Below are 144,179 nucleotides of genomic sequence, written 5' to 3'. Positions count from 1 at the left end.
TGGCCTCCAGCCCGCTGGAACTCTGAAGTATGAGCTTTAGGTAGATTTACATACATCTAATGTGCTTATTCCTGGGGTGTCTGAATACCAGGACATTGGGCTTTGGTAAGACAATGTATCAAGTATTTTACAACATTTTAAGTTCTTGTCTTTTATGGAACTAACCCACAGTTTGATTCATCATTTGTAACAAGCTGTTTCCTTTCCTTTGATTCGCATTTCTGGGCCTGTCTTCTTGGGAAAACAACACCTGTTAAAAAGAAACAAGGATAAATTTCCTTCTGAAAGGAAGTGTGGGAAGGTCTAAGTGTCTCTCTTTCATGGTGATTGTAGGTGGATTGCAGCTCTCAAAGAACAAAACAATACGATGGTATGAAGAGAACCACCACTTATTTCAACCAGGCCATATAGATTCCAGATATTGTCCTTGCATCTTGCTCCTATCTGAACAGAAAGGATGTTTCCTCTTGACTGTACAATGAAAAACATCCACGTTGACTGGAGTCTATTCTTGTGAAGTATTGAGTATTTGTGACGCACTTTGAATAAAGCAAATTATAGAAATGTAGGACTGAAGGCACTTCAAGACGTCATCCGACCTTCCCACACTGACGCAGGATTAAGTACACCTAGACCATCCCCGACAGATGTGGGTCAAACTGCTCTTTAAAACCTCCGAAGACAGGGATTCCGTAACTGTCAGAGGTAATTTGTTCCAATCCTTAACTAACCTTACAGTTAGTTTTTCATAATATCTAACCAAAATCTCCCTTGCTTCCGATTCAGCTATTTGTCCTACCCTCAGGGGACATAGAGATTTGGACTATTCTCTTTATAACAATCTTTCATATATTTGAAGACTATTATCATGCCCACTTCAGTCTTCTCTTCTCCACACTAAAAATGCCCAGTATTTTCAACTTTTCCTCAGAGGCCAGGTTTTCTAACCTCTGATCATTGTTGTTGCTCTCCTCTGAACTCAGTCCAATATGTCCATATTGTGGCAAAGCTCCAACCATGTCCCCTAGGTCCCACATTTGTGGTGGACCCTTTGTCCCAGAGGCTCACTGTGACTCCCCACACAGCCCCTTGCCCTTTACTAGAGGCAGGGATCACAGCCTACTAAACCCTTCTCAACACAGGCTAGTCCACAGTATGGGGTTAAAACCCCTCCGTAGTCCTAGTTTCCCTTCTCAGGGGCAAACTCTGTAATGGAGTGGGGAAGGTTCGGGGGAATCCAAGCCCACCCACTATTTCGGGTTCAGGGCCAGAGACGCTAAGGCAATGATAACAGACAGGGTTCCTTTGACTCCCGTGGCCCACTTCCCCAAACGATCCTTCCCGGTACCTATTCTCTGGTAACTGAGCAAGTCTGTCTGCTCATCCATGGCACTTTGCCTTGCTCGCATCCTCAGCTCAGACACACAATTTACCTTCTCACTCTCAGATCTTGGGCTACCACCCTCCATGCGGGAAGGCCTTATAAACAAAGCCCAGGTGGCCTTGGTGGACTAGATGTTCTGATTAGCCTCCTGCTTCTGGCAAGCGCCAGGTGCCTGCCTGATTATGCTACACTAGCTGGGCCTTACTCAGGGAAGAAAAAACTATTCACCCAGAGCCCAGTATGCCTTCCCTCCATTAGTATGCAGCAGCCAGCTGGTCTGGGTCTCTCACAATAATTGTTTAAAGCGTAGTGCCCAAATCTGGGCACAGCATTCCAATTGAGGCCTCACCAGGGCTGAGAAGAGCATAACAATTTCCTCCAATGTCTGAGATAAAACATTCCTGTTGTTATGGCCCAGAATTACATTTTTCACATCATTACACAGTTGACTCGTCCAATTGTGATCTGCTATAACACCGAAATCACAGCTGCCTACCCAGTTATTTCCCATTTTGAATGCTAGTCCTACTATCTGAGGATAAAATCTTCTGATGTTCTATTCTATTTAGGTTCAATACTATGGTGATGGAGACAGTAGGAGTTCCTATGCTTGTGCCTAGCTAAAGGAGGAGTAATTTTATCACGGCCTCAGAAAAGGACAAACCAACTTTATATGACTTTGGTGATGACGCAATTGAAATACTCCCTAGATGCCCATTTCTAGAACACTGGCCAAATCAAATTTATTTCAGAGAAGAGCAGAAATAGAAGGCTGAGGAACTGTCTCAGAAAGGAAAGATTAAGTCAGGGGTTGCTAACCTTTTTAACCACAAGATCACTTTTTCAATTTAAGTGCAATGTAAGATCTACCTCAAACACCTTTACCCCGCTTCCTTCCCGCCCCTTCTCTGAGGCCCCACCCCTGCTCCACCCCTTCTCAAAGGTCTCACCCTGCTCACTGCATCCCCCTTCCTCCCCAAATCTCATTCACTTTCGCCAGACTGGGGCAGGGGGTTGGGATGCAGGTTCTGGTCTTGGGCCAAGAGGTTTGGAATAAGGGAGGAGATGCCCTGAAAGTAGGGAGGTGGGGTGGGTTCTAGAATGGCCTAAGTTCTGACATTGCATTCCTGGTGCTACCATGTTTGCTTCTGCCTAGTCCTATCCCTAAACTGGCACCATTCACATGCAGTTAGCTTACAGGCTCTGACATATCCCTTGGGGAGTCCTCCAGGTAGGATCCCATTATACTCATTGGCATTCCCCAAAGAATGTGGCTGCAAAGGTGATTTCTATCCTCCAAACGCAGGGTCATTTTCTTCACGCTAAGCCACAGGAGAAACTGCTTCAGAGGTGCAAGTTCAAGGCAATGACAGAGAGGCAGATGATGCAGACTAAATGAGTAGGTGGACGAGAGCCCAATGGAACCTGTAAAAGTGGCCAGACTCCAGGAGTGTGCGATATTCAGTGGCAACTTTCTAGCAGGATTGAAATGCAGGCCAATATTTTTCCAGTTAATATACCTTCTAGCTGCCTTCTACAATCACAGCATGACTTGTAGCCCTGTGCAAATGCAGCTCCCCAGGAACTTCTCTTATTCCCAATGAACAGAAAAAAACAGACTTCACTAAAACAGTGAATATGTATGTAACAACCCCCCTTCTCACTGTTCCCTTGGAGTAGCTCAGTTATCACAGCTTGGGAGCAATTCCTGTTAAAAAATTAAAAGCCTTTTAGAGGGGATATTTCACACCAGCTCCTTGGGGCTATTTCTGGCTGCTTCTAGCCACTCCTGCTGTTTTGACTGGGATGCCTGTTACTTTTGGAAATGAGGAATTAGTACCCTTTCCAAAAATGGTTTACCCCTTCATGCATCTTAAGAACATAAGAATGGCCGTACTGGGTCACACCAAAGGTCCATCTAGCCCAGTAGCCTGTCTGCCGACAGTGGCCAGTGCCAAGTACCCTGGACGGAGTGGACCGAAGACAATGATCAAGTGATTTGTCTTGTGCCATCCATCTCCAGCCTCTGACAAACAGAGGCCAAGTACACCTTTTCTACCCCCTGGCTAATAGCCTTTTATGGACCTAACATCCATGAATGTATCTAACTTCTCTTTAAACTCTGTTCTAGTTCTAGCCTTCACAGCCTCCTCCGACAAGGAGTACTTGGAAGAAGAACTTTTGCTTATTAGTTTTAAACCTGCTACCCATTAATTTCATTTGGTGTCCTCTAGTCCTTATATTATGGGACCTAATAAATAACTTTTCTTTATTCACCCTCTCTACACCACTCATGATTTTATAAACCTCTATCATATCCCCCCTCAGTCTCCTCTTTTCCAAACTGAAAAGTCCCAGTTGCTTGAGCCTCTCTTCATATGAGACCTGTTCCAAACCCCTAATGAGTTCAGTTGCCCTTTTCTGAACCTTTTCCTAGTCCAAAATATCTTTTTGAGGTGAGAAGACCACATCTGTACACAGTACTCAAGATGTGGGCATACCATAGTTTTATACAGGGTCAGTAATATATCCTGTGTCTTATTTTCTATCCCTTTCTTAATAATTCCTAACATGCTATTTGCCTTTTTGACTGCCACAGCACACTGTGTGGATGTTTTCAAAGAACTATCCAACATAACTCTAAGATTTCTTTCCTGATTTTTCGTAGCCAAATTAGCCCCCATCATACTATCTGTATAGTTGGGGTTATTTTTTCCAACGTGCATTACTTTACACTTATCCACGTTAATCTTCATTTGCCATTTTGTTGTCCAATCACTTAGTTTTGTGAGATCTTTTTGAAGTTCTTCAGTCTGCTTCTGTCTTGACTATCTTGAACAGTTTAGTATCATCTACAACCTTTACTACCTCACTGCTTGCCCCTTTCTCTAGATCTTCCTTTTGAACCATCCCCTCCTCCTAAAAGTATTTAAGGTGCTAGCATATACGGCTTTTGGGGTGGGCCTAACAATTCCTCCACTAGTAGCAAAGCCTTAATAGACACAAATAGTCCTCATGGTCTGGAGACCAATGGCCTTTTGGTGCTGGCTTTAATTATAGCAGGCCTGGGCAGATGGTCAATAGGACACCCAGGTGGATAATCAAGCCTCTCTAGCCACTAGGGATAGCTAAATGGCAACAGGGAAGACCCAAGGTGTACATTGGGGGATGGGGTGCTGCAAGTTGTTTGCAATTTTGGCCTCATTCCACACTGGAGTTGGATTTGTGGTAGGACCCCATTAATCCACACAGGGTTGGAATGGTTTCCACGAAAGAAGGTTAAACATGATAAATGTAGTGAATATGGCCCAGATAAAACCCTTTTAAAACAGTATTAGCAAATTGGTTTTAGACTAAGTTATAGTATTGCCTACCCCAAGCTTGAAAGACTCACGAGTCAAGCCCCCAAAGATCATGAGAATTTGGGTCCTTTTTGTGCTTTTAGGCTTTTTTTCTACAACCACAAGGGCTAGCAACCTAATTTTAAAGAAATAAAAGCTGCGATTCTCACACCCTAACATGAATTCGAGAGCTGGGGTGTTAAGAAAAACTCCAGATCTCAAAAGACTCACAATAAAATCACAAAAGTTCACAATGTTTTAGTTGCAAATTCATTGCAAAGCAGAAGTAACTCCCTTTATGTCATTTAACTTGTAACAGGCTACATCTACACTGTAGCATTTTGTCGGCAGAGGAAATGCAAATAAAGCGCCATGAGCATTTCTTGCATTCTCATTTGCATAGTCTCTTCCAATCCATTTTGCAGAAGAGGTTTTTGTGGAAAAAAACGCAGTGTAGATGGGGCCATTTTGCACAAAAAAACCCTTTTGCACAAGAACCAGACCAACCCAGCAGCACCCCAGCTGCTCTGCCCCAGGCGTGTCCGATTCAGCCGCTGCTGGTCAGTTTCAACAGCGGCTGAATCTGGACACCAGTTCCGACTTACATACAAATTCAACTTAAGAACAAACCTACGGTCCCTATCTTGTACGTAACCCGGGGACTGCCTGTACTTGTCAATCTTAAAGCCACTCCTCGCACAAAGCAGCCCTTCCTGCTCTCACAGTAAGTAAATAGATAATAAGCAGTGACATGATAACCAGTTAAACCCTCACAACCCACAGCAGCCCATCCACGATGTTCCATCTCCCAAAAATCCAGTTAAGCCACTTCTTCAATCATTGCCAACTTCTTTGGAACATGTATCTTTTCTACCCTTTTCTTTCCTCCCCATGGTGCGAACCGTTGTGCTGCTCTGGCAACAAGAGATGAAGAATTGCCTCTAAGGTGAAGGAGGAGAAGCTGTGTACCCCCAAGGCTGGGCAGTCTGCAGTCACCACTCCCAGGAGAAAATGTAGAGTAGTGTTAGTTGGAGACTTTTCTCTGAGGGGGACAGAGGGACAGGGCACCCATCTGTTGCCCTGACATGACATCCCAGAAACCATGCTGCCTGCCAGGGGCCTGTATCTGTGATGGTATGGAATGACTATCAAAGATCATCTGGCCCTCTGCCTACTACCCCATGCTTCTCATCCATATCAGCATTAATGATAATGTGAGGTGTAATATCCAGAGGATCAGAAATGACTACAGAGATCTGGGGATGTGGGTGAGGGAGTTTGGGGAGCAGGTGGTAGTCTCTTCGATCCTTCCAGTGAAGAGTAGGGGCCCAGACAGAGACAGACTCATCCTCAAGGTGAGTGCTTGGCTGCGAAGATGGTGTCACCAGGAGGGCTTTAGCTTCCTTTAACATGGGATGAGGATCCAGGAAGAAGGACTGCTAAGCAGAGATGGGGTCCACCTATTGAGGAAGCGTAAGAGCATATTTAGACACAATTTTCAATAAGACATTAGTAAGGACACAAGAGCAAACTGTTCCATTGTGTCAGAAAGATAGGAAGTATGGTAAGAAACCACCCTGGCCTAATCGGGAGATCTTGAATGATAAAAATCAAAAAGGAGTCCTACAAAAAGTGGAAATGAGGTCAAATTGCAAACGATGAATATAAACAAATAATATAAGTATTTAGGGACAAAATTAGAAAGATAAAGGCACAAAATGAGCTCAATCTAGCTAGAGGCAAAAGAGTAACAAGAAAAGATTCTACAAATATCTTAGAAGCAAGAGGAAGACCAAGGACAGAGTAGGCATGCTATTCAATGGAGAGAGAAAAACAATAACAGACAATGTGGAAATGGCAGAGGTGCTTAATGACCTGTTTGTTTCGATTTTCACCCACAAGGTTAGTGGCAATTGGATGCCTAACATAGTGAACATCAGTGAATATGGGGTAGGTTCAGAAGGTAAAATATGGAAAGAACAAGTACAAAATTACTTAGACAAGTTAGATGTCTTCAAGTCACCAGGGCCTGATGAAATGCATCCTAGGATACTCAAGGAGCTGACTGGTGAGATATCTAAGCCAATAGTTACTATCTTTGAAAAATCATGGAATACAGGAGAGATGCCAGAAGACTGGAAAAGGGCATATATAGTGGCCCATCTATAATAAGGTAAATAGGGAAAACCAGATAATTATAGTTCAGTCAGCTTAACTTCTCTATCGGGAAAGAAAATGGAGGAAATAATTAAGGAATCCATTTGCAAACATCTGGAAGATAGTATGATGGTAGGTGACAGTCAGCATGGATTTGCCAAGAACAAATCAAGTCAAATCAACCTGAGGGCTTTTTTTGACAGCATAACAAGTCTTGTGGATAAGGGGGAAGCAGTAGATGTAGTACATCCAAACTTTAATAAGGCACTTGTTACAGTCCCACATGACCTTCTCATTAACAAACTAGGGAAATACAAACTATATGAAGTGCCTAACTAATCAGATAACCATTTCCAAAGGGTAGTTATGAATGGTTCACAGTCATGCTGAAAGGGCATAACGAGTGTGGTTCCATAGGGATCAGTTCTGCGATTGGTTGTGTTCAATATCTTCATCAATGGTTTAGCTAATGGCATAGAGAGTACATTTATTAAGTTTGGGAATGATACCAAACTGTAGGCGTTGCTTGTTTGGAGGATAGGATGACAATTCAAAATGATCTGGACAAACTGGCAAAATGGTCTGAGATAAATAGGATTAAATTCAATAAAGACAAATACAAAGTTTTCCACTTAGGAAGGAACAATCTGCAGCACACATGCAAAATGGGGATTGGTTGCCTAGGAAGGAGTATTGAGGAAAGGGATCTCGAGGTCATGGTAGAACACAAGGTAAATATAAGTCAATAGTGTGACACTGTTGCAGGAAAAGCAGACACCATTCTGGGCTGCATTAGCAGGTGTGTTGTAAGTAGGACATGAGAAGTCATTCTTCCACTCTACTCTGCGCTGATTAGGCCTCAACTGGAGTGTTGTGCCAATTTGGGATGCCACATTTCAGGAAAGATGTGGGCAGACTGGAAGAAGTCCAGAGAAGAGCAGCTAAATTATTAAAGGTATAGAAAACCCTACTTGTGAGGGAAGATTGAAAGAATTGGATGTGTTTGGTCTGGAAAAGAAAAGAGTGGGAGGGGACATAATAATAGTGTTCAAGTATCTGAAATGCTGTTACAAGGAGAAAAGTGAAAAATTGTTCTTCTTGGCCTCTGAGGATAGGACAAGAAGCAATGGGCTTAAACTGTGGCAAGGGAGGTTTAAGTTGGACATTAGGAAAAAACTTCCTAACTGCCAGGGTGGTTAAGCACTGGAATAAGTTGCCTCGAGAGGTTGTAGAATCTCCATCTCTGAAGACTTTTAACAGCAAGTTAGGCAAAGATCTGTGAGGGATGTTCTAGATGGTGCTTGTTCCTGCCATGAGGGCAGGGGACTGGACTCGATGACCTTGAGAGGTTCTTTCCAGGTCTATGATTCTGACTCCTCACCTCTCTTCGCCTCCCCCAAAAATCCTCCCAGCTGACGGTGTTAAATATGCAGTCACGTTTTACAAATGCTGTTTTACAAATGCTTCCTTCAAAGAAAGAGAAGATAGGAAATGTCTCACTTCCTATGTGTTGTGCTCCACTACTGACATCCAGCTAAATGTGCCTCCCATTGTATTTCTGAGGAGCAGAGTGATCCCCTAGTGGCCAGTTAGGGCATTTCCTCTGGATGACCTAAGGCAGTGGTTCCCAACCTTTTCAATCTGTTAAAATTGACGGACCCCCAAGGGAAGCAGGAGGAAGCGGCAGCCAGCACATCCCTTGGCCCGTTCTGCTTCCTCAGCTCCCAGCCCCTCCGGCCCCTGCCATCAACAGAGGAAACGGTGAGGGGGTTCTCATGGCCAAAGACAGCTCCTGTCCCGGCACCATCCCCTTGGCCAGGCACGGAGCCCTGGGGGAGAAAAAAAAGGAAAAGAAAAAAGTACAGATTGGGCCCACCGCAGGACTGGGAGGGGGAGAGGGCTGGAGCGTAAATGGCAGCACAGCTGGTGGCAGGAGGGTGGATGGTGCCTCCTGGGGTATCAAGATCCCATCCTGAGGGAAGGAGGCAGTGTGTGTGAGGCCGGCAGCGAATGGCAAGCGCCAGGTGACAATCACCTGGCGGAAAGTCCCAGTCCTGTGATGGGCCTGATCCTTTCCTTTCCTTTCCACAGACCCCCTAAAGTAGCATCATGGGATTCTTCCATCCAAAGTGCAGGACTCTGCACTTGTCTTTGCTGAACCTCATCAGATTTCTTTTGGACCAATCCTCCAATTTGTCTAGGTCACTCTGGACCTAAGGGAACCACTGACCTAAGGCAAAAATTCATTGCCCACTTCAGCTTCTAAGAGGTGTTGGTTGTAGTTAATCAGGTCATAATAATATTGCTTTCTTTGATAATACTCCTTTAATAGTGCTACAAGATGGGAGTGTGAAATATCAAGACACCAATGGGGAGGGGGGTATCGTTGCCCATATAAGTCTGATCACCGGCCTGTACAGAACTAACCAGTGTTAGGTATTGCTGCTGCAGCAGAAGGAGCCATCACATTTTAACTGGCCACATAACATTGGTGGCTGGTGTAACATTAGTGCCTGGGGCTTTTTGTGGGAGAGAAGAGAGGGTCAGTTGCACCCATGCTGGGTTAATTTACAAAATTCTAGTGGCATTTCAGAAACATCCTTTTACACAACCTCCTTCAGAGGCAAAATGCATTTGAACTGAATCATAGAATCCCAGGGCTGGCAGAAACCTCAGGAGTCATTGAGTTCAACCCCCTGCCCAAAGCCGGACCAACCCCAACTAAATCATCCCAGCCAGGGCTTTGTCAAGCCGGGACTTTAAAACCTCTAGAGACAAAGATTCCACCACTTCCCTGGGGAACCCATCCCAGTGCTTCACTGCCCTCCTAGGGAAAGAGTTTTTCCTAATATCCAACCTAGACTTTCCCTACTGCAGCTTGAGACCATTGCTCCTCGTTCTGTTATCTGCCACCACTGAGAACAGCCTCTCTCCATCCTCTTTGGAACCTCCCTTCAGGAAGTTGAAGGCTGCTCTCAAATCCCCCCTCACTCTTCTCTTCTGTAGACTAAGCCCAAATCCCTCAGCCTCTCCTCATAAGTCATGTGCTCCAGGGCATTTGTTGCCCTCCACTGGACCCTCTTCAGTGTGTCCACAACCTTTCCGTAATGGGGGGCCAGAACTGGATGCAATACTCCAGATGTGGCTTCACCAGTCCTGCATAGAGGAGAACAATCAGTTCCCTAGATCTAGTGGCAATGCTCTTCCTAATACACCACAATATGCTATTAGCCTTCTTAGCTACAAGGGCACATTTTTTACTCATATCCAGCTTCTCACTGTAATCCCCAGGCCCTTTTCTGCCAAACTGCTGCTTAGCCAGTCTATCCCCAGCCTGTAACAATGCCTGGGATTCTTCTGTCCCAAGTGCAGGACTCTGTAGTTGTCCTTGTTGAACTGCATCAAATTTATTTTGGCCCAATCCTCCAATTTGTCTAGATGACTCTGGACCCTGTCCCTACCCTCCTGCGTATCTACCTCCCCCTCCCCCTCCCCAGCTTAGTGTCATCCACAAACATGCTGAGGGTGCAATCCATCCCCTCATCCAGGTCATTAATAAAGATGTTGAACAAACCGGGCCCCAGAACTGACCCTTGGGGCACTTCGCTTGATACCGACTGCCAACCAAATATCAAGCTATTAAGCACTACCCACTGAGCCCGACAATCTAGACAGCTTTCTATCCGCTTTACAGTCCATTTATCCAATCCGTCCTCCATACCTTGCTGGCAAGAATACTGTGGGAGACTGTATCAAAAGCTTTGCTAAAGACAAGTTATATCATGTCCACCGCCTTCTCCATATCCATAGGGCCAACTTAGCTCAGTTAGAAAGTGAGCAATGAGCATAAATGGCCACTAATTAGGGCTTGTGCAGCCTGGGGTGAGTCACTGAGGCCCAGCTCCACAAGAGAGTCGTGGATGTTGTATTGCTCAGTGTTGCAGCACCTAGAAAATCGCAGCAACAACACTGTGACCCACAAAGCCTGAGTTAGGTGCCTAAGCTACTATACGGTGAGAGGACAGGATCCAAAAATCAGCATGCTATGCTATCAGTACCTACACTAGCCAATGGCGAATGCTGACTAAAGGGGTGTATGTTAAGTCCTGGTCCTGTTATGGAGTTTTGTGCCTAAATCTGGGCTGCAGGGAGGCACCTATCCCCACTTGTGATTCATGAACTGGGGGAAGATAGAGGCTTGTCTGCCAAAGTCATAACAACTCCAATCCACCCAGTGTGTGCTCAGCGCTTCTGTGAACCACAAGCTAAGGTGCCTATTCTCTGTACAGGGGCCCCGGCACCTGAGGCTTGGTGACTGGCACTGGGATTTTCTGGGTTTACAGCACACCAGTGTTACACCCACACACCTTTGTGAATGTAGATCTCCCTCTGTGCCTCAGTTCCCTGCCTGTACAATGGAGACAATGGCACAGCCAGCCTCCCAGGGCGGCTGGGAGGATAAATCCATTCTAGATGGTGAGGGGTTCTGATGCTCTGGCAGTGGGGGTAATAGAAGTTCCTAAGTCCTCCAGGTTCTAGTCAGACTGAACCCTTAACCCAAAGGAAGCTGCAAAGAGAGCTCAAGACCCATAAAAGGCATTTGCTTTGAGCTGAACTAAACTAAATTCCTGGGTGCCAGCAAGCTTGAATGATGTCACACTTCCCAGCTGAAGGACGCTTTCGAGCTTATGCTAAACCTTGCAGGCTTCCCAGCTCAACCAAGTCTCCACCTGAAGAGCACCTGTGTAGAGACCTTCTGTATAGGCCATCAAGCCCATCCTAACAGGTTTTAGCCAACTATCCCTCTCCACCTGACCCAACATGGAGCCTCACAGATACCAGCCAACACTGTAGCCTTTCCTACAGACAAAGGGAACATAGTGGCTGTGTCTAGACTGCATCCCTTTTCTGTAAAAGGGATGCAAATTAGACATATCGCAATTGCAAATGAAGCGGGGATTTAAATCTCCCCTGCTTCATTAGCATAAAAATGGCTGACGCTTTTTTCCAGCTCATTTTAAGAGGGATAAGGGATCTTTCGGAAAAGGCTTTATTTTCCGAAAGATCCACGTCTAGACTGGCGCTTTTTTCCGGCAAAGCTCCAAGCTGGAAAAAAGCGGCAGCCATTTTTATGCTAATGAAGCGGGGCAGATTTAAATCCCCGCTTCATTTGCAATTGCAATATGTCTAATTTGCATCCCTTTTACGGAAAAGGGATGCAGTCTAGACACAGCCAGCCAGTGTGGTACCTCAAGGTGAAAATATGTCAGACTCTACTTTGGTTTTTTTCTATATAGGGACAATTATGGGGAGGAAAGGAGAGTCCTCCCCCCCATCCTCCCTCTCTGCCTTCCCGCCCCCGCAATTCAATCCTACTTCCCTGTCTCTCATCGGGATACAAACATGAATTTTAACAGAACTTAACCCTTTTGCAAACCTGCTTTGTGGGTCATCATATTCTCTATTATTTCAAAGCCACTGGACCTGAGAGAGTGAGAGACTGACTCTGTAGTCCAGTGGGAAGGGGAAAAGCCAAGATCTGTTCCCCTTCTCCAGTCACTCTTTCATTATTCACCTGGAAATGGGGCAAACAGGAGTGATGAAGGGACCTGCATGCCAGAGTGCACAGCTCCCTGGTTACAGAGCTCCTTTGGTGAGGTGGAACCCCACAGCTCAGCTCTTTGTTCCCCTCCGGTGAGCATAGAGGAGTGAACCTGGATCTCTCACATCCCAAGCAAGGCTACAAGATATAAGGTGGGTAGCACTGCTGCTCTGGGTTTCAGTAGGAAACAGGCATCTGGACATCCATCAGGAAGCAGCATGACACAGGCCTAAAGGCAGAAACATAGGTGCTGAGGGACTTTTTACCCTGAAAACTTAGGTACCAAGTGAGTTTAGGGGATCATAATGGAATGAAAACTGGGCCTTACACATGTGTTTAGCGTTTAGGCTCTTAAGCATCTTTCTGGATCCAAAATAACTAATTACGGCAGAATAAAACCACCCATCCGCGTCCTATACATGGGTATTACCACTTGGCCTCCAGTATTAGCCGTCATTAGCATTGACATGGTGTTCCCAAAGTCGTGAAGCAAACTCCACTTTACTAGCTGCTTGATCACAGCTTGTTCAGGTTCTAGGGCTCTAGGGCTGCCTCTAGATTGGCTTCTCCAAGTCAGTGCATGGATTTCTGATTCAGAACAACTGTGATTCATCCAAGCATTGATACTCACATTGAAACTCTCTAAACAGGGACCGTCTGATCTGGCAACATCCATGGTCCAGCATGAGGGTTACAGGACCAAAGGGTCTCAGTAGAGGGCCAGCAGCAGCCCAGAGTGAGCTGCTGACCCAGCCTAGCAGGGCTGGGAACCACAGCAGTGGCGTCGGTAACTCAGTGGGGCTGAGAGCTGTGATGTGTGGCTGCCTGGTGGGGACAAAAGCCACAGCACACAGCTGCCTGGGGTGCCAGGAGCCCTGGCACATGGCTTCCTGGCAGGGCTGAGAAGGCACAGGGGGACTACAATGTTGGGAGCAGCCTGAAGATGCTACCTTTACCCCTCCCCGTGGAGGGCAAGGTAAAAGCATCAGCCACGTTGCATGGGGGCAGGCAGCAGTGGAGAGGAATTAATTACTTGGTGCAGTGGGGGAGGGAGAGCTGGGGCTCAGGGAGCTGAGTTGGAGCTGTTGAGGATGGGGAAAGAAGTTGGAGTGGAGTAGGAGTTTAGGGAGAGGATTGGAAGGGACAGGGAAGGTGGATCAAGGAAGTATGGGGTAGGCAGTGAGCTAAAAGGGGTTGGGGGTGATTAGCTCAGGGCTGGGGGAGCTAGGGTTGGACTGAAGGAGACTGAAAAGGGGTTGAGGCAGAACTGGAGGAGAGTGAAGGAGACCATGGAAGGAACTGGGGGGATTGTAGTGGGTTGGGAGGGAGCTGGAGCACTGGAAGAGGGTAGATTTTAGAATCAGGAAGGGGACCTCTAACTTGTTCTTGCATCAAGGCGCTCTGGAGCCTTCTTACACCACCAAAACACAGCTTCATTGGCATGTTCCTACAGTGACTTCCAGCAACTCATTGTAATTCAACTACCTCTTTTAATTTGGAACTGTTAATTTCACAGTTGAGAATCATCAGACCCACAGCTGTGAGCTGTATCCTAACCAAATTTTCTCTCCTGTAATTGCGGGTTTGATTGAATATTACAGCATCCAACAATGTAACGGGGTGAAGAAGGAGCAAGTGAGTTGCAGGAGTGTCAGCGGGGAGAGAAGAGGGAACTGAGATGTCTGTGCCTTGGAAAGCTTCCTCCTCCCCCCTCCTCTGGCTCTCAGCCCTGTGCACTTCTGCAGTCAATTTATTTAACCTTTAAGAGCTGAGGTTGAAGTTTGCTCTCAGTGACTCTGGTGCAAATCTTGAGGAACTTGACAAGAGCTTCTGCAGCTTCACTCTAGTGCACGACTATGTTTACCCCACCACTCATGTCAGCAAAATCGATGTTGCTCAGGGATGTATTTTACACACACCCACACCCCGAGTGATGTCAATTATGCCAGCACAAGCGCTTGTGTGCACAGTGCTATGCTGGCAGGAGACACAGCTACCACTGGTCACTGGGGGTGGATTATGTCAATGGGGGTATGTCTACACTACAAAGTTAATTCGAACTAACAGCTGTTAGTTCGAATTAACTTTAATAGCAGCTATACGTACAAACCGCGAGTTCGAATTTAAATCGAACTAGCAGAGCGCTTAATTCGAACTAGGGAAGCCTCATTCTACGAGAAGTAACGCTTAGTTCGAATTAAGGGCTGTGTAGCCACTTAATTCAAACTAGCTGGAGGCTAGCCCTCCCCAGGTTCCCCCTGGTGGCCACTCTGGGCCAAACCAGGAAAACTCCTCTCCTCCTTTCCCCCATCCCCGGGGCCCTTAAAGGGGTAGACTCTGGCCAGATGGCACTTGCCAGAGCCAGCCCTGCCAGCAGTCTCTGCCCCTGGCCCGGTGGCCCCAGAATGAGCCAAGGAGCCAGTGACAGCCAGCCATCCTCCAGCACCCAGGGGCCAGCCAGGGGCCGTAGACGGCGCGCGCCCTCCTGGACTAGTGCGGAGGTCATGGACCTCATTGAGGTTTGGGAGGAACGTGGCCGTCTATGGCCCAAAAGGGACACAGGCACACCCAAGAGCAGGTGCACCTGAAAGTTAAGCAGCTGCAGCAGGCGTATGCCAGGGCCACCATGGGCGGCACCGCAGCAGGAGCTGCCACCTGCCCCTACTTCCCCACCCTGGACCAACTCTTGGGGGGGGGGGGCAGTCCGTGCCAGCCCAGGAGGCAGCGAGCCGGGACCGGAGGGCCCTGACCCGGGCACACCGGAGGGGCCACCACCAGCTGTTCCGGCACCAGAGTCGGCAGGGTCGTCCAGGGAGGCCATACCGGGTAAGTGCCAGTACTGTCTCCTGCCTGGGCGGGAGGCGGGGAGGGAGACCAGGGACTGCGCACGTGGGCCATGCCTCCCACAGATCACGCAGCCACCTGTGCACGTGTGAGCACATGCCATGCCACCCTTGGGCAGCTGGCTCCAGCTGCATGACACCCAGTGGCCATGGCCCAATAGGCATATGCATGTGTGAAGAGACCTGACACGTTCCTGACCCCAGGGTGGGACCCAGCAGGATGCTCTCCCTTCACCCATCCCCTCTACACAGAAGCGGGGACATCTCCCCCCAGCCCTGGCCACACTATACACAGCACAGGGGCATGGGTGTGGTCTTGGGGCAGCTCCCAGTCCCGGGGAGAGCCAGACATCCTGACCATGGCCTCTGGGCAAGCACAGCGGCTCTGACGGTGCAGGGCACGGTCACCCTCACATCATGGGGGAGGGGCTGGGCATCATCCACTGTGTCCCCAGGGAGAACTGACCACTTCTCGTCTTTCTACAGCTGCACCAGCTGCTCGTGCAGGGCGCACCACCCCGCACAGGACATGGTCCTGCACCCGCGGCCTGCTCCGGACCACGAGCATGGAACAGGAGTTCTGGGGCCAGCACCTGGGGGCCCTGCGAGCCCAGCACCGCACCGTTGAGGCCTGGATGCGGGAAGACCTGCAGCTCCGCCGGGAGCAGCTGGCTGAGGACCGAGCCAGAAACGCAAACCTGCAGGCCCTGCTGCAGAGCATGGTGCCCCGTGCCGGTCCTGCGCCTGCTGCTCCCCAACAACTGTCCCTCCTCCCACTCCTGCCCCCCCACCTCTTCTTCCTCAACCTCCACACCTCCACCTCATCCCCCCCAGGGAGGCTGAGAGCCCCTCTCTTGCTATGCTGGGGGGCGGTTGGCCAGGCAAGATCCCCACCCCTGAGTTTCCCTTCCCCCTTCTTTTCCTTGCTTCCCCCTTCCAGCTCCCTCCTCCCAGTTTTCCCACTCCCCTCTCCCACCTCCTTTCCTCCATCTCCCCACAGTTTCATTCCCCCTCCCCAGTTGTGTTGAATAAAGAGAGTTGTTATTTTTGAAAATGTGTCTTTTATTTGACATCAGGAAGGCGGGGCTAGGGAAGGGTAAGTGGAAGGACGAGAGGGAGGAATGGGGCACAAGCCCCCAGTGGGGCAGACGGGGGAGAGAGTTAGTGCTCCTCAGGGTGGAAGCTCTCCCGCAGGGCCCCCTGGATCCTGACATCCCCTCAATGGTCCTCCTGGATGGCAGTCTGCACACAGTGCAGCCAGGCTGCCAGCAACGTGTCCACAAGACGCAGCAGAGTCCCATGGGGCAGGTCTGGTTCCATGTTGCAGAGTGCAGTGGTGTCCCGAGTGAGGGCAACCAGAGCACTCCGAGACACAAATGCTTTGCTGTCTCAGCGAGGTGGACCAGCAAGCAGAGAAACCTGAGAACTGTCTCTCTGGGATAGGGGGTCGGGTCTCTTTAAGCACAGTCCTCGGCTAGCCTGAGGCAGCAACTCCACACTAAGTCCTAACCTGATGCCCTGCAGGCACTGGTTCCGGCCAGCCTTAACTTCGGCTCAGGGTCCACTCAATGTGGACATGCTAGTTCTAATTAGCAAAATGCTAATTTGAATTACTTTTTAGGTCTAGATGCACTAATTCGAATTAGCTTATTTCGAATTAACTAATTCGAATTAAGTTAGTTTGAATTAGTGCTGTAGTGTAGACATACCCTAGGAGATCTATCTCCCATTGGCATAAAGCAGCTATACATAAGCTCTAACAGCAGTGTCTGTGCATCAACACAGCTGTGCAGCTATAAGCCCCCTAATTTAGACAGCCTTAGTGAAAGCAAACACTAGCTCCGGTCTTCCAATCTGAGTTAGGGAGGAGGGGAGGCTGGTGCAAAGCAGCCTTTCTCTGTGGTGGGCCCAGGCTCACCGCAGGCAGAGGCTGCTCCGGCAGCAGCCCCGGTCCATGGGGATCCCGGTGGGGAGCTGTCCCCCCATGTGAGCCAGGACTGAGCAAGCCCAACTCAGTCCTGGCTTGTGCTAGCCTGGGACCGCTGCTGCTCTGAATTTTAAATGCCTGAATGCCCAGCTCCTACTCCATTTCAATTTTAGAGCCACAGCAGGGGTAGCTCCTGGACTGGCATGGGTCGGGATAGAGTGCCTTCTCTTATCGACTAATCGTGTAGTCGATACAAATTACATCGACTACACAATTAGTCAATTACCCACCTCTCAACAACCTTACAATATATTGGATGGGTTTTGTTTGTTTTTCTTTAAACTCCAACTTTTCTTCAAGGACAAAAATCTTGAGATAAATGCTGTGAAATGAAAGAACTACCAAAGTAAGTTGATCTGAAAACCTGACAACATCCTTATAACAAAGCAGAGCCACGTCAACTCAGCAGTTACCCATGGTTACAAAATTTCTGAATGGACTAGAATTCAAACCTCTAGAGGACTGTGCATTTAAAAGGGCAGGGTAAACAATCTGGAAAGAGAAACAGTAAAAAACTCCTCTGTGGGTCTTAACTGAATGTTTCGCTAAAAGGCTTCAAGATTAATGCACCTCATCCAATCTGTGCCTGAGCTGCTGAGGAGAAGAAGCTCTATGAGGATTCTAGTTGAATAAAGGAGAGCCACCTGAAGAAAGACCTCCCAAAACAGCTCTTCAAGAAAATCATGACTTCAGGAAGAGAAACAACATGGAACCCCTTAAAGGAGAATATCAAATACATCGCTCTAAAGCATCAAACCGCAGGTGGACTAGCAAAAAATATTTCCTGGAGTACATAAATGGAACAGGTTCTATACTTTGCATCTAATGCAGTATCTATATCCTGTCTTGGTTGGCTAGTCAAATAACTTTGTGCTAGATCAGTAGGCTAAATCATGTGGTCTCAGGTACTTGGTAATTGATGCAAATTCTCACCTGGTGTGAGTTGGCTGACTCCAGTGGACCTATGCCAATTTACATCTGCTGATGATCTAGCCTTGGCTTTTTTTGGTTCGATTTAATCATTACTATTATAAGTCGGGGTGTTCTTTCCATTCAAATCAACTGCCAATCCTTCTCTGAATCCTGCTGAGAGCAATTAGACCTGCTCCTTACATGGAATATTTTTGAGTGTGGGGCTTTTTAAACATTTTTGGTGCATACAAGTCTTTTGAAAAACAGCTTTGCAGGCTACGTTTTCAGGCTCAATTTGCAGTTGGATTTATATAAAAGGTTAGTTGAGGGATTCTTAATCACTTCAATTTAGATACTACCCTGGATTCCTTTTCAATTGGTACAAAGAGAACAGCTTGGACTTACTCTTTTCAGGCTCTCCTGATGGTTTTAGTGTTCCTGGCTCTGTGGCAGCTAAGCACTGAGCAGAATCCCTCGGAGTGGTGGTTAGCAACCTGCTCCTACAATTTTCTAGATACAGTTGTGACCCAGCTAAAACATTTCAATATGTTAAGACAGCAGGAAGCCTCTGGCTCTCCTGAGCATGCTGCATTACTGTCTTGCTGATACTTGGCCAGGAAGCTGCATAGTTTGCTTGAGGGGTTTTGCTGCAATAAGCATAGAAAGGCCCAGGCAGCTCTGCAAATGGATTTGAACTTCCAAATGGAGTCATTCACCTTACTCAAGCTCATCAGGCAAAGATCCTGCATCTTGCCTGGTCTCTGGACCAAGAGTAAATCTCATCTTCCTCCTGACTTGCTGTTGACACATTTAGTTGTTAGTTTAGCACTACCTGGTGATCTGTAAAGCAGAACAGAGAATGAACAGGTACTGAAAGGATTAGATTTTACAGCACTATGGACTAGTACATGTCCTCTGTGAATGGTACTGCTGGTGATACTCACATTGCTCTGTCCCCCTGGCACCCAAAGCAGGACAAGCCTCCTTCAACAGCTTCCTCTTGACACACAACCAACTTCCATCCTCCCTTGAAAAATTCCTCCTCCCATCCCACAAGTTTCAACTTTTTATCAGCTTCCTAACAATCCTTCATCCCCTTCTATCTGTCCCTCCTATACAAAAAGCCCAGCCCAACCCCCTCTCCTTCTTCTTAAGAAACATCCCCACTATCCCACGATCCAGTTTGCTGTTTGACTGCAAATCTGTGTGAACCTGGCAATCAAACTTCCACCTGCCAGACATGTTCCCAAGTTAGACAAATTAGAACCTTCTATTGAAGCCATCTGCTAATACCTCCACTTCCTCCCTCTGGGTGTTCTCAGTGCGACAACCATCCAGCTTGTTAAGAGTAAAATCTTGAACATTGCTTTGCTCCCTAAATGGAATGTACAGTTGTAATTCTTGTGTTAAATCTACGGCCTGCTCTCAAGGAGGGAGAAGACAAACTGGCAGAGCCCTGGTTCCATGTATAAACATGCACAGCATACAGTAACTAGCTAATGAAAAGATCAAGATCTAGGAAGTCCTCTGTAAAGAGTGCTCAGAAGACAACATATTCTGCACTTGCCTGGGATGGGTCCATAAGATAGAAGTGCTCTAGGTGGCTTCCCACTCCAGTAATCTTAGAAGTATTAAACTTTTCCACTTTAAAAAAAAATCCAAAAAACCCAAAACCTGTCAGGCCACCGTTTTGTTTTTTGATTTGTCTTTTTGTTTTTTATTTTGTTTAGTTTTTTGAGAGAGAGAGAGAGAGAGAGAGAGAGAGAGAGAGAGAGAGATTGAGGTCCCACAATACCTGTGGAAGTTACTTGCATCCATTCCTCTTGATGCCACTTACTCAGTTTTGCTTTGTTTTAAGTACTAAAGTCTAAACTAGAAAATTTAACTTTTTTTCCCCACTCAAAATCATACCTTTCCCTACACACTGCCTCAGAACAATTCTCATTTGCATTGGCAAATATCAGCCCAATAGATATGGAAGAGGCATAGGTTGAGGTAGGATAAGAAACAGGGGTGTAAAATCTCAATTAATCAGTTAACTGGTTAAGCGTTTGGTTAACTTATGGTTTAACTAACTAAGTGGGATCCCAGGTGAGGGACCATTCCAACCTGGCTGGAGCAGCTGCTCCCAATCCAGCTCACGGCAGGCTACCAGCCCCTGCTCCCAGGCCCACACACTGGTTAACCATTACCCAGTAAGCATCATGACCAGAGCATCTCCTGCCTACCACACGCCCAGTCCCACTGCGGACAGAGCGGGGCTGGAGCAGTGCCCCCCCCTCCCCAGCTACCGTCCCTTTAACCCATTAACTGGTTCCACTTAATTAACCAATTAAATGGGATTTTACATCCCTAATAAGAAAAGGCAAACTTGTCTAGTATCTTCTCTCTGTCCATAGAAAATATCACTGCCTGCCTCCAACGGCAGGAGTTTAGTGAAGCTCATGTTAGAAGAGCCAGGACCTCTGGAATAGATACTGTATTTCAGAAACCCATCACCCACAAAGAAAGCTTCACGAGCAAAGCGAATGGATTCATATACCCAAAAAGGGCATCTACCTCACAATCTAAAGATCCTGCCATAGCTGAAAAATATTCCAGAGCTCAGTGCACTGTACTCCTAACTAGCAACCTAGGGCCAATACAAACCTTCAGTCTTCCTCCAAGTTCTGTCCCATTTCCAAATCCCTGGGACAGAAGGATGTATTTTGTAGCCTGTCTTTAAGGACATTAAACTTGAGCTAATTTGGACCGAGGGAAGGGGCAAATTCCAAAGTCATGCAGCTCCCATGCATAGGGCCTGGCAACAGCCGCTTCATGTATTTTCTCAGCAAGACTTCAGCATGAGCACCCCACTGATTTAAAATGAGGCAGGGTGGAGCTGGGAGGGAGGCAGACACAGGTATGTCCAAGCCCAGGTGACTCTTCCCACCTGCTTATAACTGTAGCTGAGGCTCATTCCCTGACTTCTGAGAGCGCGGTTGGAGGAAGTAAAACTCAGAGATCCTGTTCGGCAGTTGGTCCACATGGAAAAACTACTCCCAGCACTTTTTGCCCATTCTGGCAAAAGGAATAAAGGATAAAGTCAAAAAAACAACTTGGGGTCTGAGTTCTGCCCTCTGGCATCTTTGCATCTGCCCTTAGCTCATGGCCCTGTAAATCACAAGGCTGGCCTGAGCCACGGAAAAAAACAATTAGTTTAGAACCGTGTGTAATTAAGTTACCTCCCTGCGGGATTCAGGATTGATAAATGCTTTTTGATTAGAGCCCTCTGTGCGTGCTTAATGGTACAGTGTGTCTAATTCAGGGAAGATTAGCAGAGGAAGAAGTTTTCATTGCTAACTCTGAGGCTTAGATAAATATCCCCACAAAGGCTCCGAAACATGCTTAACTTGCCTTAAAAAGTGATGATGTCTGCAGCACTCGGGGATTCATAGGATCACAAGTCATCTGCAGAAAACAAAGCTGAGAGGCCCCAAGTTCCAGTTCTTGAGATAAAAATATCCAGGTCAAGGACAGCATTTAGCTACAAGGAAGATATTGGACTGTGAAGCTGTCTGTGTTAATAAATGTAATGCCTCTTGGTGCACTGTTAAGCATCACATGCTTAGGAGGTCTTCAGTTTGAGGCAAGCGAAACACTGATGCACAATTCCCATATAAAGTTAATCTATGGCTTCGGCAGAGGCATGCAAGTGGAGAGCTTAAGGCTTCCTGTCTGTAACTAGGACTCTTCTGCCATTCAGATGGGCTACCTGGGCCATTAGGAAGGGAAGGGGAGTTGGTTGAGGGCCAGAGCTCAGGTCATTGTGTGGGGCCTGAACAAGTAGATAAAGGTGTTTGGGGCAAATCCTCTGAAGAACACTGAGGACTAGGACCCATGAAATCATTAATCCATGGTATCCTAAGACTGTAAAGTGTTACACTCTCAGGAACTATATTATTCTTGAGAGCACCAAAAACATCACACCTGCAATCCGAAAGTTTTTATCCTGTGAGCACCTAGGCTAGTCAGTGTGTATATATTACATGCTCATGCTTCATTCTTGTAGTCCTGGTTTAGACTCTCCCCCTAACAGTTTAAAATATAAAACAATAAGATACAGAAATGTCTGGAAACAGATGGCAGGAGAGGGATCACGTGATGATTACCTGTTGTGTTTCCTCCTTCTGAGGCATCTGGTATTGGCCACTGTTGGCAGACAAGACACTGGGCTAGATGGACCTTTGGTCTGACCCAGTCTGGCCGTTCTTATGTTTAATAATAAAAAAAAACCTAATAGAGACTCACTAGCATTTCCCCCAGATGGGTAAGCACTGAGCTTGGCATGTTCACTGTAAAAAATTAACCAAGTGTTCACCTACAGCTGTGAGTGTGAGATGGATAGGTCACGTAGAGGATATTGAGTTGTGGGTCTCATGGACAAAGCAAGTTTCATGGAGGGATCTGAAAAAAGAGACTCTAGCAGTATGGGATACAGTGATTTCTGATTACTTGCATTAGTTTTCTCTTTTACAAACAGTAAAGCTGATTACAAAAATAGATTTGTAGAGTTAGACAATGAAGTGGAATCCTGAAACTGGGTGAATTTCCTTTAGCAATCTATTACTGCCTAGCAATCTATTACTCTTGCAGATGTAAGCAGGGTCTGAATCAGTGCTTCCATTACAACCAGCTGGAATGGGAAAGGAATCCTGGGTGTGGTTATGGAAATACAGTTCACTCAGTTTTCTTAGGCCTGCCAGATGTTCAATTGTTAGAATGGTATTTTGCCAATTTGCCTGATGTGGGATCACAAACTGTGCTAATCCTAAATGCAGGATTTGGAAGATATGACCACCAATGCTTGCAGTTATTGGGAATGCAGAAAAAGTCAAACTGTGTTTAACTCAGTTCAAAGGAGAGAAAATGTCAGTGTAAAGCATCTCAGATGGACAAGGCTTTCTCTACCAAACTCTGTGAAGCCAACTGGAAGAAGGGCAGAGCTCTGAACCAGCAGGCTACATGTCTACCAAGTGTGAGCTGTGAGAGTGGTTCAACCTATTTCTCCCCTTCCCCCGCTCTAATGATAGAACTAAAACAGGCTCCATAAAGAGTCTCTATTATTTTAGAATTTTATTCCAGTGCATGCTGGAATCCTTTGGCTAGACTGTGCTGTGGGCCAAGAGCTGAAATCACTAGGTTTGGCCCAGAGCCAAATCCATCAAAAGGCCAGCCGCAGTGGCTGATGGGGAGGAGAGGGCGGCAGTGAAAATAACAGCAGTGGCTAGCAGGGCAGCCAGGAGGAGCAGCATGCAGGTGGCATTGCCATGTGCTCAGTGAGGGAAGAAGTCATGACGATGTTCCCATGAACTCTGGGTCTGCACCAACTGGACAGAGCCATGAGTGGGGTGTTTGAAGTGAGGGGAAAGCTCACTATAAGTTGGGGGTTGGACTAAAGATCTTTAAGCAAAGACTCTGCCCTACAGACTCCAGCGATGGTACCTTGCTTATGGGTTTTCTTTGTGTGTGTTTCCATAGGTTGATGCTAGATTGCGGTTATTAAACAGACTCCCACACAGTGCTTGTGAGAGGCGAAGAACTGACTCTAAAGGTGCCCAGTGGGTAGGTTGGAATTTTCCCAGTTTACTGGGTGAGGTCTGGAGTCTGTTTGGCTACATTGTTGAAAGAACCCCTCTAAATATGGAACCCAACCCACCTGGCTGCCAACTGCTACTGGCAGAAGGGTTAAATGCGCATTATTGATTGCTGTCATACCTCTCCCTCACACAGGCAGCAGACAAGATTCTCAGTTAAAATTCTTTTCTGAGCGTCAGGCATCTCAGGGTACGTCTATACTTGCACCTTAGTTCAAACTAGGGATGCAAATGTAGGTGACCAAAATTGCTAATGAAGAGGGGATTTAAATATCCCATGCTTCATTAGCATAATCTCGCCTGCGCACTATTCCGATCACCAGTTGATTCGAACCAGGAAGTGCATTCCGGGCCGCATTAGTTTGAATCAAACCCCTTGGTTCGAACTAACGTTACTCAAAAAATGAACTGCAGGGACTACACTAAAACTGAAAGGTGCTTCACTTTCATTGCAGTGTCTGTAAATTCAGGATCCTCTGCAGAATGCTGTTTAACTTTTCATACACTCAGTGAATCATAGCTAGAGCAACAACGCACAAGGGCAATTCTGAGGAATGTGCCACCTTCTCAGAGATGATTGTCCTGGGAAACAAATTGGAGCTAAAAATTACCCAACTGCTGGTAGAAGATGCAGCTATGAGATGCAAAATGGCCATTTTAGTGCTTCTAGTTTTTATGTGTTGTCTCTCTCCCCTTTCCCACCCCCATTTAAAAGGTCAGCAACCAAAGGAACAGGCTGGGAAAGGTTTCTATGACTGTGTGAATCTACACTGGAGAGTCTGGGGACAGACGGAGGGTGCAACAATCCAATCACAGCAAAGGAAACTTTCTAGATTTTTGTAAAGTGATTACTCTGGTATATCAGCCCCTAGATAAGAAAATGCAACACCTAGATGAACATGTGACAGGGCCAAATCATGCCTCTCCCACTTTGTTGCATGTGCAATAAGGGACTAGATAAAGGCAAAGCAGAGCCTTCCTACATTTAATAAATTCCACCATCACACCCAACATGACTATTTTTCCTTTTGCTCTAGTAATAGAGAATCTCTGTGTCACAAAGGCATGTTGTGACGTGCAGCAGAGGCTCTTACCACAGTAATACCAATGGGTCCACTCATGGTGAAAGTAACTTAAATTTCTTACAGGCACTGCGCTATCACAACCCGCCCCCCTCCGCCCCGGGGGAGCTTACAGCAGCAGGGGTTGCAATACAACAATGCCTATAAGAAATGTAAGTGTGAGGTGGAGTGCAGGGGGCTCAGGGCAGAGGGTCGGGGTGTGAGGAGGATATAGAAGTTAGGCCAGAAGCCTGGGAATGTGCAGGAGTCAGGGTTGGGATCTATGAGGAGCTCAGGGAAAAGTTGGGGTGTGCAGGAGTTAGGCCAGAAGGCTGGGGATGTGAGGGATGCAGGAGTCAGGGTTGGGATGTATGAGGGGCTCTGGGCAGGAGGGCAGAGTGTGGGGGTGCAGGAGTTAGGGCAGGAGACTGGGGGATATAGGAGTCGGGACAAAGGGGTATGAGTGCATCCCCAGCCAGCTCCTCTAATCTGTCTGGCTGCCTGCTGCTGAGCACAGCAGCCTGCAGGAAGCTGGGAGCCAGGCTGGGAGTGCCCCTCCCCTCCCACTGCAGCCAAGTGCCCAGCTGGCCCACTTCTTGCTGGAGCACCGCACCAGGGTACACTGGCTTATTTTCACCTGTGGGGTCACTGCTGGAAATGCAGAGTGTGAAGTCTACTTCTTTCAGAAGTTGCAATAGTTACACTAACTAAAGCTGACTATACCCAGAGAGCCCAGAAAGTGTTGAACATGGCCATAATTTGTTTCAACTCGCTATCTGATACCCCCAAATTACAGTGAAAAGATGTAAGATAATGTAACAGCATGTAAAAATGATCTCCCCGTATCACTATTTCCATGACAAAACAGAAAACTACAGGTCAATGCAAGATGGAAATAAATTTAGGTCTGAAACAAAGGATGTTCACTGGGGTTTAGTCAATGCTCATAATGGAAGGAAAATAACAAGGTAGCTGGCTAAGTGAAAGAAGCTAGCTAAAAAGCATACCAGGGCAAAGAATGAAAAACCTTATTAAAATAAAAAAGTGGAGCACCACTCAGTAATCTCTCCCTCAATGGCTATCAAGCCATTTAAAAGAGGATTAATGGGTTACATTAGCTGAATGGGTTCAGACAATATTACTAGCATATTAAAACCACAAACTTCTTTTGAGTATGATTGGAAACAATAAGCTATGTGCCAGGAGATTGCAGTGAACTGCACAGTTCAATAACTGATATAAAGGGTAGATTCAGAGAGAGTCCTGTGGAGGAAGAGCATAGCTTAGTCTCCAGCATCTGAGGATATCATGGAAGGAAATGCAGTAACTGCATAGTTAGACCAGAACTCTCTTAACAGTAGGTATGGAGCCAACTGCAAGACCTTGCAATGACAGGCTCAGAATAAAACCTATAAAAATAAACTAGATAACTTTTAAAAAAATTGTTCTTCCCCCCAATTCAGTGTCACAGACCATGTGCATTTAGTAAATTTATGGTACTACCTTAAAATAACGATTCATTTCACAAGTATCCAAAGGAGATAAAATTGCATAAATATTAAAACATAAGCACCATCACTCACTACAAGCCCCCTTTACTTTCGGGGGTTCAATATTAAAAGGATTGATTCTGACTGCACTGAAGTTTATAGAAGCCATGTGGCCCCTAAATTGCAAACTTCACGTCATATCTATGGCCTTCATTCTGCCCATTGAATCTCCACTGGTGTCAGCAGAAGTTATGCTGCTAAACCAAGATGATAGTTAATGCCTTCTGTGTGTCAAGGAGCTGCTTCTATGGCCTCAATCAGCTGAGCAAGTCAAACTCTTATTTGTCACAGTGTTCCTACATTTCCATTATGTACATATGTACATTTAAGGACCTGATCCTGCAAATATTTTCAATATCTGTGTGGTCTCATAGTGGGACTATGGCTTATTTCTGTATGAAAGTTACACAAAATTATCACAAAACATTTCAGTTCATGCTGCACATGCAAATAAGTAATTTGTAGGCTGCAATATGTGCTGCTGGGGTAATGTTTGAGGTGTGTAACAATTTAGGCTCTTTTTGGAGACATGAGCAAATAAGTGAGCACAGCAGAGACTTAGCAAGCCGGATTTAGTAAAGAGACATGTAGGTGCATAGGCCAGGGAGAAGAAACTAATCTTGACATCTTCTTTTGGCCAGTTCACAAACTTCTAGCATGACTACATGGAAGGGGGCCAACAGTGATGGACGAACATCACATGGGAGTAAGCACTTCAGGACTGAATGGCCATCAGGTAGCAGGGAGATGGCCACACAGAGAATTTAGTTCTGGGTACCTGCTGAAAGTATAATATCAAGTAGAAAGACTGAGGATTATTAGTCTTCAGCTCAACAGGAAAGTTTAAGAAATGGAAATTAAGGCAACTCACAAGTGTTCATAGATTCTTATGAGGCGCATATATGGACTTACCTGGAACTCCCATACCACTTCATGATCTGAATCAATTTGCTAGATTTCCTCTCTGGTGTCATTATTTTCAGATAATTAGATTCAGCAAGCCTGACTTTTTGCACCAGGCTACAATGAGCAGCAGCTGTCAGATGTATCTGTGGTTAATAGAGCAAATCTCTCCTCTCTCTGGATGAAAGCGGTAAATACACAAGGTATTTATATTAAATGGTCATTTTGCTTAGAAAATGTAATGGCTATGATTTGCTTTAAGGGTTTTGATAGCTGAATATAAATACATGTAATTCAGATATACTCACAATTATAGTTTTCATACTTGAGCATGTGAATATCAGACAAACCTTAGTACTGCCTCAGTTAGGCCCTAATTTCTAGCATTTTCAGTGCTATTCCCAGAGGCTGGGAGAGAAAAGGAAGGACGGAAATATGGGGAGAAATCTTCCCACAACACTTTTAAAAAGATTATACATTAGTTATTTAAGAAAAACTGTGCTGAACTTTGGGTGACTGAAAATACGGCACCATAACTTCAGTTCCAATGAAAACAAAGTCATCTTTATCTCCTGGAAAAAGGTAAAATTATCGGACAACCAAAACTAAGATCCTGAAAACTATAAACAAAGGAGTGGCAACATATTAAGCTATGGTACATTAGTTTCCTTGACAGTTCATTTGTACTAATATTGCCTGAGAAATCTGAGCTCCACATTTAGTTAATTCTGTAACTGCTAGTAGCAAATATCACCAACAATGGGAGATGGGACATTGCATGTCTGGCTGGCCCACTTCTGGCTGGGCCTTGCTGAAATGCTCAGGGTCTGACCAATTGCCTTCTTTGGGGGTCAGGAAAGACTTTTCCTCCAGGTCAGCTAGGCAGAGACCCTTGGAGGGAGAGGGTTCCACCTTCCTCTGCAGCATGGGGCACAGGTCACTTGCTAGTTTCTACTAGAGCAAACAATGGATTTTCTGTGACATGAAGTCTTTAACTCATAATTTGAGGACTTCAGTAGCTCAGCCAGAAGTTATGGGTCTATAACAAAAGTGAGTGGTGGAAGTTCTATGGCATGCGACGTGCAGGAGGTCAAACTAGATGATTATGATGCTCCCTCCTGGCTTTCCAGCCTATACGTCTATAAATTGGCACCTTTCTCTGACTGTTCTTTTATTTGTATAGCTATAGGCAGTAATCAGAATCTTCTAGGCTGCATTTCAAGTTCTAATTTCTTTTCTAGGGATATTACTTTTATTAGACAAAATTAAAGAGCTTCAGTATAAACATCTTGGTTGGCACTAGAACTTGGCAGACAGACTGTAACTCTTCTTTTAAAATAAATTGATTCCCTTTCTAACTACAGCACATAAGAAGATTGTGGCAATGGTACCTGACAGACTCGATAATCATCTTACTGAGAATATCAATATAAAGGCTGAAATCTCACTATACATTTAAACACATACACAACTTATTCTTAGGTATGTTTAATGTCAGAATTCACAGTATGAAGGAATGCAAACATGTCCTGTAGGCAGTTTCTTTGAAGTATGGAAAAGCTGAAGAAGGGACTGCTTAAAATTCCTCCCTCAACTGTATAAAAATTGTATGTTAATCTCTGGTGCAGTAAAACAAGTGTTTTTTAGAAGGTGGTTCTGAAAGACATGCTATTTTCAACACAATTCAGCTTGTGAGAGACACAGAAATAACCAATAAACACTATAAAGTGGCATATTGCAGTGAAGATTCTTTTGTAATTCATTAAAAAAACCTGAAGGAATTAAGTTTAAATTTCAAGATAGTTTTGTTGTTGAAGCTAACTCAAAGAATCTGCTGCTGATCATCCTGTTCTTGCACAGGACTGTACAATTTAAGGCCTGGCCCCTGACCTTACTAAAAGCCTCTCCATGGTCGTTAATAGGTTTTCAATCAGGCCTTTAGACATTGCATCCAACTAACTTTAATATTTTTATTTCTTTAAATCCAGGCACTATGATTAGTTTCCCCCATCACATGGAGAGTGTCTGTCTATTAGTATGCCAATAACTAAAAAAATACACTCATCTTGCAGGCATGTCAACTGATAGCTCTACCAACACAATTAATGAGAAGAGCCCTTCTTATACTGAGCTGCAGCTGAATCCTCTCAGTATATTTAAAATATTTAAATATTTCCAATGTCTTAAGTGGATTAAAAAAGAAAAAGGGAGGAAAACCATGTGAAAAGCGGGCAGTCACAAAGCAGTTTCCTGTAAGCAAATTACAACAGATTTCTACAGAAGGGACCCAAATTCACACTATACTGTCAATAGAAGATTTGCATCAGAACTCAGTACAATTAAATTATCAAAATGCCAATCTGTAAATCCCTTAATTACCACAACAAAGCAAGGTAATTGACAAGATTAGTCATTTGTTTTGTTGCTAGTTCTATATTTAAGGCACAACCCATTTTTTTCTGAAGCCCTTCAAATACATTATGCCAGTAAACATACAACAGATGAGCATTCATGGTTAAGGGCAAATCTTCACACTAGACCAAAGCAAATTGTTCAAAGTCTTTTAAACAACTTGATTTATTATTTGAGGGAGAAAATCTAAGAACTGTTCCATGACTGCAGCTGAGGGTGGTAAAACATGACAACAAAAATCCATTCAAACAAATACCAGTTCCTGATGTGCTCTATTGCCAATTAAAGCCAATAAAAATAGAGCTGAACACATTTTTAGACAAACTTTTCCAGAAAAATTAAGCTTTGGGGGTTGACATTTTCTGAATTTGTGAATTTAACAGAATTGTCTTGGATTAATATCTTTAAAAAAATCTGAAAAACATCAAAATGTTTTGTTTGGACTTCCAAAATGTTTACATTTTTTAAATTTGAATCTATTTTTCATTTTGAAATCTCCTTTTCATTTTATATATAGAATTAAACATTAAAAATGCTCAAACAAAACAATGTACACAAACAGCTCAGTGCAACTTCATGTTCACTGTGGAGGTGCAACTGAAAAAACCCACAAAAAACAAAACAGGGCCCAGTACATCAGACATTCCTTCCTGATCAGAGATACTGTTAGCACTTTGCTCAGGCCTGTGGTACCACTGAAATTACTCTCCTGAAGCCCCAGACTCACTAAACAGACAGCTGGAGTTTCCAAATTTTATTTTACATTAACCACTGCTCACCTACATCATGTGAGGTGAGATCATGCTTTCCCCCTCCCCGGCATTTAGCTGTAAATATCTGTAATAACATAAAGAACAATTCAAGTAAGTTCCAGAAGACAAACCCACATGTGTTTGCAAATAATGCCTGTGACCAAGAGACTCTGTTGCAAGAACAAAGACTGGCCAATACGATGATCATGTTTTTCTTACTCTTAATTGTCATGAACAGATGGAGATGGAGAGATTTAAAGGGCCAAATCACAGTCTGTTACATCCGCTGACAATAGCATAGGGCACAGCAGAACTTGGTCCAATGTATTCTCTGCACTCCTCAAAGTGAAGTAACCTAAAATAAGAAAGGACTCTTTGTTTTCTCAACTGGATGAATAAAAAACTCTTTTTAACAGAATGCTGAATTAAATATGGTCCTTAAGGCACTGTTTGCAACGCTTATGGAGGAAGATGTGTGAAAATGATGTTACATTAAATACAGGTTTGGGAAATTTTAATTAATTGGAATTTACACAGGAAATTATCTCCATTTGCCCCCCTCATAGGGCTTCTTCTGTCATTCCACTTGACCTCATATTCTATCCCAAGATGGATTACGTTAAGACTGGATCCCCAATGCCGTGGTCGGGATTGCAAGTGAAGGAGATGGTAATGGCATATCGAGTGCCCCAGCGAACCTTTTCCACTCGATGAAGGTTCTCCGACCCAGAGGTGAAAAAGGAAACACGGCCTGTAAGAGACAAAAGTAAGAGATCGGTAACAGGGCTTAACACACCTTTGACTATTGTGTCTGTGTGATGTTGCATGTCTTGCCCCATCTGCTATTTCTTTAGGCTTAGCTGCTCTCTGCCCATCTGAAAACTCAGGACTCTGTCACTATGAAGACAAATGGCATCACAACTGTGAGCTACACCTTGAGACAGCCAACTAAGCTAAGTAAAAGGTGCATCAATCCTTTGTGGAAAATGATGAAGATGATGCAGAGTTCAGGTGGGCCAAAGAGCTTGATTAAGAGTGAGCAGAGGCTAGGAAAAATATGAATCCACTTCTAATTTGCGCTCATAAAGCTATAGCATCTCAATACTGAACTACCAGGAACAGGTCTCAGGTTTGATTTTTCATGTTGGTCTCTAATGTTACAGAGCAAAGAAGCAGGAAATGCTGCCAAGGTAGCAGAAAGTCCTCCAAAGAAGAAAGAAAAATTACTTTCCCACTCAACGCTCTGCATAACTTTGGAACAGCATAGAGTTAGACTAACTTTCTCCAGATTCCCATTCACTGACATGTCTCAGGAGTGGAATAGCTCCAGGATTAGGAACAGGTTTCAGAGGACAACCCTTTCCCCCCATATCCCTCTAAAACTGGGTCCAGAGCTTCACACATCACTATAAATCTGATTCAGCATGGTCCTTAAACAGGGGTGCCATAAGGAGGAAAGGGAAAGGGAATGAACAACCTCCTTTGGAAAACTGCTTGGCTTACCAGGGCAACAGTATTACAGTGTCTGCAACTTTGGGGCAAATTGGGATTGTTTCCATATGATACCCTAAAGAGATAGGATGCATTTCCCATGACTCCATCTCTCAAGCACAGGCCTGCCACACATGGTGGGGCTAAGTAAACAGCACTCCACAAAATGGGGTAAATATTCTCTCTCATTGCTTCCATAGGGCAGGTGGCTTCATATTTCTCACCATGGGCTGCACCAAACTAGCTCTACTTTGCTAAGTGCTTTTACAAAGAATAAAGTAATCTAACTATGAAAAGACAGTAAAGAGTAGAAGATTTTAGCTTGATCCTTTTTCCCACTAATTATCAGGTGCTCAAATGCTATCGCTGGTGACAGAGGCTCTTAAAAAGCCAGTAACTTACCAAAACTTCTCACTATAAAACATCACAAAACCCCAAGCTGGAAGGGTTGAGACTGGATTTTGTAAGCAGCTGTGATAGAGCACAGGCCACAGCCATTGTTCAGGTATTTGCAGTCTCTGTGCACTGTAACATTCATTTTTCAGCTAGATCAGAAAGTTCTATATCACAATCCAGTGCCAACTGAGCTTTCCTTAGAAACAGAGCGATTCAAAAAATGAATGGGGTTGGCAATTGGCTTTATGGTGAGCAAATGGCATTAGTCCAGTAATTCAGTGCTTTACCATCTCTGACTTTTCCAGCAGGACAGTTCCAGAGGGTTTTAGAGGGTTTTTCTAAAGAGCCAAAGACACAGTTTAGCCATTCATGCATTCCCAGAATACCAGACATTCTGGTACTTCCAGGAATGGAATGGATTTCCATCCCCACTGCTGTGACCTCACATGTAGGATGCATATGAGGTCACGCTGTATGGAGGTCTCCATTTCAAAGTGTGAGCTGCCTTGCCCACATGACCTCACACGCTCGGGGCAGAGAAGTATACTTTTCAAAGTGGCATGGCCAGTTTTGTCTCAGTCCTGGCTGGGAAACAAAAAAGAGAACTGTCCAATTTAAAATCAGATGGCATTTAAGTCTAAATGCTGAAGATGAAGCATCAAGAAGGAAACACTGATACTTGCACAATTGTTCTGTGCTCCAAATGGTCAATCAACACGCAGGAACATGTAGGAATGTATTTATTAACAAGAGTTATAGAACTAACTCAGACTGAAGCAGCTTGTGGATGGACTGTGGGATTTTGTTTTGCACAACCATCCCATAACAACCCCATGTTTTCCTACTCAGGCAATTTTTTCTCAGATCACAGCTACCTGAAATTTGTTATGAGTTCATCTTGGGAAAATGCCACACTATGACTCTGACTCCTGCATGCATTATATTTATCTACAAGATACTCCTCACTAAGCCACTGGAGTCATTTGCCTGCCCATGTAGACAGGCTCCCAGCACTGGGAAATGGTTGTGTCTCCCAGGGCTGGCACTGTGACTACGCTTTTCCAATATAGCGCGCAGTGCTTTAATTCTGCAACTGCAGGCAAAGCCACAGGCTGATCAGTCTATAACCCCTCAAGTACTCCCTGTTCCCCTATTTTCTGAAGTATTACATCTGCCCTTCTCCAGTTTTCTGGAAATTCCCCCACCATCCAGTTCTCACAGTTGGTAGCTTTGAGATTAGTTAAGGAACTAGCTGAAACACTCTGGGATGATTTTCCTCAGACCCTGATGACTTGTATATACTGAACTTTTACATGTTCTTTAACCTGTTCTTTTTCCTCTTTTGGCTTGTATTCCTTCCCCTGGTTGTCAGTATTAATCTGGTCACCACTACTAACCTTTTCAGTGAAGACTAAAGCAAAACAGGCATTAAGCAACTTAGTTTTCTTGATGTCCTGTTATTAGCTCTCCTTCCTCACTAAGTAAAAGACACACATTTCCCATCATCTTTCTCCTGCTTCGCATGTATTTAAAGAACCTCTTCTTATTGCCTTTTATATCCTTGCCAGGTGTATAGAAACTGATCTTTGACATTTCCTGCACCCTAGCTTAGTCAGGGCTATATTCTTAACACAAGCCACAGAGATTAAAGCTGTGGTCGAGTAAGTGACAGGAGATGTCAGCCAAAACCACTGGCAAATTAAATGCGTTTGTTCAAAAATCCCTGTAAATGGTTTCAAGCTCAGGGATAGGGAAACATGGTCTGTGGGCTGAATTCAGCCCCCGACTTGCCTTGACTGGGCCCACTAGGTTCAGGGTGCCCCCGCTCCAACAGCAGGGTGAACCAGTGCAGGCACTCCAGCCGGGGGGGGAGGGGCACCTTGCCCTGCTTTGATCAAGGCAAGCCATGGGCCAGATGCAGCCTACAGGCTCTGCCTGGTAGGGGGGAGGAAGCAGCTCTGCACAATGCCCCCCATCACTGGGGAGGGGGTGGGGGGGGAGAAATAGTCACTAATGAGAGCACCGGGGGGAGCAGTGCCTACAAGCACAGGGCTGTGTGGAGCCACCTGTGGCCTCTGGGACCCACACCAAGTAGGTGCCCAAATTCCCTGCCCCATCTTGCACCTCCTCTGCCACCCAGACCCCACACCCCTACCTGCTCCTGCACCCCACCCCAACCCCATCTGCCACCTCCAGCCCACTCCTACATCCTTTCTCCCACCCAAACCCCGCACCCCCAACCTGCTCCTGCACTTTCTCTCCCACCCAGGCCACTTATCTCCACCTCCAGCCTGCTCCTACACTCTTCCTCCTACCCAGAGCCACCACTCCCAGCTCACTCCTGCACCCTATCTCCCCACCCAGATCCCGCTCCCCTAACAGAGCCCACTCCCCAGCAGCCCACTCCTGTACCCTGTACTCATTTTGTCCCCTCCCCTCCCAGAGCCTAGAAAGGCCCAACAAAATTTACTAGCCTCAGGCTCCCAGAAGAATTAATCTGGCCCAGAGGGAGGGGGAAGCCATGGGGCTGTAGCTTGAAGGAAGTGTCTTTTTTTTCCTGCTTCTCAGTTGGGGGCCACATCTGTGAGGGTTTTTTCTCTCCTTCTCACTCAGAGGCCAGAACAGTGAGGTTTTGATGGAATTTTTGTTTTGTTTTTACTTTTTACTTGTGTGTGGGTCCTGACTGATTTTTCTATGGGTCTGTGGTGCCCAACCCAGAAAAGATCTAGGTATCTGAATTAATTTGATCTTCAGCCAACCAATCCATTGTTTATCACATCAATATGCCCAGCTGCTATCCTTTCATTTTTCAGCATGGCTGTATTCAAAATACAGTAAGCATACTATAAAGACAACACTAGTATTGAAGCAATTTAGTGACACTAAGCTTTTTTTAAATATATACCCAGACAGACTGTGCTAAAGTTCCTTATGCAGCAGTTTTCAGGAGAAAACGCCGGTGTGTCATGTATAAGTATCACATTTTGATGCATGTATCACAGCCACTGTAAATAGCCATACCTGGAAACTTTCTACTCAACACTATGCTGCAGCAAAGCACATAACAGACTCTATTTGGAGTGTTGGAGGAGCTCCAGACTGAGCCTGCACATAGAGGGTGAAGTTGGGAGAAGGCTGGGTAGGGCTGGGGAAGTCAAGCCCCAGCCCCATCACCAGCCCCACCCCAGCTGCCTAGACCCCGCCCCTACAGGAGCCACACCCTCCCAGAACACTACAGGGAGGACATGCGGCTCATGTAGCACGTGGCCCCAGCCTCCCTGGCCCAGAGCATGGGGAGGGAAGGCACTCGGGAGCAGCAACACTCTGCCCCCACTATGCCTACAGTAAGCATTCTGGGAACAGAATACGGGTGGGGCCAGGCTGGTGGTTTGGGAAGACAATGCCAGCTCCTGCCTATTATACCCTCTCCCCCTGAGCCTGGGGCAGCAGGTTGGGATGCAGGAGGATGTTCAGGGTGCAAGCTCGTGGGGGGGAGTTTGGTTTGAGGAGGGGCTCAGGGCTATGGTCCATGATACAGGCTCCAGCTGAGTATTGCTTACCTCAGGCAACTCCCACATGGTGCCACAGTGGGACTAAGGCAGGTGGCTCCGTGTGCTGCTCCGCATCCACAAGCACTGCTCCCACATTTCCCATTGGCCATGGTTCCCTGTTCCCAGCCAATGGGAGCTGCGGGGTAGTACCTGAAGGCAACGACAGCATGTGGTGATCCCTTGTCCTGCCTCTCTCAAGGGCTGCAGGGACATGCTAGCTAGCTGCTTCCCAGAATCTGCTTTAGCCCTGCTGTTCTGTTAGCAGACAATTTCCCAGTTTGGCTGCAGGAGCTCCCCAAGGGATCGAGCCCGATTCCAGGAGATTCCTGACCAATGTTCTGCACATGGATGGAAAAAAAGTAGAGGGAAAGAATTGTGTTATGTGCACCAGTATTGAGGTAATGTGTAGATGTGCACCACCCCTAGAAACAAAACACCTAGACAATATATATTTTTAAATAACCCTAGGGATAATTACTCCAGTCAGGAGAGGTTAGGCATTTTAAAACTCACTACTCAAAGAATTAAATTTAAGAGTAAAGAGAGAAATAAGAATTATGAAAAGCACAGACCAGTCAAGAATCTAAAATAACACACTTTGAAAGAAACAAAAGAAATAACAACAATGAAAGTATGTACTGGGCCGGGACATGAGTGTAGACAGAATGTGTTTGTGTGGGTGTCAGAAATTCGCATTGCTTCTCTGTCTGAACATGCTCAGCAATGCAGGAGCCAGCAAGCTCCCTCCATCCAGAGCCTTGTTGTGTCCCCTTCTCTGTGAAGATGAGGTATCGGGGAAGGGGGACAACCTGACATCAGCACTCCCCTTCCCTGCACAAAAGCAGGAGGCTCCGGGAGGGATGGGCAGCTCCAAAGCAGAGGACAAAAGAAGCACAGCACTGGGGGAGGGGCAATTGAAGTGCTGGAACTTGATAGCCTCCTGGCCAAACCAGTCAGGATCACCTATCAGAGGTTCTGATATCTACCAGTAGATCCTGATCTGCTAGTTGGATGCTACTGCTCTAATCCCTAAACCATTCCAAGAGTTCATAAAATAGTTACAATTTTTAGGGAGGTTGCTATCTGATGAATGTCAGGACAGGAATTATACTATTAATGGGTGTATTTTCATCTTGATGCAGGGGAGTTTATGTACTCATCTCTCTTTAGCACTGAGGGTTTATTAAGAAAAAAAATCACTTTAAAAACTACAAACTGCTTGCCAACACTGCAAACTCATTAATCTTTCTTGAGAGATGAGACCTACTGGATTCCACTGAGGATTATACCTGTACATCATGAGTCCAGAGTTGGGGAATTTGAAAATAGTATTCGCTGCACCACAATGCAGTAATTCTTTATTCTTAACCGTTTAAAATGCTCAAAGAGAGACCAGTCTCCAGAGAATGATTCACTCCACTCCCAGCAGATGAAAAATTTGAGGAGGTGACTATATCATCATTATTCAGAGACTCTTGGGAAAAGACATCAGTGAAAATGAAATGTCACAGGAACAGAAACTTTGAGAAGTCAAATGGTTCATAGTTATATATCAAATATTAGAGAACAAGGGCAGAGAGAGAGACGCTTGTATGAAGGCAGTGCAGGTCCTGCTTAGAAAAGCGACTGAAGGCAAAAATGATGTATTATGTGAAAACATCCTGATTCTTTCAGAACAGCTGGAAAACCCACCCAGAGTTTGAATGTTCTTTGCAGTACCAGTTTGAGAAGTCAACCAGAACTCCCAATGAGCATGCCGAGCCATAGAGATTTCCAGGTAGAACTACAATTTACTTCTCTGGGTGCGTCTTCACTGAACCTGTAGCTTGCAATAAGCTATGCAATTTGAGCTACACAAATTGTGTGGTTTATTTCAAGTCAATTTCAAAATAGCTTATTTCATAATTTGTCATTAACTATACCGTGCCAAATTTCAAAATAACACGCTATTCCAAAACATTCCTTACTCCTTAAATCTCTTACTCCTCATGGAATGAGGTTTACAGGGACATCGGAATAGCAAGCCCATTATATTTCAAAATAACGAGCTTGCTGTTAAAACATGGGGTAGCTATTTCAGGATATCTCTAGTATCCTGAAATAGTGCTGCAGTGTAGACGTAGCTTCTGTGTGCATATGCAGTACAGTACAGGTTTTATAATTCCTTATTGAAACAAAAACCTTCTCTGAACTCTACTCTATCTTTAACCCACAACTTACAGGAGCTGTTACAAGTTTAATTATTACAAGGAAACAAAAGCTGACTTAGAAACCAACTTCCCAAAAAGGGAGTGAGAGCAGTCTTGTACTTGATGTACTTGTACTTTTGGTCCAAGATGTTAGACCAGCAATTCACAAGCTGTGAACCACAAGCTGCAGAGAGCTGTCTGGTCCATGCTCATGACTGTTTTCAGCTGCCAGATTGTGTTAAAGGCAGTTACAAATGCATATATGTTTTGTTAAAATAACTTTCTCACATAGCCAACTGCTGTAGTTGCCAAATGGATGGTGTGGGAGGGGAGATGTTCACGAGATTACCACTGTATTGAGAAGTCATTGCAGACTATGAAAACCCCTGGAACTAGACTGTGTTTTGACCTTCCACTCAGAAACACAGACTAATGATATGTTATACGTGGAAAAGAGTAGGTGAGTTAAGAATAGTCATTCATTCCATGTGAAATGTGCATTTTCCTGCCAAGAGTGACATTTGTCTTACAACTTTACACTGTCATCCTGACACTCTGTAATTGTTTCTTTTGTATCTTCCATTCTTGGAGTTGCAACTGCCTTTGATGGATGCTCCTCCCCCTTCCTGCCCCATCTTTACAGATTTCTTTTCAAGCACATTTTTCTGCTTCATTAAAGAAGCAGCAATTATTTCTCAGCACATAAATGTCAATTTGCTTAAAGAGCACTTGCTGATAAAATGGCAACACAGGATCCTCAGTACAATACATGACTAGGAGGTTTAAAAATAAAATAAGAGATATTGTCTTAAAATAAGGGAAAAGTACGTTATAACGGTGAGCCTTAAAGAGCAATGAGACATTTTTCTCCAACCACTATTTTCTGCTTCTTTTTCTGAGGAGAGTTTTAAAGGAGAAATTGGTCTCTGCTTGAGGCCAAGGGAGGCTGAAGCCTGGGATACAGACCTTCCTGAATCTGGAATTTGACTCTACAGCATATAGTCATACAAGTGCAGTCAAGAGTTGCAGAGAAAGGAGGCTGTAAAGTACCCACCCAATCTCCAAAATCCAAAAAGTGGCCACTAGAGATTTTGCATCTGCAAAAAGGAGACTATTTCCCTAAGGATTCTCCAGCAAGCTGAATCACCCGCAAGGGCAGCAGCAGAAGAACAGCAGTAAGAATCATCTTTTTTTTTTTCTTTTATCAAAACAGGTAACCTACGGTCTGATGGACAAATTTAATTCAGAACAGTCACACTTCAGTCATTAGTATTTTTCCTGTCACTGCCACACCTGCTTAGTTTCAGCAGTCTTTACTATACAAATCAGACCCAGTGGCCCAGACATGCAAGAGAATTTCTAGACTCAAAGTATAATAAAAACCTATGGGCCACTATCCATCTTCTACTTCTCCCTTGTAGTTCTATAGCGCTGTCCCTCCCTGTAATGCACAAATTGCTGAGATCAGAGTGGCAGCAGAGTGCTCCTAGCACGGGACACACAGGGCTCCTTGCGAGCATCAAAATTCACTTAAAGCACCAATGTCCTCATAGGGACTCCAAGATCCTAAACCCCTCTCATCCCAAATTCTACCTGTTTTGCACACACAACTCCCACTTCAAAATCCTTTGCAACACTTCCCACTGAGCTCCAATGTTTCCTTGAAGGCATGATGCCCTACTCACGTATCCAACCACCAATCAATCAGTGTACATACTTAGTGAGAACTTAACGGTCTCCTCTGGATACTATGAGGGAGTAGAAAGATTCCTGTCTCTTTGGGTATGTCTAGACTGCAGTGTTTTTCTGGGATACCAGAGGTATCCCACCAGTATCCAGGAAAAACTCTGCCGCGTCCAGGGAACGCGTTTGCTCTTCCGCTTTTTTTTGTGGAAGATCAAACACGCTCTTTCAGGGAGCCCCGTATACCTCGCTCTACAAGAAATCAGAGCTCATCCAAAAGGGGCCAAATGGTGGAAAAGCCTCTTCCAGAAAAGCAATCGGAAAAAGCTCTGCTGAGCGCAATTTGCGTAACTTTTTCCGAAAAAAAAAGAATGTATAGTATAGGCCAGTGTTTCTCAACCTTTTTTTATGAAGTACCCCTTATATTTTTTTAAAAATAAGTACCCCCAGTACCTACAGTTTTCAGACACACACTTTTTTTTCTACCATTGCAACACATTTGTTTAAACAACTTATTCGTAGCTGGGTAGGCAATGAAATTTTGGGATGTAAAAGTACAAAAATAATAAAGCGCTGTAAAACTTAAAAGTTCAGTTTTCTCCAAATTTCAGTTGTGATGATGTCCCCTCCAGACTTCTCTCAAGTACCCCTAAGGGTGCTTGTACCACTGATTGAGAAATACTAGTGTAGACCTAGCCTTTATTCTCTCCTTTCCTCCCCATGGAGAATATAAAGAACTAACCTGAAGGATGCCTACGATGTAATTTTGTGACCCAACAAAAGCCTTCTGAATGACCAGAGAGCCCACAGACTAAGAACCACAGTTCTAAGGAAAATGGGTCCTGGGAACATGGCTCATCTGCAGTCCTGCCTGAGAGTCCTACAATGACTGTCATGGTGTCGCAATAATCAGTCTTCCCATGGGTTTCTAAGAACCACTGAACTTGGCATAGGTCTGGAACTTGGCATGACAAAACCTCAGCTAAGCAGCATATTTATTTCCTTCCAAAAATGTATTTAAGATAAGGAAGAAACCTCTCCCCTTGGGGTTCAGAAAATAAACCACAAACTCTGCTCCAGGAGGTGAGGGGGCAGTGTCAACACCCCAATCTCCCTGACAGTTCAGAGGAGCCTTGTGGCTGCTTCTCGTTCTATTTCTGACTCTCTGTGCCCTACTGACACCTGCTGTAAACGGAAAACAGAAACTGCATGGGGAAAAAACTGTCACAATAAAACCCTGTCATCTCCACATAAGCCACTTGTCTATGGCGAGAAACTGCCAACAAGATCAGTCTCAGATATCTATAAAAGCTGTGCTTTATCATTAGTGTCTGACAGCCACTGAGCTCATTACATGCTGTCAGGCTGAGGGAAGCCTGTATTAAGAAAAACAGAAAAATAATGTTGGGGGGGGGAATAAAATCTTTACGTTTAGAAAACTTCCCTTCCCCCACTTTCTTACCCGTTTCATGCATAGGAGTCTCTTTGTTTATGAGAATGAGCACTAGACAAGCGATTTAGTGCTGTGAATTACATTTGATCTTAATTTGGATCAAGAAACCATTGGAATTCCAGTCAGTGCCGCTGAATAGCAAAAGTGAACTAGACTCCTATACATATGCAGCTGCTACATTAGAACGAGCACACAACCTTCATTGGGAGTGGAAACAATAGACAAATACCTGCACATGCTGCAAGATTTTGCAAAACACCACATTTGTTTTCCCAGTTCTTACTGGGCTGGCAAATGTTACCCTTTGCTAATGACATAACTGAAAGACAATTAGTTTTAATCTCTTCGGCAAAATTCAGAGGTGGTAACCACTGGCTGAGAGATAGATGAGTATCATATCTGCAAATACAAATCATGTTAGAATCATCTTCATTCCTAGATGGTTGTTTTCAGTATTAACATTAATATCTTGACCACAGTTTTGAGAAGCATTGTGATCTAGCGGAATGAGAAAGGGAAACATTTGATTGTTAGTCCTAGCTACGCCATTGATTCACTGTGTAACTGTGACAGGCCGCCAATGGCCCACACTCCCGAAGGTCGAACCGGCTGGGAGACCCGCGGCGCTACAGGCAAGACGCCCCAGCGCCGCAGACGCAGCCACGGTGGGCAGCGCGGCTGGAGTCCGCCACCGCTCCTACGCCAGCGGGAGGAGAGCGGCCCCCGCCCTGAGGGAGCAGGAGGAGGGGCCACGGCAGCGAGCATCTGCCAGGACGCCGCCGGCGCACCAGCTGCGTCACCAGGGGGGCGGGATCTCTGGCCTACGTCAGGTCCAAAGGGCCATTTTAAAAGGGCCTGCCGGCTCGAAGGAAGGGGGAGGCCTTCTACCAGGGAGGAGGAGGCGGCTCGGTTCCCAGGACGGACTGGGGATGCACCCAAGCCCGGCCGGTGGCCCACCCCCGCTCCAGGGGGTCCTGGGACAGCCCCCACAGCCGGCGAGCCGCTAGCCCCGGATCAGGCGATGACCCGGACGGTCTACAGCGGCCACGAAGAGGGCGACCCGGCCGAGACAAGGAGCGTGAGAGGCGGCTGGCCCCCAGGTTCCCTGCGGACCAACTCCAGACCCGACCAACAGAAGTACAGTAAGCCGGGAGAGGCGGCGGAACACCTCCGGGGGTTGTGGGAAGGGAGGAAGCAACCCGGGGCAGAAGCCTTCTGGCGCCCGTGGGCAGACACGTTGCGGGGGGAACACGTCCCCCGTCTGCCGTGCAGGGGCTAACACGAACCCCTGCACTTAGGGCCCCGGGCTGGGACCCGGAGAGGGGGCGGGACCAGGTCCCCCTCCCACCCCCTTAAATCCCCCCCCGCCAGCGGAATCCTGACTACCCTCAACCGGCTACAAAGGCCGGACGCAAACCCCGGGTCCGCTGATTCCCCCCCCCCCCCCCCCGACTCGACAGCCACGCAGAAAGGGGGTTATCGCACCCAACGAACAGAAAACTAGACTAAGGGCTGGAACTACAGACCCGGTCATGAGGCGGACCCCCCCCCGGAACCCTCACAGTAACCCTGAACAAAGCACTTAATCTCTGTGGCTATGTCTACACTGGCATGATTTTCCGCAAATACTTTTAACGGAAAAACTTGCCAGTCTAGACGCAGCCTGTATGTTTCCATATCTGTAAAATGAGGATAATACTGACATCTCCCAACAGGACAGCTGTGAGTATTAATTCATAAATATTGGTATGTAAATCAGCAACACGTATTTTAGTACTATAACATCCTTCTTTTCTCTTATTCTGTCTGAAATCTTATATAAAACACAACGAAGTTTATATATAAATAGTAGAAAATACAAAAGACTCTAGGACAGACCTGGGCAAAATACGGCCCACGGGCCACATCCGAACCACCAAGCCACCAGATCTGGCCCGCAGAAGCAGTGGGGAGCGCCAGGCAGACTCCCTAACTTGCTCTGCAGCCCTGTGTGCCATGCAGAAATATGGCAGCAGGCTCTGTTTCTGTTTTAAAACTGGAGGGGAAGTGGGAAGTTTTAGGCGTCACCTCCACCCCCAGCACATTCCCATTGGCTGGTTACTGGCAGAAACCAGCCAATGGGAGCTGCTTGTTGGAATAACAGGCAGCTAAGAAGAATCATGCTCTCTTCGCAGGCAGGCAGGGAAACATTTTAAGCTCTGCAGGCAGGCTAGTTTGGCAGCTGACAAGTCTCTTGGCCACAGCCTGCTTCTGGCACCCCAACCCTTTCCTGCTCCAACTCTCTGCCACCCCCCCCAACATACCCAAACCCTTTATCCCCCTCTTATACCCCCACTCCCTCCAAGATCTGGCACCCCAATCTCCTGTCCCAGATCACAATCCCCTCTTACCCTAGGTCACATCCCAAACCCCTGCACTCCAGTCCCCTGCCCTAGGTCACAACCACCTGCTTCATCCCAACTCCCTCCCAGACTCCAGTCTCCCTCCTGCACCCCAGTCCCTTACCCCAAGCTCCCGTCTGCACCCAACTTCCATCCCAGACCTCGCATCTCCATTAATATCATGGAAGAGTGCGGCCCTCGACCACTTTCCAAAATCTTGGCGTGGCCCCCCATCAAAAATTATTGCCCACCCCTGCTCTAGGAACACAGCAAATATATGATGGGAATGTAACCACATGGACTGAGAAATGTCTCTTATGCTAGCACGGGGAAGGGCAGCATGAGTCCTTTAACTGAGTAGCTAAAAGTCATCACACCCTCTAGTGTAGACAACCACAAGCTTCTATAGTTTGCCTGTAAAAACCTATTTGAGCCATCATTGTCCTCTAGGCCTCACCCTGCATATTTAAAGACTCTCCATTTTTAACAGTAAGCTAGTTAGGGCAGTGACAGCACCAGGATAGACTGCAGACTATGGGTTAGGCCAGTGGTCTCCAAGCTTTTTAACCACAAGATCACTTCTTCAGTTTAAGTAAGATCTACCTCAAACCAAAATACCCTTGCCCGGCTTCCTTCCCCACCTTCTCTGAGGCCCCACCCCTGCTCCACCCCTTCTCCAAGGCCTCACCCGGCTCACTCCATCCCCCTTCCTCCCTGAATCTCATTCACTTTCACTAGGCTGGGGTAGGGGGTTGTGCTGCAGGCTCTGGTCTTGGGCCTAGGGGTTTGGAGTGTGGGAGGGGACACCCTGAAGGTAAGGGGGTGGATTGGGTTCTGGAGTGGCCATGGTGAAAGGGCATTAGCCTGGGAAGCGCAGGGTTGGGGTTGGAGTGTCTCCGCCCAGACTGGGAGCAGCCGGACAGCCAACACAGGCTGCCCCAGGGATAGAGCTGGTTCCAGTATTAGGAAAACAGGATAAGGGACCCTCTGAAGGTAGGGAGGTGGAGTGGGATTTCCAGTGACCTCGATCCCTGCTCACTCAGGCAGTGGCTAGGCAGCCAACACAGGCTGCCCCAGGGATGGAGCTGGCTCCAGCATTAGGAAAGCAGGATAAGGGACCCTCTGAAGGTAGGGTGGTGTAGTGGGTTCTAGAGTGGCTTAGAGGATAGGGCATTAGCCTGGGGAGCGCAGGATGCTAGGCTCAAGTCCTGCCCACCCTGGGAGCACCAGGCTGCCCCAGGGAGGGAGCTGACTCCCACATTAGGAAAGCAGGATAAGAGACCCTCTGGAGGTGGGGTGAGTTCTGGAGTGGCCTAGGGTATACAACATTTGCCTGGGGAGCACAGGGTTAGGAGCTTGGGTCCCACCCCCTCCCTGCCCACCCTGGGAGCAGCCAGATAGCTGCCCCAGGGATGAAGCAGCAGAGCTAAGACAGAGGCTCACTCCTGCCCTGGCCCTGCACCACTCCTGAAAGCATCTGGCATATACAGCAGTAGCTCCATGTGCTGCCCCTCATCTACAGGCTCCAACCACACAGCTTCCACTGGCCACACTGGCAAGGGCAGCATGTGGAGACCCCCTGCTCTGAGTTTCTCAGGGGCTGCAGGGACATGCCAGCCACTTCCAGGAGCACAATTACCACAGGGATAATTACTTCAGACAGGACAGATTTGGCATTTTAGAACTCACTACACAAAGAATTAAATTTAAGCGTAACAGAGAAATGAAAATTATGAAAGTCACAGACCAGTCAAAAACTAAAACTAACCCACTTTGCAAGCAGGAAAAGTAGTAACAACCCCCCATGGACATGTTGGGTCAGGAGATGAGAGGGGAAGACAGTGCGTGTTTGTGAGAATGACAGACAGTATGACAGATTTGCATTGCCAAGCTCCCTCCATCCCCTTCTCTGTGTGGAGATGAGGTACAGGAGAGGGGTAGGGGAGGAGGGACACCCTGACATCAGTGCCCCTCCTCCCTCCCACAGCCTGCACAGCAAGCAGGAGGCTCCCAGTGGGCAGCTCTGAGGCTCTGGGCAGGAGCAGCATGACAGTAAATGGAGACGCAACTGAAGTGCCGGCACTTAATAGCTTCCCAGCCAAACTGGTCAGGATCACCTGTCAGAGGCTCCAAGAACTACTGGTAGATCCTGATCTCCTGGTTGGTGACCACTGGCTGAACCCTACCTTGAGACCACTGTCTCAGCCTTTTCTGAACCATACACGAGAGCCACATGTGGCTATTTGGCCAGTTGTGTGTGGCTAGCTTGCTAAAGCAGTAGCCACTATAGTGGCTATTGCTTCAAAACTGGTTGGACACCACAGCACCAAGCGCTCTCCCAACAACTCTGGGACTCCACCAGATTGAGAAGCATAGGCAGATGGTAGGCAATACAGTAATCAGGTCAAAATACAATTTGATTCCAAGGGTCAAATGCTATTTTATACAACGAATGAAAAGGAGTCAGATGGTGCACTTTGGGTCAAATGCCATGTTTTGTGACAAACTGGTACCATTGGCAGCACAGCACCAGGAAAGGCTCAGGCTAGCAGACATATTACAGGGCAAAATTGAGGTTTATTGGTTAAGTTTGCACGGAAGGGGAATCTGGGCAGCACATGACATCTAGCAATATCCTGGGCCGCTGACTCCATTTTTATCAATGTGTCACACAATTAAAACACACTCTCGCCATATTATAAAAATAGGAAACATGAATTGTTTTTGTAGAATCCTAGCTGACTTTGACTTCTGGACCATAGTATAATGGCAAACATGAAAAAAGAAATGGGGCACAAAACAATAAGCATCTGGCATCACTAGTTAACCTTCATGGTGCACTGAATCCTGATTAGCCTGACAATATAATAAGCTGCTTCACCAGAGTGTAAGGAAATGCTCCAATCACCGATTTCTCTCAGAAAGACTGATGCAAGAATAGAATCTGAATTCACCAATCCCTCTGAACTTGAGGTGTTTTGGAAAATGTTGCCTAACATTAGTCTTCCAATCATCAGAGCTGCACATGCTAGAGGGACCGATGACAGCAGGGATAGGGAACTTATGGCTCATGGGACAGATCCAGCCTGTGGCTTGCCTGCAAGGCTGAGGGCTCCCCTCCACAGTGGGGACAAAGTGGTGCCGGCATTCTAGCAACACGAGGCGGCGCCAAGGCTTGGCATTTCCCCTCCCACGTGGCTGCAGCACCAGTGCCAGATCACCCTCCTGCACAGGAGGAAGGGAAAGGGGAGCCCTGAGCCTCCTGGGCCAGATCCAGGCAAGCTGTGGGCTGCATCTAGCCCATAGGCTCTGCCTGGCAGAGGGGAGGAAGCGGCTCAGCACAGAAGTGCAGGGAAGCTCTGTCCCTGTGCTCACTTGCAGGCTCCATCCCAGTCATCTTACATTGGCCGAGAACTGCAGCCAATGGGAGCGGTAGGAGATGGTGCCTGCAAGTGCAGGGCCACATGAAACCACCTTCACGACCCCAATGCCAGGTAGATATCCCCAGTCTCTGCCCCTTCCCGCTCCAGCCCACTCCTGAACCCTACCTTCAGCCCAGACCCCACATTCCAAGTCCCCTTTTCAATCCCCCTGCACCTTCACCACAAGCCTACTCCTGCAGCCTACCTCTAGCCCAAACCCCCACCCCCAAACCCAGCAACGTCTTCCCACACTCTGAACCACTCTTTTTGGCCCCACCCCAGAGCTAGGAGGCCCCACAAAATCTATTAGTCCTGGGCTTCCAAAAGTGCTAATCTGGCCCTGGGGAAAGCCCTGAGTTTCGCCCTCCCTTCCACTGAGGGGCTGGAGCTCAAGGGGAGTGAAGTATCTTTTTTTTTCCCCTCCTCCACACTTGGGGGCCAGGTCAGTAAGTTGTGTGACACCCACCCCTGACTACTTTTTCTGTGAGTCAGTGGCCTTGACCCAAAAAAGGTTCCTCACCCCTGGACTACAATTTAGTAACTGAAACAGAGAAACAGGCAATTCTTCCTGGCCAGACGCCCAATGTTAATACCTCATAATTAGAGCAACTGTGGTAGGAACTTCTTTTGCTATTTTCCCCTCAGAGACAGTTGAAAAATTTGTCACACGCTGGTGAAATTAATGATTAGAGAAGAATAAAATCACCACAGATACTGAATAATTATTAGTTAAATTATTGCTCTGAATTCATTTTCTACACCCAGAAATTACTAGATCTTTATTAGTAAAATTGGTGATTAACCTGTGGAACTCTTTCACAGCTGGCCTGTAATTCTCTAAATTATTATGACTTTCACCCATATGATTTTACTTTAATGTACAAGCACCTGGATTTAAAACTTTTTAAAATTATGGTTTTTAAATACAGAAGTAATTAAGCTGTCCGTTTATCACTAAGCGTACAAATGCTTTTTTAGATTCAACAGACTACCTGCCTGTTTTTTTCCACCACTGCACTTGTCATACTTCACAGTTTAATCCCCAAAGAAAGTCTGACAGTCTGATGCAAGGCTACTCAACTTTGGAAGCCCTGGGGGCCACAATGATACTCACTGTACATGCCGAGGGCCGCAACTTAAGTGTGGTTGCAAATACATGCAAATACAAATGTAAATAAATGCAAATAGCCTCTTTCATACTGATCGGCATGAATACAAAGATTAAGGCAAGACTACACAACACCCAGACCCCATTTAAGTCAGTTCTGCTGATATTAATAATATGCAATATTTATCTGATTTCCACTCATATGACAGCACTTTTAATGATCAATGACAGTCCAGGAATTCAACTACTAAAATGCATATCAACAGAGGATCACTATACTGACTTGCTGTTGTGGAGCATGTTCCCAGAGGAGGCCATGTTCAAAGGATTCCACCCGCAGGCTGTGTGTTGAACCCCACGTAAACCGAAACCGCGGACTGCACCGCAGACTGCAAAAGAACAGGTTGCGGGCCACATGCGAGTAGCCCTGGTCTAATGGGTGAACTAGAAATTATAACTGACCTCTCTGCATCTCATTAGGACCTCTTCCTCTACTACCTTTCTCTTCTGATGCCATTTTCTCATCCCTATCCAGGCACTCCAGCTCTAGGGCTGTCTCCCCCCTCGACCATACTTCTTACCATACCCCTGCTGCTGGGTATCCTCAACCCCTTATGCTTGCCATTTCCTGTCTCACCTGGAAATGCTTCTATATTTAGTGGAGTACCCCGTGTTTCTGAGGAAAAATGCATTTAGAGCTGTCTCCCACAGTGATTTTCAGAATGAGAAGAGCGACCTTTTTTGACACATGCGCTCAAATGATGCCAGATCTGCAAGTCACAATGTACCAATATACACTGCCCAATACCTCTGGAAGAAGCAGGTCACCATTTGGAAGTCAGCCACTCCAGAATGCTATTGGTACATGGCCAACCAATTGAGCATGGGGAGATATCAACCCCTTAGGCCACTGTCATGCAAATGTGTCATCCCATGGGAAAGAGACTGCTGCACCAAGTTACACAGCCGAGTAATGCTCCGGCAATTGCTGTTGGCTTCACATACATGGGATTCACAAACTATACTAGGGCAACTGATGGAACCCATGTGCCTATCATTTGCTCACCACACCATACAGGGTAGACAGAGTGTTCCCTGTAAGCTGAGCACTTGGGCAACCACCCAGGAAAGATTCAAATGCCACTCAGCAGAGCACCCACAGCCAGAAGCATGTGCTTCTACTAGTGGTGCACATCTGCACATAACTCAGTGCACACAATAAAACTGATTCCACACATGGATGGAAAAATTACAGAGAACACTGATGGACGCTATTTGTGGAACAGATTGGACACACTAGAAAAAAATGTGCCCACTACCATAGCAGTATGTTGTGTTTTGCTCAAGGGAGAAACTGCTAATCATGGGTGGAAGAATGCTGGTAGGGACGCCTATTGTTCTTATTTTGAAAATCAGGCCTCAAACTGTACAACCATGTATCCAGCTGTTAAGCCCATGGAGCGGATGTTTGGGATCATGGTCAGTTGTACAGTATAGTCTATGGGTTTTGGAAGAGGTACCTTGCTTAATTTTTTTGAATTCCATTAACTATTTCATCTTTATGGAAGATACTTCGGGCTTCAATGCTGTGCTGAATTCAAATAGATTAATTTCAAACTTTTTATTACTGGACAGCAAACAATAAACATCAAATCAAAAATAAAGTTTTATTGAATTGAACCTGCTGCTGGAGACATGTAACAGTGTTACACATGCACACAAACAACAGAACAAACCAATTAAATTCTCAGCAAACTTAGTCCACTATGTAAGAAAACACCAGAGTTTACAATATGAACCTAGTTGACGCATTTTAGAAGCAGATTAACTCAACTTGAACTGGTTCAAAACCCCTGTATAGATAAACCCTAAATCATCCATGTAAAAAAACAGCTAAAATGACTAACACAAGAAGGTCTTTAGTAGGTGCTCTTAGTTTAATGAACCATCAGCTTGCATTCTGCATCTGATCATGGTCATGTAAATTCTCCTGATGTTGAAAAGAAATAAGCGATTACTAAAAAAAGCTCTGAAACAAGAATCTGATTAGACAGAATGAAGTTCACAATTAAGTCTTGATTGCTGTCAGCAGAGGTGATGTCAGGAGAAGTGCAAAAGGTCAGAAAACAATTTAAACCCGTGAAAAAATCTGCTCTGTTACTTTGCTAGGGATGTGTATAGGACGACAGCCTTCCTCCTGCTCCAGAATAGAATTTAATCTAGTTCTCATCCCTCCAATCAAGCTGATATCATAGAACCACAGAATACTAGAACTGGAAGGGACCTCGAGAGATCATCGAGTCTAGTCCCTTGCCCTCATGGCAGGACCAAATACTGTCTGGACCATCCCTGATAAGACATTTATCTAACCTACTCTTAAATATCTCCACAGATGGAGATTCCACAACCTCCCTGGGCAATTTATTCCAGTGTTTGACTACCCTGACAGTTAGGAACTTTTTCTTAATGTCCAACCTAAACCTTCCTTGCTGCAGTTTAAGCCCATTGCTTCTTCTCCTATCGTCAGAGGCCAAGATGAACAAGTTTTCTCCCTCCTCCTTATGACACCCTTTTAGATACCTGGAAACTGCTATCATGTGTCCCACCCTCAATCTTCTCTTTTCCAAACTAAACAAACCCAATTCTTTCAGCCTTCCTTCATAGGTCATGTTCTCTAGACCTTTCATCATTCTTGTTGCTCTTCTCTGGACCCTCTTCAATTACTCCACATCTTTCTTGAAATGTGGTGCCCAGAATTGGACACAATACTCCAACTGAGGCCTAACCAGCGCAGAGTAGAGTGGAAGAATGACTTCTTGTGTCTTGCTCACAACACACCTGTAAATGCATCCCAGAATCATATTTGCTTTTTTGCAACAGCATCACACTGCTGACTCATTCAGCTTGTGGTCCACTATAACCCCTAGATCCCTTTCTGCCGTACTCCTTCCTAGACAGTCGCTTCCCATTCTGTACGTGTGAAACTGATTGTTCCTTCCTAAGTGGAGCACTTTGCATTTGTCTTTATTAAACTTCATCCTGTTTACCTCAGACCATTTCTCCAATTTGTCCTGATGATTGTGAATTATGACCCTATTCTCCAGAGCAGTCGAAACCCTTCCAGCTTGGTATCATCTGCAAACTTAATAAGCGTACTTTCTATGCCAATATCTAAATCGTTGATGAAGATATTGAAGAAAGCCAGACCCAAAACAGACCCCTGCGGAACCCCACTTGTTATACCTTTCCAGCAGGATTGAGAACCATTAATAACTACTCTCTGAGTACAGTTATCCAGCCAGTTATGCACCCACCTTATAGTAGTCCCATCTAAGTTGTATTTGCCTAGTTTATTGATAAGAATATCATGCGAGACCATATCAAACGCCTTACTAAAGTCTAGGTATACCACATCCACCTCTTCTCCCTTATCCACAAGACTCGTTATCCTATCAAAGAAAGCTATCAGATTGGTTTGACATGATTTGTTCTTTACAAATCCATGCTGGCTGTTCCCTATCACCTTGCCACCTTCCAAGTGTTGACAGATGATTTCCTTAATTACTTGCTCCATTATCTTCCCTGGCACAGAAGTTAAACTAACTATTCTGTAGTTTCCTGGGTTGCTCTTATTTCCCTTTTTATAAATGGGAACTATATTTGCCCTTTTCCAGTCTTCTGGAATCTCTCCTGTCTCCCATGATTTTTCAAAGATGATAGCTAGAGGCTCAGATACCTCCTCTATCAGCTCCTTGAGTATTCTAGGATGCATTTCATCAGGCCCTGGTGACTTGCAGGCATCTAACTTTTCTCGGTGATTTTTAACTTGTTCTTTTTTTATTTTATCTTCTAAACATACCCCCTTCCTACTAGCATTCACTATGTTAGGCATTCCTTCAGACTTCTCAGTGAAGACCGAAACAAAGAACTCATTAAGCATCTCTGCCATTTCCAAGTTTCCTATTACTGTTTCTCCCTCCTCGCTGACCAGTGGGCCTACTCTGTCCTTGGTCTTCCTCTTGCTTCTAATATATTTATAAAAAGTCTTCGTTTCCCTTTATTCCCGTAGCTAGTTTGAGCTCATTTTGTGCCTTTGCCTTTCTAATCTTGCACCTGCATTCCTGTGTTTTTTGCCTATATTCATCCTTTGTAATTTGTCCTACTTTCCATTTTTTATATAATTCCTTTTTTATTTTTAGATCAGGCAACACCTCCTCCCTTTTTTCCCTGTCTATCCTTCCTGAGCAAGCTGTACCCTATATCATTTAGGGGAACCCAGGATAACTTAATTACCCCAAAATGCTTTCCTCAAGTGTTATATTTTCTTCTTCAGACAATGATGAAATTCTAGTCCCTAGACTGTCATCATAGGGATCATGGTCAAGGTTCCTTCTAAGCTGCACAGCAGCACGGCCCCACGGCTGCTTAATCAGCCCCTACCGGCTGGGAGAGACACACTTCTCTGTCCTCTCCCAAAAGTGTCCCCAGTTCCTAATAAATCTAAACCCCTCTTCCCTACACCATCGTCTCATCCACGCATTGAGACTCTGAAGCTCTGCCTGCCTACCTGACCCTGTGCGTGGAACTGGAAGCATTTCCGAGAATGCCACCAGGACCTCTTGCAGTTCAATCAAAGGAATGTTAGCTAGAGCTCAACAGCTCCAGTACTGAGTAAAGAGATTTACTTTCCAGAATCCAACATATTTAAAGCTTTATATGTTAAAACTGACACTTATGAATTACTAGGGTTACCAGGTGGCTTCAAAAAAAATACTGGACACACTTGATCTCAGACGGGGAGCGGAGCTGGCCGGGAGGATGTGGGAGGAAGAGGGTGTAAACCAGCTGGCAGGAAGCAGGGCTGGCTTGGGAGGGGGGAGGGAGGGACAGCAGGACCGGCTGGGAGATGACGGGGGACTGGCCAGCAGGAAGCAGCTCTGGACGGGAGGGGATCAGGGGGAGCAGAGCAGAGCTGGCCAGGAAAGATCAGGAGGAGGAGCGGGGGAGAACCCGCCGGCAGGAAGCAGGGCTGGTCGGGGGAAGCGGGGCTGGCTGGGGATATCGGGGGGGGGGGCGGGAACCGGCCGATGAGAAGCAGGGCTGGCTGGGAGGGAGTCAGGGGTAGTGGGGCTGGCCAGGGGGAGGAGCGGGGGGAAAGAATTGGCCGACAAGGAGCAAGACTGATCAGGGTGCACACGGATCCCAGGGCATTACCCATCCCACGCGTTGTTGCGTACTGCCTGGCTGGTAGACACACACACACAGCGTGAGCGTGTCTACCACCCAGGCAGTTCGCAACTAGGTACTGATACTCCTAATAATAATAAACTTACCTAATTAGAAAATACCAGACACTTTATATGTCTGGTATTTTCTTAATTTTTTTCCCGGACAGAACCCTCAAATACCGGTCTTTCCAGTTCAAAACCGGACACTTGGCAACCCTATGAACTACCCGCAGAAATGAACTGGCAGTGAATGAAGCGTCTCAGGTTCCCTGGAGCAAATACATCTCAGAATACATGTGGCAGCATTTTGCACCCACTGACGTTTAGCTGAACTTCAATCCACCCTCAAGATACAACATGGCAAGACTCTTCATCCATGTAGCTAAAACAGGGGAACAAATACCCTGAGGGCCTATGCAGGCCCCTGCTTAGCAGGCTGGGGATCATGCTGAGACAGACTCTTCCCAGAAACAGTTAAAACTCGAGCAGTTCTAATTCTAGCTGTGTCAGGGAGCAGAAAACAGGAAATCAAGCACAGGGGAAAGCACTACTTCGCCATAAAGCAGGAGGCTTTAGAAAGACAATCTCATGAATCCTATTAAGGGAGGTTGTGCCTTTTCAGGAAGTTATTTCATGTGCCCAGGTAGTCTCGGATTAACTCAAATCTTGATAATTTCCAGTTTATTTCACCATTTCTTTCTATGTAGCTAAACTGTAGCCACAAACAAGATGAATTTTACTACTATCATCCCGTTAATTGCTGTGGCCTATCCAAACCACTTTCCTATGTACTTGACATACATTAGGCTAAATTTTATCCTCAGTAATACTATGGAATTCCAAGTGGGAGTATCGGACAGGACAGGAACTGGTCAATAGAGAGCTAGGTCATGAAGGTAAACTGAGAAACCTACCTGCTCGGGGTTCTACAGTCTTGTTAGCACCTACATCCATGAACACAAATCGTCCACCACCAAAATCCTCAGTGTAGTCAGACAGATAAAGCAGTGATGTATAGTCAAAGGAGCCATAAGTTACCTAGGAACCAAGAGAGACCATTAAATTACTTAACTCCAGCTTAGCTTCTCCAAGAATGCAAACTCCAGAGACAATTAGTCTGAGGGACTTTTTCAATTTTTCACATCTTGTTTTAGACATTCATTAAAAAGCTCTCTGAAGCTGGGAATGAACTTTTCATTTCCTAATAGTTTTAAAAAGACACATCAATCTATGAAGCAAAATGCAGGACAATGTAGCACTTTAAAGACTAACAAGATGGTTTATTAGATGATGAGCTTTCGTGGGCCAGACCCACTTCCTCAGATCAAATAGTGGAAGAAAGTAGTCACAACCATATATACCAAAGGATACAATTAAAAAAATGAACAAATATGAAAAGGACAAATCACATTGCAGAACAGAAGCAACCCACTCTCCCTACCTTTAATATCATCAATTCACAGACACTTACCTTCCTTCCTCCCCTCCCCCCCCCCCCGCATTCCCCTTCTGTTCTGCAATGTGATTTGTCCTTTTCATATTTGTTCATTTTTTTAATTGTATCCTTTGGTATATATGGTTGTGACTACTTTCTTCCACTATTTGATCTGAGGAAGTGGGTCTGGCCCACGAAAGCTCATCATCTAATAAACCATCTTGTTAGTCTTTAAAGTGCTACATTGTCCTGCATTTTGCTTCAACTACCCCAGACTAACACGGCTACATTTCTATCACATCAATCTATGTCAGTCTAACTCCTCTGACTGGTATTTCTCCTAGCCAAAAAGATACCAGCTCTAGAACTGACATTTTGGCTTGAAATCAAAAAAGTATAGGACCAGAGAGATAGATAATGTATCTAGGCGAAAATTCCCCATGGCTGTGATGAAAAGGATTTGAACAATCTCTAACTGATTAGCTTCACTTCTTATCTTAGATAAGAGGGGTGTCCAAACTCTACACCTTTTACTCCCTCTCCCTTTCATCTGTGAGCATGCAGGCTCACATAAACCGATGATTCATATCTTCCAAATAGACTTGCATTAGAGGAACAGCTCCTTTAAACAACCACAAATCTTTGTTTTGTTAAAAAGGTTCACAGATGGCTTTGGAAATAATTTTTTTTCCTACAACACACAGAGGACCACATGTTTTAAGTCCATCACACATTGTGCCTTTTAAATGTCTTAATGCCCTTCAGACTTTTTCCTTAATGTTTTTTACATTACTAATTTTGCTCAACACCTGTGTTCAAGAGGGACAAAATTCACTTTATGGGACTCATAACATGCTATGAAAACATTGAATACTGAATCTGTCTGAGCTCAGGCCATCCATAATTAGAATATTTAAATTACAAAAAAATAAGACTCGCACTATTCATATCAATAAACACTTTTCAAACCCACACATTGTCTTGACATTTCTGGTTCTATTTTTTTAAAAAAAGAATAGGTGTACTAAACGCAGGTAAAGCCAGAATTCTGACTGAGAAGCAGCTGCATATACTACATTGCATGAGCATGAACTACAAAAGAGAATAAAATAAGATTAGGAGAAAATTAAGATGCTAGATGACTTAAAAGAAAAGTGGCATAAAAAAGATACGATGTATTAAAATCCAAATCTGGAGGAAGGAGAAATTAAAGTCTCTGTAGCCTCTTAATTGAAACAAAATTAGAAATGCAAGGTGATGTGTAAGGGCTTTTTAAAGAAAAAAACCTTTCATAACTGTTCTTCAAGATGCATTGCTCATGTCCATTCCAATGTGTGTGTACATGCGCAGCATGAATGGCTGTCCGAAGATTTTTTTCCACAACAGTACCCATCAGGTTAGCTACGGAGCCCCCTGGAAAAGGTTCAGAAAAGGGCAACAAAAACGATGAGGAGTTTGGAACAGGTCCCATATGAAAAGAAATTAAAAAGACTTGGACATTTCAGCTTAGAAAAGGGGAGACTAAAGGGGGGATATGATAGAGGTCTATAAAATCATGACTGGTGTGGAAAAAGTGAATAAAGGAATGCAAGCACCATTGTTACGTATTTCGTAAAGACTCAAGGCACCATGGCCGGGCTGAAGGGAAGCACTGAAAACTGATAATCGTGTTCTGCCACTACAGAGTGGAGGAAACGTCTGCAGGCTGGAATGATGAAAATGTGTAAGTACACATCCCTGAGGTCAAGGACAGCTTACCAGTCCCTCGGGTTTAGGGAGGGAACGATGGAGGTCCATGCAGAAACCTGAGCTTCCTTATGAATGCATTCAAGTGCCTGAGATCTAGGATGAGGAGCAGACTCGTTCCCCTCCATAGCTGTGGGAATAAATAGTATTGGGAGTAAAAAACTCCAGGGGAACCTCCTCTATCACCCCCAGAATGAGGAAGAATTGCACCTCCAGGAAAAGGAGCTGTTCCTGAAAAGAGCTCCCAAAGGGGGGGAAGGAAGGGATAGCAGAGCAAGGGAGGTACAGAATTGAATATTCCATTACCACCATGCTCAAGACCCAATAGTTGGAGATAATTTGGGCTATGCACAGTGCAAGTGGGATAGATGGTTCACAAAGGGCAGGGAAGGAACTGGAATGCACATGAGCAATCACTCAAAGAAGTAGTGATATTATTAATGACATTTTAATCCCAAAACCTTGAAAGTTCATTAACTTTTTCAGGCTGGTAATAAATCCCCACTCCATAATTCTATCTTCCTTGCAACCTTGCAGAAATACCTTCAACTAAAAGGACACGTTGGCTTTAGGGATGTAAGCGAGTAGTCGACTAACAGTTAAGCAGGAACTTATCAGTTAGCACTATCAACTAAGGATGTTAAGTATCGGGGGTAATTGACTAATCAAATAGTCGATGCATTTTTGCATCGACTATTCAATTAGTTGATAGAGCACTTCCACCTTTGAAGTGAAGCAACAGCCCTAGGGCTGTTGCTACACTTCAAGGTGAAAGCACCATGTGGAGCTTGCGGTCAGCTGGGGACTTTGAAACACCACGAGGAGCCTGACGCCGGACTCCCTGCATTGTTTCAAAGCAGCAATGCTGCATGGAGCCCAGGTCAGCTAGGAAGTCCACAGCTGATCCTGGGTTCCACACGGCGCTGTCACTTTGAAATGCAGTGTACAGCCCGCGGTGAAGACCGGCGTCTGTCCCCAGGCTTCAAGTGGCACTGCCACTTTGAAGTACTCCCTCTTCTTCCCCCCTCCACTTCATGCCTCTATCTGAAAGAGGCAGCAAGAGGGGGGAGAAGCGACTAGTCCTTCACATCCCTACTATCAACTACTTGCTCGTTCCCCCACCATCACCCCACTACAGCTCTGCACCATTAAAGGGACAGGGGAGCCGGCATGCAAGATGCTAGCTCAGTCCTTGGTCCCACAGCTATTAGAACAGCACACACACACACACACGCTGCCACTCTGCACTATTAAAGGGACAGGCGAGCCAGCATCTTTGCATGTCCGCTCCCTTGTCCTTTTAATAATGCAGAGTGGCAGCAGAGGGTTGTTCTGAGACTTGTGGGACCAAGCATTGAGCCAGCCTCCCCTTGCACTGTCTCCTCTGTCCCTTTAACAGTGCAGAGCTGCAGCAGAGGGGTGTGTGTGCATGTGTGTGTGTTGAGACCCGGCAGGACCAGAGACTGAGTGCTGTAACTGCCCTTCCTTATCGACTAATTGAGTAGTCTATGGAAATTCCAGCAACTACATGATTAGCCAATAATCACTACTTAACATCCTTAGTTGGCTTGCACGGGAGGTAAGGCCACAGGTTGGTCTAAGAATGTTTCTGGAATGGGAAAACTCTCTCTCATGACACAGATATTCATTGTAACTTACTCTTTCTCGTCAGTGCCTGCAAGTCTGAGGCTTTAGGGGCATTTATTATAATACACAATCACCAGTGCACTGCTCTCCACACTTTAGGTGAAATCCTCCATTCTCTCAACCTACCCCATCAACTCTGACCCTATGACTCACAAAAATGGCTTTATTTTTTCAGACACTGAAATAGGGACATTGCATATGGCTACAAACAAAGTCATATATCCCATTCCTCCTCCTAATTAATAAACTTGAAAAGAAACTGCAAAATCTTCTTTGTCAATGTTTTCAGCAAGGTGTTAGCCAGTCCTCTGCAAAACCAATTACAGTATTCAGCAATACAGCACTTGCAGCAGTGTTACCAACAGTGTATGTTCCAGCGTAGAGATAGTGAGGATTTTTTTTTTACCAGCATATCATCTAATCTTTAGCAGCAAATAGCTTTTTCTATTACTGTTCTTCATGACAGCTAGTAATTCAAAGAGAGATCAGTATTAAGAACCGGTGACACTTTATAAGTGGGTACTAAATTACACTAAACTAAAACAGCCTCTCTGGAATAATACATCTCATGAATGTCAAATGCATTTATTATCCCAGGAACATTAAATATCAAAAGGTGTAATAAATTACACAAAAAAACTCTTATAATTTAAACCATCTAATAAAAATCATACTGATAATTTCATCAAGAACAATTTTAATACCTCTTCATGAAAAATTTAATTAAATCATATAAAGTAGCAAAGCTAAGATCATTTAAACATTTCTGCTAGTTAGTTTGCACAATTACGGAGCATGAGCCAACGAAACTCTCTAATGTGCACTATGCTAAACTGCACACCTTTTATAATGGGTTCATTTTTTTTTTCAAACGACAACATAATTAGCTCATTATGAAATTTCATGTATTTATCTGCATTTCAATTGACAAAATTAGGTATATTCTGATTCTCCTTAGGTTTTTTAAAGTTGCATTTGTTCATTTACTCACCAATTTGATCTTTTCAGTAATGTGAAATAGGGAAACCTATCATCAGCAAGGATATAATGCATTAGCATTATGCTTCAGGATTCAAACATTAACATGAATAGGCCTGAATTTGAATCCTATTTTCCAATCACACATTCCATAGCATAAGGAAACGGGTAATTAAACCAAGTTCTGAGCCCAAAATAAGAACCCTGTTCAAACGCAAACCAGCTACGATTCAGAAAAAACTATCTCCTTAGAATCATAGGGCTAGAAGAAACTTCAGGAGGTCATCGAGTCCAACCCTCGCCCAAAGCAGGACCAATCCCAAATAACCATCCCAGCCAGGGCTTTGTCGAGCCGAGACTTAAAAACCTCTAGGGATGGAGATTCCACCACCTCCCTAAGTAACCCATTCCAGTGCTTCACCCCCCTCTTAGGGAAATAGTTTTTCCTAATATCCAACCTAGACCTCCCCCACTGTAACTAAGACCATTGCTCCTTGTTTTACCATCCGTCATTACTGAGAACAGCCTCTCTCCATCCTCTTTGGAACCTCCCTTCAGGAAGTTGAAGGCTGTTATCAAATTCCCCTTCACTCTTCTCTTCTGTAGACTAAATAAGCTCAAATGCCTCAGCCTCTCCTCATAGGTCCTGTGCTCCAGCCCCCTAATCATTTTGGTTGCGCTCCGCTGGACCCTCTCCAGTGTGTCCACATCCTTTCTGCAGTGGAGGACCCAGAACTGGACACAGTTAATGAACTTAACCCAAAGGAAAATCTGTGGCCCCTATTTCACATTCAGTCTTGTTCCAACAGTCCCTGAAGCCCTTTTAAGAGCCCCACTGAATGCTCTGCAACTCTTTATGCAAACCCTAGGACAGTGTTTCTTAAACTTTTTAAGACCAAGGAACACCAAACAATAATCTTTTTTTATGAGGAACACCAAGGATTTTTTGTTGAGGAAAAAAAAAAGGTAGGGGGAAAAGGGTCAGGTGGGGAAGTTATTGAGGGAAAAAAAGGGTCAAGGGAAAGTTATTGTGCAAAAAAAAAAGTCACCTACCCCTTTAAAGGCAGCCATTTTGAATTCTGTTGTTCTCCGCAGTACACCTCCGACTGCCTCAGTTTAAGAAACACTGCTCTAGGAGATAAAGTACTTTCCCAGACAAAGCTGGAAATGTGGGGAATATGTGTTTGATTTTAAAATTCAGCACACTGAGCTATTAGTAGCAGGAAGACTGGCACACCACAAACAGCATGGAAAGAAAGATGGGGTACATATTCTATTTCACAACCAGTTCTTGAATGGCTTGAAATGGAGGTAAGACTTACATTCAAAAACATTCCATCATTTAAAAAAAAAGTAACAAATGTTATGGTCTTAAACACTCTTCTCCCCCCACCCCACCAACATTTACCAAGAATTAGAAGAACAGATTCTTGTAGATCACTGGCAGGGAACCTTTTTTGGGTTGAGGGCTGCTGACCCACAGAAAAATCAGTCGAGGGCCACACACAAGTGAGAAGCAAAGTGAAACACTTGTAAGAAGAAAGACAACACTACTCACATTCACCTGGTACACCAGAGCCTGGAAGGCCCAGGATAGTAGATTTTGTATGCTCCAGCCCTGTTGGTGGGTAACAAGGGAGCTGGAGCACCAACACGGGCTTCCCAATGTGGGGGGATCCCTGAGTCTTGGGGTCCAGATCCAGGCAAGCTGGGGGCCACATTCTCTTCCTGAGGTTCCCTATCCCTGTTGTAGATTAAGCTGTTTATTTACAGACCCATAATAGCAACATTTCATCAACCACTAACAGCCTTCAATCTTTATCATGTACCTATAATCTGATACGACTGGATTTCTAATTGCATTTATGCTCAGCAACAACTTCTCAATGTCCAGCTCACTCTTTTCTGGCATACTTTTCCCCCTTATATCATTCTTGGCCCTGTCTTCTTAGCATATGCACAATGTGCCTCAATTGGCACATGACCAGGATCCATCACTAATGTGATGGGTTTGGGTTGGGGGAGGTTATTGAAAACAAAACAAGAAAACCCAAAAACATATGAGTCTCAGGACTAGCAAGCAAACTTCTCTTTTTAGGGCATCTTACTGCTTCTAGCTAGACTGAGGATAAACCATTGGTTTCTAAGATTCAGAACAAGTGGTGTGGATTTTTTTTTAACCCTAAAAGACAACATAATGGGTCTGAATCTAATCGTTCAGGCATAAAGTAGGCTAAATAAGGCAGGTTATTATTTCACATTGCAATATTTTTGTTCTAGTTTGTCAATGGACATTTTCCTGATTTTAGTAACACTTGTTATACCTGTAAGGCTCGGACAGCAAATATTTACAATGGGCACATAATCATTTCTTGTACAGGAAATGTATGAAATGCTATTACAACCTGTGGTTTATTTTATAAAAACCACAGGCTATAACAGCATTTCAAATATAAATAAGAGTTATATATTATTACTTAAAATCTTTGCAAGTGATAGGTATTTATTTTGCTTCAATATGTAAGGGAACTCATGCAGATGCTCACAAAAGTGTGAAATTATTGATACTTCATGCTTTATTCACCAACATTCACAGAATCATAGAAATGTAGGTCTGGAAGGAACATCAAGAGTCATCTAGTCCTTCCTCTCAATTGCCACACTGAGGTAGGACCATACATGACAAGTTTGCATTTCACGTATTCTTAAAAGTCTCCACTGAAAGGGATTCCACAACTTCCCGACTCCTTAATTCCAGTATTAATTATCCTTATAATTAAGACATTTTCCTAATATCCAACCTAAATATCCCTTGCTATAAATTAAGCCCATTACTTCTTATTCTATCTCTAATGAACATAGAGAACAATTAATCACATCTTCTTTGAAACAGCCCTTTCTTTGAAACAGCAGGGCAGGAATAGGGTCCAGAGTGACCTGGACAGACTACAGGATTGGGCCAAAAGAAAACTAATGAGGTTCAACAAGGACAAGTGTAGAGCCCTGCACTTGGGAGGGAAGAATCCCAAGCATTGTTACAGGCTGGGGACCAACCAGCTAAGTAGTAGTTCTGCAGAAAAGGACCTGGGGGCTACAGTAGATGAGAAGCTGGATATGAGTCAACAGTGTGTCCTTGTAGCCAAGAAGGCTAGTGGCATATTAGGTTGCATTAAGAGGAGCATTGCCAGCAGATCCAGAGATGTCATTATTCCCCTTTATTTGGCTCTGTTGAGGCCACATCTGGAGTATTGTGTCCAGTTTTGGGCCCTCCACTCCATCTGTAGTGACAGACGGTAGAACAAGGAGCAATGGTCTCAAGCTGTGGTGAGAGCGGTCCAGGTTGGATATTAGGAAAAACTATTTCACTAGGAGGGTAGTGAAGCACTGGAATGGGTTACCTAGGGAAGTAGTAGAGTCTCCATCCCTAGAGGTGTTTAAGTCTCGGCTTGACAAAGACCTGGCTGGGTTGATTCAGTTGGGATTGGTCCTGCCTAGAGCAGGGGGCTGGACTTGATGACCTTCCGAGGTCCCTTCCAGCTCTATGGTTCTATGATTCTATGTTTTTGAAAAATATATATATTTTTTGTTGCCCTCTACAAGACTCCTTCCAGTTTTTCCATATGTTTCTTAAAGTGTGAAACCCAGAACTGAACACAACACACTAGCTAAGGACTTGCCGATGCCAAGTAGAGTGGAACAATTACCTCCCACGTCTTACCTATGGCACCCCTGTAAAAATATCCAGAATATTAGCCTCACACACATTTGGCCACACTGTTGCGTCATGTTTGATTTGTGATCCACTGTAACCCCTGAAACTCTTCAGCAGTACTACTCCTAGCCAGTTATTCTCCATTTTGTTGTTGTGCTTTACAGGCAGTCCCCGGGTTACATACAAAATAGGGACTGTAGGTTTGTTCTTAAGTTGAATTTGTATGTAAGTTGGAACTGGTACATATTGTAGGGGAAACTCTAGCCAAACATTTCTCCAGAGCTCAGTTTTATTCTCCCACACCTCACTTCCCTCAGTCCTTTATTCTCAAGCTGAGGTGTCTGCTGAGAAAAGCCGCTTCGCGTCTCCCTGGTCTGCTGGGGGGGGCGCTAGCTTCACGTCTCCCTGGTCTGCTGGGGTGAAGCAGCTAGTGCGGGGTTGCCTCACCCCGTTTGTAAGTAGGGATCAGATGTAAGTTGGATCCATGTAACCGGGGACTGCCTGTACTCTTGCATTTAATGATTTTCACCTTGATGACAAATCTCAAAGTCCTTAGATTATGAAATCTCAATGGCCAGGCGTTAATATAAAAACAGTAATATATAGATGAGATGATTACAACTCAGAAGGAAGAGCACACATTAAGTTATTGCATTTCATGGTACAGTACTGGGATCTGTCTATGATGATGTTCCTTGTGATAGACTGAAGCATCTGGTGGAACTGCCAGAAGCCAAGTCAGCACTGCCTTCATCCTAGATTCAGTTCTTATTAGTACCAGTTTGAATAATCTGTACTGTATAAATACTCCCCGTCTATGATCCCTCTGGGTCCACGTTACTCTGTATTTATAGTACCTCTTCAGCAATACTCAGAAAGCTGGTCTTGATTATCATTGCTGTGTCAATGGCTCTACACTTGATCTTGCATCACTACCCTAATTTAAACTGAGGCTGTATCAAGTACAGTATTTTCTGAAGTTCAGGATAGCAGAACGAGCACTTTGCTAATGAAAGCATCAGTTGATAGGAGTTCAGCAAATCAGAGGTGACTACCACAGCTTTGATTGATGCTATTAGAAATGCAGTCAAAAAAATAAGAGCTTTCATTTATTCAATGTACCTTCCATTACAACCAAAATCAGAGCATGAAAAAAGTCACGACTCCTCCACAGAACATGCAATAAAGCAAACCTTTCACATCATTGATGCCTAAATATTTCAATTATCCATACCTGTTGGCATGTGTTTTAAGAAACTGATTGGCTCATCACACCTTTGAAGCCAGGGCTGGCCTTCAAGCCAACTTCTCAGGATGTCAAATCAACAGCTGAGGACAAAGAGGGGCTTTTGCTCAGCCACTCTGCCTGGGAGGGTGCCAAAATCATTTTCTATCCTAGGGCCTGAAACAGTGACTAGTAGAGCTTGCTGAGTTACTCAGAAAAGAGTTTTCCATCAGGAAAATGCTACTTTCTTACAAATGAAATGTTCCACAGGAATGTGCTGATTCCATTAAACTTTCAAGAGAGACCACAGGCCAGCTGACCAACCACACCTGGTTTCCTGTCAAACTAGACTGTCCAGGCTGCCCAATTTCCAGAGCTCCCAGAGTGTCAGCAGTCTCCGGACTCCAGTGCCCCCAGCAGCTCATCTAGCGAGCTCTGCCAGAACTGGGACTCCCCAAGCTTACTTGGCAGGCTGACACTTAGTTGGGGAGGCTGGACCAGAAATTTTCAAAAAATGTTTAGGTTTTTAGTTCTCCTTTTAATTCTTCTGAAACAGATTATTTTGAAAACGTCCATTCCAGAGAACATGTTGCATATCTGACTTGTCATGCAGATTCAGAATGAAAAGTTTTCAGAAATACAAATCATAGACTCAGAGGGTTGGAAGACATATTAAGAGTCCAATTCCTGTATCGGGGGCGGGACTCATCTGCTGTGGCAACTCCGGCTGGTAGCTCTGGTGAATTAGTTCTCTCTCACCAGGGTGTCCCCTTCTGGCAGTGTCTTACCTGTCTGCAGTCCACGCTTGTGTTCCAGACCCGTGTCACTCCTGGACCATGGCATCCTCTTCAGAACACTGTACTCTGGCAGTGCCCACTCCAGTGGTCTCTTGTCCCCAGTCCTGTGTCTTTAGTGCCACTGTGGCCAACTGGGGTCTCCAAGTTTAGCCCCTCCGTCCCAGCAGGAAGCCACCGTCTATATCAGCCACGCCTCAGTGGCAAGGTGTGGTACAAGAGGGCGGGGGGACCCAAGCCCACTCACTACTTTGGGTCCCGACTCCGGGACCCTCTGGTGACAGCCTTGTCCCCAGTGACCCTTTGCAACCTCCTGGCAGGTATCAAGATGGAGCCTCCCTTTCTAGCCCGCAACCCTGAGCCTGTCCAACACTGTTCTCCTGAAGGTGCTTCTCTGGGAACCAGGTCCAGCACCTTCCCTGGTCAGGGCCTAACTCCTCACTCTCTGCGGGGCTGCCTGAACAAGCCACACACTGATTGGCTCTTTAAAAGCCTCTACCTGACTGGCCAGGGCTCTGTGCAGGCTCCCTCCTGCCTGCTTTAATCCCTTCCCGGCCAGTGTGGAGTAGTCACTCCACCACACCCTGCTAAAAGCAAGACCAATCCCAACTACATCATCCCAGCAAGGCCTCTGTCAATCCAGGGCTTAAAAATGTAGTTGAAAATTCTGGTTCAGGTTCCCAAATGGCTCAAGTGTTTACCATTATGAAACATATCCCAGGCATAACACAAGTACGCAGACTGACACGGAAAAGATTGTTTGCATCAAAACTCTTATTTGGAGCTTTGTGGATTCCAGAAGCAGAAAGAATTCTGTTTGCCACTCAACACTCTCCTGGAAAGCCCAATATGACAGTGGATAGATGAAACCATCTCTCTGCTTCTCTCATACCTTCCAAATAACGTTGTTTTTGTCTCAAATAAGTTTTTTTCTTTACCAGTTTCTGTGCATGACCTCTATGAGACTGTAATTAGACTACCTGGGAGATGGCAGAGTGATTAATCTTCACACAAAGCACAGTCAACCTGTGGAACTCCTTGCTAGGAAATGTTGTGAAGGCAAGGACTTTAACAGGGATCAAAAAAGAACTAGATACATTCATGGAGGAGAGGTCCATCACTGGCTATTAGCCAGGATGGTGTCCCTAGCCTCTATTTATCAGAAGCTGGAATTGGTGACGGGGATGGGATTGCTTAATGATTACTTGTACTGATCATTCTTTCTGGGGGCAACTAGCATTGGTCACTGTTGGAAGACAGGATACTGGGCTAGATAGTCTCCTTTGGTCTGGCCATTCTTAAGTTCTTGCTCCAGCTATTAAAGCAACTGTCAAAGTCCACCCATGATTTAAAAACCTTTTAGATCTCAGTGATGAGCAGGACAAGAAATGTTTTTGCTTTTTTTAACATTTACAAGTGTTACTGAATATTTTAGATATGAGCAGCCATCTGCAGAATATAACTAACATTTTTCTTTTTTATATTGTGCAAACCAGAAATGCATTCAATATGACTGCTTAGTCACTGGAATGCCTGACTGCACTTTGCTCAAAGAACATACAGCACACCAAACATTACCAGAATGTACAAAATCAGCATGGTACACCTTCCATGGCATTCTGAATACTGTAAAAGCATGTCCTAGATTTGAATGCATCTGTACTGCTGGCAGCCCACTTGGAAGAGAGGACACACAAAAGTTTGTCATTCTGGCTTAGAGCTTTCTAGCTGAACCCACTGCAGGCAACATGCCAGACCACAAGGAAAACAAATTCATGTTACACTTTTTTCTAAACATTCTACTACATCACTATGATTGTCTTCTGTTATTGCGTAAGTAATAAACAACGAAGTCAGAGATAATAAGGGAGGCAGGAGTAGCATATGTATTTATACAGATATACTTTTGTACTTACAAAGCTTTAGGGCTGACCAACATTGTACATTACAGAATGTATTTATTCATTACCACAAAGTTATAATTCGCCAAAAAAGATGAAAAAATAAAATACACACAGCCATGTACTAGTGCAACTGGAGGCTATTCAGCATATTTAGCCAACACAAAGGATATTAACTTCAACAGATGTATTACACAGAATGAGATTACCCGTAACTAAGGATGTGTGAAGTGTCCCAACACAAAGAGTATCCTGAATATAAACTAACATTTACAGGATAAACTTAAAAAAAAATAGTCTGGTAGCACTTTAAAGACTACTAAACATGTGGATAGTGTCATGAGCTTTCATGGGCACAGTCCACTTCTCCAGATGACGAGAGTGTTGGATGTCCAGGACCAAAAAGTCGGATGTCCTGAACATCCAACACTCTCGTCATCTGAAGAAGTGGAGTGTGCCCACGAAAGCTCGTGATACCACCTACATGCTTTGTTAGTCTTTAAAGTGCTACCAGACTATTTGTTGTTTTAAGTTTATCCTGTACAGACTGACTCGGCTACCCCCTGAAACTTCTTAACATTTATAGGTACAAGATTGGCATATAGGAACATCACTGGTAGATACTATTAAGTATGTACCACAATTAAGAGTTACGTCATGTTTTACATCTAGACACCAAAATGTTTGATCTGTAAGACTGGAAGAACAAAGGTTCCATGCAGTATTTTTGAAACATAATATTGTATTTTGTTTAAGTTAATTAAAAAACACTAGGGATGTTAACGGGTACCCAATTACCTGGTAAGCATCACCCAGGTACAGGTAACGGTGAACCTGTACCTGGGAACCTGTACCCTGCTGAGCCCCCGCACAGGGCTACCAGCTCCAAGTCCATGTGGGCTGGGAGCTGGCTGGAAGCAGCCAGACTGGAGCAGACCCCGCCCACCCTCGTTTAATCAATTAACTGGTTAAACTTAACATTTAAATGGTTAACTAAATAAGATTTTACAGCCCTACACACACACACACACACACACACAGAATAGGTGTTCCTCCTTTCACTAAGGTCTTGATATTTACATAGTTTCTCACAGTTGAAAAATGCCAGCAGAAATACCTAAGATTTTAAAGGAAAACTACTTTTTGAAAAAAAGAGCGATCCTGTCCTATGCTCCCAGCATGACAAAAACAAGGGGGCATATCCTTCATTCACATTCCTTTCAATGAAACAAGTTTCATATCACCAACTTACAAACATCTCCCAACTGCAATCATTGGAACGCATGGGTACTCAATCTTCAAAGGGATTTAATCCCAAAAGGAAACACATTCTGCCTCTCTGAACCTATAACTTACCTTGTCAATACAGGACTATGTAGCACTTTAAAGACTAACAAGATGGTTTATTAGGTGATGAGCTTTCGTGGGCCAGACCCACTTCCTCAGATCAAATAGTGGAAGAAAATTGTCACAATCATATATACCAAAGGATACAATTTAAAAAAATGAACACATATGAAAAGGACAAATGATGTACATGTCCTTTTCATATGTGTTCATTTTTTTTTAATGGTCTCCTTTGGTATATATGGTTGTGACAATTTTCTTTCACTATTTGATCTGAGGAAGTGGGTCTGGCCTACGAAAGCTCATCACCTAATAAACCATCTTGTTAGTCTTTACAGTGCTACATAGTCCTGTATTTTGTTTCAGCTACACCAGACTAACATGGCTACATTTCTACCACTATTTTACCTTGTCAATGTGTGGGTGCCAGTACTCATCATGCGTTGTCTTGGCCTCTGTGCTGTTTATTCTTGAGAAGAAGGTTGGCTTGGTCAGATACATGGAAGAAGAGCTAATACCAAATGCCTGGGATATTGTTTGCTGAATTCTCTGCCTTACATCACTGCAAAAAAGAACATGACACAGCACCTTAGAACAGGGTACAGCACAGGTCCAGTTTAAACCACATTACTGTTCTGCTGCTTCTTTCACGATCTGCTCATATAGTTTATTGATTGTCCATTGTCATTGCTTTTCCCAGCCTAAATTTCTTCAGGCTTGTATTTTTTTCTCCCCTTTGTCTTAACAAAACTGGATCAACGTTATAAGACTCACTATCTCCAGCTTTCTTTTTGTTTTATTCTCAGAAGCTAGAGAGCAATAATTTTTATTTTTTTCTATATAGAAAGTCTGGCATTTTATTAACAGGCTTCTCAGAGGGCATAAAAAATTAAGCTAGTTATACCATGTGACTGCTCTTTCCTTCTCATAGCCCTTCTCCCAACTCATTTTCTTTCTATAGTCTCTCTGCCAATGAGCCATGCTCCCAAGCCAACCCAATAAAACCAAAAAGTTAATCAAGTTGCAAGAGAAAGACAGAAACAAGGCCCTAGACTTTAATTTTCTTGAGGCAAGATCTATGGTCCCAATCATTTTGCAAAATATTGTGTACACTTATAGGTTTAATACATAATACAAAATTAAAACAAAATATTTGACAGATATCCCTTTAATTTGTAGCAACCAACCCAGTAAGAAATCCATATCTTCAAAAATCTGTACCTCGACAGACACATTTCTGAGGCAGTCATAACAAAGGAACTAATTATTCAGATGGGAAAAAAGTTTAATCTCAATATTATTTTGTTTTCTTTCAGTTTTAACAAACTGATTATTCTCTTTCTTCCTGATTTACAAGTGCAGAGTCTAAAAAAAGCACATTGAAAGGGGAGAGGTAGATATGTTGGAGGGTAGGGATAGTGTCCAAATGACCTAGATAAATTGGAAGACTGGGCCAAAAGAAATCTTATGAGGTTCAACAAGGACAAGTACAGTGTCATGTATGTGGGATTGAAGAATGGCAAGCACTGCTATAAACTGGAGACTGACTGGCTAAGCAGAAGTTCTGTAGAAAATGACCTGGGGATTACAGAGAATGAGAAACTGGATTTGAGTCAACAGTGTGCCCTTGTAGACAAGAAAGCTAATGACATATTAAGGTGCATTATGAGGAACATTGCCAAAGATCTAGGGAACTGATTATTCACCTTTATTCAGCACTGGTGAGGTCCTGTGTCCAATTTTGGGTCCTCCCTTACAAAAAGGATGTGGATGCATTGGAGAGTCGCTAGCAGAGGGCAATAAAAATGATTAGGAGGCTGGAGCACATGACTTACAAAGGGAGGGAGAGGGATTTGGGCTTATTTAGTCTGCAGAAGCGAAGAGTGAGGGGGGATTTGAGAGCAGCCTTCAACTTCCTGAAGGGGGTTTCCAAAGAGGACGGAGAGAGGCTGTTCTCAGTAGCAGCAGATGGCAGAATGAGAAGCAATGGGCTCAAGTTGCAGTGGGGGAGGTCCAGGTTGGATTTTAGAAAATACTATTTCACTGGGAGGGCAGTGAAGCACTGGAATGGGTTACCTAGGGAAGTGCTGAAATCCCCATTCCTAGAGGTTTTTAAGTCCCAGCTTGACAAAGCTCTGGCTAGGATGATTTAGTTGGGATTCATCCAGCTTTTAGCAGGAAGCTGGACTCGACCTCCTGTGGTCGCCTCTAACTCTAGGATTGAGGGTGCTCATTGCTTCATAGAATTCATCATTAGAATGATTCACAACAACAGGGATAACACTAAGGAATGAAAAGAAAAAACAATCTATCCCTGGGGTTTCATGCTGGTGCAGGTGGGCCTGACCCAGCTGACAGCTACAATATAGCTATACTGAAGTACCTCATCGCTTTAGTTTGCTTTTGTCCTTCTTTACACTGGTTTAAATCATATTTATCATCAGAATGATTAATAATAACGCCCATTTCACAGAGATCACATTTCATCTGTAGATTTCAAAGACTTTTACAGTTTAAGGTATTTATCCTCACAACTGTCCTGAGAGTCAAGGAAGCATTATTGTCCTTTACCATTACTGTAAAGACAGGCAACTGAGACACAGGGAGACTTGTCCAAGATCACACAGTCCATGGCAGAACAGGGGGTCGAATCCACATCTCCTACATCCTTGGCCAGTGCCCTAACCACCCTTCATCTCATAATGCCCCCGAGCATCTTCTTTGAAATGTCCAATTTTTTAAGACATAACATTTATGCTCTCAGAGAACCTTAAAAGCAACACTGATTTCCCTCTTATTCTGATGCCTTTTCCTTAAAAGTGCATTCTGTAGTCCTTATAAGCGGTCTTAAAGCTTCACTCCCAAATGCATGATTTGTAAAATGGGAAGGGAGAAATGAAGTTCTTCTCAGATCTAGTGTTACCAGATGGTTTAAAAAAATACCGGACACACTTGATCTCAGATGTGGGGGGAGGGGAGACCAGCCAGGAGGGGAGCAGAGCTAGTCGGGAGCAGGTCAGGGAGAGCAGGGCTCGCCAGGGGAAATCGGGGGGAGGGGGAGAGGAAGAGAACTGGCTGGCGGGAAGCAAGGCTGGCCGGGGGGGAGCGGAAGGGAGGGGAAACGGCTGGTGGGAAGTGGGGCTGGCCCAGGCACACGCAGATCCCAGGGTGCTGCCCGTCCCGTGCACGGTCCCAGCGGAGCGCATGGGCGAGTCTGGCCCCGGGGATTCCATCCGGCCCCGGCCCCGCCCCCTCCCCCTCCCCCTCCTCTCTACTGCATAGTTGTGTACTGCCAGACTGAGACACGTTCACGCAGAGTGAGCGCGTCTACCAGCCAGGCAGTACACAACTATGTACTGATACTCATGATAATAATAAAAACGTAATTAGAAAAACATTTATATGTTTGGTATTTTCTCAATTTGTTTCCTGGACAAAAAGCTTCAATACTGGACACCTGGCAACCCCACTCAGATCTTCCTCATGAACAAAAATGATAAGGAAAAGTAACCGGTTCAGATCTGCCAAGAACTCCTCCCATCATCCTCTACCAAAAGGGATGGGTTTGGGTCCCAGAGGACTGCCCCAAAAGCAGATTTGACCAATCAGGGAGTGTTCTGGGCCAGGGTGATCATATGGGATAGCAGCTGTGTATAAAGAGGAGACTGGCAGCTTTAGGAAGGGAAGTAGCAGCATGAAAGTAGAGATTCAGAAACACAGAGAAGCTGAGGGATCTTGAGTACCATCCCTGAGAGGAGATTATGCAGGAGCAATTCAAATGAAGCTGAAAGGAAGTGAAATGAATTTCACTTGCTTCAATTGCCTCAGACCTTTCTTTGGCATCTAGTGCTACCTCTGGATTAAAAACTTGTGTGATACTTTTATCCTGAAACTGTACAATACCCACTGCAAAAAGGGGAGAGACACAGTCAGGAGGAGGCAGGGCTTGGTGGCTCTGTTTGCCCTGCATACCTGACATGCTTAATCTGAGTGGCACAAAGGCCATAATAGAGGAGGCTGAGAACTCACTAGAAATACACCCTGGAAGCTACTAATTTTAGCACCTCCATAGCAGCCTGAGGATTTTAATATCTTGCTATGTATTCTGTAAGCTATGTGTTTAAAGAGTTCAGGGCTTGGATTCAGTTTGAACAAATGACCAATACTTTAGATGCTTATCTGATGTACCTAAAATACTTAGATCTACCACCATGGGCAGAGGAGTACTTGTGAGAACAGATTTTTTGGTAAGTTGGACTTGGTCCTGCCTAGAGCAGGGGGCTGGACTTGATGACCTTCTGAGGTCTCTTCCAATACTATGATTCTATGATTCTAAGATAATCAGTGTTTCTTGTCCTCTGACATCTTGCATTTGGGGTAATCATGTGAACCTGAGCATCTGATACCCACTTGTCAGAGCTGTAAGAGTACAGAAGACAGAAAGAGGGCAATGGAGAATCCAGCCCTCAGCACATGTAAAACCTCACTAAGGGCTTGTCTTCAGTTACCCTGAGATAGATGCTCTGGAGATTGATCTCCTGGAGTTCGATTTAGTGTGTCTTGTAAGGACCAGCTAAATCAACTGTTGATGGTGCTCCCATCGACCCCAGTACTCCACCAGGTCACAAAGAGTAAAGGGAGTCAACGGGTGAGTTTCTTCCGTCAGCTTCCCACAGTGAGGATACCTTAACCCAAATTTCTGTGGTATGTCGACTCCAGTTACGCTATTCTCGTAGCTGAGGTTGCATATCTTAGGTCACCTTTCCCCAGTAACACAGACCTGGCCTTAGAACTCACAAGGTAGAGCCTTCAAAAAATAATGGAAACACTAGAAAAACAATAGGCAGTCAAACTGTTTTAAACTGCTGGTTTGGTTTCAGTTTGGGAGAGAATTTCAAGGGAGAAAGGGAATTTTTCATTTTATCCAGACCTGCTGGCTCATATTCAGTTTCAGCCCTTTTCTCTTCTACACAGCGTACCCAATTCACCTTTTCTCTGCATGCTGGCTAGTCTTCCCACCGGCGCAAAATGGTGTAAAATGCTACCAGTCTGAGTGAAAGGATTCAAAGAAGGATTGATGTGTGTATACATCACAAGCATATTTAGCATTATGCTACTAACTATTTAAACATAAATAAGACGTTTGAACAACTATAAACTCTCATGCATCGGGACATAAGCCAGTATTTTCCCCATTGAGCAGCAAATGGATGATACTTTGGTTAACTCTGCTGAAATTTTAAACAGGACTTTTAAATCTGGAACACTGTGGCTCTGCCTTTAAATATAGTAAGAGCCGCTGCAGCTCTGCTTTTTAAATGTAGTAAGAGCCTCCTCACAGAGGCGCAGCGGGGCAGAGAAAGGGGAAGGGGGAACAGCAGCGTGCAGCTGCTTCTAGCTTCACTTCACCGTTTTGGGACATTTCAGTGTTTTATGGGGACAGCGGGACAGGAGATTTAAAAGCGGAACTGTCCCAGAAAATCCAGGACGTATGGTCCACGTAAGCATGAGGGCACAAAAATTATAATTCATTCGGAAGCAGCTGGTGTTTTGACACAGCCAGACTGGAAACCAACCTTCTGGCTCAGATGCCTGTTCTTGTTTTATTGCTGTAATCAGTAATACTCAGACGGGCATTCAGTTAGTGCTCTCCAGAGTATATTTTAAACAGGCCTGTATAGGTAAGTGAAAGTAATAAAGATAAATGCTCCTCAGCATACAACAATCCATTAAAGACATAAGCCGCTAAAGTCACGGTTAAAAAGGAACAAAAACATTTAATAGGGATGTCAATGAGTAGATGATTAGACCAGTGGTTCCCAACCTTTTTTCTCCGCAGACTGACAAACCCAGTCACAAACTTTTGGCAAAACGGTAACATTTTATTTGCATATTTGCATGTTTATTATGCAAATCATGAATATGCAAATAAAATGTTACTAGTCCACCAAAAGCCCAGCCCCCAGAGCCCCGAGTGCCAGCCCTAACCCCTAGAGCCCCCCACTTCCCCACTATCACCCACCACCAGCCACTGACCCGAGTCCCCTGCACCCAATCCCCACAGTGCCAGCCCCCATCCCAAATGCCTCAGTGCCAACCCTCATGCCCTTTAGAGCCCCCCAGCACCAGCCTCCTGTTCCCAGAGTCCCACTGTAACCAATCCTGATAGAAGTTCCCCCAGTGCCAGCCCCCAATATCAGCCCCATTCCCAGAGCCTCCCAGTGCCAGCCCTGCCCCCATTTCTTCCCCACTACTAACTTAGCCTCCAGGGACCCCAGCCACTAGCCCCCCCCCATGCCTGCCCTGCCCTCCTCACCTTGCCCTGCGCTGCTGCCCATGTGGTGGCGACTAAGGGCTGAGGCTGGGGTACACCGCCCAGCACCTCCCCTCCCACCACAGTGTTGAGAGAGGCGTGTCCTGCCCTGCCTCTCAACCAATCAATGGTGGGCAGGGGCGGGGTCCCCTCCCAGCTGCAAAAGAGTGGTTTGCTGCGCAGGGTCTCCTCCCACCCATGGAAGAGCACTTCACTGAGTGGTGGGAGGGCTGAGCAGAACGGCTCCACACAGCCCTCCCATCACACAGGGAAGCGCTCTTCTGCAGCTTGGAGGAGACCCTGCCCCTGCCCAGCACTGATTGGCTGAGAGGCGGAGCAGGACATGCCTCTCCCAACAGTTGTGGCAGGAGGAGGCGGCACTGGTTGGTGTACCCCAACCGCAGCCCCGAGAGCTGCCGTGGCCTGGCTGCTAGATGTCCACAGCCCAACGGTTGGGAACCACGGGACTAGACAATTAACCAATTGTCCCTTCCAGTCCTATTATTCTATGATTCTAAGTCTGGGTGCCTCTGATAGGCAACAGCACAGGGGGGGGGGGGGCAGATGGGAGCCGATATGCACATGTGTGCCGGCTCCTAGAGAGGCAGATGGGGACGGGAGGGAGAGGCAGGCAGGAGGCAGTGCTTGGAGGGAGCCAGCTTAAAAGTTATTTCCAGCCTATACACAACCCAAACTTGCAAGCTCCAACAACACCCTTCCCCAGGGAGCATGGAGCTGCCTTGTCCTTTAGGCACCCTCCTCTGCTGAGCCACTTCTCTGACCAAGTTCACTGAAGCCTCTGTGCCCTGGTGCATGATGCATCCTGAGGGCTTAATCCCCTCCTGCCTGCAGTGGCCTGGTTATGTCAGTGGCCAGCAGCAGCCTGCCTTCTGACATGGTGCATACAAACTGCTTCCAGCCACAGCGGGGAGAGAGGGGAAGGGAGAGGAAAGTAATGGCCTGGCCCTCTTTTGCAAAAGAGGGCCAAGCCATTACTTTCCTTCCACCTCCTCCCCCCTTACAGCTGAAAGCAGTTCCCAGCCCTTCCCTCTAACACAGTGGTGAAGGCTGCTACTGGCCACATTCTGGTATGATTTATGGCAGAAATTAGGGGAGGGGGTTATGTTGTGACCCTGCACGCCCTCCCTAAAGTGTTGCCTCAAGAAATTGTGGCTCTAGGTACCAGGAGAGTGAGCCACGCCTGGAGAGCACTGAGGAAGGGTCTGGTTGGTCGGTCAGTCAATTTTACCCCCCCCTTGAGAGAAGTGTATGAGAGTGAGTGCATGTGTGTGTGTGTGTGTGTGTGTGTGTGTGTGTGTGTGTGTGTGTGTGTGTGTGTGTGTGTGTGTGTGTGTGTCACTTCTCCCTGAAGGGGTGGGGTATAGGAGTGTATGTTTCACCCCCTCCCTGGGTGAACCCTACAGCCTTAAAAATAAGAAGGTAAATATAAAGAATCCAACTATTTAGTATTTCTTTTTAACAGGTGCTCAGTCAATGATGTGAATTTGAACTGCACAGTTCTGATTACTTGTATTCTAATGAGTTCAATGGCAATTTTACCAGGTGTCCTATATTCAGCATAGAGAAATATGGTCACACTAGTGCTTAGTCTTGTCATGAGGGCAGGGGCCTGGATTTGATGGCTTCTTAAGGTCCCTTCCAATTCTATAATTGTATGAAAAACATGTATAAACGTTTGTCTTGGATAAAATACAATGTTTTATTCTATCCAAAATAAAACATTGTTTCCATTTCAAATATGTTTAGGTTAATACTTCTAAAAAAACAAAACAATGACATTTTTAAACAAATCAAATTCAAATATTGAAAGTATTTAGTTTAAAAAGTGTCAAAAAACTTGGATGTTCAATTTTTTATGTTTTTTTTTATTTGATATAAGAATTTGATGAACCCACTACAAATTCACAAAGTATGGTCAACCCAAATCTACACTTTTCAGCAAAAAAGTTGCACCTAAAAATAAAAAAAAGCATTCAGCTCTATTTTAGCCATTTGAAGGAGCTCAGATTCTTCCATAATGGCAAGAGAAATCTACCAAGAATCACAAGACAAAGTTAAATTAATTTGGAATTCAAAAATTTCAAACAAAGTCTTCTCTGCAATTCATGTCAAGATCTCCATCTACACAAAATTCCATGAAAATCAGAATTAATTACTATGTTAACACTGTAGTAATAAGGCTTGTTCCTAAATGCTGGCTACAAATGTCTGCAGACAGGGCATTTATTAAAACATGTTGTGCATGTCATGTCAGTGCATTAATCTGTATAAAAGACTAAATACCACCACTACAAGATATAGCATTACAGCAGTCTTTCATATTCTGTCCCTGTAAAAAAAAAAAAAAAAAAAAAAAGAGTACTGCTCTTCTGGTTGTTTGGCTACAACACTCCAAAGCCTTTTCCCCTTTAATTACAGGTTGAATCTCGCTGCTCCGGCCCCCTCAGGACCTGACTGGTCCTGAACAAGGGGATTTGTTAAACCAGGGAAGGTCCCTCCCCTCATAGCCTGTGCTGCCATTGGGTCAGGGAGCCAGCCTGCCCCAGGCTCCCAAGGTTCTCTAGATGACACTGGCCCTGCTACTGCCAAGGCCAAAGTGCCACAGCCAGAGCCGTGCAACCGGGGCAGACTACCACAGCCACCTGGCTCCATAGCCAGGGCCAGTGCTTCCTGGCTGCTGCTGAGGCTGGAGCTCCCCAGCCACTGGAACCAGAACAGGGCAGGAGCTCCCAGGCTAGAGCTCCTCAGTTGCTGGGCCAAGGAGCTCTGCTAGGGCCAGAACTCCTCGCCATGCCACCCATCCTCCCCTTCTCCCACACACACATACAGGGCTCCTGGCTGAGTTGCCAATGCCCCCTACGGTGCTCCTATCCTGCCGCCAGACCTCTCTCTTCCTGGGCTCTGTAGTCCAGGAACATCTGTGGTCCATGCTGTACCAGGGAGTCCCAGTTAAAGGAGGTACAACCTGTATCTGAATGTCTCAACCTATCCTCTCATCACCTTTGTTTGAAGCTCAGCCAAACACCACAAGACAACAGGGCTCCCTTCAATGTTTATTACAATATCTATCCTAAAATACTTATGACACAGGACCTAGGGCTATGTGATGGGGCGCCCCAGCCCCGCACTTCCAAGACTCGGGCTCCGGCACAGCAGGGAGGAAGGCGGGGGGAAGTGCATGCATTCGCGGCGTGCTCAGCAGCTGCGCACCAGCAGGGGAGGGGAGATGCAAAAGGGGCAGCCGGCTCCTGGGGGAGCAAGAGGCGGGGCGCAGGTGCAGAGGAACAGCGGGCGGCTCAGCCGCTCACGAAGGGGGCGCCCCGGCGTGACGTAACACCAGGGCGCCAGGATTTAAAGGAAGATAGTGGGAGAGGAGAGGGGAGGAGGACGCGACCCCAGGGGGAACTGGGGAGACAGCCAGGGTAAGTGCTGGCCGAGGGGGGAGGAAACTGCACCAGGGGAGAGGAAGCAGCCCAGGACAGGGCAAGGAGCCTGCGGGCTGGCGTGTTTAGACGGAAAGCCCCGTCAGCAGGAAAAGACCCGGATAGGTCTATGTCCTTAGGGCCCTGGGCTGGGGTCTGTGAGTGAGGGCAGGCCCAGACCCCCCCTCTCCCCACCGCCAGGTGAAGGCTGTGTTGCCAGAATCCCCGGAGAGGGATTCCTTGGGTATATTAAGCCAGACCGGGCCAAAAAGCTGATAAAAATGTAAAATTACGGTCAAGGTGGCTAATAAAATATAGGGGGAGGCATGAAACTTTTACAAGCTAAAATACTTCAGATCTCCATCAACAGGATTTAGTGCTGTGAATCCACAGGCTGGAAACAAGCAGAGAACCTTCCTTTCTGGCTGCATTAGCAAATCAACTAGAAAAGCCTATCTGGGACAGTGTTGGCCTCGGAGAGGTAGGAAATCCTGTGGGATGGAGGATATTCTGTTAGCACAGCATTTCAAACTGGTAACTCAGCAAAAAATGAAGTATTTTTAGTTCATTCTCTAATGCCTTTACCGGTATAACTGGAAATCCTCTTCTGTAAAGACTTCTTGAATTTTATTCCCAAAGTATCTAGAAAAACAAGAGATGATCTAAGATGACAAATTATGAACCTGATTGTTTGACATTACCAATTTGCATTTTCACACCTGCATCTATGCTTCAACTTTTCCACAAATAACCAATAAACTAAACTTGATATAAAAGCCCCACAAATCTTCCCATTGTTTAAAAGCAATGATTAAAGAGATACACAGCTTCCAAAGTGTTTTCTAAGATGTTGCTAGAAGAAAAAATGACCCAAACTCAATTACTATTGATAGCATTTATCCTATGCAAAGAAAATATTCCTTAAAATAAGAGTGTGGATTTCCTCCTTTAAAAAGATTGGTGCACACCCCCTTTGTTTCTTATTGATATAGCTGTGGGACTTAGAACTGCATAAAAGTAATTTGTTATCCAATACTACAAAGGTAAATCCTGTAACAGAAATTACTAATAGCTTCCTAAGAGCCCAGTTCAATAAGAATGTCAGATTTGGTGCTACAGAAGCTTTTATTGAGTCCAAGAAACTACTGGCAGCCTATCAAATCCCTAACACATAGATCCATAACACACTTTTAGACAGTAGAAGACACAAGTTGTAGGAGGCTAAAGGAGAGGCATTAACTCATTTTTGTCCCACTTTACCTGTACAGATTAACAAAATGCTTTCCCACTGAAAGAGCTCCAGAGTACAAGTCCAAGATTGAAGCCTGAGAAAGGAGACAGAAGTAAAAGGGGAAAAAAGACAAACTGATAAGCATGAAAAAGCTTAAAATGATCTGCCTTGCAAACTGCCCTAACTGAATGCTGTTTCCCTCACCCTTCCAAACAAAATTATCTGCTCTCCAACAGTCAGATATACAATGTTACAAACTATTCTCTGGTAGGTGTTTCTAAGGTTTCCATCAGTTTGGAATCTAAATGAAAGAGAAGGCATTGGACTTGATTCCAAAGATTGGAGTACAAACCTATTCTTGCCTCAGACTTCCCGGACAATCTTGGCAAGCAAGTCTCTCTCTGACTCAAACCGTCATCTGACAAATGGAGATCTCACCTTATTCACTGATGATGAGGGTATGAATTCATCAATGTTTGTGGGGCTCTCAGGTATCAATGACAAAGGCCATAAAGTACCTATCCTCTCTATACCTTTGTTTCAGTTAAACCTTCTCTTTTCCCTCCCTCTGAAACAGCAGCAAGCTAGACAAAAAAAAAACGAACTGAAAATAAGATCTGAGGACGTGAGTTGTAGCTCATGAAAGCTTATGCTCTAAGACCCCAATAAATTTGTTAGTCTTTAAAGTACCACCGGACTCCTTGTTGTTTTTGCTGAAACAGAACACGGCTACCTCTCTGAAACCTGAAAATACGATGTAAAATTTTAACAGTGAGGATAATTAACCATTGGAAAAACTTATTAAGATTTATTTTTGAATCAGAATACATTTACATCAGCTGCATCACCTGAACCAAACTATAAAACTGACTCTACTAATGTAATTTTCAGTGTGAACAGAGGTCCAACTGACAACAGATAGTTAAATGAGCTGAAATCCTTTGATGTGTAGCATTCTTAACTATTCTCACCATGGAACCCTACCCTTCTCAAAGTGATGGTCTTTGCTATCTGCTTCACAGAACTAGTGACAACTCAAGTTGTTTGGAGAGGTCACAAGAAATGATGGTCATATGATCTGCCCATACACAAAGCAAACTCCATCTTTAGAGCAGGATGTATTCTAGTGCTCTGATGGCCCTGCTTCATTAGGCAAGATTCCACACTTATATTGTTACATATTATTTGAAGTACAAAGAGCTCAGATAACCTGGCTATCTAGTGGCAGCACTGCATATGGATATGCAAAATTGTCAGAGTTCCAAAGCTAAGCTAACAGCTGCAGGTTAAGCCCCAGTCTCATAGTAAGGTTTGCCATCACTTTCTTACCATCCCTCTAAGACCATGTTCGGCAACATATCACTAGTAGCCACATGCAGTGTGTTAGCCAGAGTGTGTTGCTGCATCCAGGAGGCTTTGAATGCTTTGGGTTAAAATAGGGGAATTCAAAAGGATTCTGCTTCAGCTCCCGCAATGAGGAAATATCTTTCTTCTCCCATCCACCTGTGTTTCCCTCAGTCTCTTAAAAGGCATAAATTATCAAGCTATTAAAATGGATATGTCATGGAGTGCTCAGACACCTCCAGTCTACTGTAGGCCCTCCCCCACAAATAAAGCTTTTAGAGGATGTGACGTAGTGGGGGTACCTGGCTGGTTTCTATGCTGCTGGCTCTGGGGGAACCCCCACTGGCTGCCGTGGGTACCACGACCCAGCAAAACAGGATGAGTCACTATGCAAACCAGTGGCCAGACACCCCCCATGGAGAGGAACAAAGGAAGGTGGAATGCTGCCCTGGCTGGGGGGCAGGGTTGGAAGTTAGTGAGTTGGTTGCTGGCTGTCGGAGGGCATGGAGGAGAGCCTAGGAGAAGGGGCTGGAGTTTAGGGGCCCAGTCTCCCCCATCTCAAGGGGGCCTGAGGCATCCTAGCCCAGTTCCTGTGACCAGACTACATCTGTGCTGCGCTGTGCTGGAGGAGCAATAAACCACCCTCAATTCCACTGGCTGGTGCAGTCTGTTTGTGCCATTTCAGGGTGCAGGAGACGGGGAACCCCCAACGCGCCGTCACAGAGGACTAATGCAGACATGTTATCCTACATCAAGTCACCTAAGGAGAGCTCTTGCAACAAGCTTTATTCAAACTTTAGTGTAGTCTTAAATAAGATCTCATCTTCTAAGTTACAGCCGTAAGTGTGAAGTAGTTACTGAAGTTCTGTAATGGTTGTAAGCATATTTATAGACAAAATCCAGAAGTTTTGTAATCGGGAATGGCAGGACACATAGCTAAATAAGCAGGTTTAATTTAAAAAAAAAACCACATTTTGTTTTTCAATTTCAAATTTACTTTAAACAGTCATTCAAAACATGAATTTTCCACTTGCTTCCTGAGGTAGCATGGGCTTGTTGCACTACAGGGCTTCCAAAATGATCAGCTTCCCAAATGAAAAGGCAGTGGATAGGCTCCCAAAACGTAAAAGCTATCCCTAGCTGGTCAGATGATGGCTGGGACATGAAGCTTAGAAAGGCAGATGGAGGAGGAGGAAAAGAGAGTAAGAAAGGTAATGAATAGTCCGCAGCACAGTTTGAGAGAGGGAAAAGAGACTGCATGCCAGAGATATAGAAGGGCTCAATGATACAACGGAGGGCTTCTATTTGGTCAACTGCTGTCCTGAAAAGAAGTTGAATCACACCTATTTTCACATGAAGCTGTCCAAGAACATTAGGCACTCACTGGCTTTTCAATACAGAGCATCCGTGCTACATGGCCAAGATATGTTCAAAAAAAACATGGACGTATAGGGAAAGGACGTAAAGTGGGGAATTTTTTTCCCCACGGCTGACTCCCATTGTGAAATTATTTTTCCCTTTTCCCCCCTCCCCAGCGATGAAAGAGCACGGAAAGGGAGGGTGTATAGCGGGGACACCCGGTACCATTTTCTACACTTGGGAATTTAGCTTGGAGAAAGTCTATGGAATCACTACACCAACTCAGTTTTCTGATTCAGATAGTTCAAACACTCCCACAGCAGGAAAGCCTTGAAAAGCTTGTATAGAGATGGCAGAATGATTGCAAACACTTTCCACCCATCTTTTAAGAGGGATTATAACACAAGTAGTTCCCTGGTGCCATTTCAAGTAATTTCCACTAGAAAGATTCTGGACTTCTCCAAAAAGAATGAAGTATAAATGCAGACATCTTTACAGCCACAAGACTTGTTGGCAATTTCACTGTCTATCATCTTCATATTGCGGGAGACAGCATCCAGCTAGCATTTGCAGGTGCTTTGCAATGCTGATAACAAAAGGAACTCATTCCTCACTTTAGAGCAGTGACAAAAAGCCATGTCTGACCCTTGGTTTGTTCACTATCTGTTAAACAGGTCAACAAGTAAATATTTGTCCTCCACCCCAGCAAATCAACCTTCCCGCTACCTCCACACCCCTTTTTTCCCCTCTCTGACAAATGGTTATTTTAAAGTGATTGTCTGAAGCAAAGTTTTATTGACAAAAGCTGTCGCACAAGGGAATACACACAAAACAGACTCTGATTTTAGGTGGAGAGGTTGGTATTGCTCAGAACCTGTATGATTTTCCATATCTTTTCCACACCTATGCCTGAACTGAAAGAGGGTGAAAAGCAATGTCATGTCTACACCATTAACCCTTCTTAAGCAGACTGAGAAACTACCAAACAGCTGGGTTCAGTTCTCAAAATAAATTCCACAGTTCAACCTCCATCCCAATTTGAATCTTATCATAGAATCATAGAATATTAGGACTGGAAGGGACCTCGAGAGGTCATCGAGTCCAGTCCCCTGCACTCATGGCAGGACCAAGTACTGTCTAGACCATCCTTGACAAACATTTATCTAACGTACTCTTAAATAGCTCCACAGATGGAGATTGCACAACCTCCCTGGGCAATTTATTCCAGTGTTTAACCACCCTGACAGTTAGGAACGTTTTCCTAATGTCCAACCTAAACCTCCCTTGCTGTAGCTTAAGCGCATTGCTTCTTTTTCTATCCTCAGAGGCCAAGATGAACAAGTTTTCTCCCTCCTCCTTATGACACCCTTTTAGATACCTGAAAATTGCTATCCTTCAATCTTCTCTGTCCCCCTTCAATCTTCTCTTTTCTAAACTAAACAAACCCAATTCTTCCAGCCTTCCTTCATAGGTCATGTTCTCTAGACCTTTCATCATTCTTGTTGCTCTTCTCTGGACCCTCTCCAATTTCTCCACATCTTTCTTGAAATGCGGTGCCCAGAATTGGACACAATACTCCAAATGAGGCCTAACCAGCACAGAGTAGAGCAGAAGAATGACTTTTCGTGTCTTGCTCACAACACACCTGTTAATGCATCCCAGAATCATGTTTGCTTTTTTTGCAATAGCATCATACTGCTGGCTCATATTCAACTTGTGGTCTACTATAACCCCTAGATCTGTACTCCTTTCTGCCATACTCCTTCCTAGACAGTCGCTTCCCATTCCATGTGTGTGAAAGTGATTGTTCCTTCCTAAGTGGAGCACTTTGCATTTCTCTTTATTAAACTTCATCCTGTTTACCTCAGACCATTTCTCCAATTTGTCCATCATTTTGAATTATGACCCTATTTCTCCAGAGCAGCCGTAACCCCTCCCAGCTTGGTGGTATCTGCAAACTTTCTATGAAAATATCTAAATCGTTGATGAAGATATTGAAGAGAGCGGGTCCCAAAACTAGACCCCTGAGGAACCCCACTTGTTATGCCTTTCCAGCAGGATTGAGAACCATTAGTAACTACTCTCTGGGTAGTTATTAATCTTTAAAGAAGAGGTACAAGAGATGAAGTGTTATCAGCCATGCTGTCTAGGCCTTTTGCAGATTAGGTTCATCATGTGCAATGCACATGAAGTCAAATTCATGTGGAAGTTCCCAGTAAGATTGCAGAGAACACAGGTTACCATAATTAAATCAATATTTTGTCATGCTATTTGTTGCATATTTGCACTGGATACAGATTTAATGCTTCTCACTGGTTAGATAGGGTCAAGTCTTCACGTCATGAAAATCTTGCTTTGTTTCTCCTACAATTCCCAAGCTTTGTGAAATGACTCACACCCTAAATGCTACAACTGGGTTTTAATTCCCACCAAAGAAATAAGATTCAAATGGTTCCTTAGAAGAATCTTAGAAACTGTACTAACAGTACTTTTTTGTGTGTGACCTCAGAGGAAAGTTCAGCTTTCAGAGCCAGAAAAAGAGTTGAAGGAGTGTGCTGGAGCAAAGAAGCCACAGGAACAGTAAGTTAACTGTGGAAGAATCCAACTCCTTCTAATCAACCAGACAAAGCAGTAGTCTAGGCAACAGCAGGATATAGCAGAGAAGGACATAAAGCAAGGTGGAAGATTCGGAAACCAAGAGTGATATGGCAGCTATTTACAAAGGATTAGTAAAATGCTTAATATACAAGGGAAAAAACAAAGGACAACAAATGGAAAGAGAAGCATTGTAGGATGCAGAGGCCTACATGGGAAATAAAATGTTAACAGCAACTCAGGGGCTGTTAAGGATGTTAAAATGCGGATTAAGGATGTTAAAATGTGGTTAATTGACTAGTCGACGGAATTTCCGTTTACTAGTCGATAGGCACTTCCGCATTCCTCCTTTGAAATGTACAAGAGCCCCTGCTGGGAAGTCCCACTGACCCCAGGCTCCATGGCTTTGAAATGCACAAGGAGTCCCCCACCCTCCAAAGCCATGGAGCCCAAGGTCAGCAGGAGACTTGGAGTCCCCCGCTGACTCTGGGCTCCATGCTACTCTGCATGCTGCAGTGAGCCGGGGGTCAGCTGGGCAGTTCCCAGCTGGTCCCAGGCTAGATGGCTGCCCCTTTGAATTGCTACAGAGACAGCATTTTAAAGAGACAGCCCTGGAGCTCCCACCAGCATTTCCCTGGAACCCGGGATCACCTGGGATTCACTAGCAGGAGGATTCTCTGCATCTTGGGGGCTTTGAACCATCGTTTCAAGGACTTCAATATCTAAGATATAGGTGAGAGGATTATTCTAGCAGTGGGTGGGTGAGATTCTGTGGCCTGCATTGTGCAGGGGGTCAGACTAGATGATCAAAATGGTCCCTTCTGACCTTAAAGTCTATGAGTCTATGAGGTATGCCTTGCTATGAAAGAACAACAAAGAGGTACAAAAGTTACAAGAGCTGAAATACAGTCTACATCTTAATATGAAGCAACTCAAACCAGCAGCTGCAAACAAACAGTGGAGAGATCAATTTAGCTGTAAGAAGGTCTAAAAAATTAAAAGGGGGGGCAAAAGGATTTATATGGATGATTTAAAAACTACAACTATCCAAAGAAAGATATGAGCAATTGGTTGGAGTCATCCGATACACCTTATAAGCCTTAGGAAATTATAAGAATCAGGCTAATTCAAATCCAGTCCAACATACATGTAGTTTTTTGGTAGGCAGGAAGAATAGCAAAATGAAGTCAAATGTAAAGCAGTCTCTAAACCATCAGGAAAAAAGGGGATGATGAAAGACTCTAGAGATATTTGTCTGGACATCACCAACATCAGACACAACCTCTCAAAATCTGGCCTAAGAGCTGAGAGCTTTTTGGCTAATGGTGTGGGAAATGCAAGCACAAGCATTAAGTGAGATGGAGCAAAAAAAACAGGGCAACAATAGAAGGGAAAATGCATTAACGAAAGAAAGTGAGAAAAGAATGTGTGTCCAAAGGCCTCCCCTACAGTGACACTGAGGCCATGTGTACACTATGAGATGAAGTCGAATTTATTAAGGTCAGTTTCCTGCCACCTGATTTTGTAAAGTTGATGGTCAATGTCCCCACTGTGTGCAATAATTCAATGCAGTTTGAAATAGTATGTCCCCAGTAGGGAGACTGCCAACAACTTGGAAAGTGATGCACTGTGGGTAGCTATCCCACAGTACCTGCACCACTTTGCATCCTGGGTTATGTGCTCAGTGCACACTGGGACCCAAACTGTGCAGTGGATGATTCTGAGTTCTTGTTGTCAGCATCCCATAATGCACTCCCCTTCTCCCTTGCTTGAGATCACTGGGAAACACTCTTTTCGCACCCTGGTTACCTACACAGATACGGTTGCTGTGACCATGGCCCTCTCCATGGATCCTATTGTGCATCAAAGCACTGTAATGTTATGCCCATCTTAGTGTGCCTACAGGTGCAGTACTTTGAGAGCAGATACATGTCACTCCACAAGGAAAAGGACAAGGAGGAATCGGTCTCAGGGTGCTATAGGAACACTGTTCAGGCAAGCCCTTGAGTTGAGCATACTGGAAACACAGTTGGCATTCAATCCTCTGAAAACAGTGGAACACCAGTTCTGGTGCCATGAGACAAGCAAAGACTGGTGGGAATGCATAGTGCTGCAGGCATGGGACGATCAGCAGTGGCTGCAAAGCTTCTGAATGCACAAAGCCACTTCCATGGAACTTTGCGAATGGCTTTGCCCTGCCACAAAGAAAACCCAAATGTGACTCACTCTGACAGAGAAGCGCGTGGCAATTAGAGATAAGGACTAGTCGACAATCCAAATCCAATGGAAATGCTTATCAGAGAGTCAGTTGACTAGTTGATTCCCCTTCCTTCCTTGCTGCCTCTATCAGATAGAGGCAGCAAAGGGGGGGGGGGGAAGAGAGGGTACTTCAAAGGGGCAACACTGCACAACTGAGCCTAGGATCAGCTGTATGGCGCTGCCCCTTTGAAATGGGGAGGCGGCATTCAATGGGGTAACACCGCAGAGCTGATTCCCGGCTCAGCAGTACCACGCTGCCATGCGTGGAGCCTGGGGTCAGCTGGGGACGCCCCATCTGATCCCGGGCTCCAAGGTGGCATTTCTGCGGATCCTGAGTTCCACGGAAATGCCGCACTGGAGCCCAGGATCAGCTGGGGAGTTCCCAGCTGCCCCTGGCTCCACATGGTATTTCAAAGCGGCAGTGTTGCATGGGGTCCCCCGCTGGAAACTCCGTACTGTGCTGCAGCTCCATACTGTGCTGCGGCTTTGAAATGCACAAGAGCCCCCACTGGGGACTCCTGAACACTTCAGAGTTGGCAGGTCGCATGCAACCTGGAGTTAGCAGGACTTCCTGCTGGCCCCAGGCTGCACACAGAGCTCCGCATTCCTCCTTTGGAGGAATTTCAGAGGAATGCGGAAATGCCTATCGACTAGTCAAGTAGTCAATGGAATTTTCATCAACTACCTGACTAATACATTAACTGTAATTTAACATCCTTAATGGCAACTGCCCTGTGAAAGTTTGCAATGCCAGGCAGCTTCCGGTCAGCTGGAAATCAATCTGGAGTGGGGAAAACTACAGTGGGGGCTGTAACCCAAGTAGTCAAAGCGATCAATACCCTCCTGCAATAGAGGGTACTACTCTAGGAAATGTGGATGCCACAGTGGAGGGCTTTGCCGCTATGGGTTCCGTAAATATGGCAGAGAGACAATAGAAGAACGTACATTCCCAGTCTGGCACCTGACCACCTTGCCAAGGAGTACATAAACCACAAGGGGTACTTCCTGACGGTGCTACAGGCGCTGGTGGATCACAAGTGTCATTTCACCCACATCAACATGGGATGGTCAGGAAAGGGGCATGATGCACGCATCTTTAGAAACTCCTGCCTCTTCAGAAAGCTGCATGCTGGAATGTTTTTCCCAGACCAGAAAATCAGAAACAGAGAAGTGGAAATGCCAATAATGATACGTGGCAACCCAGCCTACCCCTTGCTCCGTGGCTCATGAACCTCACACATGGGCAGCCTGGACCACAGTATGGAGCAGTTCAACTATAGGTTGAACAAGTACTGAATGGTGCTTGAATGTACTTTTGGGCATTTAAAGGGAATATTTAGGAGCATACTGACTAGACTGAACCTCAGCAAATGCAACATTCCCTTTGTGGTGGCAGCCTGCTGTGTGCTTCATAATATTTATGAGAGCCAGGGGGAAAGTTATCTGGCAGAGGGGGTGAGGGGGCTGAGGCAGAGTGCCTAGCCAGATTTTGAGCAGCCAGTCACTAGGGCAATAAGGAGAGCACTGCGCAGGGCAGTGCAAATTAGAAACGCTTTGAAAGAAAGTTTTACGAATGGCCAGTTTTCAGAGTCATGTACATTGCTCTCAATGAAGTGCCCCTGCATTCAGTGTGATTGCCTGTAATCCCCCAGCCCATCTCTGCAATACAAGCAATAAAGGGACTACTGTTCAGAAATAATGTGTTTTTATTTAGGGAAGACAGCAGGGACAGAAAAGAAGTCCATGGTGGGACCCAAAGAGGGGTGAGGGATCAGAACACAAGAAGAACAGCCTTTTGCCTACTGAGGCCTTGGAGGTTAAGCATCAGGCTACCCTTGAATACCCTCCTCTCCCCACCTCACGTCCTGGGGCCTCTGGGCATGGAGGCTATGGAACTGGGTGAGGAGGGAAAGCTGTTCTGAACAGGGCACGCTGCCAGGTGCTCCGTCACAGCCATCAGGGACAAAAAGACATTCTCCTGGTGCTTTGCTTGCAGTTCCTGCATGCTCTCCTCTCCTGCTAGTCTCTCCTGTAGCTTCATTTGCATCTCCTCTAGGAATGTGTTCCTCCATTCCATTTGCTCCTTAAACATATCTTCCCTTGTCCATTTGCTGGAGCTGGGAGAGTATGCAGCAAGCTCCTTGGTGTTCCCATTGTGATGAAAAGTTTCAAGGGCACACATTACAGGGGATACATTGTGGAGCCTAAAACCTAATCTGTTAACATACAGCAAAGGTCTCTCTAAAGACAATGGAGATGTGTTCTGTGCAAGGCCATGTTATGCCTTAAAGCAGCTTCTGTCCAGCAGGTAAACAACAGAGTTCTCAAGGGAACATCTGGACTCACGTGGACTGGAGGCAGGCATGATAAAGGGCCTGCCAGGGCAAAATCCTGCGGGCGGGAGGTGGGGGGACAGTGGTTCACACGGCTTCTCTCCTCTCTATCTGCCACAGCAGCTTCCTGGGAGAGTGCTACTTTCCCATCCCATGGAAGCGTGCAGATGGGAGGGCAGGAGGGAGGGAGGGCAAAGCCATAGTAGGAGCAAAGGCAGCAGTTAATAGCTTTCCCTCCTTCATCCAGGCTGCCATTGAGTGATACCAGTCTCTCCGGATCACACACAGTGATAGGGAGCTGATGCTGACTGAATGTGGCTAAAAACCTGGGTCTTATGCAGCACTGCTTTGTGCTGCAGAGACGCCAGACCACTTACTGCTGGCCTGGCGAGGGAAGGTGCTTACTGTGGAGGATGGAATAAGGCAGCCTCCCCAGAAACCATGTGAGAAGGATCAAAAAGTTCCTATGTGAGATATTCTTGGAGAAATGCACCGGGGATTCCCGCTCCATCTCCTCAGTTAATACGCTGTTCTGGGCCCCCCCCATGCTATATTGGAACCGAGTACACCACACATCACACCCAATTACCTTAACTCCTACTTGCAGCAAGAAAAATACCGTTAACTCACCAGACGTGTCCAACTGTGAGATGTCCTGGGAGGAGGAGATTGTCTCCAAAGTGATAAAAAGTTCTTGGCTCTTGCCGCTCACTGGCTGGCCATTCTCCTTGTCCTGCTCCTTCCCCACCTCCACACTACTCTGTCCTTAGTGCTGCTGCCCTGAACGTGTTGGGTGGATTCCACAGTCTGGCTTAGGGAGCTGGCCGGGTCCCCCCCTTCCCCGGATTGCATGCTGCTGGTTGTAGAAGCCGCACATTCACAGTGATGCATAAGACCATCCATTTGCCTTCTTTGTTTTGTGATAGGACAGCCTCAGCTCCTTTGTTTTAATACAGAACTGCTGGGAGTCCCTGGAGTATCCTTTCTCCACCATGTACTTTGCTATCTTCACATAGATATCGGTGTTTCTTTTGCTGTTTTGGAGCTCCATGAGAATGGACTCCTCCCCCCACACCTTAATGAGGTCCAAGGTCCTGCACACTCCATGCTGGTGCTCTTTTATGCCCCTGAGACCTGGCACCCAGGAAACTTGAACTTTTGGCCACATGTGCTGCTGTGCTACCTGCTCTAAGATGAGTGAGCAACACCGGCCACAGGTAAATGAAATTCAAACTTTCCTGGGGCTTTTCCTATTCAGTGGGAGAACAGGAGAAACGCAAGTTCTGGCCAGAGTGGTCACAGCAAGGCACTGCAGGATATCTCCCGGAGGCCAAAAACGTCTGCTTTCTCAACACTGGTTCCACCCTACCCAGTGTATGTCGAATTTTGCATTACTCTCCTTGTGAAAAGTAGGAGTAATGAAATTGACTTCACCAGCCCTTAAAGTTGATGGATCAGACTTGGTAGTGTAGACTCATTATTTAGAAAAACTGACCTTATGTGGCTACCTTTGACCTAAACTCTTAGTGTAGACCAGGCGTGAAAGAGGATGGAGTAAACCAGAGCCTAAGCTATCATGAAGGCAAAAACCCCAAAATAACAGTCCACTGGGGAAAAAAATAAGTCTCCGGTGAAAATAAATGAGATTGCATTTCAATAGAGCTCTCTGGATTAAGGGACCAGTGCAAAGATGGTATGTCCTAGGATCAGGCCTGAAGTCAGTAGATCAGAAAACCCAAAGCAGGGGAGGAAGATGGGAGTGAGGACTCAGAGAAGAGCAGAGGTTAGGAGTAAAATCACTCTATGGCAGAACAATGAGGGCACCAACTTGATATAATTCAGGGGTGGCCACCCAGTTTGACATGAAGAGCCAAAAGAGTTGTGGATAGTAGTGCAAAGAGCCACACATCCGCCCCCAGAGCCAGGCACCCCCAACCCCCCACTCAATGCCCTCTCTCCCCCCCAGATCCAGGCCCTCCCAGCTCCCCCCACTCTAACCCAATGCCCTCTCTCTCCCCCAGAACCAGGCACCCCCAGACCCCTCCCATTCTAACCCAATGCCTGGAACAGCCACTGCCACAGGTTGGTCACCCCCGATTTGATTATTTGCAAACCATTCACTAAAGCTAACAGCACTTGGATAAAGGACATTTACATTTGCTTCTTTCAAGTGAAGCAATCGGTTACCATCTGCTGAAAAGCAAGAGCTGCCCCCCAACACTCACATATAATTTGATCTGAAGTAGCTCACAGCCAAAAAGTTTCCCTAATAGTGTCAGTCAAGATTATATGATTCACATACTGCAAGGATCCTTCATACTGAGAAGAGCCCCTCGTCCTCAGACAAATCAGTAATCCAATGAATTCTCCTGTCAGCCAGCTGAAAGGGAGTATTCGTATCTAATGCTATTCAAAACTCTGTGCCCAATTCAACGGTTACATCAACACAGAACACAGATCCAACATCACAAAAGTAGTGACAGTACTGAAAAAATGACTAGTTTTACATAGCTTCAGAGGGGTAGCCGAGTTAGTCTGTAAGGGTATGTCTACACTACCCCGCTAGTTCGAACTAGCGGGGTAATGTATGCATACCGAACTTGCTAATGAAGCCCGGGATTTGAATTTCCCGGGCTTCATTAGCATAAAGCCGGCGCTGCCATTTTTAAAAGCCGGCTAGTGCGAACCCCGTGCCGCGCGGCTACACGCGGCACGGGGTTCGCACTAGCCGGCTTTTAAAAATGGCGGCGCCGGCTTTATGCTAATGAAGCCCGGGAAATTCAAATCCCGGGCTTCATTAGCAAGTTCGGTATGCATACATTACCCCGCTAGTTCGAACTAGCGGGGTAGTGTAGACATACCCTAACTGGTAGACTATTCATTCACTATGTTTTTCCCCCTTCCTTTCCCCTCCCCATCCCCTATTTATTTTAGAACTGGACTTTTAGTACTCCATTCATCTGAAGTAGGAGGTTGCACCCATGAAAGCTCGTAATACCATCAACATATTTTGTTAATCTTTAAAGTGCTGCTAGACTATTTGTCGTTCACAGACAATTAACTTGATGTTCTGTTCCCATCAGACAGCATAATAAAATGCTGTCTCAAAATACAGTGCTGTGAGTATGATTGTACAGGGCTTTGAATATGTAAGATGCTATATAATGCTAAGTGTTGTTACTATAGCGCAAGTGGGAATATTTATAGGGTGACCATATTTCCCCATGCCAAATATGGGCCACCAAATATGGGGGGCAGCTGGTGCTTGGGGCTCCAGCCCTCAGCACGGGGGGGCGGGCGGGGGCACTTAGGGCTCCAGCCCTGCGGGGAGGGGCGGGGAGAGAGAAGCCACCAGCACACTGGGGTGCTAAGGGCTCCAGCCCCAGAGTGGTTGAGGGGAGTAGCCACTAGTGCTGGAGCTTCAGCGGCTGAAGCTCCAAGTGCCAGTCTCTCCCCATCCACCCTGCCCCATCGCAGAAACAAAGTTCAGTGCCACAACATGTAGGGTGGGGACAGGAGAGGAGGCGCAGGTACTTGAGGCTCCAGCAGCTGAAGCCCTGAGTGCTGGCAGCTCTTCCCCGCCCCCTGCTGAAGGAGAAATACAGGACACTGTGCCCTTTTTTTTAAAAAAGAAGTCGGAACACAGGCAACAGCCCTTAAATACGGGACTGTCCCAGTAAAAATGGGACAGATGGTCACTCTAAATATTTATGTAAAATGCAACAAGTTTAGCGGGATGCCCATCACCTACTGTTCTAAGAATTATTTTCAGAGCACTGAGAGCCTTCCTTTTACCTTTTTTTTTTTTTTAAGGAATCTTGCAAAAAGTGACAAACGAGGAGCCTGGAAACATTTTTAGGTGTGGGAGCTATGTCCCCCACTTCCTGGTAGCAGGCTAGATTCCAGCTCTCTCCATCACCCCCAATACTTACTACCTGACTTCACAAAACAGTGCTGGGGCATCCATTGTAATGCAGTTAACTCCCTCTTGTGGGGAAATCTACAGAACAAGAGACAGCTACATGCAGGTCTCAGCAGGACAGGGAGACACTATAAAATGTGTTTTGGTTCATGTTTGAGGTTCTCTCTGCAATCACAAGGTCTAGAAATGATTTTATATTGCAATGAAAGCTGAGAATCTGAAGCAAAATTGTGCAGAAATGGAATAAATTCTGTGGCAAGTTTCACAGCTGCTAAATAGTGGGATATTTAGGATCCTGAATAAGATGCTTCCTACGCTTTCTCACATGTTAAGCTGTGAAATAATTAAGAATGTTATATTTTAAATTAGCACCACTGTCTTCTAAGTTAGTACTTACTGAAACAGAACAGTGGAAGGTGGAGAGTTGCTCCAGCCCCCACCAGTTAACCTGAACCGGTAAGCCATTAAGGGTGAACTGTATTACACAGAACAGATATCCATCAGAAAGAAATCTATATCCAGCATGTACTCATAAAATGGCTTGCCTTTCCTTTGGTTCATCTAAAACAAGACAAAATGAAGCCACTTTATCCAGTAGTTAATCAAACTATTAATTTTAGAGCTGCAATTCTCTTTCTCCTCTGTAATGGACAAAGACAAATGCATAGATCTGAAACAGACATGATGACCATGGGAAGATCTTGCCAAATTAGGATGGCCAGAGGAATTATCCATCCTACTACCTCCCATAACTCCTTCCCAAAAAATGCATTTAAAACCTGAAAATCTTGCCTTGAGAATAGAAGAATGTAAAAGGTAACAGGACTCTGCTCACCCCTCCATCAGATCCTCCCAAGGACAGTCCCCTCTCTGCTATTCTGCAGGTGAAACAACAGTCTCAAATCAGAACTGCAGCCTTTTTGTCCTTAACAATACAATTTACAAAATAAAATTGCTGAGTAAATATTCACTAACACAATATATGTATGTGCATTGGTAACAGAAAGGAGTTGTCATTTGCTTGAAATCCTTATCTTGCAATTACAAGTCACAAGCAAGAAAATAAAAACAGAGGGGTAGAATACCTGAAAAGATATTAACATCTTATATATAACGTTATCCTTAGTCCTCAGCTAGTGTCTTCTGCACTTATGACATGCTTTAAACACTTTCAGCATAAGCTCCACTTGCCTGTAAATCCAATGCTACTAAGGTAATTCTTTAAGGCTAAAAGAAAAATTACCTACGGATTCTTTCAGCTTCCTCCCTGGTGATTACTGTGTCTGTTATGCCTCTTCCACACTTTCTAGGAGTGCATCCTGGAGATAGATTAAAAAAACAAAGATTACATTACAAAGAAGCACACACTGAATCTCAATAACCTACCTCCCTATTTCCCCAATTTTTCTTCTGCTTGAAAGGGACTTTGACAAGTTAAAAAAAATTTTGAAACCAGATTTATTGACCCATATATTATGCCTACCTAAGAACATTACAACTAAAAGCAACAATAAAAAGACTTAGTGCAGACTAGGATTAAGATTTAGTGCCAGAGAATTTAGCCTTTGTTTAGAACAGTATGTGTCAGGCTATGGCTATATGAGAAACACTGTACTTCATTCCTGTATGTATGAAATAGGAAGAGGGAAACATATAACCATTTCTCATGTCTTACCAAAGGCAGAATTAAAGAAGACAAAGATTCCAGTTTGCATAATAGTCCTTGTAATACAGAAAGATGAGCTGACCTGTCCCCACATGCAGTATTTCAGCCCACCGACAACCCAGGACAAGAAAATGAGATGTTTCATAGTCTGGCCATTCTATAGAAAGCCATTCATCTCAGGTCAACCAATCAAATCCAGCTTTGGCTTGAAACCATTTACTATCCAATGACAAATCCACTGTGCGTAGGTCATTTCCGTGCAGTTTCTAGTGGATGACCATACCAAATCACAACATGTCACCATAATTAGCACCCTAGAATTTTATTTTTGTGTTATTCTAGGCCTATGAAAATGGACCAGGACCCCACTGTTAAAAAACACAAAACAAAGAAGACAGTCCCTGATCACTGCGCTAAGGAATTACAATCCAAGCAGTTCACAGTCTCAAAAGAAATGCAAGGGATTGGATTACCACGAAGAGCAAACTAGCACCATACAAGTGACCCCCCCCAGTCCACCTCTACTGGACAGTGATGACTGCCACACAGAGCTGTTAAAGTAGAAGAATCATAGATTAGGGTTGGAAGAGACCTCAGGAGGTCATCTAGTCCAACCTCCTGCTCAAAGCAGGACCAACCCCAACTAAATCATCCCAGTCAGGGCTTTGTCAAAACAGGACTTAAAAACCTCTAAGTATGGAGATTCCACCCTAGACAGCCCATTCCATTGCTTCACCATCTTGTAGTGAAATAGTTTTTCCTAATATCCAACTCAGACCTCCTCCATGGCAACCTGAGATTTTGTTCTCTCAACTCTTTGTTCTGTCATCTGCCACCACTGAAAATAGCCTGGTTATCTTCTTTGGAAACCTGTCAGGTAGTTGAAGGCTGCTATCAAATTCCCCTCTCATTCTTCTTTTCTGAAGACTAAAAAAGCCCCTCCTAATAAGTCATGTGCTCCAGGTCCCTAATAATTTTGTTGCCCTCTGCTGGACTCTCTCCAGTTTGTCCTCACCCTTTCTGTAGTGGGGAAGAGGGGAGCACCAAAACAGGACACATTACTCCAGATGTGGCCTTGCCAGTGCTGAATAGAGAGAAGCAGTCGCTTCTCCTAATGCAGCTCACTATGCCCTCAGCCTTCTTAGCTACAAGGGCCCACTGTTGATTCATACCAGTTTCTCATTTACTATAATCCCAAGGTCCTTTTCTACAGAAAATGTGAAGTGAAGTGAAGAAGTTGTCATGCCCCTGCCCACTTTATGAAAATTGGCTTATGAATATGAATATACACAACTCAAAGATGTTTTAGGCTAAAGGCGTCATGCGACTTTTTAAAGTTATGATCTGCTGAATGTGTATATTCTATTTCTGTGCATGTATCACTGTTGTATGTAAAGTTAGAAATATGAAATGTGAATCAGTTTATAAACCTAAAGGTGCTAATGAGGACCATTGGGGATACTCTGGAAACATAACAGCTCCGTACTCAAACCAAAGGCCTGTAATTAGTCTTGTTTCTCTGTAAGCCTGGTTTGTGGTTGGCCCTGCCCAGACATGTGGCTAGGCCTATTTTGGATCTTGTACTTTTCCACTCAAGGTGAGAAAAAATTGAGCTGAACACAAAAAATTCCTGCCTTTGGCAAAAGGGAAACCAAACAATAGGGGCAGTGGCCAGACACCACTTTTCACTTTCAAAATGAAATTAGAAAGGAGGGGGGTTTCACAAGGTTTCAAGTGTTGTTAGGGATGCAGTATCCAGTTGACGCAAAGACATTCAGTGATAACAGCATAACAGCTTTAAAAGTGCAAGCTACATGACCTCTCTGACAAGGATCAAGAGAACATATCAAGATAAAACAAAATACAGGACTATGTAGCACTTTAAAGACTAACAAGATGGTTTATTAGGTGATGAGTTTTCGTGGGCCAGACCCACTTCCTCAGATCAAATAGTGGAAGAAAATAGTCACAGCCATATTTGCCAAAGGATACAATTTAAAAAAATGAACACATATGAAAAGGACAAATCACATTTCAAAACAGAGGGGGAAGGCGGGGGAAAGGAAGGTAAATGCCTGTGAGTTAATGATATTAGAGGTGGGGAAGGGGAGATGTCTGTGAGTTAATGGTATTAGAGGTGATAATTGGGGAAGCTATCTTGGTAATGGGTAAGATAGTTTGGGTCTTTGTTCAGCCCCCTGCGGAGAGTGTCGAATTTTAGCATGAATGCCAGTTCAGAGGATTCCCTTTCAAGTGCAGATTTGAATGTAAACTCCAAGAAGCTCTGGGAGACAGACCCATAATCTCCTATAGACAACCACCTAACCTCAAGATGATTCTTACCAACAACCACAAGACATACCACACTAATACCAACCCTGGTACTTTCCCTTGCAACAAACCCCGTTGTCAGCTTTGTCCACATATTCACTCTGCTGACACCATTATTGGGCCTAACCAAGTGAGTTATAAGATCAAGAATACGTATTCCTGCGCATCCAGAAATATAATCTATGCTATCATGTGCCAAAAGTGTCCGTCTGCTATGTACATTGGACAAACGTCTCAGACACTTCGCCAAAGAATCAATGCCCACAAAACAGACATTAGACAGGATCACAAAGAAAAAACAGTTTCTTGCCATTTCAACCAGAAAGGACACTGTCTCAATGACCTAATCACATGCATCCTACTTCAGAAGACATTCAAATCTGCACTTGAAAGGGAATCCTCTGAACTGGCATTCATGCTAAAATTCGACACTCTCCGCAGGGGGCTGAACAAAGACCCGAACTACCTTACCCATTACAAAGATAGCTTCCCCAATTATCACCTCTAATACCATTAACTCACAGACATCTCCCCTTCCCCACCTCTAATATCATTAACTCACAGGCATTTACCTTCCTTTCCCCCGCATCCCCCTCTGTTCTGAAATGTGATTTGTCCTTTTCATATCTGTTCATTTTTTTTAATTGTATCCTTTGGTATATATGGTTGTGACTATTTTCTTCCACTATTTGATCTGAGGAAGTGGGTCTGGCCCACGAAAGCTCATCATCTAATAAACCATCTTGTTAGTCTTTAAAGTGCTACATAGTCCTGTATTTTGTTTCAGCTACACCAGACTAACACGGCTACATTTCTATCACTATTCTACATCAAGATAAGAGGAACATTCAGCATGAGGAGGATAGAATGTATCCAGTACCATACAACTGGCCAAAACTCCTACACCTTACTTTTTAAAAGCTACATCCCCCCAAGATACCATATACTGTGGAGACTATGGTTACTGTAGGAATTCTCCCAGGAGCAAGAAGTTAACTTGTCACAAAGTTCAAATCATACAGCCCACCTGAGACAAACATAGAACAAAACAGCTACAATGACATTCCTGTAACAATACTTGCAGCCTCACTGCTCAATCTTCTGATCCTACTGATCACACACTTTCCCTATGCCTTTCTGTATCCACTTCTATAACCTCTGGATGGTGTCACATTGAAGCTACCTCCTAGACCATCATTGACAAGAAGTACCACCAATACAACACAGAAAGCAATCCACAAGAAGATTTATCCATGATCACTACAATAAAGTTACAGAAAAGCACGCTTTGAGAGATTTGCATGCCTAATTTAAAATGATAATTACAGTTCCTGATCATGATGTACCACATCTTACTCCCTAAATACACTACGCCTCTGACAAGCAATGCTTTGAACTTCCACACGACCAATGTTCACTACCATATAGTGGTAAGGAATAAACTCAAAGCTGCGTGACGCCAATTACAATATCGATTAAAGCAGGCTGGAAATACAATGAAACTGCTTTAAAATCCATTATAATGGCTCAAAATCCTGTCCTATTAGCCTTCTTAAAAGTCTCCTGTTGTTGTCACATTAGATGCAGGAATTACCACTGCAAATGTTGTCAACACCAAGGACTAGTCTGGATGCAGAAGCTACACAAACAGAAACTTAGGCCAGCCTTTGAATGTTAAACTTTAATTGAATCTTTATATTGATTTTTGGTGAACTTTGGAAAGTTGACTTAAAATATTTACTGTACTTGATTGAAAGTACTTAAATGAAAGAGCACCATCTACAGCCCCCAGGTACATGCTCTTCTGGACTCTTCTTCAAGCAACTTTTGTGGGCACTAAAGTTCAAAAGCAGTCATTATCTAGTTACCTGAAAAGGTTACTGCCTCAAACACAGCTGATTATATCTTTGTATTCCCCTCTCATTAAGGCCAGAAAGAGGCAGTGTAGTCCCCTATCTAGATAATTAGTTTGAAACAGTTTGAGAGGTTACAGCCATGGACAATTTAATTCATTGTGTCAAAGACAAATTCACTATTATGAGACACTTTTTTTGATCTCATGCAAGAGAACTCCTAACTGGCAAAGACCATAAGAAACGCTAGCTTTGAATTAGAGATATGAACTGGTAACAAGTTAACCAGTTGCCAGGTGATGCTTACTGGATACCAGGGAGTGGGGGGTGGCAGCAGCATCTGGGGGACCCACATACATAGGGGACAGCAGCGGCAGCCTGCTTAATCAGTTAACCGTTAACTGATTAACTGGGATTTGACATCCCTACTTTGAACAGATAGACGAAAACACCTGGTACAGTGGTTCTCAAACTGTGGTCTGCGGCTAGAGCTCAGCTCCCACCCTTTCAACCTCTCTCCTTCTCCCTGCAACAGGGAGCATGTGCTGGTGCTCCAAACTCACGCACCCTCTGCGAGGTTGGAGCGCCAGCACTGGCTTCCCTTGGCAATGGGGGAGCCCCAAGCCTTCCCACTGGATCTGCCTTGTGGGGAAGAAGCAGAGCCAGAAACGGCTCTGTGCACAGCCACTCCCCCTTCCCTGGCTGAGGAAACAGCAGCACACTGATGTGCTGCCTGGAGGCTTTCCCTGCTGCTCCTTTTGCCCGGAATTCAGCCAATGGGAGCAGCAGGAGGCCGTGCCTGAGACACAATGCTTATGAGTGGCTTGGGGCATGAAAGCAAGTGCCCCCACCACCCCTTCATTTCCAGATCCCCTGCATGCCTACCCTGCTCTGTACCACCCCCACCAAGACCCCATAGCCCCAGCTTGCTTCCTGCAGCCTCCCCCGAGTCAGACACCCTTCACCCAACCTGCTCCTGCACTATCCCTCCAGGGCAGACACCCTACTCCCAGCCTGCTCCTGCACCCAGATCCTGCACTCTCACCCCATCCCACTCACTGGCAGCCCTGACCCACAAACGGAACCCTCATTTTTGTCCTCACCCCAGAGCCTGGGAGAATGCACAAAATCCACTAAACCCGAAACCCCAGAATAAATCTGGCCCATCAGAAGCCCTGAACCTCAGTCCTCCCAGTCCAGTCTCCTCACCTCACTACTCTGAGGCTTCAGTGAGGGTTGGGGGGTTTTGGAGAAGTTTTTTTGCTTTTCCCTTGTGTGGTCCCCAATTGATTTTTCTGTGGGTCAGCGGCGCCAAGGCCAAAAAAGGTTCCCTACCTCTGCCATAAATAAAGAAAAATTGAAACCTTTTCTGTTGGACATAAATTAATATTTTACTTTATTTAAAATGAAGTTTGATTAAGCACTTTAACTTTATTATGTTAGTTTATCTGTTTAATAATTTAATATTTCCTCTCTCATTGGTTAAATTAAACCATTCTCCCTGCTACAGTACTAGCAAAATCGCTTGGGCGTAATTATGTAATTAATGGTGCATTTCCATTAGCAATTGGTGGTCCATGGAAAGATTTGCATTGAGCTAAGTGGGGGACAGGCCAAAAACTTTGAGAACCACTATTCTAGTGGCTTGATGGTCACTATCCATATATTTTAATGGTCACTGGACATGTGTATGAGCACTTTGCTTATCCAAAGGCAAGTAAGTGAATGCCTGATATAAATTAGGGATGTGAATGGTTAACCAGCAGCCAAGCCAGGCTGGAACAGCCCCCCATCCAACGCTGCTCCAGCCCAGCCACTGTTTAACCATTCACATCCTTAATTTGTATCAGGGAGAAGGTGCCCACTCCAGCCCCCTGCCTGCAGCACGCACAACAGGCCCAACCTGGCCAAAGCAACTCCTGTCCACAGCGGGGGGGCTCAGGCCTGTCGCACCATGCTGCAGGCAGGGGGCTGCTGTGGGCAGGAGGGGCCACTGCAGCCCCTGCCTGTCCCTGTTTAAGCAGTTAACCAGTTAAAAATAACATTCAACTGGTTAACTGATTAAACGGGATTTTATATCCCTGAGAAAAATGAACAGCAGTTAGATTTTGTTCCATCATGAAACAGAACAAGGATGGCACAAGTCAGTTTTAACGTTAATACAATAGTGATTGTTCTCCAGGTCTGGGCTTCTGGGTGGAGGCTGAATGTTTACAATTGCTGTTAGGCTATGATCAGAGTTCAGAATGCATAGAATCAAAAATGATCACTTTAATAAGTGAGGAACTTAATAGTTAATTAATATTAATAGTTCTGCTGCTATAGTTCAACATTCGCTTAAAGACCTTTTGGTTCTTGTGCAAGAAATTGTGACAGGACTCCACAGGATATTGCCAGGCTCAGAGCTGCATCTGGACTCAGCACCAGAGGGCAATAACCTTTATCTTCTTAATTCTTCCCTGAATCTGCACTTCAAAAATGATGACAATACACAGCTCTGTGCTCAGCTATATAAAGGGAACCGATTTTCCACACTGCTATTTGCTGGCTCTGGATTAGGAATGTAAAATTCAATTTAATTTGATAGCTGGTTAAACATTATGTTTAACCAATTAAACGGGTGGGTTGTGGCAGACAGGGGCTGCTATGGGTGGGCTGGATCACTTTGCAAATGGGAGCTGTTCCAGCCAGGCTGAAGCAGCCCCCTGCCCATTGCGGGCACCATGGGGCTGAAGTAGCCCCCATCAGTTAACAAGTTAACCATTCACATCCCTATTCTGGATTTACTTGTACTTCTATTTTGCTGAGTAGTTACCCTCTTAAAAATAAATTAGTTTAAAAAAAATCAAAACCTAGAAAATACCTCTGACAAGGTCTGTGTCCTTTTTTAACAGCAAGGGCTCAGAGCATTTTGGAAACAACAAGTCTAGAGAAGGGTGAGAGAGAGATGGATGGAAATGTCCTTGCATCACTCAGACTGTTAAGGCAAACTGTGTGGATGAGCTGCAAAAGGGAACTCCTCCAGTTTTCCTGAGCGGGAAGAATGGTGTCTACCAGGACTGGTGGCCAGGAGTTAAAGATAAAAGCCATTTCAATACTGTAAACCCTGCTGTTCAGGCATCAGACAGTGATGCAGGGAAGAACTAAAAGGCCAAAAGGAAGGGATGGTAGGCTGAAGCAGAATGAAATGGTTAAGATATAAAGTACAGTTTCAAGCAGACTACTCAAAGCTTTAGAACTGAATCTAATTTGGGAGCACCCGCAGCTCCCTGGCTAAATGCGATCATCCCTTTACTGAGTCACTAAGCTACATGCAAACTACTTTAGAGGTGACAGCAGTTTCCTGGCTCTGTCACAATATAGCATGAAATATATTTCTTTAATCATCTCAAGATCACCCCCCTGTGGAGACCAAGCAAAAGACAAGAGCTGGCCGACCACACAATTCAACATACATCCACAGTACAATTTGGATTATCTTGTTAACAGGACCAGTGTTTGGAAAAGCATTAAATACCACAAGTGAATTCTTGAAAATGTAGCTTACAGGAACCGATCTTTAAAAAATAATCACTTAGAAATAAAAAATAAAATATCATAAGTGAAGAGAGCATCTAATAACAGCTCAGAAATCAAGCAAAAGGCTTAACTTTACCCAGTTTTAGAATAGCTCTAACCTAGCCCCAAAGCTACTCTCCTTTCATGTGACTGGATCTGCATCTGCAAAGACATCATCTGGTCTGAATAATCTACTATGTATTTTAGAGTTTGTCTGTCTGTGTATCTGTTCAATGACTCCTCCTAAATTCTAAGATCACCAAATTCAATATACAGCTTCCTCCTATAACTTAAAGCAAGTCAAGGGTTTGGTTGGGTCAGTGTAGCCAGACAGAACACCCCCCCCCCCCCCCCCCCCGACATCCTTGGGAGAGAGAATCCTTGAGAATGAAACTCTGTCTTCAAAGGCTCCAGGGCCTCCAGAGGTGCTGGAATAACAATAGCCCTGGATGCTAGACAGGAACCAGATAACAGCGGCAATTGGGCCAGCAGGCTACTGGGGCCACAGGTTGCCTTTGGCTGGTACCAGTAATTGATATGCCTACACACCGTCCCATCAGAAAGAATGTCTGGCCCTAATGATTTAGTTACCTCCATCTCACAGGTGCAAATTAAGCTTTGGACCCCCTGTGGGAATGGGCGTCACAAAGACGTTCCAACTTAATTGGTATTTTAATGACAAGAGAAACGTCCACGTGACCACAGGGGTATAAAGTGGGGCCCTGTGCCCCACTCTAATTGGAGATCCACCCATATACCTGCTGGTCAGGAGGTCTTGGACCCCCAAGACTTTAGGGATGCCTTCGTCTCGTATCGACTGCTTCCCATTGGGATTGAGAGAAACGCTGGCTTCGCCGGAGTAAGGATTGCAGGGGTGAGAATATACCTGCTAGGTGTCTGTTTGTGCGCATTCAATAAGAGGTCAGGGAACCAAAAGGGTTCCATGGTACCTTTAAGTGACTGTTATTGTATTGTCTTTGTAGTGACTGTGTTATCTGTAACACAGCAGTAACATTTAACAGCTAAGCTTGCCTTGTAACAATAAAATAGTAACTGTTTAAGATTTAACCTGACTCCTCCTGTTGCTGTAACAGAACCAAACACAATCAAAAAGAACCATAGCCGGTCCGGGGTAAACGCATTAAGAGCTGAGCGTTGAGTCGTGCCGCCTTCACGGGGCAGACTCTTGGGGCACCTGTCAGCCTCCCTGGCTGACCGCTTGTGACGGGGTGGAGCAACCCCGTCACTCGCTAACGCCGACTGGGGCAGCCGAGAGGGAGATAACAAGCGCGGCCAGCCCGCGCGAGGGAGGGACACGTCATCACGCGGCGCCTGGGCGCACCAGTGATGACGTCACGGGCGCGACGCCAGGGAACCCGGAAGAGAGGGGGAGCATAAAGGGGGTGGCAGCGACCGGGGAAAGGTGGTCGGAGCCAGGGGAATCAGGAGGTCAGGAGGGAGAGGAGGCAACCGAGAGGCCCGAGCAAGGGGGAAGCAGAGGAGGCAGGCAGCCCGCGGGAGTCAGCGGGTGACCGGCGCGGACAAGGGCTGGCGGAGTGGAGAACGACCCAGGGCGGGCAGTGGAACCCGGGAGCAGGTGTGTTTGAGGTACTAGCCCCCCTGCTACCACCGAGAGGCACACTCTCGGTGTTAGGGCCCTGGGTCGGGGCCCGGACCCCCCACTCCGCCCGGGAGATTCAGAACTGAGCAGTGTATTGAGCAGAATCGAGTTACAAGCAGGTGAGGTGGCGGATCTCACTGCCACCTCGTTACACCGCTGCGAAGGGACTTTGTCCTAGCAGTCAAAGACTCGGGTGTGATAGGGCTCACAGACCACTCACTACCCCGGCCACCGGCTAACAGTCAGGAAAATGGGATGTGCCTGGAATGCGGTTGCTTTTCATAAAACCATACAAAAAAAAGAACAGAATCACCAAGCAGGTGAAATAGGCTGGCTGGGTATGCCCCTTCCCCTATTCGGGACTGCCCCATTCCTAAGCCTCCCACTCCCAGGCACCCTTTACGGAGGACTGGAGGGACTGAAGTAGCCCCTCCCCCAATTCATACAGGAGCATTGCTGGCTGTTCCATTTGTCAGCAAGCGAAGGGAAAGAGCACACCCCTCACTATGGCTGGATAGCGCAGGGAGCAGATGAACCTGGCTCTGCCCCAGCCAGGGGACATGCACCCCTCCCCTTGCTGTGCCTGCTGGAGCTGCAACAACCCTGAAGAGGCACTTCGCACCTGGCACCAAGCTGCTTCAGTGAGAGGGGGTTGGAGTTGTCCTCTCTTCCCTGGGGCAGATTAAACTACCAGGCTTAAAAGATCCCCAGAAGGTGGGGGAAAGATTGCTGGCCAGCCAAAAATAATCACATGAATAAAAGTAATCTGAGTCTAGCTCCAGCTCACTCACAGTTATTGGGCTTGAAGCACAAATGACTCCATGAAATTTTCTACCCTACATTATGAAAGAAGACAAAGTAAATGATCATAATGATTCCTTTTGGTGATGAGATCTATCAATTAGGAAATATTTTCACACATCTAAAGCTAAAAGGCTTCTGAATAGAACAAGCTCCTGCAACAGGGGTTTTCTTTGGGCCCATCAGGATGTGGAATAAATACCAAGAAAGCAGAACCTGCAAGTGTCATGGGCTACATCAACTAGGGATGTAAGAGTGTAACCGTGTAAATGGGTACCAAAACACCTATACAGCTACACCTGACTCCAGGTGGCTCCCCAGGAGCTGGACCGGCCACCCCACATTGCTGCCTCTACATCAGCAGAGGGTGGCAGGCAGGAGCCAGTGTGCACATAGTGCCAGATTAAAACCCGGCTCCCTGTGAGTACCGGCTCCCTGGGAGCCTCTTGCCAACCCACGCTGCTGCCTCTGTATCAGAGGCAGCAACTAGTTTTCGGGGAGCAGAGCAGCCTGCCACCCTGTGTGAATTTTTCAGCAGTTACACGGTTAATCAATTACACACATTTTAACATCCCTAACACCAGGCATGGCCCAATTCCACTGCAGCAAATGTTGTGGGAACTACATGGTCCCTAAGTGTCAATTATTTTCACCTGTCTCTAGAAGATCCATCATCAGGAACCCATAATAATCATAAGTGGATGGGGAAATGCATAGCTAGTTGAGAGAAAGCAGTTTCTCCAAAGGTGACCTTATTATCTGGAAGGGGATATGCAACCAAAGACAGAACCCATGTGCTTACTGAATGTGGGGATGACCATATCAAAGCTGCTGTTTTCATTATCAGTGACAACCTTGCAAGGGAAACTGGCCCTTAACTACAGTACTTAAAGTACATGATTTGGGAAACAACCAATATTAGAAGTTGGCACTTATGTGATTACTGTGTGCTCACAGTGCAGATGGTATCCAGAATTAGTTCCACTACATATCCTGAATTTGTTACTGGTAACAAACTCCCACTAGAAGAATCAACAGAGAATGAAAAGGAAATGAGAAAGTGATTTAGCAAGGCATTTAATTTCACACTGCCCTAATGAAGCAGTTTGGGGTGGGGAATACACATGGAAAAACAGCAAAGTGCTTTTGGAACCAGCAGCTCCTGGAGCGATACAAGACACCAGAGCATTTGGGAAGTCCAGGAACATGTGAGTTATGATGAACTATATGCTAGAGAGAAGAGGTTGGTATTATGGACTCCAGTAGACATGAGGAAAGCCTGCTGTGGCCCTACTCCACAACACTTATGTACAAATACCTTCAAATCTTTTATGGCTGTCATAGTCCTCAGAGCAAGGCACCTCGATGAATCTGTCCCGCAGACTTTCACTGTAATGAGCCAGAACCTCAGTGACCCCATCTTCGCAGACCAAGTAGCTCCAGCTTAAAAGGCTAACAAGGACAGCAGAGGAGACTAGGAATGCGACTTTCAGCGACTTCTTCTGTGATTCTTGGTGGGCTCTGTTTCTCCTCACACTAAGAACAGAACACAGATATATTCCTGCATAAACAAGTAACAATCCTACACACCATGCTGCTCTGCTGTGATTAGGAATCACCTTGGGAACTAGCCCATTTGGCTGGATGAACATTCCTAGCTCTGTATCAATGAAAAAGGCTGCAAATTCTTAACTTAATTAAAAGCGGTGAGGAGTCCTGTGGCACCTTATAGACTAACCGAAGTGTTGAAGCATAAGCTTTCGTGGGCAAAGACCCACTTCATCAGATGCATGCATCTGACAAAGTGGGTCTTTGCCCACGAAAGCTTATGCTCCAACACTTCGGTTAGTCTATAAGGTGTCACAGACTCCTCGCCACTTTTGCTGATTCAGACTAACACGGCTACCCCTGTGATAATTAACTTAATTAAGTACATGTTACTTAAGTCTGGACTCACACCAGACTTGAAAGGATTATTAATTTTTCTTTATTATTTTAAATCTATTCCTGATTTTTTAAAATGAAATGAAATGAAACAGGTGCATTATTTGCTCTCATTCCTTTGCAAAACTGCTCAGCATGCACAAAGCTTTTTCATCACAGCCACCAGGAGGCCCTGTTGAAACAAAGAACCAAACTAGAAAATCTCAGCTGTAAGATACTTTATGGTTCTGATTGTTTTTATAATCCTCTCCGCACTCCAATAGTTTGGATTCCAAAGCATTTTACAAGGTATTCACAGAAATATTTTGCTCCCATCAGAATTACAAGGAAGCACTAAAAGTGGCAATAAATGTACCTTATTTTTAGCAGCCAAAACTTAGCTTTTCAATAAGGACCTTGCCATGAGGAAAAGATACACACACAAAAATCCACAGAAGGAAATGAGTCTACTTAATGCGGTTTTTCCCAAACATATATACTTAAGATTCAGGAATGGAAAAATAGAGCAGCTTCTTCTCTGGGCATCTGGACCCCACATTTTACCAAGACATTGAGTTGCTATTTCTAACCAAGCAGGAACCTCAGAGTGACATTTAAAATAGGGAGCATCGATATACCCTCTCCCAACTGGACCCTCTTCTTCCCCTATCAAGCATGCCCCCTACAGCAGCCTGAATCTCCTGGCCCATAAACTCATGCCCTCCCTCTTACCCCGCTACAAGTTTCATTGAGTGCATTGCAACACGCATTACTGAATAGGGTCACAGTATCACTCAGGTCTGGACCAACACCCCTCAACCATGACATAAGTCTTTGCAGGATTGGGGAAATTCTTTGCATTTATTGATTTGCATTATTAACTATGAAACAGTGTTTTGAATGAAATAGTAAATATGCAATACCATTATCTATGAAAAAACCCACTGAAAGCCAATCCTAATAAAAACAGGTACAAATATTGAGCAGATGCCCAGTACCTGTTATTTGAGGAACAGTACCTTTCTTGCAAAACTTATTACAGATAAGAAACATTTGGTAAAGGAAGCATCCAAACCCTTCACTAACAGGGCTCGACAAATCACTGAATCTACTCGCTCATGGTGAGTAGATTTCAGCCGGTTGCCCCATTTACCGGTGGCACATGCATGCGCAATGCGGGTCTTGCGAGTAGGTTTCACCACCGTTTGTCAAGCCCTGTTCATGAAGGTAAAGTTTCATATAATCCAGTGTTTCTCAACCAGTGGCACAAGTACCCTCAGGGGTACCTGAGAGAAGTCTGGGGGGGGGGGGGGGGGGGGTACATCAACAACTGAAATTTGCAGAAAACAGAATTTTTGTTTTAAGTTTTACAGCGCTTTGTTATTTTTGTACTTTTTACACCTAAAAGTTTAATTGCCCACGTGGCTACGATTAATTTCTTTAAACACACGTGTTGCAATGGTAGAAAAAAATGTCTCTCTCTGAAAACTGTAGGCACGGGGGGTACTTATAAAACATTTGAAAAGGGGGGGATTTATTTTAAAAGACTGAGGAACGCGGATATAATCGATGTTTGATGTTGCTGAGAATTTGGGAGACGAGAATACATTTCAGCTGCCACGAAAATTAAGGGGTCGGATTATCGGTACCGCGGCCACCAGTGCGGGCAGCGCGCAGACCGCGCGGCCTGGCTCCGGGCTGCTCGGGCCTCTCGCCCGCTCTGGGTAACGGCGGCCGCTGCCCGGGCGCGCGGAGGGGAAGGCGCGGGGAGAGCGCGAGGCGCGCGGGCCCTGCGCTGTTGGGGGGCCGGCCCCGGGCCCAGCCGCGCGGCTCGGAGGCTCGTCTGAGGCGGCGCCAGCAGAGCGGCGGCTCCTCAGGGGATCGGGCCCCGCGAGGCCAGCCAAGCAGGACCCGCCCCCTCCGCGGCGGAGCAGCCGGGCCACCCCGCGCCGGTACCTGCTGAGGCGCCTCCGCTCCCCCCTGTCCGCGCTGCCCCCGCCGCTCTCGGCAGCCTTGGGCCCCGCCCGCCTCTGCGGAGCCATCGCGCTGCGGACGCGGCCGGCACCCGGCGCCGCGCGGACTAACCGCCCACCCGGGAGCGCGGAGCGATGCCCTCCAGCAGCCACTGCTGAGGCTGGAGAACAGGCGGGAGCAATCCATCCCAGACACAGAAAGCCGGCGAGCAATTCAGACCGGAGAAATCCAAGGCGGAGTGATCGGGCAGGCAAGAAAAGGCAGTAGACAGGAGTAATCCATGTCAGAGCAATGAGCAAAACAGGCCTAAACCATCTACACCAGAATGATGGAGCAGGAGGTATGAAAATTGATTCGCCGATAGGCTAACGCAATCTACTTCAGAGTGATAGAGCATAGGCAAGGTTCGAGGCAGGCCATAGTAATACCTAGCCGATTAATAAGGCTGGGAAGGGACAGGCAAGAGTAATCCATGCCAGATAGCGATCCGGTGCTTGGAAAGCAGCCAGGAAAGAGGCTACGGAATCTATTTCCGAGAGGGACCGCAGGGAATGGGCGGCAGCACAGACAAGAGCAATCCATACCAGAGACGGGAGCGTGGCAAGGGGCAGGTGGGTGCCGCGGGCCGGACGCACTCTGCCCCCGCCCGCCAGGCGGCTCCCCCGAGGGGGGAGGGGCTGCAAGTGCCGCAGCCACCACCACCACCCCCTCCGAGTGGGGGGGGGTCTGCAGCTGCCCCGGCCTGCCCCGGGGGGGGTTCAACTGCCCCGGGGGGGGGGGTCTGCAGCTGCCCCGGCCTGCCCCGGGGGGGGTTCAACTGCCCCGGGGGGAGGGGTCTGCAGCTGCCCCGGCCTGCCCCGGGGGGGGTTCAACTGCCCCGGGGGGAGGGGTCTGCAGCTGCCCCGGCCTGCCCCGGGGGGGGGGTTCAACTGCCCCGGAGGGGGTCTGCAGCTGCCCCGGCCTGCCCCGGGGGGGGTTCAACTGCCCCGGGGGGGGGTCTGCAGCTGCCCCGGCCTGCCCCGGGGGGGGTTCAACTGCCCCGGGGGGAGGGGTCTGCAGCTGCCCCGGCCTGCCCCGGGGGGGGGGTTCAACTGCCCCGGGGGGGGTCTGCAGCTGCCCCGGCCTGCCCCGGGGGGGGTTCAACTGCCCCGGGGGGGGTCTGCAGCTGCCCCGGCCTGCCCCGGGGGGGTTCAACTGCCCCGGGGGGGGGCTGCAGCTGGCCCGGCCACCCCCAGTGGGGGGGAGCAAAGGTGGTTCCGTAGCTGCCGCGCACAGGAGCGATGGGGGCAGCCCTGAGCTGCTCCACTTCTCCTCCCCTCTGGAGAGACGCAGCGTTCGCTCCTGGGCCGGGGGGGGGGTTCCTGCTTTCTACGGCTACTCTGATGTTCTGTTCTTGTCCAGTTTCTGTAACCAGGTTTGGTTCTGTAGAGGATTTGAAACCGCCGACAGAGGAATACTTCTTTTTAGGGTTAAACTGAGACTTTTATTTTTCTATTTACTTTATAATTAATTTTTCATTTAAATCAATTCTGCCTCTTTGGTTCTTTTAAGACCGTGTAATATACAAATAAAAAGTAGAAAAACAGTACAGTTAAAAAACAAGAAATAATAACTCCTCCTACAGACATACCCTCCTGATTTACCTTTAAACAATTTATGGAGTTAACAAATATCTAATACTCACGTTAAGATAGAAGCATTGCTTAGATTCAGGAGATATTCTTTTCTTTATGTTTCTCCTTTTTTGGGATTTTTCATTGCAACTTACGACCGGTGTTGTTCCCCTTTCGGAGCTTATGTGCGGCAGCAAGATTCAGCACCGGGGAGCGAACCCTGGTTGATCAAACCTAGCTTTTTGGATTCGCAACCCGTCCGTCCTTGGTCTGTTCCATCCAACCTTTATATACCCTGTTTCGGTATTTCAGTTTTCCTCCACTCTCCTGACAATTGCTGACATTAGATTTTTGTTGTCTTGTTCTGCCCTTTCAAAACTTTCGTCTGCTCCATTTGGGGTAATCAGCACTTTGTTGCATATCGCTGTCTGAGTTACTTACTTCCCTAAAAGTGGGGTTATTGTTGGTCATCTAATCAAATTTTGTTTTTATTTTACATCTCTTGTATCTCACAATGCTGCCTTTCCTTTTCAATTACAATTAAACTGGTGCTCATTTGACATATTCTGGGTAGGCCTCAACACCTTCCTTTTACATCCAGGAGGTGGGCAAGTGGACAGGGAAATGTGAGTAGTCAACTCGACTACCCGATAAGCTTAGGCTTATTGGGTAATCATCTAATCGACTTCTCTCTTACATCCCTAAAGAACAGTCAAACTAAATCCGCAGATGTGACTGTAAACAAGCCCTGGGAGCTGGTGTGGGGCATAAAAAAGTGGTGTTCAGCATGGTTAATCTAATTACCGTGTGGCCTCAGACCAACATCCAGATTCTCACTGGCGATAGATGCGTAGCCTGGAACACAACATGTTTTAGCTGCATCTTCTGTCCACTTACAACATGGAACCAACCCTCTTCCACTGACGTCCTGTCTGACTTTGAACTATCAATAAAACAATGAGGAGTCCTGCGGCTCATTAAAGACTAACAGCTGTATTTGGACATAAGCTCTTGTTGGTAAAAACCACTTCATCAGATGCAAGATGTATCTAAGCACGCATCTACTCAGCAGGGCTTAACTCAAAATAAGCTACGCAAATTGAGCTACATCAATTGCATAGCTTATTTCAAAACTGGGAGTGTCTACACAGAACTTACTTCAAAATAGAGCACTCTTCCTCCGACTTCCCTTACTCCTCGTACAATGAGGGTTACAGGAGTCAGAGTAAGAAGTCCTCCAGCTTGACATTATTTTGAAATAACTGCCTGCTACGTAGATGCAGACTATGTTATTTCGAAATAACTAGCGTAATGTTGCTAGTGAAATAACACAGTGTAATGTTGCTGTGTAGACGTACCCAAAGTGGTTTTTACCCACAAAAGCTTATGCCTAAATAAATCTGTTAGTCTTTAATGTGCCACAGGACTCTTTGTAGATTTTGCAGATACAGACTAACACAGACCAACCCTCTGAGATTTGAACTGTCAATGTCACTCTTTCCAAATGTCTCCATCTGTATAGCACAGGGATAAGAATAACCCTTTTATTAGTAGTGGAGTCTCCATCCCCTAGAGGTGTTTAAGTCTCGGCTTGACAAAGCCCTGGCTGGGTTGATTTAGTTGGGATTGGTCCTGCCTGGAGCAGGGGGCTGGACTTGATGACCTTCTGAGGTCTCTTCCTATGGTTCTATGATTCTATGATTCTTTTCTGTCTCCTCACAAAGGAACAGGGAGGTTAAATGGCTGGCTGTGAATCACATTCGGGTCTTTGGGTAAAAGGTGCCACAGATGTGTAAAATTCACAACTCGCTCTCCATTCAGGAATTACAAGCCAGGAATCCCTTATCCAGTTCTGCTCTCTTACGTGCCAGTGTCATGGATCTGATATAGCTGGGAATAGAACTGGGCTTGTGATCTACATTTCAGCACCAATGGTTTAGCTTGTGTTTTTAGTATCTTTTTATAGGTGCAGCTCTTCCCCTGGTTAAGAAAATACTCCCAGTGATAACATTGCTGCTTTTCCCTAAGTAAAATAATTGTTTTTTTCTGAAGTCAGTTGCCATGCTAAGAAGATAGAAGAAGAAAAGAAATGATGGGCTCCTCCCCATTTGGGCTGCACTTAGTGCACTTGGATCTCAAAGGTGCTCCACCAAAGGTCTCCTACCTGGCTGAGGTAACACATCTATTGTATGTAGATCAGAGTGTTGAATCAACTCCAAAATGCTTTCAGTCCTTAGCTGGAGGTCACGTGTGTACTGCAAGTGAGAATGTTGTGAATCAAATGGGTTTGATTGAGGAGAGCGGAAAATGTGATTTATCCAGAGGCCAAAATGTCTCAGTAAATCTTATTTAAGATGTTACTGATAAACTGCAGTAACTTCCCTCCTTTCCTAGAAGGAAATAATGATTTAGGATTTCTATTTGATGCAGAATAAGCTGTCATCCCTGCCTCCTCCACTAGTGCTAAATTCACCACACAAAATAAAGGGAATGCTTTGCAAATGCATGAGGAATTCACATCCTGCTGCCATTACCTTGAGTTATGTGCAACAGAACGCTGTGAGACATGGGCTAGTCAGACTTGTTTGTTGTGAACATGGATTGCATTATTACACGCCAGACACAAATCTTCCGTGGTTTCTTTCTCTTGTAGATCTTTCCTTTATTTCGTATCCTTGGTGCCAATGGCCTTCTCATTGAGTATGAGGACATGTTTCCTTATGAGGGAGAGCTGAAGCCACTCAGAGCAAAACATGCTTACAGGTACTGCAGTCAGATGGGTCTTGCAAGGGTTATTAGGTGGCCTTCTCATACTGATATGGAGGAGGCTATGGGCTGAGTCCTGGTTTCTGCCTCTTGGACTGAACATCTGGAACAGTTTGTAGAAGCTCCTGGGGGTGGGAGAGAAGTATCATATGCCAATCTTAGGAGTCCAGAGGAATCACTGATGATCTGTTACTAATTGTTTCCAAAAGGAGTGTTATATAGTCTTTGCATTGGGGTGTGGTGGCAGGGTGGTAGCTGCAATATGAGGCTGAGAAAGTGAAAATGCATTATGAAGGGGATGAAGATGCAACAGCAAGCCTCCCCTCACTCCCAAAGCAGGGAGGGAATGAAGGAGAACTTGTCCCGCTGGTGATTGTGTATTTGTTGTTTCCCATTTGTGTCTACCAGGAATACAGCTTTGGCATTTTTTTCATTGAATTTTTCTGCATTTAAAATCAGCCCTTCACCTTACTTCTGGTCCACAGCCTTGGGCTCTTGTCTGTTGGGCCAAGTCAGGACTTGGCTGGGATACCTGTTGGGAAAACTCAAGGAAGTAGTGCAGGCGATTCAGTAGATGAGACAGTTCTGTCCAATACAGTGCTGAGCTGAGGTGTGGTCTGATATCCTGAACAAGAGGCACCTGAGGTCCAGTCCTAGCTTTACCACTACCTCTCTCGGTTGCCCTGCAAAAATCACTCAACCTCTAGGCTGAGTTTCCCCAATCTGTAAAATCTGTAAAAGATGCCAGCTTTTAGACTAGAAATAAAAGTAGGCTTCTGACCACACATGGTCACTAAGAATCCTAGGATAATTTTCACACGTAAAGGTAATATTATCCCTGGTATCCAGGCTAAATATCAGCCTTGGTTTTCTGTTTTCCCTTCCAACTGTGTTAGTGTTTCTGTCCACTGTTAACTCCATGAAGCCTTCACTACCATATATGTTTATACAGTGAATTGCAGCCTATACAGTCAGTAAAGTCTGTGAAGAGCTTTTACTGGCTTTGGTTAACTTTAAATGCTCTGTTCAGGGAGCCTGGTGTGACTAAACCAAGTATGTGTGCTCTCTCTCGATTTCTCCCTCTCGCTCTCTTCCTAGTGCCTCAGAGATTAAAGAGATTTTAAATCTGGCAAAACTGCACGAGTTAGAAGTTATCCCTCTGGTGCAGACCTTTGGACACATGGAAGTAAGCACATTTCTGCACTTGGAGGATGTTATGTAGCATAGGAAATTCTGCACAGCAGCAAATAGCTATGGGTCATCGACATTGCTAGTGTTTAGCATTTGGGGGATAATATGACTGAGCTTTAATAGCATCTTCCATCCAACAGTCCCAAAGGACCCCAATGACATTAATGAATTTGTCCTTTCAACTCCTCCAGTGAGACAGTTATCCCCAGTTTCCATGTGGGAAAGCTGAAGCACAGAGAAAGGACTTCACAGCAGGCCTTAGCAGTGCCAGGAATAGAACCCTCTCCTGCCTCCCATTCCAAGGCTTTAACAAGATAATATTTCCTCCCCTAACAGATAAACAGACAGATTGTTTTTGTTGGCAAATTCCACCACCTAGCCCAATCAGGCTACCATACCACCTGCCTTGCCACTTCCCTCTCTGCTGTAGGTTTCAGACACACAGCCGATGCAATTGTAACCAGAGTTATCCATGTGATCCCGTGTACACATGTTGATTACAAGAATGAGATGAGATGATGGAGTGTGCACATCCCTCTGATCTGGGAGAACAGCCACTGCTTAGCAGTATTCTGGGATAAGATGCTCTATGAAGGAATAGGAACATCAGAATGTGCCCTGCCTTTGCTGTGTCTGGCCCTGGCTAGTCCTCTGCCTCTGTCATTTTCCTATGCACAGCAACATTTCCAGAATTGTAACAGTGGAGTCTGTTGGGTCCCAAAGTGACATGAGTCAGTTTCATAGTTATGCCAGTCCTGCAGTTATTCTGTGGTTGCATCTGTACATCTCTTCTCCTGCAGTTTGTTCTAAAACACCAAGAGTTTTCTCACCTCCGGGAGGTGGAGATGTTTCCAAATGCCCTCAACCCACACAAAGAGGAATCCCTGAGGCTGGTCAGTGCAATGATTGACCAGGTGGTGACACTACATGATGGCGTACGATGGTTTCACTTAGGCTCTGATGAGGTATGATACTTCCTAATAACACAGGTTCTCTCTGGTGATGAGGGACAAAGCAGAGATTCACTTAGAAATCTTTTGGTAGCTGGGTGTACCAGAAACTCCAGATTTCAGTCATGGATGCTGAGGACACATCTGAGTGAAATTCCCTTTTCAAGCAAGGAAACTAGCAAGATCTCAGATCTGAGAAGCTAAATCTAAATGTGATTGCAATGGAAGCAATTTATTTTTAAATAGGAACTAATAGAAGTACATTATTAGCTCCAGAAAGATGGTTCTAACTCAGCATTTGGCTTGAGTAAGATCCATAGTCTGAAAGATCTTCCACTTTGGAGCAGACTTCAAATTTGAGGTCCTAACTGGTAATATATACTATGTATCAAATATATATTGGGGTTGGTTTTTTTCAAACTAAGATATTAGTCTCATTATCCTGGCCAAGTTCCTTCTTAGTTACGTTCTTCGGGGCAGGGAGCATCTTTTTTCTGTGATTTTTACAGCACCTAGCGGAGTAGGGTCCTGGGCTATGACTCCTATCCACTTCTGCAAATAATAACCAACAGAACATATGTTCTGCTGACAAAAATCTCCTGTCCATTTTGGAAACTCAGGCCTCTTTTTCCAGGATCACGATCTCTCACCTACCCCTCTCTAAACCCAGTAACAGCTCCATGTGATTTTCAGAGCTTTACCATTGTTTCTATTTAGATAACGATTTAGATAATGGCATAGAAAATACACTTGTAAAGTTTGTGGATCATATCTGGCTGGGAGTGGGTTGCAAGTACTTTGGAGGATAAGATTATAATTCAAAATTATTTGGACAAACTAGAGACAGTCTGAAATAAATAAGATAAAATTCAACAAGAATAAATACAAAGTACTCCACTTAGGACATTTCACATGTACAAAATGGGAAATGACTGTCTAGGAAGGAGTACTACAAAAATGGATCTAAGAGTCATAGTGGACCCACAAGCTAAATGTGAGTCAAACACTTGCAAAAAAAGCAAACGTTCTGGGATGTATTAACAGGAGTGTTGTAAGCAAGACACAAGAAGTGATTCTTCCACTCTACTCTGCACTGATTAGGCCTGAATTGAAATATTGTTTCCAGTTCTGGATGCCACATTTCAGGAAAGATGTGGACAAATTACAGAAGGTCCAAAGAAGAGCTACAAATGTGATTAAAGGTCTAGAAAACATGACCTGTGAGGCAAGATTGAAATAATTGGGTTCATTTAGTCTAGAAAAAAGAAGATTGAGAGGGGAAGTAACAGCTTTCAAATACCTAAAAAGTTATTATAAAGAAGAGTGAGAAAAATTATTCTCCTTAACCTCTGATGATAGGACAAGAAGCAGCAGGGAAGGTTTAGCTTGGACATTAGCAAAAACTTCCTAACTGTCAGGATGGTTAAACACCACAATAAATTGCGTAGAGATGTTGTGGAATCTCCATCATTCCCACGTGTGATTCAGAAACAGATGGGATGACTCTTACGCTGTTCTGCTCAAGGTTCTGCCTAGTGGTTACTCTAACTTGCAGCATCACTGAAAATGCGTTAAGTAGCTTAGTTCATTAAAATATTTAACCCCTTCATTTCTGTGCAGATTTTCTGTCATCACAACACACATGTCTCTACAACCTGCAGAGGCTTTCCTGGGCTCTTAGAGCCCCACATGAAAGCTACTGAGGCTGGCATGCCACCAGCTGTGAGATGAGATTTAAACTGCATTATTATAAGTTAATATCTTTCACGTGAAGTCTCTGTGCTTGCTGCCTGCTACAAGCTCAGGGGGGACAGACAGGGAATCCCTTCCTCCCTACCCCTTTGTCTTCTCTCTGATAAGCCAAAGGGAGAATAAGAAGATAGGGATGAAGTAGGAGACATATTAAAAGAGCCTCTACAGTAAAGTAGGATCTTTTGCTTGGTGCTCCCAGGTCTACTATCTTGGTGAAGGTGAGGAATCAAAGCAATGGCTGCAGAAAGAAGAGAACAGCACAGAGAAGCTGTGTCTGTCCCACATGAAAGCTGTTGCAAATTGCATGGTCTCGTCTCATCCAGCAGTGAAGCCCATTGTATGGGATGATATGCTCAGAGGGGTGAGTGAGGAAACACTGACAGGTATGTAAGCTCGGCAGGACACCTCTCATAACTTCATAGCATAATAAAGTCTAAATGCTCGTGTTTGAAACACCATACTGGGCAACTTGTCATTCAGTGATTTCACAAAGAACTAAGGAGAAAAGAAGGATTGTCCAGTGGCTAGAGTCCTAGGGTATGTCTAGAATGCACCGCTATTTCTGGATATGTCCGGTATCCCGAAATAGCGTTTTCTGCATCTTAACAGCATGCCTGTTATTTTGAAATGCAATCAAAATAACGGGCTTGCTATTCCGACGTCCTGGTAAACCTTGTTCCATGAGGATTAAGGGACTTGTTGGAATAGCAGTTTGTTTCCAAATAAGCTTCCAATAATAGCTCAATTTGAGTAGCTTATTTCGAGCTAGCGCCACTGTGTAGACACAGCCCTAGATTCAGAAACACGTGTGTCAATTCCCTGCTTTGCCATCAATTTCCTAAGTGACTCTGGGCACGTCACATGGCCACTCTGTGATTGTTTCCCCTATGTGAAATGGGGATAACAACACTGCCCCACCTCACAGGCCAGCCCTGCAGATAAATACATTAGACAGAGAGGGGCTCAGATACTGTGATATCAGGGATGCCATATAAGTACCTAGCAGAGCAAGGTGCCATGATGAGTGGGTCTTTGTCTTCCCTGACCATTTACAAAAATCCCATGGAGCTTTACTAAACTTCCACCCTTGCCTGGGCAGTATCTGTGCACCAGTCAGGAGTTGATCTCTACTGAAGTGCTTGTAGGCTAGTGGTACAGAATCATGAAGAGAAGCCATGACCTGGTGTCTCTAACATTGCACCTTATTACTGTGCATGTAACAGTGATGACTAGAACTGAATTGTAACAGAGAGGTAGCCATGTTAGTCTGATCTTGGTAAAACAAAAAAAGCAGTCATGTAGCACTCTAAAGACTAACAAGATGGTTTATTAGGTGATGAGCTTTCATGGGCCAGACCCACTTCTTCAGATCATATTCTGAAAGTGAATTGGCATGACCATTATATAACAGAGGGATACAATGAAGAAGTAAACAAATTATACAGTAATGAATCAGCTACATAGAATAGAAGGTGGGGGCAAGGGGAGGAGGAAGAGACAAGGAAGGAGGAAATTGCTTAGTGTAAGAATCAATTAAGTGGCTACTCTGGTGTTACTACGAATATCAAAAGGTGGGGAGGCTGTCTTTGTAATGTCTTTCTAATGTGAGTATCTGGGGAGAGAGACTGGACACAACAGGTGATGTCTCTCAGGAACTTGGGATCTGGGGTTCACTGCACATTCCCGTAAGGCCTGGGCTAGACTGGCAGGCTCACAGAGTTTGCTGGCCAGGTGCACAGACTGGTGTGGCAAGGAAGTAACACACAGTTTAAGCTCCAGGAAAGCTCTCTCTTGCTCAGGCAGGGAGATAACAGCAGTTTATGGCTCTGAGCATCCTGAGGGAAGTATCCCAAGGTTATCTATCCAAATATGCACGTTGTTCACCTGGGGATCCACTCCCCACAGGGAGGGCACCAACAGGGTGCAGGGCATTATGACCACCTTCCCCTTTAGGTAATTATCATCTAAATTAAGGCCCTTTCACAACATGTCGAATTTTAGCATAAATAAAAGTTCTGAAGTCTCCCTCTGTAATCTGGTGTTAAAATCTCTTTGAAATAAGACACATGTTGTCAGGTCTTTAAGGGGATGGCCAGTTTGATTGAAATGTCGGCTAAGAGGTTTCTCTGTGTGGAGATGTCTGATTTGTGAGCATTGATTCTCTGGCGAAGTGACTGACCAGTTTGTCCAATATACATCGCAGAGGGACATTGCTGGCACATGATGGCATATAGCACATTGCTGGATGTACAGGAATATGAGCCTTTGATTGTATAACTGACATGGTTAGGTCCAATGGTGGTGCCTCCAGAGTAAATATGTGAACAAAGCTGGTGACGGGGTTTGTTTCATGGAAAGTTCCAGGGTTAGTTTTAATGTGGTATGCCCTGTGGCTGTTGGTAAGAATCTTCCTGAGGTTAGGTGGTTGTCTATAGGAGAGTATAGGCCTGTCACCCAGAACTAAGTTGTGGGACTGCTGAATTGTGGCCTTGTTCATGTTAGTCTTTTTCCAACTATTGCTAAACTTGAGTGCAGTCCTGGTATAAACAGGGACCTAAGCAACCATCAGCATTGTCGCCACGCTAGCACTAAGATCTGCTCTGAACAGTTTAAAATGGAGTTTGGGTTAAACACTGAATTTTTGCAACATTTACTCATGTTGGCAGTGGCTTCTCCATGGCCGGGTTTTCTTCAATGTTTAAAGTGAATTAATCTTTTATATAGTAACTATTGATCAAACCTGCAGCTTTGTACATACCTAATTTTCACTGAAGTTGGTGGAAGCTTTATATGTACAAAGAATACAAGATTAAACCTTTGTGCTACATTTTTGTTCCCATGAGCACATGCAGTGGTAAGCCCAGGGGATGGATAATGAGCCTGGCTGGAGATGAAGAACTCTTATGCTGTGTCTACACTACTGCTTATCTCAGCAAAACTCTGAGGTGTGAATATTTACACACACACACCAGCAACATAAGTTACACCAACATAAGTGTTCATGTGCACAGTTGTGTCGGTGGGAGAGCTTCTTCCGCCGAAGTAGCTTATGCCAGTTTTGGAGGTGTCTCTCCCTTGTTAGCATAGAGCGTCTTCACTGGACATGCTGCATTGGCACAGCTGTACCAATATCGCCATGCCACTGCAGCGCTACAATATAGACCTGGCTTTAGTCTAGGCAATAGATGGGTTCCATCTTATGGATGGTCACTCACTGGCCCACTGATTGGGCCCTTTGCTGACAGTCTCAGGAAAGAATCTAGGGACTGAATGGAGCCTGAACTGCCTCTCACTGTGGAAGAGGCCAGATGGGACTTGTGCTCTGGATCTGCCTGTGCTCATGTCTGTTGTCTGGGTAGAGAACATCTGCATCCGCGGCTGACAAACCCATCCCGTGGGATTTGATTGAGAGCTGATTACTGCAGCTTTAACTGACCATTCGGCATCACTTAAAACAAATTCTGCTCCTTCTAGAGTCTGGGGTAGCTCAGCTGATGGAGCCAATGATTTGGGACTATGCGCCGGATCTCGATGAGGATGGCAAAGGTTTGTGCTGTTGGTTCTGAACTTCTCAGAGTATGCAAAACTCTCCATTAAATCTTAAAAATAGCCAGGTTCTAATTCTTATATCACATGGTCCTCTGACATCAGAAACTTTTGCTGCAGCACCCATCTCTGTAAGTAATGGAGACAACTACACAGATCTTGTTAGAATCTATGCACACTGATTATTGCTGCTGAAAAGGTTTTTCAAGGGAAGTCGGGCCTCTTCCTATCAAAATATATGGAAAGATAATCTTAGCCTACCCTTTTCTTAAACTGCCGGCATCACTTTTTTAACACCTTCTGTTTGTCATCAGAATCTCTAACCTTTTCACACTATCACACCTTTTGCTTTAACTTCATGGAATTGTACCTGTTCTGTCTGTCTGTACTCTTGTTGTGAAGGATTTTCATGTCTACCATGTTATCTTGTTTTTAATGGCCTGGGCATCAGTATAGTCAAGAAGGGATGTCATTGTAAAAAGTCCTTAGCTCTGTTCCTGCTGAAGCTTACTGAGTGTTCTTCTTCAGTGGGTCCAGTCAGGCCACTAATGAACACTTCTGAAAATCCCACAATAAAGGCCTCATACGAATTTCCTGGAAGTCAGAGGAAAAGTTCCTGTTTGATTCTCATGGAAGTTAGATCAGGCCTTAAAGATTTTGCTTTCAAATAAGAGATGTAAAATCCTGTTTAACGGGTTAATTGGTTAAACATATTGTTTAACCAGTTAACCAATTAAAGGAGCGGGCAGACCGGAGGGGCTGGACGGGCCCCCCTGCCACAGGCAGGGGCTGTACCAGCCATCATAAAGCAGCCTCTGCCTGCGGCGGGCCAGAGGGTGCTGTAGCAGCCCCTGCCTGCAGAGAGTCAGGGTGCCTCACAAGCACGGGCTGCTCCAGTGTCCCAGCCAAAGCAGCCCCTGCCTGTGGGGCACCTGGTCTCATTGCAGACAGAGGCTGTTCCAGCCAGGACACCAGAGCAGCCCCTGCCTGTGGCAGGCCAGAGCACCCTGCAGACAGAAGCTGCTCCAACCTGGCCAGAGCAGCCCCCTGCCCACAGCAGGCTGAGAGCTCCCCTAGCTCCCACCGGTTAACCAGGTAAACATTCATATCCCCAATTTGAAATGCTTCAGGTATATGTATCCTAGAAGTGCTGTGGTGGCACCGTAGTGTAGCTACTTCGTACAGCAGTGAAAACATTTCCATCTCTATAGTAAATCCACCACCTCAACAGGTGACAGCTGTGGAGATAATGGAAAAATCCTTCCATTGACCTAGCTGCAGCTACATTTTTACAGCCTTGAGAAATGCAGCTTGATTGATCAATGTTTTAGGTGCAGTGTAGGACTTTGTTACTGTAACACCTAATGGCTGTTTGGTGCTCCACAGATTCAATATACCCCCAGCTTTCTTAGGAGACTTAAGTTTAATCTCTAAGGTTCTAAGTATTCATATTGGCTCTGATTTGGATACAGTGTAAATCTTTGGGAGAGTAACTTGTGATTTATCTTAGAGTGAAAGAAGAAATTGACCCTGTGTGAACTCTGCTGTAACATCTGCAGGGTATTCCAGATGCCCAGTTCTGCAGCCCTTACTCGAGTGAATAACATTTAGCCATGTAAGGAATCCCATTGAAGCCAATAGTATTAGTGAGCTTTTCAGAATCAGATCCCAAATTAAGTACCATGAAAATATGGACTGATCTTGTAGCTAGCAAGAATCTCACTAAAAGCCAGTGGCAGACACCTGCCTGCAAATGGACTTTGGCTTCAGAGACTGCAACCAGAGTAGCCTCTGGTGAATAAATGGACTGTGTGTTTCAGTCAGTAAAAGTGTTACACTGTTTCTGGTTCCCTCTAGCTCAAACTCAGAGGTTTAAAATCCAGAATTCCTCTGAACAGGAATAAATGTGGCTAACACTGAACACCTTGTGCTGTACCTTGGTCTTCTATTTCAGTGCTTCTCATTGAAAAGTACCGCAAGTGTGGCTTCCTCAAGCTGTGGTTTGCTAGTGCCTTTAAAGGAGCAAGTGGCGTGAATCAGTCTCTGACCCCCATTGGACACCACCTGAAAAACCATCTCCAGTGGCTGAAAGTAGCAAACAGCATCCCTGCTGATATGCTCCAAGGTATCGCCCTGACTGGATGGCAAAGGTAAGGACTATCCTTAAAGCAATTGCATGGAATTTGTGCAAACAATTTCCCACCAAACAGTATGGCTACATCTACACTGGCCACAATTTCCGGAAAAGGGATGCAAATCAGGGGAAAAAAAGCGTCTAGACTGGCGCGATCCTCCGGAATAAAGCCCTTTTCCAGAGGATCTCTTATTCCTACTATCCTGACTTACCTGATTTGCATCCCTTTTCCGGAAATTGTGGCCAGTGTAGACGTAGCCTATCAAAATAGGCATCAAGAGATGTTCCACAGGAGCCAAAGTACTGCAGGGAATTCTGGAATACTGCAGTGCCTGATGTCGCTCACTCACAGCTCCTCCCCAAGTAACTGAGTAATGCTGATAGGTCTCATAAGGTTCCTTACAGTCCTTCGCCCCAGGCAATGGAGTGTGGAGGGAAAAACAAAGCTGTCCAGGCCTAAATCCAAGTGATGATTAATATTTGCTACACCTGGGAGTAAAAAAAATTCATGTTCATTCAATTACATTCATAACTAGTGATCTTGTATTTTGTAGCACAGGAGGTTAATTAGTAGAAATGTCTCTTGTTGGAGACACCTCCGATAGTTTGGTCTTATGGCAAACTGAAAGTTGGAGTTTCAGCCTTTTTAAATGCTGTTTTGTACCACGCTGAATTGAGGTATATTTTACTCTTCTTTCACGTTTCTGCAGATGCATGGAAGCCACTCTCCTCATCCTATACTAGTATTCAACCCCGACAGAACAAATCTAAGTAACTAAATGGCCTACAGACAGTGATTGTTTAAAAAGACCATTCCACAGATTCCCTTGAAATTTTTTGCACTCTGAGAGTACAAGTTATTTTTTATCGTTCACAGGAGCGGTTCCCAACCACCAGTCTGCGAACCCACGGTGGGCTCCGAACCCCTGCCTGCTGGGCTGCCACACACCACCAGGCCACACCCCTAGCTGCTAATGAGCCCCGCCCACACAGCAGCAGGGTGAGTGGCCTGGCAGTGAAGCTGTTCCTGCTGGGGCAGCTTCACTGTGGTCCCAATTCCAGCTCCAGTGGCCGCTATGGCACCCAGCTGGCAGGGCCATGTGATGGGCAGCTGCAGTGCTTGGCCAGGGCCAAGCTCCGTGTGGAGCCCAGCTACCACAGCAGCACAGCTTCACGTGGCGTTTGGCTCCAGCTGAGTCCTGCGGCCGTGGGGCTCCACACAGCACTCGGCCCCGGCCAATCGCTGCAGCTGTGCTTGGCAGGGGACCAGCTGCCATGGCACTCAGCTGGGGCCAAGCGGATCCCGACTGCCACAGCACTCAGCTGGGGCCTGGCTGCCACGCTGCAGGCTCAGCACAGCCCTCCCACTGGGAGGCAGAGGCAGGGCTACGTGAGAGGGGTGGGGCAGGCACAGGGTCTCTGGGGGCAGGGTAGTGCTGGCGGGCTCTGGGGGTGGGGGGGGCTGACACCGAGGGGGCTCCGTATCATCCAGAATGAGGAGCTGTCACTGGGGGGTTCTGGGGGTGGGGCTAGTAATAAGGAGGCTAGGGAGGCAGGACTGGTACAGGGGACAGGGCTAGTGTTGGGGGCTGACACAGGGAACCTGGTGGGATTAGGTGCAGTGGGGCTCTGGAAACAGGAGCCTGGCACTGAGGCGTTTGGGGCAGGCGGGCTGACACTAGGGGACTCTGAGGGCGAGAGGCTGGCACTGGGGGGATTGGGTGCAGGGGACTCTGGGGTCAGTGGCTGGCACGGGGGGGGTAGTAGAGGGATGAAGGGCTCTAGGGATTAGGGCTGGCACTGGGGCCCTAGGGTCGGGCTTTTTACACTATGCCAAAAGTTTGTGAATGGGTTTGCTAGACCAGACTGGTAACATTTTATTTGCATATTTGAATATTTATTGAAAATATGCAAATAAAATGTTACCAATCTACCAAAAGTTTGTGAGTGGGTTTGCCAGCCCCTGGTATTAAAAAGGTTGGGAACCATTGATTCACAGGATGAAAAATGTGAATGTAGCTTGAACTCCCAGTCCAGTAAATCTTTGAAAATGGGGGCTCATAAAAATGTGGTTAAACACTTAAAAGTATCTCCTTCTACAGGTTGGACCTCCCTGATCCAGCGCCTTCGGGACTGATTGGTCCTGGATGAGGGATTTTGCTGGACATGGGGAGGTCATTTCTGGCCCCCTTGTTGCCATCCCCACCCCCTTTCTACGGTTGCCAGGTGTCCGGTATTGACCCGGACAGTCCGGTATTTTCGCCTCCTGTCCAGTAAAAAAAATCAGAAAATACCAGACACCTAAAATGTCCTAAAATGTCTGGTATTTTCTGATTTTTTTTTTCCCTGCCAGGAGGTGAAAATACCAGACACCTAGCAACCCTACCACACTCAGCAACCAGGCCTAGCCTCCGCCCCCCCAACCAGTCCCCAGGCCCCTCCTGGAGCCCCCCAGAGATCTCCCCCCACCCCACTTACCTGGTTCCACAGACAAAAAAAAAGGTTTTAAAGGGGCCATGCTGGTGTGTGTGTTTGGGGGGGGGGGGGTTGTTGTTTTTGCTTAACAACTTTGGTCCCCCTCAACAGTGTTTTTTGGGGGGGCGAGGGCAGGGGGGTTCTGTATTTTTGGTTAAACCATCTGGCAACCCTACCCCTTTCCTGCTGCCCCACGGGGCTTCCCAGCTCCTTTAGCCACCCAGCTGGGTCGCACACTGTTCCCCTCTCCTCCCTCCCCCGCCCCCAGTAACCGAGCTGGACCATGTGCCAGCCTTCCTGACTCCCTCTTCCCCAACCCAACTCAGCTGAATTGTGCACCAGGCTTTCCAGCTCCTTCCTGCTTCTGCCTCCCCCAGCCCAACTGAGCTACAGCTCAGCTGGGCTGCATGCCAAGCTCCTGACTTCCTCCCCCCTCCATCACACTGGGCTCCCAGCCCTGCACCCCCATCCCTTGCAGCTCTCTGATCCTGGAACATCCATGGTCCTCTTGGGCCACAGATGTTGCTAGGGTTGCCAGGTGTCTGGTATTGAACCAGACAGTTCAGTATTTTCACCTCCTGTCCAGTAAAAAAAATCAGAAAATACTGAACACCTAAAATGTCTGGTACTTTCTGATTTTTTTTCCCCGGCCAGGAGGCGAAAATCCTGGGCTGTCCAGCTCAATGAGGAGTGAGCTTGGCAACCCTAGTGCTTACTGGGTTCCGCAGGGGAGCTGTCCGACCCAGTGCAGGGAGACAAGATGGCAGGTGGCCGCCAGCAGCCTGTTAGGGCCAAAAAGACACACCACGTGTATCTTAAAGGGGCCACGCTGTTTTTTGGTTTTGCTTAACAACTCTCGGGGTCCTATTTTTTTTCCGGTATTTTTTCTGAAACCATCTGACAACCCTATTGTTGCTAGACCAGAGAGTTCTGGTTTATAGAAGTGCAACCTGTAGCTAAAAGAGTAAACTACTGTGGTGATGATTTCAAACACCACAAATCTACATGAAGAAATTATTGTAAGTATAAGAAAGGAAAAAGGAAGGCTTTCATGGGACAGAGGTATGAGCTAAACTGGGGCCCAGAAATCCTGAGTTCTAAAGTAGGCCATGTCTACACTGCTGCTTTACTGCACTGCAGTTTTCTTGCTCAGGGGTATAAAAAAACCCACCCCCCGAGCACAGCAAGTTAGAGCTGTAAAGCACCAGTGTAAGCAGGCTCCCAGCACTGAGATCTATGTTCCTTGTTTAGATGGTTCACAGAGTACTGGTGCCAGCCATGCCTTCACTTTTAAAGTGCTGCCATGGCATTGCTTCAGTATTTTAAGTGTAGTCTGAGCCTCAGACTTGGACCTACCTGATTTGCCTTGGGCAGATTAAGTAATCTGTTTCTCAGTTTCCACATCAGTAAAAGGGGTGTCTTGGAAGAGGAGTTAGGATGTGTTTTAGTCTGAGATGGGTTAATGTGTATAACACACTGAGACTGTTGGATGAAATGTTAACAATCTGCACTGTTACAGCATTTATTTACAGCAAATCATTGAATGGACACTATTTATTTCAGGTATGACCACTTCTCTGTCTTATGCGAGCTTCTCCCAGTGGGAATTCCATCGCTAGCTGTCTCTCTGCAGGCATTACAGAACGGTACACACTGCCTGTATCATTTGTCAGAGCTAATACCTGTTTGACCAGAAAATTAACTGTGACTGAAGTTCTGTAAGATCAAACTACCTCTTAAATTTAACCACCCGTCTGTGATAATGAAAATTGTTAGATCACAAACAATGTGTTTCTAATCTAATTTTGGACGGGCATGACTAATAGCTGCTGTGGTTTCCACCCGTTGTGTGGTTGTATTCGTTTAATAAGAACCTTATTTCACTAATCCTTTTTTATTTTTGATTAGCTCATAACTTGACACTGATTTCTTCTCTCAACCATAATCGTTTTTAGCATTAGAAGCAATGAATTGTTTTTGAAACAAATATGCTTAAAATGATTTTTGACTCATTGCTCATGCAAAAATGAGATTGGTTACATGGACCACTTTTCACTCTATGGCCTTGTCTACACCCACACGTTATTCTGCTTAAACTATACCAATGTGGATAAAGGAGTACAGCCCCACTAATATGGGAGTAGCTTTACCAGCATAAAGGTACTGATGGGACGGGGCATAAACTATAGCAGTAAAAGGTATTTACACCTGTATAATTGCATCTACCCTAGCAATTTAATCAGTGTAATCATTTCAGGGGGGGGAAAAGCCCCTAACCTGAATAGTTACACTAGAACACAATCAGCCAGTAAATTGGGCCTCAACCTGTAGAATAAGTTTACGGCTCAATTCTGTCTTCTGCATTTCTTCTTTTGGGAGACTATATGGGTGGGGAAAGTAACCTCAGAAACTTTTCTTAAAGTTAATGAATAGGAGTTTTACCTTTGACTTCAGTGGAAGCAGAGTTAAAATCCCTCCTTAATTGTACTGTAGCCATTTGTGTCCCCCTTTTGCCATTCAAGGCTTCACTTTTCTTCTCCTCTTTCTTTGGTGGTTCCTTTGTCCAGGTGGCTATTCTGAAAAGGTTAAAGAAAATGTGGAGAAACAGCTGGGGCTCTCCAATCTAGAAATTGACACTTTCATGAGGTAAAAGCCTCACTTGCTAGTCAGATGCTTCTTGATATACTACAGAGTAATTTTGGAGACTGACATATTCTCTTTGTACAGTGAAAGTTTAGGGACCTTTCCAGGGAGTGACATCCTCAGATTTGTGACTCAGATCTGTTTCTATCTGAAGCCCTCCGTGGATGAACTTCTTGAAAGAAACAGGTAATAAAAAAAAAGAAACGGTATTTTTGCTGTGACTCCTTGTAAGTGATGGGCCCATAATATACATCAATGGTGCAATAAAAGTTAAATTTGTTTCTCTAAGGTTGCTAATGCTCTTAGTTATTGAGCTTAGTTGGAAGTGAAGGATTACAGTACTCTCTGCTCTGAAATAGTGATCTCAGCAGAGAATACATTTATAGCTGGATTCAGCAAATTGCCCAAACATTTGCCTAAATCCATCCTTGTTTATCACAACACATGTTTAAAGTCTTTGCTGAATCAGAATTTTACTGCTATTGAAGGCAAAATGTAATTTCTAAAACTTCCAACAAGAAAAACATTAGTGTTTAAGTTAAAAGCAAAACATTGTGGCTTAGGAAACAAACTATCACTCTCAACCAAGTTCAATGGTGACACATAAAATGACAAATTGGACTCCCTAACATTAATTTAGCCTGCATTCGATCCATTCGATAACTGTGCAAGGGTGTCTCCAACAGTGTGAAGTAGATTCCAACTTAAACCACTTCTTACATCGCCTTAGTCTGGTTTGTAGTCATCTGTTCTAGTCAGTTAAACAGAAATTAAAAGGCACAGTGACTAGAGCCAAATCCCTGAAAGCTGCATGGAAACTTTTTAAAGACACCATAATAGAGGCCCAACTTAAATGTATACCCCAAATTAAAAAATATAGCAAGAGACCTATAAAAGAGTCACCATTGCTTAACCACCATGAAAAAGAAACAGTGAGGGACAAAAAGGTATCTTTTAAGAAGTGGAAGTCCAATCCTAGTGAGATAAATAGAAAGGAACATAAACACTGTCAAATCAAGTGTAAAAATGTAATAAGAAAAGCAAAAAAAGATTTTGAGGAACAGCTAGCCAAAAACTCAAAAAGAAATAACAAAATGTTTTTTAAGTACATTAGAAGCAGGAAGCCTGCTAAAAAACCTGTGGGTCCCCTAGATGATCGAGCTATAAAAGGAGCAATCAAGGACGATAAAGCCATTGCGGAGAAACTAAATGATTTCTTTGCTTCAGTCTTCACGGCTGAGGACGTTGGGGAGATTCCTGAATCTGCACCGTCCTTTGTGGGTGATGAATCTGAGGAACTGTCCCGGATTGAAGTGTCATTAGAGGAGGTTTTGAAACAAATAGAAAAACTTAATGTTAACAAATCTCCGGGACCGGATGGCATTCATCCAAGGGTTCTAAAAGAACTCAAATGGGAAATTGCTGAGCTATTATCTGTGGTTTGTAACCTATCCTTTAAATCGGCTTCCGTACCTAATGACTGGAAGGTAGCCAACATGACACCAATATTTAAAAAGGGCTCTAGAGGCGATCCTGGCAATTACAGACCGGTAAGTCTAACTTCAGTACCGGGCAAATTAGTCGAAACAATAGTAAAGAATAAAATTGTGAAGCATGTAGAAGAACATAATTTGTTGGACAAAAGTCAACATGGTTTCTGTAAAGGGAAATCCTGTCTTACTAATCTGTTAGAGTTCTTTGAAGGGGTTAACAAACATGCGGACAAGGGGGATCCAGTAGATATAGTATACTTGGATTTTCAGAAAGCCTTCGACAAGGTCCCTCACCAAAGGCTCTTGTGTAAATTATATGGCCATGGGATAAGAGGGAAGGTCCTTTCTTGGATTGAGAACTGGTTAAAAGACAGGAAACAAAGGGTAGGAATAAATGGTAAATTTTCAGAATGGAGAGGGGTAACTAGTGGTGTCCCCCAAGGGTCAGTCCTGGGACCAATCCTTTTCAACGTATTCATAAATGATCTGGAGAAAGGGGTAAGCAGTGAGGTAGTAAAGTTTGCAGATGATGCAAAACTGTTTTGGATAGTCAAGACAGACGCAGATTGTGAGGGACTCCAAGAAGATCTCACAAAACTGAGTGATTGGGCAACAAAATGGCAAATGAAATTTCATGTGGATAAGTGTAAAGTAATGCACATCGGGAAAAATAACCCAAACTATACGTCAGTATGATGGGGGCTAATTTGGCTACGACAAATCAGGAAAGAGATCTTGGAGTTATCATGGACAGTTCTCTGAAAACTTCCACACAGTGTGCAGGGGCGGTCAAAAAGGCAAATAGGATGCTAGGAATTATTAGGAAAGGGATAGAAAATAAAACACAGAATATCTTACTGCCCCTGTATAAAACTATGGTACGCCCACATCTTGAATACTGTGTACAGCTGTGGTCTCCTCACCTCAAAAAAGATATTTTGGCCTTGGAAAGGGTTCAGAAAAGGGCAACTAAAATGATTAGGGGTTTGGAACGGGTCCCATATGAGGAGAGGTTAAAGAGACTGGGACTTTTCAGTTTAGAAAAGAGGAGACTGAGAGGGAATATGACAGAGGTCTATAAAATCATGAGTGGTGTAGAGAGGGCCGATAAAGAAAAGTTATTTATTAGTTCCCTAAATAGAAGAACTAGAAGACACCAAATGAAATTAATGGGTAGCAGGTTTAAAACTAATAAAATAAAGTTCTTCTTCACACAGTGTGTAGTCAACCTGTAGAACTCTTTGCCAGAGGAGGCTGTGAAGGCTAGGACTATAATAGAATTTAAAGAGAAGCTAGATAATTTCATGGAGGTTAGGTCCATAAAAGGCTATTAGCCAGGGGATAAAATGGTGTCCTTGGCCTCTGTCTGTCAGAGGCTGGAGAGGGATGGCAGGTGACAAATCACTTGATCATTGTCTTCGGTCCACCCTCTCTGGGGCACCTGGTGCTGGCCACTGTCGGTAGACAGGATACTGGGCTAGATGGACCTTTGGTCTGACCCAGTACAGCCGTTCTTATGTTCTTATGTTATGTTCAGTCACTGCTGTTTCATGGAATATTTAGCTGTGATGTATTTTCAGGTACATCACTGGCTGGTTCAGCCCCTTCCACAGAAAGAGGAGGATTGTTCATCCTATAATGGTGCATCATTTTCAGCCAGATGCATTAAGGTAAATCAGCACTCCTTTGCAAGTTATGGGAAATCAAGCCTGTGTTTTAAACATTCTGTGAAAACTTGGTCTCCAGCCATTGCAGTTTTCCATAAGTGCTGCTTGAACACCAGCATTTGGAATAAGTCAGCATTAAATAATTTAATTGTTATAAAACAGTCAAACATGAAGTATGTAGATCTTTCCTAGAAGAAGTGTATCCTGATCTGAATTTGACTCTATGAAATGCAAGTATAGAATTATCCCACAAGAAACTTTTGCTGTGTCACAGAAGTGAAACTAGTATAGTACTTTTAATCCACAGATCTACATATCGCTCTCCCCATTTTATAGATTGGGAAAACAGGTACTCAGAAAGGAAGTGGTATGATCTGTAATAGAATCAGATCCTCTGACTCCCAGTCCACTGGCATATGCAATTCATGAGTTTATTTAGTTAAGCTTGGCAAAATAAACTGACTATATCAGTGTTTATTTTTAAGCATTTATTTTTTCAATTGTATCTATTTACATTTTTACAGTCATGGGAAATCACCGCGGTACAAGAAGTCAGACAATAACCATTTGACAGACATTGACATTCAGCTAATTAAAGTTTTATAAGCCAGCTGATCACTTTTTTTTTTTAGTTTGTGTGTGTGCATGGTGAAATCCATATTTACTGATAAACTAATCCTTCCAACCTATTTAAAGTTATAGTCTATTTTGTGAATTCATATGTTAAACTGAATTTCTAACAGTTATTATGCCAGGGGGAAATTAAATTGAAAACCTGCTTTAGGTGACTTAAATCCCTACTAATTCAAGAGCTTCAGAGGGGTAGCCGAATTAGTTTGTAACAGGAAAAACTTAAAAAAACAACAAATAGTCTAGTAGCACCTTAAAGACTAACAAAACGTGTAGATGGTGGTATGAGCTTTCGTGGGCAAAACCCACTTCTTCAGATGGCTGGAGTATAAGAAGTGAGTATACTCCGGTCATCTGAAGAAGTAGGTTTTGCCAACGAAAGCTCATACCATCTATATGTTTTGTTAGCCTTTAAGGTGCTACTAGATTGTTTGTTGTTTTTTAAGTTTTTACTACCGTATATTCCGGCGTACAAGACGACCTCTGATGTTAAAAACCATCCCCCAAAAATCGGGGGTCGTCTTGTACGCCGGGTATACATCCCAGGCGCACCTGGGATGCCCCACTGCCGGAGCCCCTCCGCGGCTTTGAAAGCCTCGGGGGAAGCCGGCGGGGGGGCAACCCAGGCGCGCCTGGGCTGCTCCCCCGCCGGAGCCCCTCCGAGGCTTTGAAAGCCTCGGGGGAAGCCGGCGGGGGGGCATCCCAGGCGCGCCTGGGCTGCTCCCCCGCCGGAGCCCCTCCGCGGCTTTGAAAGCCTCGGGGGAAGCCGGCGGGGGGGCATCCCAGGCGCGCCTGGGCTGCTCCCCCGCCGGAGCCCCTCCGCGGCTTTGAAAGCCTCGGGGGAAGCCGGCGGGGGGGCATCCCAGGCGCGCCTGGGCTGCTCCCCTGCCGGAGCCCCTCCGCGGCTTTGAAAGCCTCGGGGGAAGCCGGCGGGGGGGCATCCCAGGCGCGCCTGGGATGCCCCCCCGCCGGCTTCCCCCGAGGCTTTCAAAGCTGCTGCGGCTTTGCTCCCGGTGCCTCTGGTCTGCTGGGGACCATCTCCAGCAGACCAGGGACACCGGGAGCAAAGGAGGCGGAGGGGCGCTGGGGTATAAGATGAAACCCTATCTTTTAATTAAAAAGATAGGGGGTCGTCTTATACGCCCAGTCGCCCTATACGCCGGAAAATACGGTAATTCAAAGTTAGGGTTCAAGTAAAAAAAAAAAAAAGTACAGTTCCTGCTTAACTCATCCATCTTTTGCACCATTTTTGTAAACACTAATGGTGTGTCTAGACTACAGGGTTTTTTCAAAAAAAAGTGGCCTTTTTTCGAAAAAAATTTCCCCTGCATCTAGACTGCTGGTGTGTTCTTTCGAAAGTAAATCGAAGGAATGCGGCAGTTTTTCGACCGCAGAAAGCCTCGTTTTATGAGGAATAATGCCTTTTTTCAAAAGTGCTTTCGAAAAAAGGTGCTATGTAATGCAAACTGTGCTTTTTCGAAAGAGAGCATCCAGACTGCCTGGGTGCGCTTTCGAAAAAGCGGCTTGCTTTTTCGAAAGTACTGGTGGTAGTCTAGATGCTCTTTTTTGAAAGAGGCTTGCAGTCTAGACGTAGCCTAAGAGAGTTGCAGGGGTTAGCAGCCCCCAAACATAAGGTACAGTCCTGCGGCATTCAATTCATTGCAGTCCTGTAAAATATACACCTTTTTCTGCAGAAGTGAAACTTTAAAGCTCCAGCACAGTACACTGTATTCCATTTCTTCTCTGTAAAGGATCACCTAATGGTCTCATCTCATCTCTTTTATCATGACTTAATTGCAGATTAAGTAGATGCAGTTGGCATCCTTGTGAATAATAATACTTGTGAATAACATGCAATGCAACACGCTCTATTCACTTCTTCCTTTGGCTTCTGTTTAGTCTTCTAGCCAAGTGGAATGCTGTGATGCAGGAGCTTCAAGCAGCCCTTGAGAGAGTTTTCTACACGTGCACCGTAGAAGAGTGGATGGAGGAGAATGTCCATCCCAGCCTACATAAACTGCAGGAAGTAGTAGATGATTTAGACAAAGCAATACAAGCACAATCCTAACTGCTCTCACAAACTGCCAGATATCTTACTTGAGACCCTGGCTGGTATAAATTATGAACAACACTATAGCCAGAGCTTAAAGATGGAATAAAGTGGATCCACCTTCACTGAAGTTGAGTTGGGCCTTGTCCACAGCAAGGGATTTGCATCAGCACAGCTAGAATGACAAAATAATAAGATGTGGAGTTCTATCTTTACCGCCAACAAATGTTGAAACCAGTTACTGTAGTGTATGTACTTGACCAGACTTTTTACAGTGCATAACAATGAAAGCAAGAACGAGGCCAAGTTTGGCTGTGTTCCTCGTAAGCGCTTTGAAATCCCCTCTCTTTTGTCCCTGTCCCCCCCACTCCCACCACCACCTCCCCTTACTGCCTCTGATAGAGGCAGCAGGGGAAAGGGAGCGACTAGTCGATTGTCCTGTTGACTATCTGATAAGCATTTGCTTATCGGATAGTCAACTAGTCCTTCACATACCTAGTGTCAACTGACTTCTGACACATTACAGACAGGGCATCAAAGCAGGAGTCAGTTGGCTTCAGTGGACTTATAGAACTTGAAATGAGAGGTGGGAAGTGAATTTTTGGTAACATGCTAAACACTGACGTCTGGTTATTTGAGGAACTATTCAAATCACTACAGACATTCTTGAGTTAACTTCATAACTGTAAATCTGACTTTTGTTGCATCTACTTGCAAAGTTAGAAACCAATAAGTCAACATAAAGATACTCCTTGACCTTCTGTGCTTTAGGTGAGGGCTCTGAATGGTTTATAAACAAGTTTGTTGTGTTTCATAGCTTTTGTAAACTGGTTAACAAGCATATAACAACTTCTGAGCACAAAATACGTCAATGAAAATCAGATACTCCAAGTGTGAATTTACAATAAACATTCAAAATACCTTTTAAAATGTTTGCTCCATTCATTGCTTTCTCGAAACATCTAAATATAGAGTTTAAAGAATGAGTATCATCAGCTCCATCAGAGCTCTGAGGTCAGAAGTTGCTCTATAGAACTTGCAGGTACTTCTACTCGGAGTCTTAGTCCTAAGCCCTTCTCCCAACTCTGAAGCCAGCGCACACTTCTGAGCACCACCAACCTCCATCACTCTCCAGATTTCTTTCCCTGGAGAACCTTTTCATACCAGGAGGAACTGGAATTTACAGACCTCCATGAAAACCCTTTCCTTGGCACCATTCAAACACTTGAAACTGCAACCCTCTCCGAATGAAGTCCAGTTAGCCCCCCAAGTTTTGAGGCCAGCCCCTATGTCTGATGGTCCCACTCTCAGCCCTAGGAATGACACTACTCCAGACTTTGAGATCTCAGCACAGAGCTCTCTTTAGGAACTGTACCATCAAATCTACTGAGCCAATATACTGAAGAGGATCCTCACCAGACACCTTAGATCCAGTGGTTATGAGTAGAGTGTCGGTGGGGACACTTCCTCTATCAACTTCTCAGTGGAGTTACTAGGGATGTTAGTGTACAGCTGTTTAAACAATTAACTGCTAATCTTAGCCTTATCGTTTAATCCAAACGACTACACGCCTGCTCCCCCACTACCTCCCACAGAGGCAGCTCTGCAGGGGGCAAGTGAGAGCTGGTGGTTGGAGGAGCTGGCTTCAAGCCAGCTCTCCACAAGCACCAGATCCTGCAGAGCCCTCTCCTCCCTCTCCCCCCCCCCCCCCCCCCCACGTGGCTGCCTCTGTATCAGTGTCTCAAAACATAGCAGAAAAATATTCAAATCGCTTCAGACATTCTTGAGCTGTTAACTTCATAACTAAACATCTGACTTTTGTAGCATCTACTTGAAAAGTTAGTATCAGAGGCAGCAGTGCGATTTGGGGGGCAAGTGGGATGCTGGAGCAACTTCTGTCCATGGGGAGTTTGGGCTCCCGATAGCCTGGGGCTGCTTCTGCCTGGTGCTACTGCCTCTGTATCAGAGGCAGCAGGCAGGACCTAATCTGCGCAGGGAGATGATTTTTAAGCTGGCTCCCCTCATGGACTGGCTCTGCCTGCCACCTCACACTGGTGCCCCTGTATTAGAGGCAGCAGTGCAAAATGGTTGGGGGCTCCCCAGGAGTGGGGCCAGAAGTGAACTCGCTGCTGATCTCATCCCTGGGGAGTATTTTAGTAATTGTGTAATTGCTGAAAGTTGTTGAGGCTACACAATTACTAAAATACATGATATCTAACATCCCTACCCAGTACTACATCACTCACTGGCACCAAATGACTAATCTTTGGTCCTGAATGATCACTTTCCAAAACTTTGTCCCTTCAGCACTGGAAGACACTCAAGAATTGTAGGACTCACAGATTGAGGGAGCCTTGCCCCCAGCAGCAAATTCTTCATCCTCGCCACAGTGAGGCAGTAATACCCCAAAGTGTGGGGGAGTTATCGGGCCCTGCACCCCCATCCACAGTCAGAGAAGACTCTCAGCCAGCAGGTAGAAGAGAAAGTTTATTAGTCAACAGAGATACAGCATAGAACAGACTTGACAGCACAGAAGCCAAAAGTGACCAGTACAATCCATCTTTGGGAGATGGGAGGCCAGGGCCCTGGTCCTCTCTCTGCATCCCAAGCTAATCCTGAGAGACTTACTCCCAAGATTTGGGGCCCAGCTCCCAGGCAGGCTCCTCCTCCAACCTTTGTCCTGCTTCCCGGGCAAAAGGTGTCACATGATCACACCCCCTCCCTGCCTTGGGCTACAAAGGGTATCCACTACTGCAGTGTTTCTTAAATTGTGTTCCATGGCACACCAGTGTGCCGTGAGGCAGTTGGAGGTGTGCTGTGGAGAACAGAGTTCAAAATGGCCACCTTTAAAGGGGCTCAATAACTTTTCCCCCGACCTTTTTTTTTTTTTTTTTTTTTGCTCAACAAAAAAATCCTGGGTGTTCCTCATAAAAAAAATTGTTTGGTGTTCCTTGGTCTTAAAAAGTTTAAGAAACACTGCACTACTGTGTACTGAGGGAGGTTATCACACTGAAATTCATATCACCATCTAGGTTGGTGCAGTGCCCAAGGAAACTGAGGCACACACAGCGTTACTACAGGACAGTAGGAAGGAAATGCAATACAAATGTTAAATATCTGCTAATCAACTAATCAAATAGTCGATGCATTTTGCATCGACAGGGCGATAGGGCTGTTGCTACACTTCAAAGGCGAAAGCGCCACATGGAGTCTGGGATCAGCTCATTCCGGGCTCCACATACCGCTGCCATTTTTAAATGCTGCAAGGTGCCTGGCATCGGGCTCCCCACAGTGTTTCAAAGCAGCAGCACCACACAGAGCCTGGGATCAGCTGGGGACTCCCCCCGCTGACCCCGGGCTGCACGCAGCACTGCCACTTTGAAACGCCAGGAGCCTGATGCTGGGCTCCCCATGGTGTGTCAAAGCAGCAGCACCAGGTCAGTAGGGGAGTCCCCAGCTGATCCTGGGCTCCACACGGCGCTGCAGCTTTGCTGCATGCAGCCTGGGGACACCCCAGCTAGCCCTGGACTGCACACGGCGTTTCAAAGCGGCAGCGCTGCATGGAACCCAGGGTCTGGCCCCAGGCGTCAAGCAGCACTGTCATTTTGAAGTACCCCCTCCGCTTCTTCCCCCTTGCTGCCTCTTTCTGATAGAGGCAGCAAAGGGGAAGGGAAAGCGACTAGTCAAGTAGCCTGTCGACTGTCTGATAAGCATTTGCTTATCGGATAGTCGACTAGTCCTTCACAGTCCTAAAATGCAACATAAGGAGAATAAAATCCTCATTTCATCATACCCCCGAACCAGTCTTTTAAGCTGATGACATTTAGGCCTTTGATTACCTCATGAAATACCTATCAGAATCCCTCTAGATCTTATTAAAAGAGGTCCCAGAGCCCCAATGCTCCTTGGTGGACATTTTCAACATCACTTTTCGGGGGAAACCACAATTAGACTCTATTATTGCTGGCTCACAATGTCTGAACACTTGCCCATGAAGCCCACCCATATATACAGGCAGATACAAAAATATTATAATAATCTGACAGAGCTTTTTTTCCCCTCCCACCTCACTCCATGTTCTCTGCTGGTAGACATGGATGATGAAAGAGACAGACCTACTGACCAAAGCAAGAATGGTATTTGAACTCCCTCTCCATCACAATACCTCTCTGCCTTTTATTGAGAAGGGCTGTCCTCCAACTAAAGTCTGGGACCCTGATCTATCCCTCTTCCTTGAACCTGACACCATGGTTTGCAGATGGTTCTCAAGCATGGAGCTAATCGTTGCAAGAGAGATGCAATCACTTCTCCTATCTAGAAGGAAATCCAGAATTCAAACATACCTTCAAAGGTATAAACACTCCCAATCCTAGTACTGTCTTTTGCTCTTCTCAAGGATCAGAAGTTCTGCTCTCCAACATCCTACACTTTGTGTTGCATTTTAAGACACAAGATCTATCAGTGAGGAAAGTGAGTACAGTTAGCTGCTATCTCAGCCTTCACTCAACCATCAAAGCTCTCTGTCTTTGCCAACCCTGCTACAGTCAAATTCCTTAAGGTTTTACACAACTTGTTTCCCTCTGTATTGATCCCACACTCCCCCACCCTCATGGAACTGCCTCCACAGAACCTTACATTGGTTCTCAGTGCCCTAAAGAAATCTTTGAACCAATGGCCAGCTGTTCTCTTCTCCACCTCCACCTCTCCCTCAAAAGCCTTATTCCTATAGCCATCACTTCAGTTACACAAATGGGAGGCTTCGTCCTCTCACAGCAGACCCACTAGTTACTTCCTTCTGCAGCAGTATTTATTACACTTTTTAAGACCAAGAAACACCAAACAATTTTATGAGGAACACCAAGGATTTTTTGTTGATCCAAAAAAAAAAAAAAGTTGGGGTGAAAAAGGGTTGGGGGAAAGTTACTGAGCCAAAAAAAAAAAAAGTGGCCATTTTGAATTCTGTTGTTCTCCGCGGCACATCTCCAACTGCCTCGCGGCACACTGGTGTGCCACAGAACACAGTTTAAGAAACACTGTTCTTCAGAGATAAGATTACACTGCATCACCATCTTTGAGTCCTCCCTAAAGTTTCAGGATACCATATTCATTAAGAAGTCCATCTAACAGTGTTCTAACCAAAGCCTCATGCCTCCAGAGAGGAAAGCAGCCTACACACAGTAGATATCAGAAGGACTCTTGCCTTCTAGCTTGACAGACTAAGACCTTCCAGGCTGTTTGTCTTTACATAAAGACCAACTTTACATAAAGGATTGTGACGGGGCAGCCCCTCCCCGCCCCCTGAGCCACTCCGAACAAGCGCTGCTCGGTGTTCGGGGGGGGAGGCCAGCACGGGAGTGCGTGGCTTGTATGCAAGCCGCACCAAGGTTTAAAGCGCCGGCAGCCGCGCCGGCTCGCGGCCACGGCGCGGCAGGAGAGGAGGGGCCAGGGCAGGAGGAGTTCCCCCGCCTTGATAGGCCCTGACGGCCACCAATCGGCGGCGAAGGCGGACGGACGCTTCCCCGCTCCGACCCGGGACGTCGGGGGGCGGCTACGGTGGGACGTTTAAAAACGCCGCCGCCATGGCCATAAAGGGGGGAGGAGGAGAGGGCAGAGGGGGAAGCACGGAGCCATGGGAAGGGGAGATCGGGGCGACATCCCCGGGGCGGGCGGCAGCCCCAACCGCGGACCACTAGCACGCACCCCCACTGAGGCGAGGGTCGCGGTAGGGCCGGCAGCCTGTCGGCCAGGTATAAGGTAAACACCCCGAGCGGGGAACGCCGGGGCTGGGGAAAGGAAGCAGCCCAGGGCAGAGCCCTTAGGGCTGGTGGGCTGACGAGTTACGGCAGGAGCCCCGTCAGCCGGACCGGAACAAGGTAGTTCCGTGTCCTTAGGGCCCTGGGCTGGGGCCTGTGAGTGAGGGCTGGCCCGGGCCCCCCTTTCCCCCACCCCACGGTTGGGGGATTACAACCGCGCTAAAGAAAAGAAGGTGAATCGCCTAAAAGTCCGGCGGAGATCCGGAGGTATCGGCCAGAGACCAGGGCACACCGGGGTACGCCCGGGTACAAGGATGAAAGAGCAACTTATTTCCATGCAGACACAGCTGAAGTGGTTTCAGGTTGCATTTTAACTTGTTCTAAATCTGCTGGGATACTGGTCCCTCAGGCTTGGAGCATTTTCCACCAGAGCTCTATCCACATTTCAAGTTACACTGAAAGTCATTCCCATAACAGATCTGTAGGACTACCTGGGTCTTCCACTCACATCTTTGCCAAGCATTATGCCATCTTACCCGCTTGTCAGCGGTGGATATAGGGCAGGGTGAGCAGGGTGGCTGCCCTGGGCTCTGCGCCAGCACCGGTGTTTTAAAACTCTCATCCGCCACTGTGAGGAAGCCAATGTGGCGCTTTAGAAGCTCGAGCCCTACCCCCACCGGAGCAGACAGCCCACGCAGGCGCTGCAGCAGCCGGAGCTAACCCCGCGCTGGTCAGGTCCAGCCGCCAGGTAGCAACAGCCCTACCCCCACGCAGAACAGCCGCGGCCGGGGCCCTTTGTGGTGCAGGAGCTGCAAGCCGGCAGGGGAGGGTCCCTCATGGCTGCTTCCGCCCCATGCACAACCCCATTGGCCGGACCTGGACAATGGCAGCTGCAGGAACCCACCAATCACTGCTCCCCTCAGGCTTTTAATCCCCCAGCACCTATGGGAGAAACAGGCGAGCGGAGCTTCTAGGTAAGTGTCCGGCCTCCCAGCCACTCCCACTCCGATATCTTCACCCACATAACCCTCCTCCCAGACCCTGCACCCCAATCCCCTGCACTGGGGCACAGTCCAAACCCCTGGCCAGATCTGCTCCAGGCCTGCTGGCCCCCGGCTCGCTTGTGTGGTCCCCAGCTGATTTTTCTGTAGGGTCAGTGGCCCCTAACCTAAGAGAGGTTTCCCACTCCTGCCACAAATACAGGAGGCCCCTGCTTTATAACAGCCAATTTACGACCCTCTCTCCACAATGACCTTTTTCGGAAGTGCAGAAGGGGCCAAAATCCCCCGACTTACATCCTTGGCCTATTGTAAATGCAGGCTCGAGTTACAACTGGGGTTGCCAGGTGTCTGGTATTGGCCCTGATAGCCCAGTATTTATGGCTTTTGTCAGGAAAAAAACCCAGAAAATACCGGACCAGTAAAATGTCTGATATTTTCAGTTTCTCTCAGCTGGAAAGCCAGTTGGGATGTTCTTCCCCAGCCATGTCTGGTGGGGATGGGGAGTGTGAGATTCAAAGGTGCCATGATTCTTTTTTGGGGGAGGGGGAGGAGGCTTTTTTTGCTCAACATTTGGACATCCCCCCCTTTTTATTAATGCTGAATTTTGTTTAAAAATGAATTACAATATAATTAAAAAGTTATCCAACTAAATTAAGTTTCTATCAAATTTACCCAATTCACACTTAATATGAAAATAGCCTTCAATTTGTGCATTTGACGCCCTTTTTCTATTTTTTTCTCCAAAGGGGAGAATGGGGAGAATGGGAGAAATTGTGCTGCCCTGGGCCCTGCAAAACTCTCATCCGCCCCTGCTGCTAGTGGTACTACCTGTGACAATGCAGTCTCCCCAAGCCACCTAGGGCTTGCCTTCTCAGCACTCACCGCCTCACGGAAGTACTATTTGGGAGTCTCCTGTGGCAGAGCACCCATAGGGATATATACGCAAAGGAGGAAAGGCTACTTACCTTCCAGTAACTTGAATTCTTTGAGATGTTTTGTCCCTAGAGGAGCCCCACCTTCCAGCCTCCTTCCCTTCAGTTAGGGAGGCTCTGCATTGTGATTAAGGAGGGGATGAATGGCAGCAAGTCAGCTCACTCTGTAAGCCTTTGTTTGAAGCACAAGATGCTGCTCAGCACAGGCATTGGCCTGTGGATACTCCCTTGCATTCTATGGTCATAGAACACTAGAACTGGAAGGGACCTTGAGAGGTCATCAAGTCCAGTCCCCAACAAGTCTGAGATTTGAACACAGATCGCTGGATTCAGAGTCTAGAGTGCTAACCATTACACCATGGAACCACCTGACTACTAGATCAGAACCTTAGCAGGGTTCTGGAGTGACCATGGGGATAGGGCATTTGCCATAGGAGCGCAAGGTGGTGGGCTTGAGTCCCACCCTGGAAGCAGATAGACAATCAACACAGTCTGCCCCAGGGATGGAGCTGGCTCCTGCATTAGGAAAGTAGAATATGGGACCTGCTGAAGGTAAGGCAGCAAGTCAGGCTCTGCAGTGGCCAAAGGGATAAAGCATCCCCCTAGGGAGCATAGGGTGGTGGGCTCATGTCTCATCAAGAGTGTGTTCAAATCTACATGACTCTACAATGGAGCATCTGTAGGGACAAAATAGCTCAAAGAACTCAAACTCTTGTAAGGTAAATAACCTCTCTTGGCTTGCCCCAGGAGTCCACCCACACCTGCCTGCCTCCTGGAAATTGGGAAGAAAGCAGAATGCAAGCTCAGATATGCAACTTGCTCAGAAATTAGTCACAGCATTTACTGCCAAGAAAATCAGCATCCATCCTGGCTTTAGTCCTGTGCTTTTTAGATGGCCTCCTGCTGATTCAAACCACCATCAACTTTAATACTGGTCTGTGAAATACTAATAAGTAACATGTATCAAGCAGTGGACTGTAATCCTCATTCACAAGTTAAGCTCCAGTAGCTATAATATCAAACTGCTAAAGATGAGTTTCCTAAATAATCTATACCAAGTAATGCCACTTCAACACATTCCTTTACCTTAGTTTTAACTATCTGATTTGAACATTCCAGTGCTTATCCTTTATACTAAACATACCGTGTCAGTCTGGTTTAAAGCTAACCTTTTTAACCTTATACCTTCTTCCTGTTTGGTACCTTTCCCAGTTTGACAGCTTGAATACTCAGGCTTGATGCTTTTGTAGATTATCTAAACAACTAACAATATCATCCACAGCCCAAGATTTGGTGGTGATGGGGGACTTCAACTATCCAGATATATGTTGGGAAAACACCACAGCAGGGTACAGACTATCCAATAAGTTCTTGGACTGCATTGGTGACAACTTTTTATTTCAGAAGGTTGAAAAAGCTACCGGGGGAAGCTGTTCTAGATTTGATTTTAACAAATAGGGAGGAACTGGTTGAGAATTTGAAAGTGGAAGGCAGCTTGGGTGAAAGCGATCATGAAATCATAGAGTTCACAATTCTAAGGAAAGGTAGAAGAGAACAGCAAAATAGAGACAATGGATTTCAGGAAGGCAAATTTTGGTAAGCTCAGAAAGCTGATAGGTAAGGTCCCATGGGAATCAAGACTGAGGGGGAAAATAACTGAGGAGAGTTGGCAGTTTTTCAAAGGGACATTGTTAAGAGCCAAAAGCAAGCTATTCTGCTGCATAGGAAAGATAGAAAATATAGCAAAAGACCGCCTTGGCTTAACCATGAGATATTGCATGATCTAAAAATAAAAAAGGAGTCATATAAAAAATGGAAAGTAGGACAAATTACAAAGGATGAATATAGACAAACAACACAGGAATGCAGGTGGCAAGATTAGAAAGGCAAAGGCACAAAATGAGCTCAAACTAGCTACAGGAATAAAGGGAAACAAGAAGATTTTTTATAAATACATTAGAAGCAAGAGGAAGACCAAGGACAGGGTAGGCCCATCGGTCAGTGAGGAGGGAGAAACAGTAACAGGAAACTTGGAAATGGCAGAGATGCTTAATGACTACTTTGTTTCGGTCTTCACCAAGAAGTCTGATGAAGGAATGCCTAACATAGGGAATGCTAGTGCGAAGGGGGTAGGTTTAGAAGATAAAATAAAAAAGAACAAGTTAAAAATCACCTAGAAATGTTAGATGCCTGCAAGTCACCAGGGCCTGATGAAATGCATCCTAGAATACTCAAGGAGCTGATAGAGGAGGTATCTGAGCCTCTAGCTATCATCTTTGGAAAATCATAGGAGACAGGAGAGATTCCAGAAGACTGGAAAAGGGCAAATATATAAAAAGGGAAATAAGAACCCAGGAAACTATGGACCAATTAGTTTAACTTCTGTGCCAGGGAAGATAATGAAGCAAGTAATTAAGGAAATCATCCGCAAACACTTGGAAGGTGGTAAGGTGATAGGGACCAGCCAGCATGGATTTGTAAAGAACAAATCATGTCAAACCAATCTGATAGCTTTCTTTGATAGGATAACGAGTCTTGTGGATAAAGGAGAAGCTGTGGATGTGGTATACCTAGACCCGTGGTCCCCAACACGATGCCCGTGGGCCTTTGGCAGCGCCCGCCAAGTGCTCAGGGCTGGCCTGGCCCTGGGCACGTGGCGCATGCGCGGTGCCGGAGCCGGCCCTGGGCGCGTGGTGAGCGCCGGCCCGGGGGCGCTGCGGATTGACCCCCCCGCGGCGCATGGGGGGGGAGAGAGCGCCAGCGCCGGCCCCGGGCGCGCGGCGCTTGGGGGAGGGGGGGAGAGAGAGCCGGCCCCGGGCACGCGGCGCTT

General features: G+C 45.6%; 2 protein-coding genes across 9 annotated transcripts; one reads left to right on the top strand and one right to left on the bottom strand.

The window, feature by feature from the left end:
• Positions 1-30,527: 30,527 nt before the first annotated feature.
• OGFOD3 (2-oxoglutarate and iron dependent oxygenase domain containing 3) lies at positions 30,528-109,010 on the bottom strand. Of its 5 annotated transcripts, none has more exons than XM_006132382.4 (9): positions 108,872-109,010; positions 106,175-106,392; positions 94,270-94,345; positions 93,862-93,904; positions 79,244-79,308; positions 78,569-78,625; positions 68,636-68,789; positions 54,357-54,480; positions 30,528-31,291 (listed from the first exon to the last, which is right to left on the bottom strand). In XM_006132382.4, the coding sequence occupies exons 1-9, from the start codon at positions 108,937-108,939 to the stop codon at positions 31,155-31,157; spliced, it is 942 nt and encodes a 313-aa protein (XP_006132444.2). In that variant the 5' UTR covers positions 108,940-109,010; the 3' UTR covers positions 30,528-31,154. The 5 variants fall into 5 exon arrangements, with proteins under 5 accessions (XP_006132444.2, XP_075759658.1, XP_075759660.1 ...); XM_075903543.1 differs by having other exon boundaries at positions 108,736-108,895; XM_075903545.1 differs by lacking the exons at positions 54,357-54,480; positions 108,872-109,010 and adding an exon at positions 108,736-108,870.
• On the top strand, positions 108,954-134,601 carry HEXD (hexosaminidase D). 4 transcript variants are annotated; one of them, XM_006132387.4, is made up of 13 exons: positions 108,954-109,093; positions 112,419-112,539; positions 113,020-113,129; positions 114,231-114,318; positions 115,124-115,288; positions 117,225-117,408; positions 120,500-120,571; positions 122,526-122,721; positions 126,744-126,826; positions 127,748-127,826; positions 127,908-128,009; positions 130,897-130,986; positions 133,513-134,601. In XM_006132387.4, the coding sequence occupies exons 2-13, from the start codon at positions 112,456-112,458 to the stop codon at positions 133,679-133,681; spliced, it is 1,422 nt and encodes a 473-aa protein (XP_006132449.2). In that variant the 5' UTR covers positions 108,954-109,093; positions 112,419-112,455; the 3' UTR covers positions 133,682-134,601. The 4 variants fall into 4 exon arrangements, with proteins under 4 accessions (XP_006132449.2, XP_075759657.1, XP_014433708.2 ...); XM_014578222.3 differs by lacking the exons at positions 108,954-109,093; positions 133,513-134,601 and adding exons at positions 109,153-109,364; positions 131,508-131,604; XM_006132386.4 differs by lacking the exon at positions 108,954-109,093 and adding an exon at positions 109,156-109,364 and having other exon boundaries at positions 133,513-134,600.
• The last annotated feature ends 9,578 nt before the right edge of the window (positions 134,602-144,179 follow it).

This window comes from Pelodiscus sinensis, chromosome 20 (assembly GCF_049634645.1).
Source record: "Pelodiscus sinensis isolate JC-2024 chromosome 20, ASM4963464v1, whole genome shotgun sequence".
Lineage (NCBI taxonomy): Eukaryota > Metazoa > Chordata > Testudines > Trionychidae > Pelodiscus > Pelodiscus sinensis.
This window is presented reverse-complemented; position numbering and strand designations above follow the sequence as displayed.

Coding starts and splice junctions, on each gene's coding strand:
- HEXD (XM_006132387.4), top strand. CDS start 112,456: ATGATGGGCTCCTCCCCATTTGGGCTGCACTTAGTGCACTTGGATCTC. Junction 117,409..120,499: donor GAGTGAGGAAACACTGACAG/GTATGTAAGCTC, acceptor TGCTCCTTCTAG/AGTCTGGGGTAGCTCAGCTG. Junction 130,987..133,512: donor TTTCAGCCAGATGCATTAAG/GTAAATCAGCAC, acceptor GCTTCTGTTTAG/TCTTCTAGCCAAGTGGAATG.
- OGFOD3 (XM_075903543.1), bottom strand. CDS start 108,821: ATGGCTCCGCAGAGGCGGGCGGGGCCCAAGGCTGCCGAGAGCGGCGGG. Junction 68,790..78,568: donor GAGGATTTCCAGTTATACCG/GTAAAGGCATTA, acceptor TCTTTTTTGCAG/TGATGTAAGGCAGAGAATTC. Junction 31,292..54,356: donor GACTGTAGAACCCCGAGCAG/GTAGGTTTCTCA, acceptor TGTCTCTTACAG/GCCGTGTTTCCTTTTTCACC.